Source organism: Theropithecus gelada, chromosome 1 (assembly GCF_003255815.1).
Source record: "Theropithecus gelada isolate Dixy chromosome 1, Tgel_1.0, whole genome shotgun sequence".
In the NCBI taxonomy this organism is placed as follows: domain Eukaryota; kingdom Metazoa; phylum Chordata; class Mammalia; order Primates; family Cercopithecidae; genus Theropithecus; species Theropithecus gelada.
In genome coordinates this window covers 160,485,312-160,602,447 of record NC_037668.1, presented here as the reverse complement: position 1 = coordinate 160,602,447, position 117,136 = coordinate 160,485,312, and the positions used below count along the sequence as shown (strand labels likewise).

Sequence of the window (117,136 nt, the reverse complement as noted above, 5' to 3'; positions counted from 1 at the left end):
TTCGGAGCTTGCAGTGAGCTGAGATCCGGCCACTGCACTCCAGCCTGGGCCACAGAGCGAGACTCCGTCTCAAAAAAAAAAAAAAAAAAAAAAAAAGAATAAATAAAACAGCTTACTACAAACCAAAAACTCCTCTCAGTAGACTCAAAGGAATCTTGACCAGCAACCAAATAGGGGCCTGGCACAGTGGCTCACACTTGTAATCCCAGCACTTTGGGAGGCTGAGGTGGGTGGATCATTTGAGGTCAGAAGTTCGAGATCAGCTTGACCAACATGGTGAAACCCCATCTCTACTAAAAATACAAAAAAAAAAAAAATTAGCCGGGTGATGTGGCACATGCCTGTAGTCCCAGCTACTCTGGAGGCTGAGGCAGGAGAATCACTTGAACCCAAGAGGCGGAGGTTGCAGTGAGCTAAGATCGTGACACTACTCTCCAGCCTGAGCAACAAAGTGAGACTCCATCTCAAAAACAAAAAAAGGAAAAGAGACAGAGGGGGCTGTGCTGATTGAGAGGCAGTGCCTGGCTCTCTCCATGTCCCCTGGATAGCACCACAACATATCCGTAGGTGTGCTGGTTCTCACTGAGGAGTGGCCAAAGAGCCTCACCCAGGCAGCATAAGACATGAGGGACCCCCAGACATTGTAACCTCCGCCCTCCCTTTCCTCGGGGTGGTGTGGAGGTTGGAGTGAGCACTAAGAGGTGGTTCTGCTCTTGTAGAAAGTTAACGGATAGTTTCTAGGAATAGGCTATAATGGGGAATGAGGGCAAATGAATTCCCCTAAAAATGCAGACCCAAGTCTCTGACAAAGAACCACCGAGTAACTGTCCAACCCACCTGTGTTTACTCTTCCTTCAAAGTCCTCAGAACAGACAGGGTGGGTGCAAAAAAGAAAAAAAAAAAAAATGTCCTCAGAACGGATCATTGACTTGAGGGATTATTGCTTAGGCTAAAATGGGACCTTATTTCCAGGTCCAGCTCCTCCTGAATTGTTGGGTAACTCGGGGAAGTCACACACCTCTGAACCTCCCTCTTTACTCCTTGAAATATGAGAAAGAATCTTTCTCTCTCTCTTTTGTGGTTTTTTGTTTGTTTGTTTTGAGACAGGGTCTTCCTCTGTCACGTAGGCTGGAGTGCAGTGGTGCAATCACGGCTCACTGCAGCCTCGACCTCCCAGGCTCAAGCTATCCTCCCACCTCAGCCTCCCGAGTAGCTGGGATTATAGGCACCCACCACCATGCCCAGTTAATTTTTTTTGTATTTTTTCTAGAGACAGGGTCTCACTATGTTGCCTAGGCTGGTCTCAAACTCTTGGGCTGAAGCCATCTACCCTGCCTTAGCCTGCTAAAGTGCTGGGATTACAGGCCTGAACCACCGCGCCTGGCAGGAATATCCTTTCTCATCATTCTCAAGTTCACACGCTGTCTTTGAAATTTGTCCCTCATATCCATATGCACTGTCTCACCCTTAGTCCAAGCTCTCGTGGCCTGAATTGAGTGTTCCTGCTTCCTGTGTTGCCTACTCCCTCACGAAACTGTAGCCAGAGGGAGCTTCTAAAATACAAAACTGATCATGTCATTCCTTTACTTGAAACCTTCATTAGCTACATTAGATAAAATCTAAACTCCATGATTTGGCATGTTAGACCTTTGGTGATCTGACCCTCACCTCTCAATCCTCATTTTTTCACCACTCCCCACAAGTACCCCAAATTCTATCCATTCCAACTATTTCCAGCTTTCCCTGACAGCAAAAAATTCTCACACTTCCCAGGGTTTTCGATTCAATTCAAAAGTATGTATTAACAACCTACTCTGTGCCAATTAACAGCATAAGATAAGTAGAAATCCCAGACTGTCATGAGAGAAAGTCAAGTAAACAAAAGCAACATTAGAGTGTCTTGGGCAAAGGGCTCAATAAATATGGGCTCAATGGATAAATTATGGCCCAAAGGTGGGTCTGCCTGACACACTCTTCTCTTGACCTTCCACACCACTCCCCAATCCTTCTGGGCTCTTCCTCCTCTTCTTCTCCTTTCTCTTTCCCACTCCAAGCCCTTCTAGGCCCTTTTCTCCTTACAGGCCGTTCCTCCGAGACTCCTTGAAGGCAGCTCAGGGAACACTGTCTGCCCTAACAGCCCTGCACACACACATACACACACACATGTGCGCGCGCGCACACACACACACACATGCACACACACACACACACACACATTTGCAGTCTGGTTTAGACCCCCTCACTGTGCCCCTAGAGCACCTATTTTATGTCTAATGGGGTCTGGGATACGACGTTCATTGTGTTTTTCTTTTTTTTTTTTTTAATGATAAGGTCTCATCTGTTACCCAGGGCTGGAGTGCAGTGGTACTATTACAGCTCTCTGCAGCCTCAAACTCCTCAGCTCAAGCAATTCTTCCATCTCAGCCTCCCACGTAGCTGGAACTACAGGCACTGCCACTTATGCTCGGCTAATTTATTTTATTTTCTATAGAGATGGGGTATCACTATGTTGCCCAGGCTGGTCTTGAATACCTGGCCTCAAGCAATCCTGCCACCTCGGCCTCCCAAAGCCCTGAGATTACAGATGTGAGCCACTGCACCCAGCCTCATTATCTTTCTTTCACTAAACTGTGAACATCCCCAGTACAAAAGACCAGTTTTTCACCTGCATCCACAGTTAAGTGCTCGGCGCGTAGCAAGTGCCAACTGAGGGACAAAATGAATGAATATGAATACATGAATGAGACAACATTCCTTTGAAAAATACTGGCTGGGTGAATTCAAGCTTTTCATATCATCCTCTTTGGATACTGGATTCTTGGATATGACACGTGGGGGCAATCCATCGGCTCAGTTTCTAGAATAGACACCTCCGCTCAATGGAACGGAAGTGGAGAGATGAGGCAAGCGTGTTGTTTGAAGAAAGCCAACCTCGATGCAACTGAGGCCAGACAAAGCGCCCGCCTCTCTTCAGAGCCCCAGGGACCCACCAGAGTATCTGTCATCCCTGAGTCTTCTGAAGGCTGCACCTCCCAGCCCATTAGAAATGCTAATCTCCAGCTTGGAGTGGGATTAGCAGGCCCAGTGGGGAGGGCACAGGCCATCTTCCCATCTTTATTAAGAGTGAAGGCTGTGTCCCCTTCTGCCCAGCTGCCCACAAAGGGCTGGAATCTGGGAATTCATTACAGCCTTTCTCATCAAGGAGGTCTCTCCTGTCCAACATTATTTTAGGTGGAGAAAGGCGGGGGAGGGGGACCCATTTCAGCATCCGCCTCCCCACTTAATGCATCAGAGCCCATTTGTTTGATGTCAGTTTCTGCTGGAGCACCGACCAGGCAGCGGGCCTCAGAGCAATTTGGAGCCACAGCTGTGGCCCAACAGCCCAGCCCCCAGATCCCAGCCCCCAACCCTCACTCCCATTCCCACCCCAGAATTTGCTGCTGATTAGCCCCAGCCACACACTCCCTCCTTCCACACCCTCCCCACCACCACCACCAAGAAGCATGCCTTTGTGTAGACCTGGGTCTCGGCTGAGTCTGCACACAGATCGTCAGCCCTGGCTGGAGTTCACTGGAAACTCACTTCACCCACACTGAACCCAAACAAGAGGTCTGACTGCTCAGCTTCGCGCAGAGACCACTGCAGAGAGTGAGCAGCTAGAGGACAGGGATTCTCCCACACTGAAACAAACACACACAAGGACATCTCCTGTGCTTAAAACCCCAACTGCCCTCTCAAAAGGCTGAATCCTAGTACATGAAGGGTCCAGGCTTGATCTGGGTAGAGAGGTTGCAGATAGCATCTGGGGAGAGCTTTGCATAATAGAGAGGGCGAGATTTTGGATATCCAGGGCAATCCAGGGGGCAGCAAGTGAGGAGCAAGAAACAGCAGAAGGGAGATTAGAGGAGTGGTTCTCAAAAGGTGATCCCTAGACCGGCAGTATCAGAACCACCTGGGAACTTGTAGAAATTCACATTCTTGGCTGGGCACAGTGCCTCATGCCTGTAATCCTAGCACTTTGGGCGGCTGAGGCAGGTGAATCACTCGAGGCCAGGAGTTCGAGACCAGCTTGGCCAACATGTTCAAACCCCGTCTCTACTAAAAAACACATTATTGGGCCTCACCCCAGATTTACTGTATCAGAAACTCTGGGATTTGCGTTCTCACAAACCCTCCAGGTGATGCTGATGCAGACATCATACTTGAGGCCCCCAGATGAGAGGGACACACTGAGAAAGCTATGTATGCCTGGATGTGACCCTTCTTCAAGTCCCCCGAATTGGCAATCAAGCCTACTACATTTGTGAATTTGCTTCTTGTGAATGGATGTTTTATGCAAGCTAGCAAAGTTGCTGGATTTTACATCCAAATTGATGCGGGGCATAGAGACTGCAGAAGAATAGAGGGATCAGAGCATGAACCAACTCCCAGGAATTAGCAAAATTTGCAAGGGGGGCTTGGACTTTCACAGTCCATGGAATTGGCAGGGAACTGAGCTGTTTATACATTGCTGTCAAAGAGGCAAGAAGGCAGCAGATGGTATTTGGGTCACAACACATTTACATTTAAGTGACTTAAGAGGAGAAGGGAAATGAATATTGTTGAAACCAACTGCGTGAGGCACAGTGATGTGCACTTTATGCAAATGCTCTCTTTTAGCTTGCACACCAGCCCTTTGACGTAGGTAGCTTTACATCCTGTTATGCATGAGGAAACTGTGACTCCAAATAGCAGAATAATTTTTTTTTTTTTTTTTTTGAGACAGAGTCTCACTCTGTCACCCAGGTTGGAGTTCAGTGGCATGATCTCAGCTCACTCCAACCTCCGCCTTCCGGTTTCCAGCGATTCTCCTGCCTCAGCCTCCCAAGTAGCTGGGATTACAGGTGCTCACCACCATACCTGGCTAATTTTTGTATTTTTAGTAGAGACGGGGTTTCACTATGTTGGCCAGGCTGATCTCAAACTCCTGACCTCAGGTGATCCACCCGTCTCAGCCTCCCAAAGTGCTGGGATTACAGGCATGAGCCACTGCACCCCACCCAAATAGCAGAATAATTTGCCCAAGGTAAATGACAAAACCAGAACTAGCTGCCAGTTCAGTCTGACTAAAAAACCTCCACTTTCACTACTGTGCTTGGGGTATGAATGGGCCTCCCTGTGAAGAACCAGCCCTGGTGCCTGTGTCTCAAAGGCATCATGCCAGAGCAGCCTCTGCCAATTCTCCAACATGCCTCCGCAACCATTCGCCCCCTCCTCTGCTCTGGGTAGCAGGACGTGCAGGTTCCTGAATGTCCCAAGAGAGCCCAGGAGAAGGTTGTAGGTGCCAGGCAGCTCGTGGTCACGTGATGAGGGGGCAGCAAAGTCACAGGCGCTCAGCTTTCTCCAAATGTGTCCTAAGTACCAAGTAAGAGCCAGGTCTCTGCAGACAGGTCAGGCACTAGCTGTGCGACCTCAGGCAACTGACTGAACCTCTCTTTGCCTGAGTTTCCTCATCTACAAAATAAGGGTTGTCATTGTAGCTACTTTGTAGGTTGTTGTAAGGATCAGATCAATTGAAATGTGAAAAGTGTCTGAGGCATAGTAAGTACTATATAATAATGTATTAAATTTAAATAAATGAATGAATCACTTTACACTTTCCCCTCTGCTGTCTACCCAAATGTTCTTCCAGACTCAAAACCCTCCTTCGAAAATCCTCCCCATCCTTCAAAGCAGGCTCAAATCCATTTCTCATAATCCCCTTGGCCCATAGGGCTGTCTCTCTTGAGAGCGTTTCTCAATCTTCTTGCTCCTCCAGCAGGGACTTGTCTGATATTGCAGGAATTTTCTCCTGTATCTGGCCAGGCTGCAAACCTGTGGAGGGCAGGGCCAGTACTTCATGCCTCTTGTACCTTTGTGGCCCCCAGTCCTGTGCCTCACACATGGTGTGTGGGGGTCCATAAATACATGTTGACTGATCTTTGGGACCCAGCGGTCCCTGCAGGGTAACCAGATCCCATTTGTATTCAAGCTGTCTGCATTACTGTATTTATTGCCCAGCTAGTGGTTTAGTCCGTGGAGTATTGGCGTTGGGGCGCGGAGGGGGCAGGGAATATTTCCCATCCTAAAAGCAAGTTTACCAGGTTCCAGGTGGCTGGATGTAAGGGCCAGTGATGAGTGTTGAGAGCTGGGTTTCACACTACAGCCCCATTAATTAACTTTCCCCAAGTCCCCTAAGTGCTCTTGTCTCCCGTTAAAGCCCAGCAACCCACCCTCATTCATCAGAAAGGACAGTCCATCCTTCACTTCCCTCCCTCCCGCTCCTTCTAGCTCCAGCCTGGCTGTTAGGACACAGCATGACCCTCAACTCACCCGACAACCCATGTGGCAGAAGAGGATAAGGCTGGATGTCCAAGGGCCTGGGTTTGTCCCAAGAGAGAATGACCCCAGGACAGGACTCAGCCAACGTCCTTTCCACAAGCCCCACAGCACCAGTCCCCGTGGACGTGGATGCAGTTACCTCCCTGGGGTCATTTTACTCCAAGATATGGAGCCTGACTCCCAAGCTTAGAGCTTATTCCAGGCCATAGGCATTCGGGGTTCCTTCATTCTCAATGCTGACAACACCCCTCCTCAGGGAAGGATGGTCTGGTGAAGACCAACATCAATGCAGTCAGCCCTGAGGCCCAGAGGAGCTGACGTCTTCCATCCTTCTCCCTATCAAGTCCCAGCAACAATCTCCATGAAAAGCAAAAAACACACAGAAAATCTTTCCTTCCAAATCACTGCATCAACCTCTTTCCCAAGTTTTCTGCAGGGCGTGCCCTGGCGTGGCTGGCGTGGGTGAGGCTGCCAGTTGACTGCGGGGGACGTGCACAGGGCCCACCCAGGGCCCCAGGAGAGCCCCCAGTCCCCTCTCAGTTATGTGCCTGTGGTTCAGACCCATGGAATGTCAGGGCTGCAGTGAGCCCAGGTCCACTCCCCTTGTCTTACAGATTCCACACATCAAGCGCTAAATCCAAAACTGGCTCCCACAGCGCACAGCAAATGTACCACCCCACCTTCCACATGAGCTAATGCGTCCTCAGAGAAAGCAGACTCACATTTCAAATGACAGCCACCAGACCGCATCTGAAAGAGCTGAGGGCTTTTCTGGGAGGAAAAAATACACAAACTTAGAAATAGACTCATTCCAAAGCCAAAGAGCAATCATTTGGGATTTTCAGCTGCCCCAGACCCTCCACAGCCCCCTATCCTCCTATGAAAGCAGGCAGCTGGGGCTGTGGCCAGTTGGGGAAAGTTTAAGGCAAGCACAGGCAGGAAGGTAAATCTCAGGCAGCTCATCCCATGCTAAGCTGAGGAATATGTAGGTGTGACTTTGGTTCCCAGAAGCAGGCAGACTCCAGACCAGGGCCTCTATGCCCCCTTTCCTCTCCCTCCCTAACCCCGACGTGCACCTCCTTCCATTTCCCATTCTCCAGCCCCTCCTCAGAGCCCTCAGACCACTCTCGCAGGTCCATCAGTGGCTTTTCAGTGAGCCCCCAGCTTTCATCCTATTAGTGAGCCCGGGAGTAATTACGACTTCATTAGCCAAATAGGTTCTTGGTTCAGAGACTCCCTCCTACAAAACAAAACACACACCCGCTCCCCTCCATCTGAAGTCTGTCCCCAGAGGCCTGCAGCTAACAATGCAGCGGCTTCAGGGAAAGCCAGCAGGAAAGGGGGTAGGAGAGAGGGGAGGCCGGCCATGGGGAGGAGGCCCCCCGCTCTCCTCCAGGGCGCATCTGTCAGCTGGCCCAGGAGAGACCTGTGACAGGGAGAGGGATGACACTCCAGCAAATGAGGCCATGAACCCTCCGAGCTGTCTGCTGTCCCCTGCCCTCTGGCCTTGCTCACCCTTCCAGTTATGGGCTTAACCCATAGCCAGTGCACTTTGCAGATGGGCAGGCGGCCTCCTCAGCTGAAGGCTCTCTGGGCTAATGCCCAGGGCCTCCAGAGGGCAGGGTAGTCCCGGCTCCCCCGCCCCATCTCCCACCCCATACTTCAGCTGCTGCAGCTCCAGGAGCAAGGAAGCTCTGGGTCTGCCAGAAAGGACAAAGCTGTGCCCCCAACGCCCCTGGCCAGGGGAATTTTAGCCAGCCCGTGGCCACCAGACCTGGCAGGCAGGTCCTGGGAAAGATGCCACAACCCCCGGCCTCCTATCTGTCATCCCACATCTCAGCATTAGAAAGAGTTTTCTTTGAGTCTATATGAGTTCTGCATTGCAATTAAAACCATCCACACGGGCAATCGCATATCCTCCTTCTCTTTTCCTATTCTTTTAATGGATTTTAGGAGCATGGAGTCTAATCCTCCTGCCTCTAGGTGGGACCCAGCTAGCCTAGTCTATGCCAAGTCTTCCTGAGTTTCTCTAGCCACACAATGCTAATCACAATGTCCCGCCTCTTCTCCAGGTCATTCAGGATGAGGCCACACCACTTTCATCATTTTTTTTTTTTTTTTTTTTGAGATGGAGTCTCGCTCTGTTGCCCAGGCTGGAGTGCAATGGCATGATCTCAGCTCACTGCAAGCTCCACCTCCTGGATTCACGACATTCTCCTGCCTCAGCATCCCGGGTAGCTGGGACTACAGGCGGCTGCCACCACGCCCGGCTAATTTTTTGTAATTTTTAGTAGAGACGGGGTCTCACCGTGTTAGCCAGGATGGTCTCGATCTCCTGACCTCGTGATCCACCCGCCTCAGCCTCCCAAAGTGCTTGGATTACAGGCGTGAGCCACCGTGCCCAGCCCCCATCACTCTCACTGCCCACTCTCCACTAGGAGAAGGGGCAGGCTCCCTGCAGAAGCCTCCCGCACGTGCCTCTTTGTCCATGCAGCTTCCAAAGAGAACTGTCTGCTTCTTCTGGGGGCTTTGCATGTAACAGCTGACGAATTCTCATTCCTGCTGAGGGCCCCTCTGCTTGGGTCCTCCACCGGCAAGATGCCATCTGCTGAGGCTGGACCCAGAGGCAGAGGGATAGATGAGATTACCTCCAGACAGCCTTGCCATTTACGAGACTCCAAGCTATGTGCAGCCTTGGGCCTGGCTCTGGCTCTAACTTGACCCCATTCTGTCCCCAGGCCCGATGACTCGGCCTCCATCCTCCCTCCCCACCACCCCAATCTAAACCAGCCCAAAGGCCAGGCAAGAGGACCCCTGCTCCTTGCCCTTCAAGGAAAAGGAGTCCTCAGAGGCCAGCCCAGCTGTACACACTGCACCCCTGCTTGTGTTCCCTGAAAGCAACTGTCCTTTTGTTAATTCTGCCATTTCCCAAAGTACCAGGAGCATCTCATCTGACAGCCACAGCATCTGTTCTTCTTACTCTCCAGAAGGTTGGGTGGGAGCCGTGCCAGCTTTTCCTCAAGGCTCTCCCAGCCTCACGCTCCTTCCACCTGAGTTGGACACCCTGCTCACCTGGTCCCCTAGGGGCACCTCCAGTTCCCTCTCTGCATCCCTGGCTCCTGGCACCCCTTCCTATGACCACGGTTGGCAGCCTCGATAACCATCTCCCCTCCCGGGGTCAAGCTCACCTGGCCAAGCAGATGGACACCTATCCTGTACCTTAGGGAAAGTGGCTGTTTTCCATTTGAGGCCTGCCCAGGGCCCCTAGCAGGTATAGGAACCACAAGGTGCCAAGGAAGGGAGAAGACTCATGCTTGGTCCTTCCCAGGGCCCCCTCCCTCAGTGCACACACAGTCTTTGGAGCGCTCAATTAATTCCAAAGCAGTGAAGTTCTGGCTGGTCCCCCAGCCCATAAGACCCACTGGGAGTCCGGCCTGGCCCTACCCTAAGTTTTAGCATGGGGATCCTTCGGGCTGGGTAATTCTTAGGTGGTGGGGGTTTTCTTGGGCGCTGCAGGATGCTTAGGAGCGTCCTCACCTCTACCCACTAGACATCAACAACACACCTTCTACCCCACACACACTCCTATTGTGACAACTACAAATGCCTCCAGACCTTGCCAAATGGCTCCCTGGTCGACAACCACTGAGCTAAGGCAAAAAAGAAACCCAACACCTAAGTGTCAGTGACTGGCATCCCCCTGGTTTCTGATTCCTAGGCTGCAGGTGACAGAGGGATGGCTTAAACCAGGGATCAGCAAACATTTTCTGTAGAGAGCCAGATAGTAAATATCTTCAGCTTTGCTGAATGAATATCTTCATACAGCCTCTGTTGCAACTACTCAACTGCAGGTGTGGCATAAAAGCAGCCACAGACAATACATAAATGAATGAGCGTGGCTGTGTTCCAATTAATCTTTATTTATGAACACTGAAATTTGAATTTCATATGATTTTCACGTGTCACAACATCTTCTGATTTTTTCAACCATTTAAAAATGTAAAATGCATTCTTAGCACACTGTATGCCGCTGGCTTACAGGATCTCAGAGGGATCGAAACACCTGGGGCCCTGTTGACCGGCTCCTAGGAGATTAAGAAAGCCAAGGGCAGGGTTTGAAGTTGCGAATGGAGGACTGGTCCTCTAGGACAGGGAGGAGGATCATTCTTTGGCCCAGTAACTCCAGGTACTATTTTCAGTGGGGCAACCCCACTGACCTCAGCAGGACCAGCAACATAACCTGCAGTGTCCAGTGCAAAGTGAGAATACTAGGCCTCTTGTTCAAAAGTTATTGTAAATTCCAAGACAGCGGCAGAAGAGCATTAAACCAAGCATGGGACCCTTCTGAGCACAGACCACACACACCCTGGGGATCCAGAAAGGTGGACCTGGACCTCAGTCTACCTCCCAGGGAGGTCTGCACCCACCTCATAGCCTCTGCCAGCTCGGGCTCATCCTCTGACCCTGGTGGACAGCTTCTCCAATGGGCCCTGCATGATGACACCTGGCTGAGGCGGTGAATAAAGAGTGAAACCTGGCTCATGCTCCCCTCTCCATGCTGTGTGCCCTGGTGCAATTCTGCATCTGCTTGGGATAATTGGTTCTACTTAGGTTGGTACTGCTCCTGCTTCCAGGGCACCCAGGGTGGAGACAGAAGTAGCCAATTGTGCCCCAACATGGACCTGTCTACCTCCATTGTGAACCCCCAGAGAGGAACAGAATGACCCACTCATCCATTCATTTAACAAATATGTATTAGTGGGCGGGGTACAGTGGCTCATACCTATAATCCCAGCACTTTGGGAGGCTGAGATGGGTGGATCGCTTGAGCGCAGGAGTTTGAGACCAGCCTGGGCAACATGGTGAAACCCTGTCTTCACAAAAAACAAATTTCTTTACAAAAAACAACTAATCAGCCAGGTATGGTGGTGCATGCCTGTAGTCCCAGCTACCTGAGAGGCTGAGGTAGGAGGATGGTTTGAACCCAGGAGGCGGAGGTTGTAGTGAGCTGAGATCGAGCCACTGCACTCCAGCCTGGGCAACACAGCCAGACCCTGTCTCAAAAAACCAACAGAAAAAAACCCCAAATATATATCGGGCCTTTGACACTTTGCTCAGGGTACAAAGATATAAGATGCAGTGGTGGAGACACTCCATCTGCATAGAGATTAGTAAGCAGGATGCCTAGGAAAGGATAAGGGCACTACAGAGGGTCACTTACCATCTACAGGAAGAGCCGAGAGTGTGTCTGGAGAGAGACTGCTGGCCTACATCTTGAGAGCCAGGGGAATTTAACCAGGTATACATAAGACAGAAGAGTGCTATTACAAGCAAGGAACAGCACAAAGAGCGTGAAATGAGAGAGTCCAGCCCCTTCCAGAAATGGCAAGTGGGTCAATCAGGCTGGAGTAAGTCAGGAGAAGACAAGAGAAGAAGGTAGACTGAGGAAGGATCAAACTACACTATCCCAATGAGCCCTGTGTGGCATGGGAAGGAGCCTGGAATCTTACCTGGAGGCAAGAGATGCTGGAGAATTTTTAGCAGGAGAGTAACTCAATCTGATTTGCATTTTTGGTAGCTCATTCTGACTGCAGATCTGGAAAGTGAATGGGAGGGGTGAGACTGAAAGGCCTCGTGAGGACATAAGAATGCAGGTGAAAACTAGGGAGGGCCAGAGCTAAGACTGGGAGGAAGGCTGGGAAGGCAGAGGATGCATAGGAGAGGCCTTTCAGGGGCAACAGAGTCAGCAGGCCTGAGTGGTTGGCAGGACTTGGGGGTGGGGTTGAGGAGAGATCGGAGCCACAGAAGATGGAAAAGTCTGGAGGGTGCCACTCATGGAGGCAGATGTCCCCCCCAAAATAATATGTTAAAACCTAAACCCCTAATGTGATACCATTAGGAGGCAGGGCCTTTAGCAGGTAATTAGGTTGTGAGGGTGGAGCTCCTGTGAATGGGATCAGTGCCCTTATAAGAAGACACAAGAGAGCTTGCTCTGTTGCTCTCTGCCATGTGATGATCCAATGAGAAGACGGCCATCTGCACACCAGGAAGGGAGCCCTCACCAGACACTGTCTGCTGATGCCTTGATCCTGGACTTTTCGGCCTCCAGAACTGTGAGCAATACAATTCCATTGTTTCAGCCACCCAGTCTATGGTATTCTGTTAGCAGCCCAAGTTACTAAGACAGCAAGGAACCCAGGAGGAGCAGATAGAGAGGGTGAAAGTGTGTATCAATCAGGGTTTATGATTGGGCTTATGAAGTTTATTTCAAGAATTTGACTTACAATTTGGGGTCTGGCAAGTCAGTTTTCTGTAGGGCAAGCCAGCAGCCTGGAAACTCTCAGGCATGAACTGATGCTGCAGGCTTGGGGCAGAACTGCTTATGTCTCAGGGAAACCTCTGTGCTCCTTAGGCCTTTCAACTGATTGGATGAAGACTACCCCCATTATTGAGAATAATCTTACTTAAAGCCAACTGACTGAAGATGTTAACCATGTCTACTAAATGCCTTCACAGCGACACCTAGATTCATGTTTGATTAAATGACCACGTACTATATATAGACTTGCCACGTTGACCCATAAAACTGACCATCACAGGTGGGAGTTCGAATATCCTGTGGTGACATGAGAGGCCCATGGGCATCCAAGTGAAGACCTGTGGCTGGCCAGCACAGGTCTGAGCTCCATGTCGAAGGACCCCTCCAGGTCTCTGTCACCTCATCTACCACCTGCTGCAATGCCCGACTCGTCAGGCTTCCCACTTCCAGGTAGGCGTCTGCTCTGTGCACTCCACCTCCCTGCCACCCCACAGTAGACTCTTCAAAGCACAAGTCTCAGCCTTGCAGGTGTTGCTTACATCCTCAGATCCTTCCAACAGTTCCCCATTGAGCTTAATAAAGGCCCCAAGGGCTTATAATGCTCATCATGGACTGGCCCCAGCCTACCACTCCAGCCTCAGCCCTTCCTTGCACCCTCAACACCAGGCATGCTGACCAACTCCCTTTCAAATCTGCCACGCTGTCGTCACCTTTGCACAAGCTGTTGCTTCTTCCTGGCACCATCTCTTCCCTGCCTCCTCCAGCTCATACCACAAACACCTGGTCTACCTGATAAACTCAGAGTCTTCCTTCAAGACACAGTTAAAATGTTTTCTCACTCCCAAGCCTCCCTAGACCAAGGCTGATGCCCCTCCATGATACTTCGTGCCAACTTGGGTTAGAGCATTCACAGGATTGGATTCTGATTATTTGTACACGTCAGTCCCACCATTAAACTGTGAGCTCCTCACGAGTACTCACTGTGCCTTATTCTCCTCTGTATCCCCAGCACTTGGTGCAATATCTGATACAAGGTATCAGGATGAATGAATACAATATTTTCTAACAATTTCTGGTTATCATTTATTGAGCACATCTTTTGTGTCAAACACTGTGCTAGAAGCTTTCAGTCCTGAATCAGTCTAGGTTCTCAGTTGCAGGCAGCATAAATAGACTTTGGCCATTGTAAACAGAAATGGAATTCACCAGAAATCTATCAAGTCAATCATAGAATCAATGGAAAGACTAAAGAAGTCGACTGAGAAATTGGCAGGAGCCAACACAGACCAGCCAGCAGAGACAGGCTGAGGTCACAACTGGGCAACGTCCAGCCAGGACGCCACTGCTGGCATCACCCACACTGGACACTCCCTCCACTGATGCCAGAACCTTGAAATGCCCACTCCCTCCTCCACTACTGTCCAACATGTATGTGTACCCCGCCATGGCTGATCCACACAGCCTTTTGAAGCAGAGCCTCTCCTCTACTTTACAGACGATGAAATTGAGTCTTAGAAGCCTATGGTCACACAGCCAATCAATAAGGTGGATGGAATTGGAATCAAGATCTGTCTGACTCCAAGGCCTTCCAACCACTCTGCACTGTCTCCTTCCTGGGGGCACCACTGACATTGCTCTTCATGGAGGAGCTCCTTGTGTAATGCTATACAGCAGCCCCGAGATTCCACACTGACGTGGGCTGATTGAAACTACTTCCAAGAGGTTGTACATCAGACACCCAGAGATCCTGGAAAATAGGGGTCTGGATTAAGGCTCAGGGAGGCCTGCAGAATCTAGTACAGGACTCCAGTGTCCCCGCCTACCCTTTCCACCTCCCATGTTCCATGGCTCCCTATTAGCCACCCTGGGCAGGCTTAGTAAAGGACAGACAGAGCCAAAGGTTATCTGCTCTTCAGCCCAGCTCACTTCCAGGGTCATAGGTGCCCCCAAGACTGTTCTCTCATATCCTCTGGATGGCATGGCTCTTACCAGGTCCAAAAGATGCCCCCACCAGGAACATCCTCCTTAAACCCAGATGACCTGGGGGAGTCAAGGACAGAGCTCCAGGCAGGGAACCCACAGACCCAGTCCTAGCCCAGCTCCACCCCCACTGCTCTGTGCCCTTGGCCCAATCATTTCACCCTTCTGGCTTTGGTTTCTTTGTGACTCAGTCCCTCTCTACTGCCCTGCCCTCCTGCCCTCCCACCTTCCACACTAGCCAAATTGTTTCATAAAAAAAAGAACTCAGGGTTCTTTGAGCTCTTTGGAGAGACCACATAAATGCAGGGCATTATTAGCATCATTACTATTAAATATTAATAATGACATTAGCATCATCTATTATAAGCCTGAAAAAGGAACTGCAAGAGCTCCAGGTTGAAATGGCAAAGAGAATAATTAGGCCCCTCCGGGCCACAGACCCCTCTGGGCCCTCATGTGAAATTAGGAAGGCAAATGCAGACAGGGCATTGAGATCTTCCTTCCAGCACCGCTGCTAGGTCAACTGGGCTCCTCCAGGCATTACACAAATCATGCTCTTCCCAGGCCCCACTTCTTGGCTCCTGCCACACCACATGCCCCTATGCCAGAAACGTATTCCCCACCTCCTCTCTGTCCATCCAGGCTCAATTCAAGATGCACCCACCCACCCCCACTGAAACCTTCACCCACATCCTACCTCCCTCTCTCCTCATCCTCTGAATGTTTACTATAGCTATTCTCTTTCATTCATTCACCCAGTCAACAAATATCTATTGAGTCTCCATTATGCACCAGGCACAGTGCTAAGCAGGAGGGTGGGGGACTGGGAGAATACGGAGTGATGAGATAATCCCTACTTTCTGAATTGCATAGCTGAGGGAATGACCATCAGTATTTGATATGGCACCTTGTAATTCAAAGTGCTTTTAAAAACCATTATGTTTAATTCATGTATCCTCACTACCATCCTAGATAGGAGTAGGGTCATTCCTATTTTACTGATGAAGAAATGGATTCTCTGGGCAATTAAGTGTCATTCTGTTACCTGCCCAGTGTCATCCAGGTAAGAGTGACAGAGCTGGGACACAGTCCAGTTCTCTTGACTACAAATTCAGAGCCACCCCAACTACTTGCAGCCCTTCCTGTTCTGCCTCATATCCTTGTTTTACAGGAGGGGGAGGCTAAATCCCACAAGGGAGATCCTGGCATTTTCCGAGCACCTGCTGTGCTAGATACTTCACGTGTAATTCAGCACTCACATCAGCTCAGTGAGGTGTGTGTATTCATCCCCACATTCTGGGTGAAGAGGTATGCGGCTCGCCCATGGCCTCACAGCTCCTCAGTAGCAGGACTGGTGTCAAACGGGTCTGTCTGCAGAGCTTTGCCTCACGGCCATATCAGTCTTCCCCAGAGCTGTGGATGGACAGTCCTGTTACCACTGTTACACTGCTTCCAAAAAGGTCACCGGCACTTTGAAGACTGCATCCCCTGGCCCTTGGATCCCTACATTCCAGGCAGAGGAGCTGCTCCATAAATACATGGCCTCCCGGGAAAAGGGTCTGGGCAAAGATGCTGGTGGCTGAAGAGGCCAGGAGAGGAGAGGTGAGGCGGGGACTGGTGAGGAAAGAGACAGCAAAGCTGTAGCATCCTGGGGCCATGGCAGGGTCTCATCTCCTTCCCACTTGTCCCCAGGGACAGGGCCTAAAGGTCCTTTCTTGATCGGTTAGAGAGACCCACTGGACTCCATTACTATCAATCTTGTGCGGCTACAGTAGGAAGAAGCAGATGGTCGGGGCAGGGTTGGGTGGCCCTCAAAATGCCTTCTGACCCCCACCCACCACCACCAAGGGAACACCACATGTTTGCAGACAAATTTATAAGCCATTTGATTAATCACCTGATTATCTTCAGCAGGCCCTTTCTTGCCCTCCTTAAAAGTCTGTGGGGACTCAACTTTGAGATATGGGGTCCCAGTATGACATAGAGTCATACTGATTGGCCACAGAAAGGAGAGGCGGCCCTTATGGTCAGCTGCACTGAAGATTCTAGGCTCTGGCTGTCATCAAAGAAGAAGAAACTGTTCTGCCCCCTATTTTGCCCACCTCAAAAGAACAGACAGTAGGTAGCTGGAGTCCACAGCATGGTGGCTAAGCCAGGATGCTGGAGGCCGATCCCAGCCCTCACTTTGTCATCTAGGCTGGAGTGCAGTGGCACGATCACAGTTCACTGCAGGCTCACCCTCCCAGGCTCAGGTGATCTTCCTATCTCAGCCTCCTAGGTAGCTGGGACTATAGGTGTGTGCCACCACACTGGCTACTTTTTGTGCGTTTTTTGTTGAGATGGGGTTTCGCCACATTGCCCAGGCTTCCACTCGTTTACTGTTTCCTTTGAGTAAGTTCCTTACTCTTACTGAGCAGCATCTGAAAAATGAGTATAATAAGAACATGGACCTCTTGGGCGAGTAATTCAGATAACGCATTTAGCACAGCTCCTGGCATATGGGAGGCATTCAAAACAGATATTATTTCTGTTATTATCAAGCTAATGGGCCCCATGAGCAAACCTCAGCCTGCACCCCCAAATGCCCACCCCACTCTCTCCTCAGGAACAGGAGTACCTCAAGGCCTGGTGGTGCAGATCCCCCTAATCCCCCCAGACTCATTCATACCAGACTTCACCGAGAGCTTCAGACAAGTGAGAAGATGAGACATTGGGAACTGTCTCCCCATCCAAGTCTAGGCTTGGCAAATGTTCTTGTTTTCACTTATTGTGTCTGCCAGCGTCCACATGGAGCATGCTGGTTGCATTGAGATCTGAGTCTTTGAGACCCAAGTCACCTGTGCTAATGACCCTCCCCAGAGAGCCAGCTCCTACCACAGGGTAGCAGCTGTCCTAAAATAGAGTCACAAAGACAGCTGTCTCCGTCTAGAGCAATCCTTGCAAGCATTTTCAGACAGTTGGTTCCTGGGCCAGCCAATTTCCTGGCCCATCAGTCCCCTGCAGCAGACATAGCATCCTTTTCTTGGCAAGGACCTGTTCCTGCCGGTTTCTGCTGGGAGAGAACTTGCAGAGCCTCTCTTTGGAGCCCAGGCGAACTTGAGTGGTGTCAAAGAGCAAGGTTCACCTCAGGAGCTCAGAGCCAATGTACCAGCCCTCAGACATACAGACAGGCAAGGACAGTGTGGGCAGGGGCAGGAAGGGAAAGATATCCTGGCAAGGGGTTGATGTGTCTATCTACATAACATTCAACGTTATTTAAGAAACATCATTAGCAAAATTCAAGTCCTCCCCATCAGGAACAAAGAAGACTGTCTCTCAAGTTGGGCAAGACCTTTGGAGGGGCTCAGAAGGAAGGGAGGGGAGCGTATGTGGGGACTGGGCAGGCATTCCAGCCTTGGGGGCTGAGCAGCAGAACTTCCCCGACTCCTTCTCCTTTTCCAGATCCTCTCATTCTGGCCCAGATCCCCAGGACCTTCTCCACTCAGGGAGACATGGAGCCATGATCCAGGCTTGACAGGTATAGCCATTTAAAACTGGGAGGCTGGCCTGGCCCTGCCAGCTGTTGCAGCAGCTGGACTGCTCACCGATCTTGCCTGTGCAAGCTGGACAGCAGGCAGATCAGAGGGGGGTGAGACAACAGTGACAGCCTGACAGGGCCGACTGGTGCTGCAGATGGCTGGTCCCTCCGCCTCCGGGCCACAGCCTTCCTGGGCACTCCCTCATGTGACAGGAGCAGGGCAGGAGAAATGCATCGCTGACAAGGGTGAGCACTTAGAATCTCAGAGCTGGCGGGACTGTTTCCATTTTTAATCCCTTCAGGTACCAGTGAGGCTCAGAGAGGGCAGGGCACTCAGCCAAGCACACACAGCCAGTTGGTTGCGGAGCCCAGAGAATACTTCAGACACCCAGACCCCTAATCCAGGGAATTTTTCATGACATTGCACTGCTGGTTGCTTAAAAATGGGATTGGATCCAAACCTACTGATGCACAAAAGTGTCCAAGATCAGTTACACAGTGAAAAGTGTTTTGCCAGTCCTACTGTTTTATGTCATCACTTTTGTGTGAAATAACCCTAATAACCCATGTAATTGTATACATGAAAATCATAAACCTGGGGGCATGTGCTTAAATGTATTAAGAGCAGTGGTTGAGGGACTTTCACTATGTATTTTTAAATGTCCTCTAACATTTAGATATTTTGACAAAAAGCTCAAACTACTTTTGAAGAAGGGAAACAATAAAGAGGAACATGGGGTGGACCGGGAAACAGAGACAGCCCCTCCCTCCCACTTGCCCCACAGAGCAAGCTGGGGTTTCTGGTTTGGATCTGTTCCTCTGATAGAGGATTTCTGGGGAAACAAGGAGGTTTGGCTCCATGGGTCTCCAGGATTTGAGGGGTAAGAGCCACTTTCTTTTCCCTCCTCACCCCGCCCCTCTCCTGCCCCTTCGGCCCTGGGCACTAGAAGTGTGGCTGGGCAGGATCGGGAGGACAGGCGGGCCAGACAGCGCCCCGCGGCCTGTCCAAGAGCCGCCCATGCATTATGGAAGACGCGCGCTGGGCTCGCTCCCTGGTCCTTAAATGACAGCAAATGAGGTAAAGCCAGGAGGGTGGGGACGGAAGGGGGGTGGGAGGGGGGCAGAAGGAAGCCATCTCCAGGGCCCCCGAGCGTTGGCTGAGGACCGGAGCCAGCCAGTGAGCGGAGCTTGGGAGAGGGAGGAGCACATCTTGATGCAGAGATGCTGCAGTGGCTCCGGGCGCGCTCACACACACACGCGCCCTCACCCGCCACCGCCGCCGCGGCCGCCGCCGCACCCGGACAGCGAGTGGCTGAGGCCGCCAGGGCCCAGAGGAGGGTGGCCCAGGGGCTGGCGGCCCGGCCAGCCCTGGCTCACCGACTCGGGCAGCGTCCACCTGCCCCAGCCAACACCCTTCTCTAGCCCCAGGTAGGTGCCAAACGCTTTTGTCTTCTCCAACCCAGGGGCTTCCCCGCGCGTTGTCATGGGCCAGGGCTCCCGGCTCTGTTCCTGTAAATATCCCCCTTGTAACTTGGGAGGGAACAGGGACAGGAACGCTAGCAGGTTGGGGCCATTCTGACTTCTCCCCTTAGCCCCTGTCTACCTCAGGGTGGGTGCTGGGGCTCCCCTCCGCCCTGTCTACGTGGGCGGCATCCCGCAGGGCTCTATCAGGCCGAGCTTGGCGGAAAAGCTGGACCCCAGGAGGATGTCCAGGAATTCCAGTTGGCCAGCGGGCAGTGGCAGCTGCCTGTGGAGAGGGCAGTTTCTCCTGGGCCGGCCCTGGGCACCCGGTCCAGGACAGGACCAGTCCATTCGGCCAGGCCCTGGGCCCTGGCCTGTCCCAGAAGTCCCTGCATGGAATTGAGCCGGAGTCCTCAGATTTGAGGTTACCCAGGGTCTACCTCTGCAGGGTGACCTCTTTGCAAAGTCTTGCTTCAGTTGGACGGAGGGGGAGGCTGTGGAAGAGAGAGGGGAGAGTGGAGCACAAGTTTGGGCAAAGGCCTGTCCAGGAACTGGGACTCGGGGAGGAGAGTCCTGAGGCCAGTCACATCCCAAAAGGCGAGAGGCTGGGGCCACCAGGCTGAAATTCCTTTCCTTCCCTTCCCCCTCCCAACCTTAGCTTCTCCTCAAATCCCTCCCCTCTGTCCTCACTGGTGGGAGGGAAGGATTTGCACAAAGTTTGGCTTTCCAGTAAGGAAAGGGGCTGGGGCCAGAGTGGTGTGGGGAGGGGAGGGGGCAGAGCTGGGGGGTTCTGGAAAGAGAGGGAAGTCCTTCTGCCCAGCACCATGGGGCTTACGTAATGGGCTAGAGGTGGGGGGCAGCCCCAGCCGGTATGTGTCCGGAGCTGAATCCTGTCACCTTCTCCAAGAGGGTCTCTCAGGTCTGGGAAGCAGTGGGACATGGAGGAGGCAGTGCCTATGGAAGGAGAGAGTCCTGCTGCTACTTGGAGACGGAGTCGGGCACCCTCTAGCCCCAGACCACTGGGGGCTGAGCCTGTGTCCTAGGGGTGGGGGGATCCAGTGAGATCAGGAGGGAGTGGGGTTGTGCATGCCATGGCCCCAGCCCTGGAGAAAGGTGGGTTTCAGCATCTTTTCCCTCTGCTCAGAAAGAGGTGGGAGGAGGAACAGCCCAAGAAACCCAGTGCACAGGTGATGTTCTGGTCTCGTCTGGGCAACAGTTTCAGCCTCCTCTTCCAACTCTCTGGCCAAAGACCCCTCAGCTCACTTAGGCTCCAAGTCTCTCTGCCTCCTGGTCCCGCTCAGAGGGGCCGAATGAGCCACTGGAGATCGAGTGCAGCAAAAGGTGGGCCACCTGTGGGAGAGGCTGCTGTGACAGCACCTCCCGGGGGTGGGGCAGGGAGATGGCCTGGAGGTCACAACAGGTGCCCTCACTCCTGGCCTTGGGAGAAGGGAGCTCTCCCCTTAAAGACAGCAGCATCCAAGCCCCTCCCCAGGGTGCCCACCAGTTAACCCTTTTCTAGCCAAGCTGCAGAACCACAGACAGGGCTTTTGCCACAAGGTCGAAGTCCTTCCTAATCGCCTGTGGGAGTCCTCAGCCAGTAAGAGGGAGGCAGCAGGTGAGACAGACAGGAAAGGGCCCCTGAGCCAATGATGTCAAAGTCACCCAAGGTCCACCTGCCTCACGGGTGCAGAGACCGCGGTGCTGACACCATGAGCAGTGAGGGAAGCAGAGGCACACTGCTCATGGAGATGAGTGCCCCAGACTCCGGGAGCCTGCTCTCATTCCCGGCTCTCTCTCTCTTACTCTCCTTCCTTCCTCTACTCCTTCTTTCCTCGCACTCCCTTCTCTGGTCGCATGTACTCCACCGGCTTCGGCCCTAGGCCTCCCCCCCGCCCACCATTTCCCCTGCCAGATTTCACTCCTTATGCAACTCCATTCCAGCACCTTCTCTGCCAGCAGTTGTTCAAATAGAGGCACATGTGGGATGGACCTCCAAGGAATTGTGCTCAACGGGGTGGTTGCACATCTCGTCTCTGGCTGACCAAACTTACGCCTTAGGAGCATGTACATAGACAGAGGACCCCAAGGCATCCTTTCTGCCTCTAAAGCCACCAGGGAAGCAATGCGTTTGGGGTGGTTTGGAGGATGCGTAGTCCCCTCTTCAGAAACCTCCTCGAGCCAAACGTTGGTGAGAAAGCGTATTTCAAAGACAATCTCTAAGCCTGGGTGTGGGTGGTATTTGTATTTTTGGAGGGATTCCTAGGGCAGAACCAGGGGGTTGGAGAAGAGGTGGTTGATACGCAGGGGAGGAAGAACCACAGCAAAGAAAATGCCAGGGAAGCCAGAGGGACTTAAGTTAGACTGCAGGAGATACTTCGTGGCTAGAAGGGTGAGCCATGAAGAGGTGGGGCAGTCTCCTTTCAGATGACTCTAAGGATGGTGTGGAGAACTGGGGTCTGGTCCAAGGTTAGAGAGTCCTGCCTAGAGGCAAAGGTTGGGCTGGTTGACCCTGTAAGTTTCTTCCAACTTCCAGTAATCCTGTTTCAAATGGTAAAAGGTGGATGTGACTCAGGAATCCATAAGAAGGCAGACATCCTTTTCATTCCCTCATGCATGCTGGCCACCCCTTCATCCCTCAGGACCACAACCCCAATCTAGACCAACCCCCCCAGAGGCTGTTGCTAACCTGGAACGTTTATGGGAGTTTCTGTGGGCTCTGTGTCCTGATGGTAATCATCCTGGAGTAAGTGCTTTCTTCAGTTTGATGATTCCTTGCTACAAGATTAGCCCATGTTTCTTTGTTTACCAAAGAGGATGCAAACAAAAGCAAGGTGTGTAATGTTCTCACCCGAAACCCGAACACCTTCCATCCCAGGACACATTCAGGCCCAAACACATCTCAGCGTCCTTCTTACCCAATGAGCCATTAAGTTCCCTACTTAGATGGGGAAGTCAACGCCAGCCTCTCACACACACCCATTTAGTCAAACCTGCTGGGTTTCCTCCAGCCCAAACCCACATCTTCTCAGTGCCTGCCACCCTCAAGGACCAAGGGGTTCTCCCACCCTGTGCCTGGCTGGAGGGCAGCCTTCCTGCAGTGCTGCCCAAGAGGTGAAGCTAATCTGGACCCCAAATCCAAAGGAAACTAGCTTGAGAGGAGGAGCAGTTTGGACCCCACCTCCACCAGGCTTAAGTGCTGAACCACTTTGGAGGAAGCTGTCTAGGAACTGGGGGGAGCCTCCTTGCAGCAGAGTTGCGGGGACATGCAGAAATTGCTCTGCTAATGCAGGAGGAAATTTTCTTCCTGATTTGCTTCTTCAGAAACAAGTTGAAACCATTGTTCTTATGCCTGGCATCTCAAAAAGGGATCCTTCTGAAGTGCTCATTCACTGCTTTACACCACACACAGAGCAGGGCAGGCAAGTAGGAACACCTATGGTCTGGGGATGGCTGGCTCCTGATCCTGAGCTTCCCAGGAGGACGGAAGCCTCTCCTCTTCTGTCCACTCCCTACTTTATAGGGTCTCTTTGTTAGAGTAGGTCTCTCTTGCAGGGGCAAAGACTCTAGGCTCAGATCAAGGGCCAGACTCCCCCCTGCCCAATGCTAGAAGCTCAAACAAACCCATGAGCCTGGGAGCCACAGCTGTCCCCAGAGGGCACATCAGCACGAGGGCTGGGCCTCAGGGAAGCAGCTGCAGTCACAAAGAGCCTGCAGACAGAGCTGAGCAGCACACAGAGAGGGCTAAGGAAGGACAGGGCTGCATATCTCCCCTAAGGATGTCTGCAGCTCAGGGTACCACAGAGACCCCTCAATCACAATCCTTCACCCCGCACCTTCCAGCTGCTGCCTGGCCTGGCACGCTGAGATCCTAGCAGCCCCCACCCATGCCACCGCAGGGCCCTGTACTGACCAGAGGCACATGGGGATGGTTCAGACCTTCCTGGAGGATGATGGTGCTTGCCTCCTGGGCAATTCTTGTCTTAGGCAAAGGAAAGGGTACTGATCTTAGATCCCACCAGGCAGGAGGTGAGGGCGGTTGAGAAGGAGTACCTGTCTTGGCCGCGTGAGCCCCTGAGCACATTGTACCAGGTATAACTCTGTCATGGGGGCTGTGTCCTTGTGCCCTAGTCTGGGGTGGTGTGCTAGTGCTTACCTATGACCGTTGCACCTGTGGGGTGTAAGAGGAGGGAGGCACCTGCCCAGGAGATTGTGGGTTTGTCAGTCTCCTAAATACATATGAGTGCCACCTGGATGTTGTGACTGTATAGAAGTAAGCCAGACAGTTACAGTGGCTGTGGACACAGGGCTGTGAGATTTCTGTTTTAAGATCTGATCTTTCCTGAGCACTCACTATGAGCCTGTGACGGTGCTGACCTCACAGCAGTCCCATGAAGCAGGTCCTACCCTTCTCATCCCACTCTTGCAGATGGGAGAGTAAGGCTGGGACTGGTTAAGAAATGACTGTGATAACCAGGATTATACTAGTTGGTTGTATTAGGGGTATGCTAGCTAGACAGCACCAGGCAGGTTGACCCAATAGCCTGCCCTGTTAACCAGTGTGCTGTTTTATAGGATAGAGGTCAAGCGGGGACCTGAAGGGCTCCTCGAGTACCTTGTAGGCTGATAATAAATCACTTAGTCTCTGCCCACAGCTGGGCTCCAAACTCTCCTTTCCTACCACCATCCATCGGAAGTTGCCAAATCTCTCATTGCTCTCCAATCTCCATCACTGGGGAGAAGAGGAGAGAAATTCAGGACCAGGAGCTGGGCGTCCCAATAGGCAGCACTCTGGGGTGGAGGGTGTACCTTTTATTTTCTGACTGGCTCCGTGCAGGGGGCCTTACCCCAGAAAACCCTGTCGTGTGTTGGAGCCCCACTCACAGCCTTCTGTCCCCCAGCTGTCCCCCAGGCCCTTTGTTTCCTGGGCCCGACAATTCAGCCAGCTCCCCCTGGTGCCCTGAACCCCCCAGCAGTCCACTCCCCCATGTGCTGGTGCCTCGCAGGACCAGCCCCTGCTGATGACAGCCTGTGCTCGCCTGTGCCAGTCTGCGCCTGTACCCCTGCACCAGGGCAGCTGGCCTGGGCGAGACTTGGCTGGCTTAGGGCTCGCAGGGCCAGCTCTGGGCCTGGCATAGCTCCACTCCAGCCTTGCTCCTGACGAAAAGGCCTCCTCCATCCTGGGCATTCTAGAACGCATAATAGGGCAGATGGTATGGGGAGATGACTGATCGGTGAACTCATGAGCACATCCTAGGCTGCACTCAGGTGGTCAGGGAGCTCTGTAGAGGCAGTAACTTTATTACTGTCTCCCTGTGCTTAGCACAATGCCTGGCACATAGTCAGTAAATACTGTGATGGAAATGAATGCAGGGCAGGACTGGATGCCAACTGCCTCACCTTTAGGGAGGCAACGAGCTCCAACCTTTAGTCCAGACTCTGCGTGTGTGTGTGTGTGTTTTCACCCAAGGCTGTGGCACACAATGGAGCTCAATATACATCTGATCAGGCTGATGGGTCTCCGGCGCTCCCCGAGGGCAAGCCCTGGTGCTCCTGGATCCCGGCCCCTCCCCCGCAGTCTCCTCTAAGGCTGTACATCTTGATCCCTGGAGGGTACCCAGGATCCTTGGGCTGGATTATTCGTGATTACCCACGGTAATTACTTATGGTAATAGAGATAACAGACAATCGTGACTACTGGAGGTGGAGGCGAAGGATCTATGATGCAAACCTCCTGGTGGGTTGCAGGGAAACAAGGCAAGGGGCTGAGTCCTCACACCCGAGACACACACACACACACACACACACACACACACAGACAAAGACCAGACATCATCATACACAGACACATGCATACATGCAGACACAAAACTCAGATCACACATATACACAGAGACATATAGACACAACAGACAGACACCCACAAGCATTATATCCATGCACACTGGGACATAAACACGCACACACACCCAGCTCTCCCCAGCACTGCTGTGGGAGCTAGGGACTCCAGGTAGGAATCTGCCCAGAGGCTATCCCGGAGTCTCTAGCCCCTGGTTGTCTGTCTCTGCCTTGCTCTGGCACATTCAGTACAAGTGCCTGGAGCCCAGGCTCCTCCCCAGGCCGGCACCCTGCCCCCAGTGAGCTCCCGGGCCTGGCAGGCTGGCACAGAGCAGGGAGCAAACGATGATTGAGCACCTTCTCCGTGCCAGGCATCAGGACTCAGCACACCAGTGCCAACGGGGTGATTTTCCAACTTTTTGGAGCCATGAAGTCCTTTGTTTAAAGGGAACTTCATAGGAAAGTCCTGTATATAAAGCAGATACAAGTGGAGCTGCTCTGGCTGGAGCGGGGAAGGAGTCTGGAGCCCCATGCTCTCTCCCTAGTCTCCCATGGTGGCCCTGAGACAGGTGCAAACAGCTCCAAGACTTCAGAGCAGTTTGAAAACCACTGCAAGGCACTCTAGCACCTCATGGAACCCTCCAAAGAACTCTGTAAAGTGCATGTGATGATCTCCACTTTGCAGATGAGAAAATTGAGTCTTCACAAGGGGCATTAACCTGTCCAAGCTCACGAAGCTGTTCAGAGATGAAGTCAATATTAACAACTCCTGTTCATCAGATTCAAATCCTGGAAGGTCCCAACACCTCTCTATTCTGAGGATGACTCCCTGCATTTGTATAGCATCCAGGGACATATGTCTGTGATTTCCCCTGACCAGATACCGCGCTGACCCTAGAGCTCTGAGTGTGTGTGTGTATGAGAGAGAGACAGAGAAAGAGAGAGAGAGAGACAGAGAAAGAGAGAGAGAGAAAGAGAAAGGGAGAGTTTGCCTTGGGGTTGCCCCCAGAAAGCACAGAAGACCTGTCAGCCCTGTCAAGTATATATAGACTGTCCCTGACTTATAGTGACTTGACTTACAATTTTTCAAATTTACGATGGTGCAAAAGCAATACACATTCAATGGAAACCATACTTCGAGTATCCAACAACTATTCTGTTTTTCACTTTTAGTACAGTATTCAATACATTACATGAGATACTTAACACGCTATTGTAAAATAGGCCTTGTATTTGGTGACTTTGTCCAACTGCAGGGGAATGTAAGTGTTCTGAGTACATTTTTTTTTTTGAGATGGAGTTTTGCTGTTGTGGCCCAGGCTGCAGTGCAATGGCTCACTGCAACCTCCGCCTCCCGAGTTCGAGCGAGTCTCATGCCTCAGCCTCCCGAGTAGCTGGGATTACAGGGATCTGCCACCATGCCCAGCTAATTTTTGTATTTTTAGTAGAGATGGGGTTTCACCATGTTGGCCAGGCTGATCTCGAACTCCTGACCTCAGGTGATCCAGCCGTCTCAGCCTCGCAAAGTGCTGGGATTACAGGCGTGAGCCACGGTGCCCGGCCTTCTGAGTACATTTAAGGTGGGTTAGGCTAAGCTATGATGTTCAGTAGATTAGGCGTATTAAATGAATTTTCGACTTACGATATTTTCAACTTTTGGTGAGTTTATCGGGATGTAACCCCATCGTAAGTCAAGGAGCATCTGCATGAGCCCCATCACGTGTGCTCACGCATGTGTTCACTGGCTCCTGGAGGCATATAATCACAGTTGTTCTTGACCAGTTAAATGCAACATACAAGTAACAACTATGATGTGCCAGGTACTTTGCTAGGCATAGGTAATACCAAAATGAACACAACACAATCACTCCCCTGGGCAGCTCAGAACCTTCTAATGGAGACGGACACAGGTCCACAGGCAGGGTACCAAAGGTGTAGTCAAGAACAGAGTGAACTGAATTCTTTGTGCAGACAGGGGCATCTTAGGCACTTCCTGGCAGGGATGAGACATGGACAGGGCCTTGCAGGAGAGACTGCCTTGCCCAGGAAGGGCATTACGGGAGAATGGAGATAGATGGGCTGGGGGAATGTCAGAGGGGTTGTAAGTGCAGAATGTCTTCAGTTCAAGTCTGGAACTGAGAGTGGCAAGGACAGGGAGGAACAGGTATTCAGGGAGAATTGGCACCTGGGCACCCTGCCTGTCAATGGGAAGTGGATATGAGGCTGCAGTCGGGGTGGAGGAGAGAGTGCCATCTGCTCCAACGCCCTGCCCTCTGCAAAACACCCAGCTTCTTGGCTTCCTTGCCCATATCCTTCCTGACAGGCCCTGGGGCCACCTCTCCCTTCTCTTCCCCCAGGCTCCTTTGGGTGCCAGCTGTGGCTGTGAAAGAGGCAGGAAATGGTTGTGGGGTGATCAGCTGTGGAGGGTTAAAGGGGTTCGGGAGCTCTCTTCCTGAGGGACTACAGTGTGATGTGAGACAGGGCAGACCCTGAGCTTGCACTGGCTTTCAGCCCCTGCACAGGCCCAAGGCGCAATCTTAGGTCCTCTGCAGCCTTCCTTCTCCACCCGGGTCCCCATCCAGGGGACAGCATTCCCAGGCCCTTGGCCACTCTGCATTCTAGGGGCATCACCAGAGGCGGAACACTGAGATCCAGAGATGGGAGGGGTCTTGTTGGCAGTTTGCAAAAGGGCCCCCAGCCGGGCTCTCTCCCCAAGCCCTGACCCCCTCCTGCTGCTCTTAGTTTTCTGCAAAGAGGGCAGGCAGAGCAGAGCAGCAGAATCTGCAGCCGGGCTTACTGATCCCTGTGGAGGCTCTGAGCCCAGTGACCCAGGTTCACTCTGATAACCAGTAACTGGAAAGCAGGCCCCTGACATTCCACACTCCCTTCTGAACTAGGAAAGTCCTCTCAGGGACTGGGAGTGAACGGGGAGGCTGGCTCTGCCCCTGCCCTCACCTCCCAAGAGGAGGCCCCATCTCTCAGACTGATGGGACAGGTGTCTGACTTGCTCTCAGCAGCTACAGGGAACAGGTTCTTCTCCAGAGCTCAAGGATTGAACCAAGCCTCAGCTCATCTCTGTGAAAGAGGGAGGCTCCTCTGGGAGCTGCGTTAACTCTTTTGACCCAGAAAGCCTGTTGGGCCCCTTCACCCATCTGGTTGGGGGCATTGCTAATGGGGCCAAGGTCATGACTCCGCTGGTAAGAGGGTGTGGACAAATCAGTGAGACCCCTCCTCACTGCTAGGAAAACAAGACCGGGAGACTTAAGGCAGCTCCCAGAGGGGTTTATTAGCCCCCACCCAGACAGCTGAGGGGAATAGGCAGGGGGAAAGTCGGCCCCAAGCCTGCCTGCCAGAGGAAGACGTTACTGACTTCCAACCCAGGCAAGGGTCCTGTTCTCTTCCAACCTCGCCTCAAGAGCTGACGGGCGGGCGAGAGGGCAGGTGGGTTCTTACCTCCCAATTAATCTCTGCTTTCACTTCTTAAGCGGCACCCCGCTGGCTGGAGTGGGGGCAGGTGGGGGTATAGGGCTGAGCCAGACTCCCAGGGGACCAGTAGGAGGCACTCAGCCCCAGGAAGAGCTTCTTGGTAATAGCCAAGCCCCTTCCTCTGGGACCCTGGGGAGAATTAGTGCTTGGGCAATTCCGGCAGCTCCCCAGGCGGAGGGAAAAGCTTTAGAGACCCAGATGTGCCTGGAGCTGGGAGGGGCGCTCCTCAGCTCAGAGCGCTCCTGTCTGTCTGCCTCCTCAGGTCCTTCTCAGCCTCCAGCTGGGCTGTCCCCAAGCTGAGCTGAGGCCCTTCTCCTCCGATCCCCACCTCTGCCCGGACATCCACCATGGGGACAGCCACCAGGAGGAAGCCACACCTGCTGCTGGTAGCTGCTGTGGCCTTTGTCTCCTCTTCAGGTAAGAGGGTTCATTTGGGCTTTGAAGCCTAGCAGGCATGATTATAGCGTTATATCCTTGCTATGATTTGGGTGACAATTACAGAAATCATTGACTGCATTGTAGGAGCAGCTAGATTTCTGAGGCCATTTCCTTGCTAAAATTTCCCATTTGTAGATCTTACCTTTCCTTTGAGTTTAGGAGGAAAGGGAATATGTCTTTGCCGTGTTATAGATGAAGGAAGAATGACCCAGAGAGGGTGAGTGGCTTGCCCTGGGTCACACAGCAAGACGATGGCATGCCCAGATCTCCATAATATCACCCGGAGTTGCAGCCTCAAAGGCTGCACTGTCCAATATGGAAGGTAATAGCCACATGGGACTACTACAACTCAGATTCAATTCCACTTTAAAAATAATTTCCTCAGGTGCACTAGCCACATTCGAATGTTCAGTAGCCGTATTGGATAGCACAGAGCACAGAACATTTCCATCATTGCAGGACATTCTCCCAGACAGGGCTCTGTAGTCCCCTGATATGAGCAGACGGCGGTCAATCCCAGTAAACGCTGGAAGGGTTTATTAAGGCAATGCTGCATCCCAGCAAATTGATCAAGTATAGAACAGGATCTGGAAAGAGATGTGGCAGAAGAGGGAGCTCAGGTTCTCCTCCCAGGGGTGCTCCCAGCTTGGAGGAGAGGCAGAGGGACACTGGCAGGAGGGGAAGGAGAGGGTGAAGAGGGCAGGCTGAGAGTCACAGGCCAGCTGGACTCTGGCGAGCATGTCAGGCCTGAGGAGCCAGGCAGCTGGTCTGTCCTAGGGCAAGAGGGAGGTCCCCAGCCACCTCCTGCTCTAAGGGGTCTGCTAGACCCACTGCTTGGCCTCTACCCTGACCCTCAGCCCAGATCAATAGATGCTTCTTTTCTCCTTCAACATCCCCATGGGAGTCTCCATGGTCCTGGAGTTCTAAGCACCTCAGACTCCACCTCCCCCACCCCACACCCCCTGGAAGGCTACAGCCTGTGCATTTCAGTTCCTTTGTCTCACCAGGGAAGGACTCCACTGGCATACTTTCAGATGTTCTCATTCTGTCCTCACTGCTTCCCAGTCCTGCGGCTCAGTCAGTGAGGCTGCTGGGAAACAGGGCTGACTCAGAGTGTGGGGGGAGCCACCTAGCCCCCCAGGCCTCGCTACCTGTCCCAGGGTCCACCAGACTGGGAAGAGCTACAGGGATGGGGAGCCTCAACTGCACAGAGCAGGAGATGCCAACCCCAGAAGGAGCAGAGGGGAGGCACCTGGGCTTCTAGCATCCCCTCCCTCAGGGACGCCTCAGTGCTGGATCCACACCATCTAAGGAAAGGGGTACGGACAGCCTCCAAGGTCCTCAGACCCAGAGACACACGAAGCCAATGGCCAAGGGGCTGGGATCTGTTTTGCCACCTCCCAGAGCTCCAGAGAGAGACAGGAATGGCAAATCCCATCGCTGGCCGCCACCCCTCCTGGGAAGGTGCCTCAGCTCTGGGCTTTTCTTGCTGCCCTGTCCTCGGGATATAGCTGTGGATTCCTGGCACTCCAGTGCAAGGAGGAGTATCAAGGATCCCCCTCCACCTTCTCATCTCTCTAACTCCCTTCCTCTGCAAGGTTTCTGATGCCTGTGTTTGGGGGAACAGTTACCATGACAGGGCATCAGAAAAGAATCAGAGAGGATGCGGAACAAGAATAAGGAAGGGCTGGCCTTGCCTGGGAGAGTGTGTGTTGTTGTTGTTGTTGTTGTTGTTGTTTGGGTTTTGTTTTTGAGATGGAGTCTCACTCTGTCACCCAGGCTGGAGTGCAGTGGTGTGATCTCGGCTCACTGCAACCTCTGACTCCTGGGTTCAAGTGGTTCTCCTGCCTCAGCCTCCCGAGTAGCTGGGATTACAGACACCCGCCACCACACCTGGCTAATTTTTGTATTTTTAGTAGAGATGGGGTTTCACCATGTTGGCCAGGCTGGTCTTGAACTCTCGACCTCAGGTGATCCTGCCACCTCCACCTCTCAAAGTGCTGGGATTACAGGCAGAGAGTGTGTTTTTGTGTGTGCATGTGGAAGCACACACACAGGAAGGCTCATGTGTGGGTGGGTGTGTATATAGCTGAAGAGGTAAGTGTGGGTGTGTGAGGGTGTCTGTGGATATGGATGGCTGAGAGGCTGGAGGTATGAGTGAGGTGTCTGCATGGAGGTGGTGCTATGCTGGGGATAATGAATGTGTCCAGAAAGTCTCACAGCACAGTGTGACCAGCTCTCATACCCCAGCCTCCCTGCAGAATGCCCAGGGGCATTTTCTAAGACTTGGACTCCCAAGCCTCACTCCAAGAGATTCTGACTCCTTATCTGTGAGATGGAGCAGGGCCTCTGGTGGTTCTGATGGGAAACAGAGGTCAAGAGTCAGGGACACTGGGGTTAAGAATGCTGGTGGTGGGGTCAGCCTGGCCAAGGTCCAAACCCCCAGATCTGCTCCTTCAAGCTGTGGGATCTGGAGCAAGTTATTAAAGCTTTCTAACTCACAGCTTCCACATCAGGAAAATAAGAAAATGGCAATACCTATCTTGTAAAGAGGTTATGAGAAGGAAATATGGAGCATGGTATGGAATAAATAGTAAGCACTCCATCGATAGCACCTATTTTTATTATTATTTTTATTATTATGAATGCATGGATTATATATAAAAGTCTCCATGGCCATCTATAGCTGTGTGTCAGGGGGAAATGGATGTGTGTGTAAATGTGTGTATCTGGCCATTTGAGCAGCTTAGGGAGGTGCATATATACGAATTTATGTATGATATGAGTGTGCATATAAGAAAATGTGTGGAGGTGAGAGATGTAGAGGGGCGTGTATGTGAATATTTGGGCGAGTGGACGGCTGAGAGCAGAGGAGAAAGGTTTCTCAGGAAGAAAGAGTCTGAATGTATCAACGTGACCCAAGCCCACTCAGCCACGCCATCACCCAGAGTTCCTGGAAGCTGCTATTGTACGAGGTGGTTCCCAGCAGCCCGGCTGCCTCCCAGCCCCTCCTTTGCCCCCCCTCCCAGCAGTGCCAGCTGGGGCAGGGTTCCTACCCTACACCACCATCATTAACTTGGGATTAAGCTGGGTTCTCCAGCCGAGATGATGCCGTCACCGCCCGCCGCCTCCGCCTCTGAGGCCTGGGGCGGCAGTGAGGGAGAATGGCACAAGGGATGCCTGCACCGGGCCATTTCTGGGAGCCCTGCCTCCTACCTCATTCTGAGAGCTGCTTAGCAGCTGCCCTCACTCCCAGGGGGCCAGGACTGGGCCTCAGCTGCAGCATGGGGCCACCCCCTACCCCTGGAAGAGGACTGATGGCTGGATGCGCCGGGAAAGGAGCTAATTGGTTAATGGGGATCCCTTTCCCCATGACCCACCAAGGAAGGCCTGAAATCAGCTGTGTTAAGAGGTAGAAGCCAATTAGGGATAGGCTCCCGCCTGACACGGCAGAGGCAAAACGGACTGGCCTCACCGGTCAGCAGAGAGCCCACCCCAGCCCTGTCGAAAGGCAGGTGCGATGTCCGGCCAATCTGTGGCTCTTCATCCCCTGCCCTGCCCTGCAGCAGGACAATGATGCATGAAGAGAGGGGTCTGCCCCATTTGCCTGTGTGGTACTCATTGGTCCACCAAGCTCAGGAGGAATTGATCTGTCTGTGCCACAGACCTGCTGGGTGACCATGGGCAAGTCACTCCCTTTCTGAACATTTCTTGAATTGTGATACTGGAATTGTATAAAACTGCCTCCAAAGCAAACTGCCCACCCTCCACCCACCAAAGCAAACTGCCCACCCTCCACCCACCAAAGCAAACTGCCCACCCTCCACCCACCAAAGCAAACTGCCCACCCTCCACCCATCAAAGCAAACTGCCCACCCTCCACCCATCTTCTCTTCCAAGTCCCCACCCAACACGTGGCTCCAGCAGACATCTGCTTGCCCGCCACCTTCCAAGGGTTTGTCTGGCTGAATCCTCAAGCAGACCCTGGGAGGTGAATTCATATTCTTTTCATATCACAGGTGAAGACATTGAGGCTCAGAAGGGTTCCATAACTTTCCCAAGGTCCCACGGCTAGTAGAGGGCCAGTCTAGTCCCCAGGCCCAGGCTTCGGGTCCACACTGCCCTGGTAAGGGTATTAGGCTCCAGGGACACACATCCTCTCTGCATGTTTGTGGCTGGCAATGTCTCATGCACCTCACACCCCACAGATCAGTTCTTCTGGAAGGCTCCCTTGAAAGCCCCCTGAGAGGTAGAACTGCTTCCATTCTGAGGCCCCAGCACCTTGAACTTTATGGCATTTGCCACCTTGCACTGCCAATTTCCTGTTTCCCTCCTTGGACCACAAGCCCCTTGAAGAAGAGGGACTGTGTCTTAATCATTTTTACAAGCCAGTCTCTAGCCCAGTGCTGGGTATAGAGTGGGTGCTCAATACCTGAGTGTAGGATGGGTGATTGACTGAACTGATATGGCCAGATGGGGCCTGCCCAGCCTATTTAAATTGAAATTTAAATGAATTAAATAAAATGTAAAATGTCATCCCTCAGTAGCAATAGCCACATGTCACGTGCTCAATAGCCCCACGTGGCTAGTGGTTACCACATTGAACAGTGCAGAAAATGGAACATTCCCATCATCAGAGAAAGTTTTACTGGACAGCGCAGCCCAAGAGGCCAGGCTCTGGCCAGGCCCAGGCTCTGAGGCCTCTGGTGGTGTCATCACCTGCAGCTTGGAGTTCAGCCCTGGGATCCCCAACCACCTTTGGGCCTGTCTTTGAAGACCAACCCCTCAGTGTGCTATTCCCAGAGGAGTCCACGGAGGAGCAGGTGTTGCTGGCATGCCGTGCCCGGGCCAGCCCTCCAGCCACCTATCGGTAAGGCCTCTGCAGTGGGTGCTGGGAGGCCCTGGGCAGCCATTGAACCTTCCCTCTCATCAGCCCTGCCACCAGGCAGGACTCAGAGGTCCCCTTCCTCCATCCCCTGCTGCAGGTGGAAGATGAATGGCACCGAGATGAAGCTGGAGCCAGGTTCCCGTCACCAGCTAGTGGGGGGCAATCTGGTCATCATGAACCCCACCAAGGCACAGGATGCCGGGGTCTACCAGTGCCTGGCCTCCAACCCAGTGGGCACCGTTGTCAGCAGGGAGGCCATCCTCCGCTTCGGCTGTGAGACCCGCAGGGGACCAAGACACTTTGCGGGAGGGGGAGAGGGGGCTAGGAGAAAGTGCCCAGAAAGGACAAGTGACACCCTCAAGCCAGGCCTTCCTGACCTCACATGACATGCCTTAGTGAACTGCTGCTTCTCCGTGAAGGATGAGTCAGGGAGGGGCTCACAGGCCAGGAGGACAGTGCCTGAGCCCCTGGTCTCTGCCTCCAGTTCTGCAGGAATTCTCCAAGGAGGAGCGAGACCCAGTGAAAACTCATGAAGGCTGGGGGGTGATGTTGCCCTGTAACCCACCTGCCCACTACCCAGGTGAGTCCAGACCTTGGGCCACGGTGAGAGAGGGCACAAGAAGGGCTACCAGAAATTTGGCAGAAGGAGGATGGAATAAAACGTGACCCCTGGAAATGACCCTTAGAAGCACCCATCCCTGGGACCCTAATTTTAAATGATCTGTGTTTTCTTTACGGGTCTGTCATTTTCCATCTCTGTGCCCTGCTTCCACCTTCAAACTGGGTGGTCCCTGAGGGCTGTGATCCCTGACAGACTTAGTGCTCTCTAAGGGCAGGAATAGTCACTTCTTCCCTCTAGGTCTCCCCTTAGCCCCAGTTCAGAGCATGGTGGCTGTCAGGACAGGGCTTGCAGAACCCCACCAGCATGCTGGGGTCCCACCCAGAGTGGTCCTGTTAGCCCGGTACCCCCCTGGTTTCCTCAAACTCCTCACATCCTAGGCTTGTCCTACCGCTGGCTCCTCAACGAGTTCCCCAACTTCATCCCGACGGATGGGCGTCACTTCGTGTCCCAGACCACAGGGAATCTGTACATTGCCCGAACCAATGCCTCAGACCTGGGCAACTACTCCTGTTTGGCCACCAGCCACATGGACTTCTCCACCAAGAGCGTCTTCAGCAAATTTGCTCAGCTCAACCTGGCTGCTGAAGGTCAGGCTCGGCCAGGCATGGCGGGAGGGAGGGAACTGGAAGGGTCAGCGGGCATTGGGAAAAGGGTTTTTCCTTTGGAGATTGGAAGATTGGCTTGCAGGGCACTGATTCCAGGCCCTGGACCCCCAGATCCTCCTGCTTCAAATCCTCAGGCCCTTGCCCTAGGCCTCAGGGAGATTCCACACAGCTGCCAAGACATAGTTGGCTCTGAAAGGTGCTGAGATCCCAAGCACGGTAGCACCTGACCTGGAGTCATCTGCATCTGATTTGTAAAATTCTCTCTCCCCAGATACCCGGCTCTTTGCACCCAGCATCAAGGCCCGGTTCCCAGCAGAGACCTATGCACTGGTGGGGCAGCAGGTCACCCTGGAGTGCTTTGCCTTTGGGAAGTGAGTGTGAAAAGGGAGGGGTACCAGGGCAGTCTCTTGGGGGCACAGGTGACCCCAGGGTGAGGGCAGGCAGAGTCAGGGCTGTGATCTTGGTGTCCCTCACAGGGTCTAGCAAAGTACTGGGCACACAGTGGACATTGACCACCACTCACTGGACACTAACTCTCTGGGTGAGGCATTGCATGTGCCAGGGGCCTTCCACGGCCAGAATCACTTGGTCCTCCAGCAGCGCATGGCAGGCTCAGACAGCTTGAGTAACACCCAAGGCTGGAGGCAGGCAGCACAGTGTACAGACTCCAACCCCGTCTGCCTCGTTCAGATCCCAGCTCTGCCACCCGCAGACCTTGGGTAAACTGCCTAACCTCTCTGTGCCTCAGTTTCTTTATGGTGGTGTTAATAGTACCCACCTCATAGGGTTGTCATGAGGATTAAATCAGTTCATACATGTGAGGTGCTGAGAACAGTGCCTGGAATTTAGGAAAGTGTTCCGTGAACGTTAACAGTGATCTATTTGAGAATCACAACAGAAAGCGTTCTCTTTCTTGCACTCCTAGAAGAAGGATTCACTGGAACAGGGCTAAGCAAACAGCAGGTGCTCAATAAATGTTTGTAGAATGAAAGAAAGAATGTGATTTGTACTTTGGCCCCCTCCTCCCTCAACTATCTCCTGTGGTTACCTGGGATAATCTTTGCCTTGTGGGAAGTTTTGGGCTTCCAGAAAATCCACATGAAAAGTATGTGGAACGGGGGCCAGGTACAGTGGTTCACATCTGTAATCCCAGCACTTTGGGAAGCCGAGGCGGGCAGATCACGAGGTCAGGAGATTGAGACCATCCTGGCTAACACAGTGAAATCCCATCTTTACTGAAAATACAAAAAAATCAGCCGGGCGTGATGGTGGACACCTGTAGTTCCAGCTACTCTGGAGGCTGAGACAGGAGAATGGCGTCAACCCAGGAGGCGGAGCTTGCAGTGAGCTGAGATTGCGCCACAGCACTCCAGCCTGGGCGAGAGAGCGAGACTCCATCTGAAAAAAAAAAAAAGAAAAGAAAAGAAAAAAAAGAAAAGCATGTGGAAGAGGAATATATTAACCCATTAAAACTGATACCTCAGTCCATTTTAGTGCACAGATTACTAATAGCTAAAGTCCCTTTGAAAAGTAGGGGCAAGGCCTGCCCTGTAGAGGCAACGGAAAAGAGAACCCATAAAGACCCAGGTCACAGGCCACTGTGGCGGAGGGCAGACCCAGCTTCAGAGTGCAGACCCCGCAGAAGCCCAGCTTCACTGGCTCGAGGGTGTTGCAGGAGGGATGGGTAGAGGAGCCCTGCCTCTTGCCCCTTCCCTGCGTGTGCTCCGAGCCTACCTGGGAGAAGAGAGTGAGGATCAGCCAGAAGGCACCCTCTCTCCCTCTGTTCCTCCCAGGCCCAGCATCTCAGGAGGGCCTGAGAGTCTGGGTATGAGGAGCTGTGGGCACTGGAGGGGTAGGCCCAGCTTAGCCCACACCCTCTGGCTTTGTCTCTCCTGCCAGCCCTGTACCCCGGATCAAGTGGCGCAAAGTGGACGGCTCCTTGTCCCCACAGTGGACCACAGCTGAGCCCACCCTGCAGATCCCCAGCGTCAGCTTTGAGGATGAGGGCACCTACGAGTGTGAGGCGGAGAACTCCAAGGGCCGAGACACCGTGCAGGGCCGCATCATCGTGCAGGGTACAGAGCCAGGGACACCTTCTCCGCCCCTCCCGACCCCCCTTCCTGCCTTCACCCTTGTCCCCAAGGAAACAGACCCAAAAGTCAGGGAGGAGACTGGGAGGCCCCCTGCATGAGCCTGCTTGCCCTAGGACGGCACTGAGTCTGGGACCAGAAGAAGCTAGTGCTGTGGTCAGCTCAGAGCTTCAGTCAGGGGTGCAGAAAGCACACAGGAGGCTCCAGAACGATTTAAGTTGTGAAAGCAGCCACTGGCACAACCACAGAGTGCCAGCTTTCTTGTGCCTCCTTCTTCCTGCCCCCTCCTCCTTGTCCTCTCCGTCCCAGAATGCTGATGGCACCCTCTGCTGTCTGGCACAGGTACTGCTGCCCTGATTTTCTGTTCCTTTTAATGAGCTGGAAGCTCCTCCTAGCTCATGCCAGGTTTTCTTTTCCGGGCTCCCACAGCTCAGCCTGAGTGGCTGAAAGTGATCTCGGACACAGAGGCTGACATTGGCTCCAACCTGCGTTGGGGCTGTGCAGCCGCCGGCAAGCCCCGGCCTACAGTGCGCTGGCTGCGGAACGGGGAGCCTCTGGCCTCCCAGGTAGGAGACGTGGGATTCCTCCCACACATAACTGTCCTCTGCTCACTTGGTTCCCTCACCCCCCAGAACTTCCCCTGCACCACTAGTAGCCCTCTGGGCTAATTAGGGTGCCAAAGGGTGGTCCTAGGACCACCTGAGGACTTCTTCCCATCCCAGTCCCATGGCCACGGGCTGGGCCTGGATCCAGGCACAATTCAGCCACAAAAGAAGTGATGTGGTCCTGACTGGATCACCTCACCCTTCCAGCTTTGGGGAGGCCTGGGTAATCTGCATCCTGAGGTTCCAGGTGGCCCTGAGGTAGGACTGGACATACGAGCCATATCCTCTAGGGATTATCAGCCTAGAGTCTCCACTGCCCCCACCCCTGCCAACCCCTCCTCCCTGTGGCTCCAGTGGTCCTGATCCCCCTGGGCTCTGGGCTCTTCTGCACAGAACCGGGTGGAGGTGTTGGCCGGGGACCTGCGGTTCTCCAAGCTGAGCCTGGAGGACTCGGGCATGTACCAGTGTGTGGCAGAGAATAAGCACGGTACCATCTACGCCAGTGCCGAGCTAGCCGTGCAAGGTAAGGGGCCCAGGGAGGCAGGGGACATCCCAAGGACGTGCATATGGTGGCTTTCAGAGCTCTGAGTTTAGGTGTTTCCAAACACACACGCACATACCCTGTAGCAATTTTCCTTGGTTTTCCAAGTGTCTAAGTAGGAGAACTCAGAGATTTAAGAAAGGAGATGAGACACAGGGTTGAGAGCTGCCAGAGGGCAGGGTCTCTGACTTGTCCCATGTCTGGCACACAGTAAATATTTGCTGCACTGAAAAAAAACGGAAACCAAATCAATCAGATCTGTGTAACCCAACCCTTTCAGCTATGTGAGCTTTGGCAAGTTACTTAGTGTTTCTGTGTTTCAGTTTCTTGATTATAAAATGTAGGCAATAATAGTCCTGCCCTCCTGGGCTGCTGTAGGGAACAAATGAGATGAAAGAGGTACAGCATAAAAGGCCTGCCCATTTCATGCTGGTGCCTGGGAAATGCCAGCCAGTGCTAATATTTAGTTGTGTGACTTGAGCTCACTGAGCCTCAGTTTCCTCATCCATAAAATGGACACAGTGATACCCACCACATCAAGTTTTAGTGAAGCTTTGCTAAGAAGCATTCATTCGTTCCTTCATCCATTCAACCAATACTTACTCAACACCTTACAGAGGATGAATACGAAAGATACAGTCTCTGCCTTTAAGTAGCTTACAATCCAGTAGAGGGAAAGGGACAAATAAACCCCAAATCAAACAATTAAACAATTTCAGCTAGCCATCAAATATAGTATAAAGAAAATCCAGGCAGGGTGCAGTGGCTCATGCCTGTAATCCCAGCACTTTGGGAGGCAGGGGTGGGTGGATCGCCTCGAGCTCAGAAGTTCGAGACCAGCCTTGGCAACATGGTGAAACCCCATGTCTATGAAAAATACAAAAATTAGCCAGGCATGGTAGCACACACGTGTAGTCCCAGCTACACAGGAGGCTGAGGCAGGAGAATCAATTGAGCCCTGGAGGCAGAGGCTGCAGTGAGCTGAGATTGTGCCATTGCACTCCAGCCTGGGCAACAGAGCAAGACTTGTCTTAAAAGAAAATAAAAGAAAATCCAGTAGAGTGATGGGCGTGAGATGGGCCTGTTAGATGGGGTGGTCAGAGAAGTCTTCTATGAGGAAGTCCCATTTAGGCTGTGACCTGAATGTTAAGCAGCCAGCCGCGTGAAGATCTGGGGAATTTCCAGGCAAGATATACAGCAAGTGCAAAGGTCTGGAGGCAGGAAAAGACTTCACAACTTCAAAAGAGAGAGGGGAAAAAAAAAAGGCTAGGTGATTGGAACATAATGAGTGGGAGAGAGAGTGGAGCAAGATGTAATTGGAAAGATGGAGACTTATTTGTGAAGAGCCGGGCTCCACTGAGTGTGAGTTGAAAAAGCTGTTCATTCCTCGCTGGGTGGAGAAAAGATTGTAGGAGGAACGCGCAGAAGCAGGAAGACTGAAGTGGGGTGGCGGCGGCGGGGGGTTGAGGGGCGGGGGGCTGGGGAGGGCGGTGTTGTCAATAGTCCAGGCAGGAGATTTGATAGCTTAGGCCAGAGAAAAAAGGGCTTGGTTCTGAAAGAATTCTGGAAGAGGTGCTGGTAGGAGTCACTCATGAGGTGGCCTCAAAGGGCAGGCCAAGTAACGTCTTTATCAAGGGTGACAATACTTTTCTCTGTGGCTCTCCCCTTTCCTTCCAGCACTCGCCCCTGACTTCAGGCTGAATCCTGTGAGGCGTCTGATCCCTGCAGCCCGCGGGGGAGAGATCATTATCCCCTGCCAGCCCCGGGCAGCTCCAAAGGCCGTGGTGCTTTGGAGCAAAGGCACGGAGATTTTGGTCAACAGCAGCAGGTACCACCCACACCCCACCCTGCACAGTTCCTGCTCCTCCTCGTTAGAAGGCTAATTCCCCTCCTGTGACAACCGTCCCTGAGTTGGGCACATCTGCTTTGTCCTTGCCACAGAGTGACTGTAACTCCAGATGGCACCTTGATCATAAGAAACATCAGTCGGTCAGATGAAGGCAAATACACCTGCTTTGCTGAGAACTTCATGGGCAAAGCCAACAGCACTGGAATCCTGTCTGTGCGAGGTGAGGGCTGCCATGTGGGTAGGCCGGGGGCTCAGCCTCCTCAGGGTACTGTCCTCCCTGTCATCCTGCTCCTGTGTCCCACATTGCTCCTAGTTTGGTGTCAAGGCCACCCTTGGATTCAGTTTCACTTGGGACCACCCCCTGGCCACCATGGAGACTCCGGTCATGCCTCCCTGCCTGCCACACACTCATGCAGTCCTGGGCAGTTGGGACATGTGGGTCACACCGCCTCTTCTTTTTGCTGGGCCTTAGGACAGAGCCTCTCAGCCTGCCCTGTGGACCCTGCCTGTGCCCATTTCCTCCCCCATCCACCCAGGGACCTTGTTTTACTTGGCAGATGCAACCAAGATCACCCTAGCCCCCTCGAGTGCCGACATCAACTTGGGTGACAACCTGACCCTACAGTGCCATGCCTCCCACGACCCCACCATGGACCTCACCTTCACCTGGACCCTGGATGACTTCCCCATCGACTTTGATAAGCCCGGAGGGCACTACCGGAGAACCAATGTGGTGAGGCCTACGGCCAGAGCCCCATGGCTTCTCCCTCTTTCCAGAGAGACAGGGGCCCCAGGATGTCCTTAGCCATCCCCACCTTTAAGTCCCCCATAGCCTAAGCGTCCCCCATTCCCTCAGGCCCACGCATGGCAAACTCATCCTTGGATGAATAGCCGTCCTTCCTGGATTCCACCCAGGGACCGTGCATATAGGAGAGGGTTAGGGACAAACCTGGAATTGTGGGCAGCCACCAAGACACTCCCACTACTGTTCTTGTTAGCCTGCCCCCTAGGGCAAATGACATTATTAATGTGGACAGTCATTGACTGTCTCCTGAAACAAACTTTGCTGTTTGGTCCCCAGTGGTTCTAAGTGATGAGTCGTGATTCCTCCCATTGAACAGACAGGAAAACTGAGATCCAGCGGGGTCCACGGATGTCACGGAGTAGGGGACTCCCAAGCTCTGCCTCATGTCTCATAGCCTGCTGCACTGGTCAGAGCCGGTGCTCTGACCTGCCGCCCCTAACTGTCCCCATGTGCAGAAGGAGACCATTGGGGATCTGACCATCCTGAATGCCCAGCTGCGCCATGGGGGGAAGTACACGTGCATGGCCCAGACGGTGGTGGACAGCGCATCCAAGGAGGCCACAGTCCTGGTCCGAGGTGAGGGGTTTCCCACCTCTACCCCTACCCCAACTCCCTTAAAGCCCAGCTGGGCTGTTCTGACCTGCTCGCCCCATCTCCCCTCCCCTCCCTCAAAGCTGTGGGGAAGGGCTTCTGGCGGAACTCCTGTGAGCTGGATATATCCTGCGGTTCTTCACAGGACCTAAATGATCAGGACATTTTTCTTCCAAGGCCAAAGTTTAAAAAATCCACTCCTAAACACATCCCAAGATAGGAGTGCTTTACTGAGCCCTGAAGTTTTCAAAGCCTAGTGCTGGGAAATCTATGCACCTCTCCATGTGACAGCCTCTGTGAGCCCCCCAGCCTTGAGACACATCCCTCCACCCTCCAACTGGCACCCGCCCCAACTGCCCACATCCCTTGCCGGCGCTCCCTCCTGGGTGTGTGTTCACTGCGCCCTCTGCTGACCTGTCTCGGTACTGTACCAGCTCAAGCCTGGCTGGGAGGAGGTTGGCTCAAATTGGAAGCTGTCCAATTCTGACCCACTGTGCTCTGACCTCTTGGTGCAGGTCCGCCGGGTCCCCCAGGAGGCGTGGTGGTGAGGGACATTGGCGACACCACCATCCAGCTCAGCTGGAGCCGTGGCTTCGACAACCACAGTCCCATCGCTAAGTACACCCTGCAAGCTCGCACTCCACCTGCAGGGAAGTGGAAGCAGGTTCGGACCAGTAAGTGTGACCCCACCCGGGTCAGTGCTGATAAGGCTTGGCTGGGTGTAGGAGGTAGAAAGGGTCAAGGGTTGGGGATCAGGGGTCTGAGGGCCAGGGCTGAGCCTGGAGCTTCCAAGAGGGACAAGCTTTGCCCTCTGCCAGCAGAGAGCATGCAGGCAGGCAGGAAGACAGTCACATAGGAAGTAGGACAATCGGGAAGGAGTTAGAAGAGGAGGCGCTTGGTCTATGCCCTTGAAGAATTGGTAGGATTGTCACTGGAGCAATGAAAACATTCGTAGGGGCGTGGGGGTGCACACAGCAGTAGCAGAGGTACCAAGATAGGGAAATTGAGTAGTTTTTCAATAATTTCTGAAAAAGGTACTGAGTGCTTAGTACATGGCAAGTACCGAAGTGAGGGCTGGGTAGATAGGTGGTGATTCAGGCCAGTGCCTGCCCTCTGCATCCAGATGAATAAGCAAATGCTGGAACATGGACTCCCTGGTGCCTTGCAGATCCTGCAAACATCGAGGGCAATGCCGAGACTGCACAGGTGCTGGGCCTCACCCCCTGGATGGACTATGAGTTCCGGGTCATAGCCAGCAACATTCTGGGCACTGGGGAGCCTAGTGGGCCCTCCAGCAAAATCCGGACCAAGGAAGCAGGTGAGAGTCCTGTGTGTCCCAGAGAACTATCATCAGGACAGAGACCCTAGCACCACTTATAGGAAGTGCCACGCCAGCCGCAGTTATGCTGAGTTCCAGCCCTGCTCACAGGCTTCAGACTCTCACAAAACAGACAAGGACAGAACACCAAGTTGGGACCAGGCCCACTGTATGGACAAATCATCTAGTCTAAACTCCTCATTTAAAAACTGATCAACCTTACAACTGCATGCGCATCTATAATTTTTTTAAGTTTAATTTTTTAAAGTGGAAAAACCAAAGTTCGGAGAAGGAAAGAGTCACATTGACATAGCTTGGACTTGAACCCAGGACCACGGGGTGCTAGACAGATGTCCTCCTGGAAAAGTATGCACTACAGAAATCAGTTAATGCTGGCCGGGCAAGGTAGTTCACGCTTGTAATCCCAGCACTTTGGGAGGCGGAGGAGGGCAGATCACCTGAGGTCAGGAGTTCGAGACCAGCCTGGCCAACATGGTGAAACCCCATCTCTACTAAAAATACAAAAATTAGCCAGGCGTGGTGACACACACCTGTAAATCCCAGCTACTCGAGAGGCTGAAGCAGGAGAATGGCTTGAACCCGGGAGGTGGAGGTTGCAGTGAGCCAAGATCGTGCCACTGCACTCCAGCCTGGGCGACAGAGCGATACTCCATCTCAAAAAAAAAAAAAAAAAAGAAAGAAAGAAAAAAGAAATCAGATGATGTGAAAGATGTGTGTGCGTGTGTGTGTGTGTGTGTGTGTGTGTGTGCAGGGGGCTAGGGAAGCAGCCAGTGTCTCTAAGCCCTTTAGATGATTTCTTAGGGAGCAGATGGAATGAATAACCTGCCCACAACCCTCAGCAAAAAGCATGTGGGTGTCTTGAGTGGGGAAGGAGGGGGAGAAGAGAATCCAGGAGAGAGTTGGGGAGGCACAGGCTCCAGTCAGCATCTACTGAGAGGCTCCCGCCCATCTCCAAGCCATTCGCAGGGGATGGCCTGGAATGAGAGCCCTGGGATCCTGGGACCAGGGGCATAGATTCAGGACCCTGCCTTCCCTCCTCTCACCTGCCCAGACCTGTTGCACTGGATGTGTAGTGAGGGTCCATCTTCTTGTCTCCCTGAAACATGTTCTCCTACATGCCCCAAACTAACTCTCCAGGCCCTTTTTCCAGAAACACTCAACATTTTTAGCTGGTACCTCTCCTGAGTAAGAAATTCCAAAGGGAACACTTTCTTTGATCCTGAACTTCTTGGAGGGTCAAATGTGGAGAAGTGAGGGGACTCCTTTATTCTATTAATAGTATCCCAGGAGCTGAGGAGCGCAAAGACAGTTGTGAGGCAAAGGAAACATGACAGGCTTTAAAATCAGAAGGACTGAGATCAGATTCCACCTGTGTCATATATTAGCAGTGTGACCTTAGGCAAGTTGATTAACTACTCTGGGCCTCAGTCTTTCCACCCTGAAAAGGGCAATAATAACACCCACCTCACAGGATCAAACGGCCAATGTGTTTAAGTGCCTCTTGCAAATTACAGGCCCTAAACTATTGTCATCAGAAGCAAGTGAAAAATCTCCAGCTGCTGGTTTCTCTGCGAAAATATTTTGACCCCCAGCCAAGTTACTCTCTGCTAAGCTACAGGAGCTGATGAAATAAATTCTTGTTTTAATATCAGCCTTGTTTAATACTTGAGACAATTAGGAGATTAAATCTGCAATAAAAAGAAAAATAGTAATATATCACCCTGGAGCCCAAAAGTAGTTTGTTTTGTTTGTTTGTTTGCATTAACTGCAGTTTTGGGTTATTTATTCCCCTTATTTTAAAGCAAACGAGAGTTGGTCTCTGTGATTTAGTTTAAGTTGATGGAGTAAGGAGGACAATGATCGTGTGTGCATCATCCGCTCTATGCTAACCATCGTCCTGTTTAATTTCATTCTCATTACGGCCTCTGAGAGAAACATGATTATCTCCATGGAGAAGAGAATCAGAGGCGCAGAAAGGTTAAGTAACTTGCCCAGGGAAACACAGCTAGTCATGGCAGAGGTGGGATTTGACTGCCTGACTCCAGAGCCTATGTTCAGAGGGACCATTGGAGGACAAACCCAGGGTCCAGTTGAAGGGGTTCCCCATCTTACGATGCTCTACAGGCACAGGCTCAGGGCTTTCCTTTTTTCCTTGCTCATTAACAAGCCGTATCCGTGTCTCTTGGCGCTTGACAGCCCCCTCGGTGGCACCCTCAGGACTCAGCGGAGGAGGTGGAGCCCCCGGAGAGCTCATCGTCAGCTGGACGGTAAGCTGGAAGAGTCAGATGTCCTCCTCCTCCCCGACTCCTCTCCTGCTTGAGCAGTTGCAGAAAGGACCACTGCACAGCTCTGACTCAAACGCGGACAACTTCCTGTCCCCCTCCCACGCACCCGCTGCCCCTCACGCAAATCCACGCTGCAGGCGCAGGCGTCCAGGGCCGCCACTCTTGGCAAAGGTTGGGTGGGGCCAGGGAACGGGCAGGGACACGTGCCGCGGATCCTCGCCCATGCCACGCTCTTGCCCCTCAGCCCATGTCACGGGAGTACCAGAACGGAGACGGCTTCGGCTACCTGCTGTCCTTCCGCAGGCAGGGCAGCACTCACTGGCAGACCGCCCGGGTGCCTGGCGCCGATGCCCAGTACTTCGTCTACAGCAACGAGAGCGTCCGGCCCTACACACCCTTTGAGGTCAAGATCCGCAGCTACAACCGCCGCGGGGAGGGGCCGGAGAGCCTCACTGCACTCGTGTACTCCGCCGAGGAAGGTGGGCTGCCCCGGGCCCACTGCTCGTCCCTACCCCAGCCACTTGTCCACAGGAGTGTGGGGTGGGAGGACGCTACTCATCTCTCGGCTCAGTTCCATAGGAGAAGGTTGAGAGGACACTTGGGTTCCACACCCCTGGCCTCACTTCCAGCTCTTGCTACCTTGTCTCCCTTCGGGGTTAGGAAAAGGGAGGCTCTCTGGGAAGAGAAGTGGGCCCTGGAGCATTGCTTGGGGGGCTCCCACTTGGCCTTCATCCTGAGCCCTGGGCTTTCCTCCAAAATCTTAAGCAAAGGCAATCCTGGTTGGGGGGTGCCCCAGGGGGGGTCCTGGGAATCCAAACCCATTCTGTATCGGTCCCCAGAGCCCAGGGTGGCCCCTACCAAGGTCTGGGCCAAAGGGGTCTCATCCTCAGAGATGAACGTGACCTGGGAACCCGTGCAGCAGGACATGAATGGTATCCTCCTGGGGTATGAGGTGAGCACCAACCTGGGGCATGGGAGAGGAAGGGGTGCTGGGGCTTCAAAGCCAGGTGGGAACAACTCACAGCTTACTAATCATTCCTCCTGGCATCCCTGGTTCACTGACATGGCAAACTGAGCATCCAGTCTATGCAGCACTGTGGATGCAAATTTCACTAAGACCCCGTGGCAGGCCAGGCGCCGTGGCTCGTGCCTGTAATCCCAGCACTTTGGGAGGCTGAGGCAGTGGATCTCCTGATGTCAGGAGTTTGAGAACAGTCTGGCCAACATGGTGAAACCCTGCCTCTACTAAAAATACAAAAAAATTAGCTGGGTGTGGTGGCCCATGCCTGTAATCCCAGCTACTCAGGAGGCTGAGGCAGGAGAATCGCTTGAGTTCAGGAGGCAGAGGTTGCAGTGAGCTGAGATTGCGCCACTGCACTCCAGCCTGGGTGACAGAGTGAGACTCCATCTAAAAAATAAATAAATAAAAAATAAAATTTTAAAAACCATGGCTTATGCCCATTGGGGAAGACAGACCCTGGAGGCAGCCTTAAAGTAAATGCTTGGCTAGAGCCAGCACTGGAAGCTGGGAGGGTAGAGGGAATGGGTTCTGGGAAGGGGCATGGCCTGCCCTTTTCATGCCAGAGCCCATTCAGACTGCCCTATCCAGGGCTGCACAGAGAACAGCCTGAGCCACTCTATGGACCATTGAACATCCTATCCCGGGGGAACTTGGGGCCCAGCAGTCTGGCCTGAGTACTGGGTCCACTGAGAACTCCACATAGGGGTACCTGTGGAGCAGATGGAAAGTGAGAGGAAGAAAGAGGGAGAGAAAGAAGGAAAAGCAAGAAAGAATCATCAGGCTGGGCCCACTAGTGATAGCACAAGTTCATTCCAGTAGAGTACTCTAGATTTCAGCACAATAGCTTAGGCAAGCTACAGTGTGGAGATAAGTCCAAACTCTGCCCTTGATTTGAAAGTATGTTTAGCAGGTCTTCATGCTGTGATTACCATGAAAATGGGTTTGCATGTATTAGGCAGCCTTCAGAAGCTTGCTTGGGGCCGGGGGACTACTTTGTAGTACAAATAAGCATTTTCTATCCCTTAGCAGAATGCCCTCAGTGGCCTCCCCAAGTTGTTGAAATGAGATGGGTTCCAGCAGGCCATTGCTAGGTTGAGCCTGTGCCACTGGCTCCCTCCCTGGCCGACGTCTTGAGCACCTTCCTTGAACCAGGCACCAACAGACAGCAGGGACTCACACCCACATGGCCCTGCTCTCTGGGTGCTCATGATCTAGTGTCCAGGTTCTGAGGCCTGAGTCTGGGTCACAAGGACCAGGATGAGCAAGAGAGGAACAGAGTATGGGGGGCCGGGGCAGCCCTGAGATCCTGGGCTTGACTATTACCCCTTGGGTACCCCCTCCTCCTTCAGATCCGCTACTGGAAAGCTGGGGACAAAGAAGCAGCCGCGGACCGAGTGAGGACAGCAGGGCTGGACACCAGTGCCCGAGTCAGCGGCCTGCACCCCAACACCAAGTACCATGTGACTGTGAGGGCCTACAACCGGGCTGGCACTGGGCCTGCCAGCCCTTCTGCCAATGCCACAACCATGAAACCCCGTGAGTCTCTCTGCCTGGGGTGGGGGTAGGGGAATATGTTGGAGGGTGGGTGCCTCTGGGATCACTCTTTCCCCAATGGTAAGACAAATGCTCTAGCCCACCAGCTCTGGGCTGGACAGAAATTAGACAGCGAGCCTAATGGAAATAAGAGAATGGAATTCATGACCTCTGAAGCATCTCACACTTCTCCAACCTTTGGATTTTCATGGGCTTTGTTTCGTGGGCATGGGTGACAGAATGTGCTGGGTGTAACTGCTAGAGGCAAACATCCAGAGAAGGGCTGGCTAAAGGTGAGAGGGTGGGGGTGCCAGGGAAATGTTTGGACATCTCTCCAATTCTTCCTCTGTGGCAGCTCCGCGGCGACCTCCTGACAACATCTCCTGGACTTTCTCAAGCTCCAGTCTTAGCATTAAGTGGGACCCTGTGGTTCCTTTCCGAAATGAGTCTGCAGTCACCGGCTATAAGGTGAGGAAGGGATCAGCTAGGCCCAGAATGGGAAGGAACAGCTCCTCTGTGTTTCCAGTGAACATAAGAAGCAACAATTTATAACAAGAGGCATCTGAGTGAGACATAAGCAAAGGGTTTGTGACTGTGAGAATGAAATTCATGAACGATTCTCTCGGTAACTTGCAGTAGGAACTATAAAAACAGGGGCAGATGGTGTCACTGCAGAAAGGCAGAGTTCACAGGGGCAGTGATGGACTATGGGGATGGAGTATGGGGGTTCTCCTAGCTTCAGGAGTCTACAGAAACAGTTCAGTGGCCTGCAAGCTTTCCTCCCACCAATGAGGAGCTTTGTCAATGGGGAGGAGGGGTGAGGAGGCTGGACCGCAAGGGCCCAGAACCACCGGGGCTCCTCTTAGTACCTAAAGCTGGGGAGGACTAAACGATCAGCCCTGGTGTCAGGAAACTCCACCTGGAAACCTCCTTCCCACAGATGCTGTACCAGAATGACTTACACCTGACTCCCACACTCCACCTCACCAGCAAGAACTGGATAGAAATCCCAGTGCCTGAAGACATTGGCCATGCCCTGGTACAAATTCGGACCACAGGGCCTGGAGGGGATGGGATCCCTGCAGAAGTCCACATCGTGAGGAATGGAGGTGCTGCCCCTGCCCTGCCCTTATCCCCTCGAGAGGATCAGGGTCCACCCAGATGCCTGAGGGGATCATTCCCACCCAGGCCAACTCCAATCTCGACCCGCAAGGGAAAGTGGAAGGCAGGGAGGAACCAAGTGCAAAGTAGTCCTAGAATTGCTCGCCACCACCTTTCTACCCACCCTGCAAACCATCCCCGAGGGCCAGGGAAGGGAGCAGGGTGCAGGGGGAGGCTGAAAACCAATCAGCAAAAGCAAAGGGTCTACAAAACACTGTAGGAGTCGGGCTGAGAAGAACACCCAGCCGTCCGCTCCCAGGCCTGCAGCTGGCCCTGTGAGTCTCCTTAGGAAAGGTCTCAATCTTGCCACAAGGGTGGGGCTAGGGTAGTCCCTGGCCCAGCTGACTCAGCTTGTGCTGGTTTCAGGCACAAGCATGATGGTGGAGAACCTGGCAGTCCGCCCAGCACCACACCCTGGCGCCATCGTTTCCCACTCCGTGGCGATGCTCATCCTCATAGGCTCCCTGGAGCTCTGATCCTGGCACCCCTCCCTCTGCACCGCAGCTGGACGCCACCTCCGATGGACACAGCCAGCCGGCCCCTTCCTGCTGCCAAGGTGGCCTGACACTGTGCCAGAGAGTGGCTGGTTTTGAATACCTACTTTAAAACAGTGCCCTTTTTGTAGGAGGTAGGATATTTTATATTCTGCCACAGGACAGAGCCCACGCAAGGATTTTCTTTAAATCGAGAGGCACCAGGCAGTAACTTCCATGATGACACTGATGCCTATACCTGAGCTCTAGGCTGCCCGGAGGGAAGGAACAGGCCCATGGGAAGAAGGGGGTTTAAAAACGTGTCTTCAACTCAGCAGAGATGGCACTCTGGGACCCTATATGGACTCCGCTACTTGAGAGCAGTCCTAGGCCCAGCGGGAACACCAGACATGAACAGGCTGAAGAACTGGGGCGAAGTGCACACCTCACCGTCCTTCAGTCTAAGGAGAAGGGCAAGCCCTGGGACCAAGAACTCTCCTACCTTCTCCCTTGACCAGCAGCAAGGACCCTGACGCTGTCCCTGATGATTCCCTAGGGGCTCCCGCCTGCCCAAGCGGCTGAGAACTAGTGCCCCGATGCCTGAGGCTGGGAGCCTGAGCCCCTTCAGCTTTGAGGGGATGATACTGCTTGGGGTGGGAGCTAAAAAGAGTTGAGAGGCCCTTGGTGGAAAGGGGCACCAGCCTTGGTCTGAGATAGTCACAACCCAGGTGACATTGCCTTCTCAGCCAACACTGCCAACCTGACCCTGTCATCCCCAGATTGACAGCGCCACTTCAGGTGGCTGGGTGACTAAAGGGCTTGTCTTGGTGGGGTCTCCCACCCCTCCAAGACCCATCCTGCACAGTCCCTCCAGGGTTGGGGCAGGAGATGGCCAATCATGCGCCCACCTCTCCCTCCAGCGCTGCCTGCAGTCAGCTCGGCTTCCCGACCTGCAGCCCCAGACTCTGCTCTCCCAGAACTGACTCACTCCTGCCTGGGAGGGGAATGCAGCATTCATGCTATGTATCCTGGAACTGGGAGGTTTCTGGGAAGGGCAGAGGATAAATGTGGCCCTGCCTGCTCCCAGGTATACCTAGGACAACCTGGCCAGATCCGCTCCCAGACGGCCTTGGACTGCTTGCATTTCCCCAGAGGAAAAGGGGTTAATAAATGGGCCATCCTTTCCTGAGCTCTGGGTATACTACCAGTCATGGAACATCGGAGCTGGAAGAGGCCTTAGAGCTCAGCTTCTTCAAGTCCCTCACTTTACAGATGAGGAAATGGAGGTGGTCCAGAGAGGGTCTGGGATTCCCAAGGTCACACAGCCCGGAAGAGATGGGGCTGGGTTAAGAACTCGAGTCTCCCACCTTTCTGTTCAAGACTGTTTGTCTACCCAGAGGAAGGAGGCACTGCTGAATGGCTATGGCCTGGCTAAGAAGGTGGTTAGAGTCAGTAGGGTATGAAAATTCTTCAAGGGGTTCGGATTGGTGATCATGGGGACTGGCATGGCTGGGTTCCAGTCCAAGGTGTGGGCAGAGCTTCTACTGAACATGCCGTGCTGACTTGAAGCTCCCTGTCCACCTCGCTCTTGCCCCAAGAAAAGAGGCCAAAGCAAAAGCAGATTCCCTAGGCAAGAGCAGCAGCACAACCAGGAAACCCCAAAGCCCGTTCTCCAACAGGTGGCCCTTCACAGGGGGCAGCAGGACAGGCATCTTGAAGGGCATATGTCCTCGGAAGCTCCGAGCCTGTTTTCTGTAGTTTACAGTTAGAGCTCTATTTTGTTATGGTTTTTTAAACTTTTAAGTCCTGCTCTATTTTCCTGGGCAGGTTTATGTTGATGTTTACCCACTACAATTTTTTAAAAATACAAGCTCACATGCCTTTTCCCTGCCAGACCAAACCCCCACTGCACCCTACCCACCCACCCCCCGCCCAGGGCAGCTTTCCTGGAGCTGGCTAATCAAAGCCTCCTCACCTCTTCCCAACCCTTACAAGCAAGGGTGCTAGGAGCTCAGCTGTATGACCATTCTCCCTGACAGGGAGTCCAAACTTGGCCTAGCATCCCTCCTGGCCCCCCTCTGGCCATGACTTGGCCTGTGCCTGGTTCTCTATCAGAAAGGGGATGCTGAACAAAACCTCCTTCTAAGTTTTATCCAATTCCTTCCTCATTGCCTCGGGCTGCGTCAGGGGAAGCAGGGGATAGGTGTCCAGTTGCTGGGCCGAGGGAGGAGCTGGTTTGGCACAGGACCTAACCAGTGAAGCTGGAGGCTACAGCCCCTAAACTTGCTTGAGGCCAATGATACTTACTCACAACTAAGTACCTTAATGCTAATGAGGTCCACTAAAAAGGGGAGGAAGGCAGACCTCCTGGGAGACCCACGAAGGGTTTTTAACCAGGGAAAACTGAGCCCCAGGAAAACCTAACCACTGTGCAGGCAGAATTTGTTTGGGGGATAGAACCGACAATAAAATAGATGTTCCTGCAGCCTGAGATTTCAGGTAGAGGACTAAGGTTTAATAAGACAATAGGTGACCTGAGGACATGCAAGCTTGTAAAATGCAACAGCCTCCTGCTAGAGTGACTTGTACATGAGCTTGCTTGCAGAAGACTAGATTAGATGCTTCTCAGAGTCCCCTCCTGCCCAGGGGTTCTCTGATTTTCATGTTCTCTGCCCAGATGGGCTGGGGGAGTTGACAATGTGCTTATTTTCACTGTGATCATGAGACCACGGTTCTGGGTTATCTCCTTTCACACATCAAGCCCCAGAGGCGGCGGCAAGAGGAACAGCCACAAACAAGTACTTTACCCCACAGCTTAGTGGCCAGTAAACACCTTGGGGACTAGGGACAGGAACAACCTATAGGCACCTCTTCAGGGCCCAGGGAGACAAGTGCCCTCTATTCTGCATACATTTGGGCTCCCCTTACAGAGCCCTTTGCCCTGGCTCCGTGGTCCTTGTTGCTCTAACAGTCCAGATGAACACCCAGCCTCAGGGGGAAGGCAGCTCTCTCCAGACGGAGTCTCAGGGGCCAGCAAGGTCAGGTTATCTGCTTTCATTCAGGGCAGCAAATGATACAGATGGTGCCAGGGAGTGGCAAGGCCATGGGGGTAGGTGGGGGGTGTCTTCTTCTTTTCATAAAGTAACAACAGATGAGACTGAGGTTAGACATCAGAAAAAAAACCTCTGGAATGACCTTCCTCATTCCAGGAGGCCCTGCAATAAGGAAGACGCTTCTTTTTGAGGGACCTTTGAGGAATTCTGGCAGCTGTTGACATGGGGTCTAGGATAAGGTGAAGCTGTGACTGGAGGGGTAGGAGATGCTCCAAGTGTCCATCCAGAGATGAGACTCTTAGAATCAAAGTGTTCGGCCCAGGAAGTCTTGGAGATCCCACCTGCTGTGGCCCCGCACCTTAGGGGAAGCCATTAAGGGGGCTCATCCAGGAATTCTGGTTATAGCCCAGTGCTTACCCAGCCTCTTTAGGGCAGCCCCCAGGGCCAGCCAGCCTGTACTCTGGGCAAGAGCCCAAAATGGCTAAGAATGTTTGACTCCCTTAATCTCTTCCCCAGCTACACAGGAATCTTTTCTCTGCCCGGTCTCAGAATGGGACTGCCAACCGGCTCGTCGGAGACGCAGTATCCTCAAACCTGTGGCCACTGGCAGGACAGTGGTGCTCTATCTCCCTGGGTGAGACCTACCCTAGGCTTCCTCCTGGATGTGATGGGGGCTGCCAGAGAGGCTCTTAGCATAAAAGGGATTAGAAGGGCATTTTTCTATGTGCCTCCAAAAAGCTCCATGGAAACAGGCACCTGGTAGCTGTGGGACACCGTGGACTTGTGTATATGGTCATAGGCTTTGGGAAGATAGGACATAAAGGAAAATGAGAGAAACAAAATGGGTCAGATAGCTTTGGCCAGAGCCCCAGGCAGCCTTTGGGGCCTATGACACTTAGTGCCCTTAGATGGGATACATCTTGCCTCAGCCCCAAGATTCCTCCAACTTACCCATCCCATCCAGGGCCTGCACAGCTTAGAGAGGCTCAGCTTGGCAAATGCTAAGGCTTCATCGGACCACTGACTTGACTCAGTGTTTGTTAAAATTGAACCACTCCCACTGGCCTACTATTTCTCTCTTGTATTTCTTGTAATAGTAGTTATTTATTGATTCTGGTAGCAGGCAGTTCTTAAATAAAGATGGTTTCTCAACCTGTTGGGGCAGCTGGCACGAGCTGTGGGTGTTTTTATCATCAGGCTAAAGCATACCTCCTTGTCCTGTTCTGTCACTCCAGAGGCTTTTATCCAAGAATTTCTTTCACCCCTCACACAGTGAAATATAACGAAGTTACAACATACAGTCTATATTGCTTCATTCAGTCCCAGGAGGGGGGAAAAATTAGGCCAAGATCTCAAGGCAGGTCCAAGCAGAGCACAAGCAGGCATTTGGCTAGAATCAGTCGGCTTTACCTAATACAGTGGCAGTGAACAATGCTTATGAGATGGTACTGCTTCAAGGTTCCCTCATTTTTAAGACATCTCTGAGGTGTTGACTCAATGGGCCCAAAGGAAAGTCTCCCTGCAGAGACGTTAATGATACATCTGGTGAGAACGAGGTTGCTGCCTCTACTCTTGGCTCACAGGAGCCACAAGGGTTTGAATTACTAGTCACTTTCCAGCCACACTTTCTCACACATTCAATAACCATTTATCAAACTTTTTTTTTTTTTTTTTTTTTATACGGGGTTTTAGACAGAGTTTCACTCTCGTTACCCAGGCTGGAGTGCAATGGCATAATCTCAGCTTACTACCACCTCTACCTCCTGGGTTCAAGTGATTCTCCTGCTTCAGCCTCCTGAGTAGCTGGGATTATAGACACATGCCAGCAAGCCTAGCTAATTTTTTTTAGTAGAGACAGGGTTTCACCATGTTGGCCAAGCTGGTCTTGAACTCCTGACCTCAGGTGATCCACCCACTTCAGCCTCCCAAAGTGCTGGGATTATAGGTGCCTGGCCTATCAAACTTTTATTACAGATGAAGATGTGTGTGAAGATACACTTGCACGGCTCTGTGTTTTGAGCCTTTCAGTGCAAAGCAGGTAGGGTTCCATGCTGACTATGCCCCCAGCTTTTTTCAGGGAAGAGGGAGATAGTGAGTGGAGGCCCCAGTACTCATTAGCTGTGTGCCCGGAAGCCCAGGCTGACAGCAAGCCTCCAGAAGGGGCCTGTACAGACACCAGTATGGTATCACAAAAGGGTCATCTCTTCCACTTTGCCCCCGAAGGGGATGTGGGAACACCAGCCACTCTAAATCCCAAATATTAGTCCAGTCAGCATCTCCTTGAGCCTGCAATGGTAGATTACCTGCACAGAATTCAACAGCTTTTGCTTTACTAATAACACAACTGGGCATCTTTTATTCTCTTCTCTGCTCAATCCCTTCACATCCTTGGAGTCAAAGCTCAAGAGCCCAATGCAGAGGGTTATAATGCCAGAGCTGTGCAAGAGTCCATCTCATACTTGACTACTGGCTGCAACAGAGGACTGGAAAAGTTATTTAGCTCTTCTTGGGTCTCAGTCTCTCCATCTGGAAAATGGGACTACCCATCAGTCCTCCTCCCTCCTCAGCGATGTCATGCTGAGTTCATTACGTATAAAGTAGGATATTGTTTCATGGTCTTCTAGTGTCAAGACTGCTTGCTTAAAGTACAGCAAGCTATCTCCTGAATGTCTCAGCAAGTTGTCCCGTACTGAATGCTTCATCAATAATATTCCTGAACTCATGTCCAATACTTCAGTTTACCTCACAGGATCTCACTGGATCCTCACAATCACCTATTTCAAAGATGATGTCCGGTAGCTCACTCCATTACACCATCAATAGCAGAACCAGGACCAGAACCCAGGTCTTCTGAAATCCATCCCCTCTGAAGTAGACAGAATGGGGGTAAGGGTGTGTGTAAAACGTTAAGATCTTTTTTAAAATAAGAGCAATAGTAAAATGACTCCCTATGCCTGGGCCTCAGTCAGTGGTTCTCAACCTTAGCTATACATCAGAACCACCTAACAACCTTAACAAAGATGCTCTGAACTCACGATACACAGCTAGGACACTGAGACAGCCTAGGAGCAATGACTCCCCAACAGCAATGAGCACACCCAACACACAAACTTTGGTTTCTCAGTGCTACTCCCCACACTAAGAGGAACCAGGGTTCCTTGGGGAAAGAGGACCAGATTCAGGTTTGGGGCAAGGAGAGTCCAAATGTGAACCTGATACCATGTTGAACTAGAAGCAAGAAAATGCTCAATGTCAAATAAAACCTCAGCAAAAGGGCAAAAGAGCTTGCCTGAGGGTACTTCTACTGGCCAAAATTGGGGACAATTTGAACATCAAGAAAACCAAGCCCCCATTAACTGCAGTTTACTTATGCAACAATCCTGCACATGTACCCCTAAACCTAAAAGGTTAAAAGAGAAAATGATAATGGATTATATACAATTCACTGAATAAGAAGAATCTATTGAGACCTCAAAAATAAAAAGAGGGTAAAAAGAGTAAGCTCTTCTTTACAGAGAAATGCAGGCTAATATAGGTAAGATGAATGTAAAGAATTGCCAGTTTGCAGTCCCCAATGTGTAATGATGAACAAGGCAAAAACAATGGATGCCAAAATATGTGAACAGTTTTGGAGAGCCATATAATCATAAAGTATTACCCCACAGACTATGAATTACAAAGGGGAAAAACACACACACACACACCCCCACACACATCTGTGGTGAGATCTGGCCATCCACCACCTTAACCAAATGATCAAGCTTACTATCAATAGTGGGTCAACCTTGGCTGGGAGCAGTGGCTCACGCTTGTAATCCCAACATTTTGAGAGGCCAAGGCAGGCAGATCACCTGAGGTCAGGAGTTCGAGACCAGACTGGCCAACATGGGGAAACCCCATCTCTACTAAAAATACAAAAAAACTTGCCATTCTCCTGCCTCAGTCTTCCAAGTAGCTGGGACTACAGGCGCCCGCCACCACGCCCAGCTAAATTTTTGTACTTTTAGTAGAGACAGGATTTCACCGCGTAAGACAGAATGGTCTCAATCTTCTGACCTCGTGATCTGCCTGCCTCGGCCTCCCAAAGTGCTGGGATTACAGGCCTGAGCCACCCCATGCCCGGCCAGAAATTAATTTTCTTAGTGTGATAAAGATACTGTGGTTACAGAGGAGAACATCCTTATTAGGAGATGCATACATGGTTTAAGAGTAAAGAGTTGGCCGGGCGCGGTGGCTCAAGCCTGTAATCCCAGCACTTTGGGAGGCCGAGACGGGCGGATCACGAGGTCAGGAGATCGAGACCATCCTGGCGAACACCGTGAAACCCCGTCTCTACTAAAAAATACAAAAAACTAGCCGGGCGAGGTTGCGGGTGCCTGTAGTCCCAGCTACTCGGGAGGCTGAGGCAGGAGAATGGCGTAAACCTGGGAGGCGGAGCTTGCAGTGAGCTGAGATCCGGCCACTGCACTCCAGCCTGGGCGACAGAGCGAGACTCCGTCTCAAAAAAAAAAAAAAAAGAAGTAAAGAGTTGCAATGTCTGTGACTAGCTTTCAAATGGTTTAGCAAAATCAATCTATATTGAGAAAGATAATTGTGACAAAATGTTACTACCTGGTGAATTTTAGTAAAAGGTCTATGGATGGTCACCAAACATTTCTTTCAGCTTTTCTATGGGTTTGAAATTTTTACAAGTTAAAAGTAAAAGAAATAATAGAGATCCCCTGACCATAATTTAAACTGAGTTAGCAATGTCTGGATTAGAGCTCAAGAAACTTTATTTTTCACAAGATCATCCAGATGATTCTGACACATGTCTAGAGAATCACTGGTCTTTGGTTTCTGCTACCTCCTGTAGCCAGAGAAAAGTGAGAGGAAGAAAAAAGAAGTAGCTTAGCTGGTGGCCAAGAGCCTTTCCCTGATGGTTCCACAAGCCAATTATCTCAGACATGGTCCAAATGGCCTTGGAGTCTTAAGACTGGATTTCCTATGGAGGAATCAAAGTACTAATCCTCCCTTGGGGGCCTTGGCTGCTGTAAGAAACCAATACTTGACCTTCCCAGGAATACAAGCTTCAGGGCACTGAAAGAGCTAAAAGGACTGGAGCGGAGGCAAGCCAAGGTGCTGTCTGAATAAGGGGAAACCCACCAGGTGAAGAATCTAGTGTTTTGCCAAGAAATTCAATTTAATACCAAACAGGGGATTTACCTGGGCAGAACAGGCAATTTGTTAATATTCAGTGACTGTTACACACCTGAGCCGGATGTCATTACTAACAACCCCTGTCATAGGCTTAAGCACTGCACCCCCTGCCCCCAAAAGCAGACAATTTGTTTAATGTCTATTCTAAGAAACCTGAGGAAAATGAAGCCAGACTGATTATGGGACAATTTAAATAAATACAAGAAACTAAAGAGCAGAAAAGAAAAAGTTAGGTCTCCATACAGCTACCGTGAATTACTTTTATTGAAGAAAAAAATGTTCATTAGAAAATCTAAATACATCCCTCTACATGAATACACAGCTCAGAAGAGGGGAAATGGAGGCGGGGAGGCATCCAGGTTATAAAGGGTAGAAAACGAATGCAAGCTTCTTTGAACTCTTGGGAACACAGGCAATGCTTGCAGTTTCCTGGGCACCCAATGGGCAGGGAAGATCAGGAAGAGATCCATGGGACATAAGGAAGTTAGATTACTGCCCATAGCTCCCAGGAGGTTGTCCCCTCCATTTCTTCCACTCATTCTTTTGGCTATGGGAGCCTTCCCTCTAAGCTGATCCACTACCAGCAGCCAGAACACTCCCCTAAAAAGCTAGCTTGGCTTCCTGGGCAGCCAGATCTTCAGGAGCAAGGCTGTCAAGTTCTTGAGGCTATCACTGCTGCAGGCCCCCCCTCAGCACACAGAGGGCAATCCTCACCAACACACCACCAACCACTCCACTGGCAATTCCTATCCCCAAGGCTGACGCCACCTTCTTTTTCCACTTTGGGTGGTGAGGCTTGGAGTAGCTGTCCAGATTAACTTCCAATCCCTCATCTACTAACTTCTGATCTTCAGTAAGTGACTGATGGAAATTCAGGTTCACCAAGTTAGGAGGAAGAACCCTCAGCCCAAAATAGAGCCTCTTGACAAGTCTCAAGTTTTTTAACAGCTGCACATCACATCGGTATGTCCCAGAGTCATACTCCTGAGCATATTTAAACTTCACGAAGTGAGAGTTGGCTCGGAAGGGTTTGAAGACCTCGTCGTCAGTGGAGATGATACCTCGAGCAAGTCTCCAGGTGAACCGGAAAGCTTCCTGTCCAATCTCCAGGACGTCTGAACTCAGACAGCTAAGCTCAAATTCCTTGCCAATGAGAATGGTGAAATGGAGCATCCCACAGATCCAGTTGGTTAGACATTCCAAGCGCTGAGTCTGACATTTCCTTCTCACTCCATCAGGGCCCACCTCACAGACGGTCTCCTCCTTATAGCCAAGGCCACAGGTGACCGTACAGGTTGTAGCACTGATGATAACTTTCCCCACAGCTTCCTGCAGCTTCTCAGGGATGGCCAGTGTTTTAGGTGTAGTCACCACCAAAGGCAGGTAGAAGGCCAACCCCAGGCTCCCAAGGGCAAAACTAGTGGCCAAAATCTTCATGTCTCAGCAGGCATTTTGCCACCCTTAGCCAGCACCCACAAGCTATTCCAGCTGAATCCTCTACAAATCATAACTTGATTCCTTTGACATGAGATATCCTTCAAAGTCAAAAGATATGATGCATGTATTGTCAATAAAACAACACAACTTAATAAATAAAAGTCCAGTCCTTATAAACAGGTGAGGCCACAAGGCAGGAAAAAAACATAATGGTGTTGCTTTACTATCTATCGTTGTTAATAAAATAACCACCTTACCAGTCTTCATTCTTTTCATTGCTTTTTTTTTTTTTTTTTGAGACAGGGCCTCACTCTGTCAACCCAGGCTGGAGTGCAGTGACATGATCACAGCTCACAGCAGCCTCAACCTCCTAGGCTCAAGTGATCCTGCCACCTCAGCCTCCTAGGTAGCTGGGATTACAGGTGCAGGCTACCACACCTGGCTAATTTTTCTATTTTTTGTAGATACGGGGTTTCACCATGTTGTCAACGCTTGTCTCCAACTCCTGAGCTCAAGCAATTCACCCACCTCAGCCCCGCAAAGTGCTGGGATTACAGGCGTGAGCCACCGCACTGGCCATTTTCGTGTTCTTTTAATGACTTTAAATCCACCTCTTGGGAAGACAAAGAAGAAAAGACTTCAGAAACTGAAGTAAATTTCCAAATTACCTCAAATGCATAGTGAAGTTATGCTCTTCCTCACACTTACCCTTACCCTCTATAAACCAGGATGTAAATTAAGGGTTTCAAAAGCCCCAGTTAAATGTCACCAAATAAAAACAAATACTAAAGTCTAAAAAAAGGAAGATTAACTTGAATTATTTCAATGCTCCTAAACCTCCTATAAAAAGGATTAAGAACTCTGGACTGGGAGGCAAGTAACTTACCCTTCCTGAATTTCTGTTTCTTCCTTTGTAACTTCAGACCTCCTTGCCTATCTGAGGAAGGTCACTTAGAGCATCGAATGATATACTGTACATGAGAACACTTTGTAAAGTGTGAAACACTGTTCAATGTGTAAGGAATTTTAAATAGAAATGGAAGTTCATAAAGACAAGGGCCAAGATGACCATTTCAAATCAGAATGTTTAACATTATGTTAAAGGCAGCTCCTCTCCCCTTTTTAGGCACTCTTCCTTCCCAAGGATACCGAAGATATATTTTGAGTGAGAAGATGCATGATGCTCCCTGACTCTTGGCCTACTCCCTTTACCCTACAGAACAGCGCTCATCATTCACTTAGGTCAAGGTTGCTATGAAACAGCTATGATGTCAAAGATGGAGTTCTCAATCACATAAAAGATTAATAAGTAGACCCTCAAATTTGACATTAAAATCAAAGACTTACATAGACTTTGTGAAACATCTTTAGGAGACAATGAGCATTTAATTTTAAAGCTACTTCATTCCAAAAAAAAAAAAAAGGTTAATAAGAATTTAACCGTACTTACGTAGACTTGAAGAAAGATCCTTGGAAGGCAGGAACTTCCTAGCATGCATTTTTGTAACCTCCAGAATGCCTAGTCCTACGGCCTCTTCAGAGTAATTACAAAACTATACTGAGTTAAGTAATTGGAAGACAGATCATTACTAGATGATCTTTTTGATCAACAACTTTTCTGCTTGCATCATTTATTTATAATCTCATCTAGAGGCAGAAATCTAGGCTACCTGTCCACTCCCTACCCCATCCAGATCTATCTTTCCACACCGAAAGATCTAGTATCAACAAAGGAAACCACATTTTCCTTTGTACTAAAGCAAAGTGGCCAGAAAGTTCCAGAAGTGAGCAGTATTTACAAATAAACATCTACACCTGTTCTTTAATAAACATCCAATTTTATTTACAAAGCATTAAAGCTTCAGCAAGAAGTACCCAAGGCTAAGTCTCATCTTGTACAAAACTACAGAATTTTTTTTTTTTTTTTTTTTGAGATGGAGTCTTGCTCTGTCACCCAGGCTAGAGTGCAGTGGTGCAATCTCGGCTCACTGCAACCTCCGCCTCCTGGATTCAAGCAATTCTCCTGCCTCAGCCTCCCGAGTAGCTGGGATTACAGGTGCCCGCCACCACGCCCAGCTAATTTTTCTATTTTTAGTAGAGACGGGGTTTCACCATGTTGGCCAGGCTGGTCTCAAACACCTGACCTCAGATGATCCAACAGCCTCGGCCTCCCCAAGTGCTGGGATTACAGGTGTGAGCCACCACGCCCAGCCCAGAATATTTTTAAAAACAAAATTTTGGGGGTGGCATGGCAGGGATGACAAAAAGGAAGAGAATATACATATATTGTACAAATCAAATAATTCAAATTGAAATGGATAGAAGGTATTAAAAGTTGAAAAAAAAATTCCAAAACATAAATAATTATTAGGAGCTACCGCCAGAGACAATCTGACAGGGCTGAAGATGATTTTCTCAGTAGCCAGTTTAGGAGGTGGACATAGCACAAACATCCAGATGCACAAGCAGAGGAAACCAAGCTACTTCACACATGGAAATATGGCAGAAACCCTCTAAGTCCCATACTTTGCACACTGCTGCAGTGTATAGTGCAGAGGACTGGAATGGATATAACATCTGCAAAACAAAAACATGTCTAGTGAGCCACCTACTCATCTCAACCACTGGTCTAACTCATGACAGTCTCAAAACGAGTAAGAAAAAAGTAGCGGCATCTAAAAATATAGACATTTTGCAACTGACTCAGGGAGAGCTCTTTCTTCGACTACTGAATATACTGGTTCCAAATGATGGAGTGAGACAAAGAGGCTCTTACTGACGTGCTCTACTTTGATTTCTATCCTAAAATCTAAAAGGTAATCAATGTGTTTGGCTACCTATAGGAGCATCCACCAACTGATATATCAGATTCTTTTTTTTTTTTTTTTTTTTTTTTGATGGAGTCTCATTCTGTCATCCCGGCTAGAGGGCATTGGTGCGATCTCCACTCACTGCAACCTCTGCCTCCCAGGTTCAAGTGATTCTCCTGACTCAGCCTCCGGTGTAGCTGGGATTATAGGTATGCGCCACCACACCCAGCTAATTTTTGTCTTTTAATAGATACAGGCTTTCACCATGCTGGCCAGGCTGGTCTCGAACTCCTGACCTCAGGTGATCCACCCGCCTCAGCCTCCCAAAGTGCTGGGATTACAGGCGTGACCCACCGCGCCCGGCTCACCAACTGATATATTTCACAGTAAGCACAGTATTTAAATTCTCCTTTTAAAATACTGATAAAAAAAGACAATCCAGGTTAAGCACTTCCAGTCAGCTAAAAACGCCATTCAGAGAAGCTACTGAGCCCTTTTCACACCTGGTTTCCTAATGGGATTTTCAGAGAATTTCAAACATCAAATGTACACATCTATCCAATCTGCTATTTTTATATAAAGAACAACAAATGTCAAAAAAAAAAAAAAAAAGCTAAGCAACCTTTCACAGAAAGGAAGTGACTGAAAACACAGTAAGAAAAAGGAGCACAGGTACAGGAAGGGAAAAACGCAATGACTGATGAGGCTAGATTTCCACAGGCAGTGATACAAAAAATTCACCTTGATCTTTGATTTGAACTATGTGGTTTGCTGCTTTGATTCGGATGGTTTTACTTTACTCCTTGCATAGATTCCCCCAACCCAGTAAAAAAGTAGCTTGTTGAGAGACACCTGGGTTTGTTTCCATCTCTGGAAGCCAGCACAGGTAAAGCAATATAAACTATTGATGATTCATTGCTGGAGATGGATAAAACTAGCTATCTTCAAAAACCATGATTAATGACAATGAACCAAGATTGGAGGGAAACATGCAATGAGAGGAAAACAAGGGAAAACCCTGAATTGTTACAGCCCGGCTTCTTGGGCAAAATGTGGTATGGGAGGAAGAGAGGGCCTTCATTGTTCCCTTTCTGAAAATTTGAAATCTTTCAAGCACTTTCTTTTCTGCCCATCCTTTGCACACAATATGGAAATATAGGAGGTATTAGGGGAGAGGAGAAGTTTAAAATGAGAGTATGCAACAAAAGTTTTCCTACGATACCAGTAGCAAAATTTCAGATAAGAAGTCACTCGAGGACATGCATTGAGGACAGAAGGCAAATGGGAGATAGGAAATGACAGGTCAAAATGACGCTGGGTACAATAAAGTTAGATGAGCAAAACACAGGTATTTTTTCTCCAGCAACATAACTAGGCATCAAAGTTTAAATGAGTCAAAATTCCTATCTGATGTCTTCACAAATCTTCATTCCTGAGAGTCTATTTGGACTTATGCTTGAAAGGGAAGGGAAGGTCGTATACTCTTCTTCCATAATTCACTTCTTCATTTAAACATAAAATTCACCCTCCCACCTCCTGGGTGGGAGGCACACGCCTTTGTTTTAAATTAAAGTCAATTTTCAAATGACTGACCACAGTGTCCAGAGGCCACATGATGGCAAAGTGGGAAAGAATGAAGAACTTCAAAGGTCTTCATAACAGTTCTGAGATTGCTCCTCCTGCTAAAGAGATCAGACACAAAAAGATTTCTTTTAGCTTCAATTTAGACCAGTTACTTGTAAGAACAGAAATATTGAATGCTGGATGATGCATTACAAGCACACATGGACCAAGAAATTTCCCCTTTTTAAGAAAAGTCATAACCAACTCCAACTCCCAATTACTCTTTATTGAACAAAACAATCCAAATCCAAAACCCCCCACCCCAATACTTTCCTCAGTACTATCCCAAAGGGTGGGGGGAAAAGCAAAATGATCAGAGTTCTACATTTTTTCTAAGCTGCTAACCATGCTCTAAGGTGCTAACAAATAATGTTTAACATTCCAAAAAGTGCAGTAAGTAGAGGAGAAGAAATTTTAGGGTACCACACCTTTCAACCCTTCATATATTTAAAGATTGATTAGTTACTAAATGATTAACAAGTGAACAGGAAACCCTTCTCCCAGCACCACAGTTCCTTAAGTGACATTCTTATCACCTTAGAATCCCAAATACAGTGAAATGTTCATGAGAGCTACTGTCCACATTGCTACACACCAACGATTGATAAATAATATCCTGAATAGTAAAATGAAATGAACACTTCCCTGATTATTCCAAGAAGCTGCTCAACCTCTGAGAGACATCCTTAAATGAGCTGCTGTGAAATATTAACTAGGAAGTGTAAAAAGACAAGAAGGTGAAAAAAATCCTCCCAGGTGTCATTTGGAATGGCAGAGAGCACCTGAAGGTAAAATGGTTAAAAAATAATTGCTCAAATTATGAAACAAAAGTACCCATTTATATAACTTTGATTTTTAAAGTTCCTGCACAAATAAAAACTGGCAATAAAAATATATTCACATGTGCCTGAGAACATACTGAAGTTACAATGAGATACAAACTTTCTACTGAATGTTATGCTGTTAAAAATCAAATTTAAACTTTTCATAGTTCAGTCAGATTAAAAGCTTACTTAGCACCGGTTTTTCAGATCTCTCTCAACATAAATCACAATGAATTCCTTGCATTGTTTTTTTTTTTAGACAGAGTTTCACTCTTGTTGCCCAGGCTGGATTGCAATGGCGTGATCTTGGCTCACTGCAACCTCCACCTCCTGGGTTCCAACGATTCTCCTGCCTCAGCCTCCTGAGTAGCTGGGATTATAGGCGCCCACCACCATGCCTGGCTAATTGTTTTGTATTTTTAGTAGAGATGGGGTTTCACCATGTTGGCCAGGCTGGTCTTGAACTCTTGTCCTCAAGTGATCCGCCCGCCTCAGCCTCCCAAAGTGCTGGGATTACAAGCGTGAGCCACTGCACCCGGCCGCATTGATCTTTAAAAAACCTCCTGAGATAGAAAAATCCACTCCACAAGACTCAATATCATGCCTTAACCACTTTAAGGCAATTTTTAACAACTATTCCCACAGGTACCCTGACCAATTTAGTTGCAATCGTTTAAAAATGAATACAACATTGCCATTTTAAACAAACCTAAATCATAATAGGAGAAAGTGGTTTGATCACTAATCAACAGCATTAGTAATGGGCACTCAGGATGACTAATGAGCTGCCTTACACTGGTTAGCTGAGGGCAGCTCATGTTTCCATACCATCCTTGTTCTTCTGAATACACAAAATAAATAAATAAAAACCAAACAAAACAAAAGCTTGTTGAGGCATCAGGCAACAAATCAAAACCAGAGCAAGCAGTACTATGAGCAAGATAAGATACACAGAAATAGCAATACAGAAGACTCCAGCCAATTTAAAGACCTGACGCAGCAACTGCCCCCAAGGAAACATATTATTTAGCTGCAACATAAAGGAAATCTCCAGGAATGTAATAGGTAGGAAAATTCAGCTCAAAATGACCAGCTATTATTGGTACTTTCCAGTAGCAGCCCAATCAAGGTCGGCCTAAGAGAACACTGAATCAAGATTTCAAACCCTACCTTGGTTAGCTAATAACATCCCATTGAGTGAGAAAGACTACATGATTCTAGACTAATTCATAAATTAGTCTTCACAAGGAAAGGAAGAAAAAGAAGGAAAGGAGAGAGGGGAGAGAAAAAGAAGAAAAAGAGAAAAAAGGAAAACAAAACTACCAAGCATTAAAAAAAAAAAATCCAGATTCAGTAAGTAACTTGGAGGTGGTTCAGAGCCCTGGGGTGATGGGCTGGCACCAGGGCAGTGGTGTCGCGCAGCCCAAGACAGGGAAATCTGCATGGTGCCTGTCCACTCCCAGAAGTGTCGCCTCTGCTCACTTTGGCCCTTGCCATCTCCAACAGACCCAGGTGTGCACCAACCCCTTCAAGTCTACCATCCCATGAGGCCTTTAGAACATGTATGTAACCGACCACACCTTTGTCCCACTTTACTACTGATGTTTACTGCCAAGGAGCCCTAGTTCTTGGGCAATCCCTGAGCAATCACAGACAACTAGGAAACTGGTGATTCTGCTCACATCTCAAGTTTCTGGTCTCAGGACTGTCCTCTGGAGAGTATTTAAAGTAACTAAGAAGCATTTGATAGATAGTGCAGACTATGTTAGCCTGGTCCTTCCAAAAAGTCCCAAGCTCAGGGTTACCCTCACCAAGCTTCACTTTGGGTCCTCACTCACATAGAAAAATGTTCGCATGAATGTGGGCCCTCTAATGCTAGCCAACACTGACAAGCTATTTGACAGGAAAGAATTTTCTATAGCCGCAGATTCCAGATGGCCAGATTATCTCTAGAGTGGTCTGTCTGCCAATTTTCCCTTGAAATGCATATTCTCCTGTTAAAACAGACAACAGACTATGGTAGCTTTGTTAGGGCTAATCAGTTTAAGGAACAGTTTCTACAATAACTGGTCAACTACAGATATTAACAAACAGTTGTCATTCATCTAACTTGGGTAGTAACACAGCCTATGACTATAATCTTGCCTTCGAATGATTTGGCTCAAATGCAGAAGTTGTCCATGGGGCAGGGGGCCAAAACCTTGAATCTACACATGCAACCATCAAACTGGAGTGATTTTTGAAGATGGTTTGGCCTCAGAAGTTTTGGATCAGATTTCCTTTCTTAATACCTGGTGGGAAATCTACAATGACTATATAGTGGCTTTTACTGAAAATCTCCAAGGTATGGAAGAATATGAGCTCCAAATGCCAGAGTTTCCCTCGGTGGTCGTGATAGGCCACATGCAAATCAGCAGCAGGTACCAATCTAACTCAGCCTGCTCAGGGCCCTCCAAGACGACTACGTTACTGGATGAAGCCCTTCCCGCACCCAAACAATCCCATATAAAAACATAATAAGTTGCCCTAAAACAGACTTTTAATGGAATGATCTGTGATATCCAATTTCATCACTCTCCCCAAAATTTTCAGCCTTCACAAAGATCCAAACCACACTGCAGCTGGTCAATAAAGGCAGACGTAATCCTTCTGTGGAAGTCTTGGAACTATACCTCAATGCCCCTTTGAGGTTTTTGGGGTTTTTTAATTTTTTTCTTTTGTAGAGACAGGGTCTCACTATGTTGCCCAGGCTTGTCTGGAATTCCTGGGCTCAAGCATTCTGACCGCCTCAGCCTCCCAAAGTGCTGGGATTACAGGCACGAGTCATTGCACCTGGCTGATTTTATTTTTGTTTGAGACAGTGTCTCCCTCTGTTGCCCAGGCTGGAGTGCGGCGACGTGATCACAGCTCACTGCAATATCAAACTCCTGGGCTCAAGCGATCCTCCTGCCTCAGCTTCCTATGTTACTAAGTGGGCCACAGGTGTGCACCACCACGCCTGGCTAATTTTTTTATTATTTTGTTCCCAGGCGGGTCTCAAACTCCTGGGCTCAAGCAATCCTCCTGTCTTGGCCTCTCAAAGTGCTGGCATTACAGGCATGAGCCACTGCACCCAGCTCAAGGTTTTTTCTTGTTTGTTTGGTTGCCTTTTACATAGATGGGGTCTCACCATGTTGCCCAGGCTAGTCTTGAACTCATGGGCTCAAGAAATCCTCCCGCCTCAACCTCCCAAACTGCTAGAATTACAGGTGTGAGCCTTATTTACCATACATTTCCTTCTGAAAAGCACATGATTAGGGATAGACAGGTTTTAAGAAGCTAGAAGACTGTCCTAAAGTGTGTGGTTGTTTTTTTTTTTTTTTTTTTTGAGACGGAGTCTCGCTCTGTCGCCCAGGCTGGAGTGCAGTGGCCAGATCTCAGCTCACTGCAAGCTCCGCCTCCCGGGTTCCCGCCATTCTCCTGCCTCAGCCTCCCGAGTAGCTGGGACCACAGGCGCCGCCACCTCGCCCAGCTAATTTTTTGTGTTTTTAGTAGAGACGGGGTTTCGCCGTGTTAGCCAGGATGATCTCGATCTCCTGACCTTGTGATCCGCCCGTCTCGGCCTCCCAAAGTGCTGGGATTACAGGCTTGAGCCACCGCACCCGGCCCGCTAAAGTGTTTTAATTAATTATGTTTGGCCACATTTTAAATCACCCTTAAAACATTTTAGCTCTCCGGGCCAGGGAAATCTATTTAAACTTTAAATTGCGTTTCTTCTGTAGTGGCATCAGTGTGTGCAAGAAGTGGGCTTGGAAGGACTGTTTTTACTTACATCTAGTCAGTCTGCAATCTTTGTTGGCAATGCCCACATGACTGCTCCAGGCTACTTTACAATATATACAAACATGCCGGGAGTGATGGCTCACGCCTGTAATCGCAATACTCTGGGAGGCCGAGGTGGGTGGATCACGTGAGGTCAGGAGTTCAAGATCAGCCTTACCAACATAGTGAAACCCCATCTCTACTAAAAAAAAAATACAAAATTAGCCGAGCATGGTGGCACACACCTGTAATCCCAGCTACTCAGGAAGCTGAGGCAAGAGAATCACTTGAACCCAGAGGCAGAGGTTGCAGTGAGCTGAGATCGCACCACTGCAATTCAGCCTGGGGACAAGAGTGAAACTCCGTCTCAAAAAAAAAAAAATACACACACACAGCATTACATGTATATATACACAAACACAGCCTTAGGTGGGTTGAATGTGGAGGTGGTAACCATCAGTGCACCACCATAAATATTGTCGGAAAAAAAATATTGGTACTCAGTGGTATGGTGTTGGGCTATCAAAAACTAAAGTCTAAAATCTAGTAAACTTGAGGTAGAATACTCAAAATGATGAATAACAGTCTATTTCAGCTTCTCTGTAAGAGAATTCATGTTTACAGACAACGATTAAATCATGTAAGTTATAAATTAAACAAAGAATTCTGTTTTGCACTCTAGTCCTTATCACATTTGAACACATTTAGATTAAAATTTTAAAGTCGGGGGAGCCTGAACACAACCACTGACACGTTATCAATCCACCTTTAAGTCTACCAACTAGCCACAAAAAAATTGAGAATACTGTATTAACTAAAGCAGTGCTTCTATATAAAGCAAAAAAAAAAAAAAAATTCCAAAGCCCAATGTTTACACAGAAATGGATTCTAATTTGATTAACATTTTCTAAACAAGAGACCAATTAGCCTAGGCTCACAAATGTTTGGTAAGAAACAGAAATTGTTTACTGTCCCCCAATAAAAATCCCTCAGTAATATAAAAGTGAGAAAACTCAAATATTATGTATCAAAAGGCTTAGGTGTTAAGATGCTACACAGATACTGTAGTTTCTGTCTTTTTGGTCATTTCCTCCTGTTTTCAGATACCGGAAAAAAATTAAAAACCAAAACAAACCCCATCTTCTTCCTTAACATGATGGTACTACTAACAATTTCATTATTGCTTCTGGACTACTAAGAGAGAGAAAGCACTACCTGTGGGATTTGAACAATCTGAAGAGGGAGAGAAAAGATGCTACAGTGAACCAGTCAAAGACTATATAAAACAAGCTTGTATTTCTGGCTACTTGTCTGGCTCTTTTATTTGAGACAAAACAAACAAAAAACCTAAGAGCAAATAGGGATGAAGAAATGAATTAAGCCAGGGGTTCTTACCCTTTTTTGGGTCATGAATTCCTACAGGAATCTGATGAAAGCTATGGACATCTTCCCCAGAAAAATATTCACATAATATTTTGCATATAACATCAGGGGAATGTACACTTCTTGAAAACTATTTACAGACCCAAGGTTAAGAGCCACTGAATTAAATCTGGTTTAGCCTGCCCTTAGCAGCAGCTTAAAATTAGAGATTATCTGCTGCTGGGAAAAAGGTAGGAAGGGAGGGGGAAAAAATGTTGCAGTTAAATATAGTCAAGGGCTATACAAAGCAAGGCCACGAAGCAAGCCAGACAGTGCTCCCAATGTGTCCTTACCTGTCAAGGGCTGGCTGAGTTCCGCCTGCACTTTACCCTTCGCTGATCCTTCCAGAGGTAAACCTCTGTCCCCTTTGTAGAGTTTCGGTTTAAATGGAGAATCTTTCTCTTTACCTTTTGATCCTTTAGGCCGGCCTGCTTGCTTCTTCTTGGATTTGCCATCCCCCTTCACACCCAGTAGTGGATGGACTTCTGTAGGACACACAGGCATGGAAAGGAATCCACATGACACCAGTCCCATCACCCCAACCACAACTTTGTTGAGCAAAGAATGTTGCTTTGCGTCCCGGATCAATTAATAATTATAAAGAGAAAAGTCTGTCTTATTTGTATGACTACAAAACAGTGGCCATTAAATGAGAGATAGTTGCTTGGTCAAAAGGCACACATGGCTTATATCAAGTATGTGCAACCTGTGGCCCACAGGCTACCTGCGGCCCAGGACAGCTTTGAACGTAGCCCAACACAAATTCATAAATTTTCTTAAAACATTATGAGTTTTTTTGCAATTTTTAAAATCTCATCAGCTATCATTACTGTTAGTATATTTTATATGTGGCCCAAGACAATTATTCTTCCAATGTGGCCCAGGGAAGTCAAAAGATTGGACACCCCTGGCTAAAATGTTCATGCCAAGTCACGGTAACTCTAAATTGAACAAGTAGCTGAAAGATGCACTGATACTATCAAACCAAGCCAGAAGAAGGAACACACATACACGCACACACACATACACAGAGAGGCGTGTGAGAGCAGAAAGAGAATGGGCTTTGGAATTAGAGAGACTAGAATGAGAATCCTGACTCCACCACTTCCTGTGAGACTTTAGGCAAGTTACAGAACCTCTTACACATAACCTCAGCCTAAATTTTCTCCTTTAAAAAGCAGGTAAAACAACTTGCAGGGTTGATGTAAAAGTCAGCAATGGTATATATACCAAAGAGTGTCTGAAACAGAGTAGACACAGAAATCAATAACATCAGGAAAATATGTAGTTGCAAAATGTGATCTGCAGTTAGCTAAAAGAGAAGAGGAAGGGCCGGGTGCGGTGGTTCACACCTGTAATCCCAGCACTTTGGGAGGCCGAGGCGGGCGGATCACTTGAGGTCCGGAGTTCAAGACCAGCCTGGCCAAAACGGCAAAACCCCATCTCTACTAAAAATACGAAAATTAGCCAGGCATGGTGGTGCATGCCTGTAGTCCCAGCTACTCGGAAGGCTGAGGCAGAAGAATTGATTGAACCTGGGAGGCGGAGGTTTCAGTGAACCAAGATCACGCCACTGCACTGCAGCCTGGGCAACAGAGCAAGACCCTGTCTCTAAAAAAAAAAAAAAAAAGAAGAGGAAGGAGGATGCTCAATAGTAAACACATGCCCCCATCCACCCCTACCTATCCCAAGACATGATAATAAAGGATTCTCAAGTCAGACTATAAAAGGTGGCAGGAAGGATGAAATGATTGTCCAAGTCTAACTAGTACTTTATATCTAATAAAATCACTCTATGGGGAAAAATTTGAAAGAAGAATGGTATAATAAACTCTGAGCCGGCTGTCAGAAGAATTAAAGTGCAGCATTTTAGGCAAAGTACTGAAGGGCAGAATTTCTCCATTTTAAGAGAGAAGTGAACACAGATGCAATCATTATAAAGTTGTAAAGCACTATAAAATAGACTCATGGGAAAATTCCTCTAAGGTAAAATCGCTGAAACAGGAAATTACCAGATTGAGCTGGGGAGCAGAGAGCGGCATCTGTCAGGCCAGAGGGAGAAGATGCAGCTCTTACCATCATTTGGTACTCCTTGAAGTTCTATATTGGTTGTTTTGGGCTTCTTCTTAGGTGGCTGGGACCCATCTGCTGAGGACTGCCTCTTCTTCTCTGAACTAGCCCCTTCATCCATCAAGGAGGTTTGGACTGCATCCGGTGGGGGGCCGTAAGGATTTTCTTCTGGGTCTTCTACCTCAGGGGCAATGGGTAAATACAATAGAGCCTTTGAATCTTCCAGCTCTTCATCACTATTTGGAGCAGGATCAGACAAGGGATTGGAAAAAAGAGGAGATAGTTGCTTAAACCATGAGCCCTTCCTCTATCACCTATATTAAGCATAAGCAACAGGTATGGATCTAGAACTTTAAGAAAGCCAAGATGAATAAAAGAGAATCAGACAATTGATAAAATTGGTGATAAAGATAAACAGGATAAATAAATTATTGTGGTTCCTTAAAATTCTCTATCAGGGAGAAGTGAAGGGAAAATAGGAGTAGAGAAGAAAGGCTACATTGGATTTCTTGTACACCAAACGAGTGATCTCTTTTAGCTAATAAGCAGACGGGACTGAAGGGATAGCCCGGGGAACTGTGGAGTGCTCCCCCAGAGACCAGGAGCAGCAGCAGCCAAGGTGCCCAGCCTTTCGGGCCGGCTCACCTGCTACAGAAGGCAGCGATAGGGTCCACACTGGTGACATCCACTTCCTCATCTTCCGCAGCATCAGCCCCTGACAGGACAGAAACACAGGAGATGTTTGAGAAGTGAAAAACTGCTTTTTATTTGCAGCTTCAAGGTTTTCATAAGCTGAAATTCCAGAGAAAGGAGGAAAACCAAACAGTTCACTTCACTTAATCATTTAACAAATATGTGCTGAATTTCCACCCTATGCTAGGCACTGAAAATAGTGCAATGACCCAGAAACAGTTGGGAACAGCTCTTCAGTAAAAGGTTCAGAGTCTAACTGGGAAGACAGATAGACAGTTTCCATTTAATACAGTAATGGTATGTGTAATGTGCTCAGGATATGGGAAGGAGGAACAATTTATGTGGAAATCTGGGAAGGTTTGACAGAAGGTAACCCTAGAATCTAGAACATTCTGCTTCCCTGGAGGTCCTCCTAAAACACATTAGGCATGCAAGTTATCTAATATCACAAAAGTGAGGACCAGCACTTTCAAACTAGAGAACCAACCTCATTCCCAATCCCCTGATTCCTGGCACCATCAAGTGTCTCAGGAGTCAATAATCTGTGGCATTAATTACTCACTGGCAGTGCCAATTGAGCATCCTAAGCATTCACCCACACAAACCTTACTATGTTATAAAGCCCTGTGTTAGACACCATGGGGATAACAGGGGATAAAACGTCAAATCTTTATTCTTAAGGAGCTCCTATCTAGAAATTCAGAAGAGATAAAATCAGTCATAATCGTAATGGAAATTAACATCTTAGTGCTTATTATGGCCTAGGCATATACTAAGTGCTTTACATAAATTATTTCACTTACTCCCCACAACCCTAAAAAGCAGGTACTATTATTATCCCTATTTTACAGATGAGGAAATTCAGGTTAAGTAGTATTTTGCCCAAGGCAGTCTGACTTCAGAGCCCAGGCTCTTGACCCGTCTCTTACTGACAAAGGAGTGATGTTGTTGGAAGTCAGGGACCCTGAACGGAGGGACTGGCTGAAGCCGAGGCAGAAGAACATAAATTGTGAAGATTTCATGGACATTTATTAGTTCCCCAAATTAATACTTCTATAATTTCTTACACCTGTCTTTACTGTAATCTCTGAACATAAATTGTGAAGATTTCATGGACACTTATCACTTCCCCAATGAATATCCTTGTGATTTCCTATACCTGTCTTTACTTTAATCTCTAAATCCCGTCATCTTCTTTGTAAGCTGAGGAGGATGAATGTCGCCTCAGGACCCTGTGATTGTATCAACTGCACAAATTGTTTGTAGAGTGTGTGTGTTTGAACAATATGAAATCTGGGCATCTTAAAAAAAGAACAGGGTAACAGCAATGTTCAGGTAACAAGAGAGGTAACTTTGAACTGGCCACCGGTGAGCCGGACGGAACAGAGCTATATTTCTCCTCTTTCATGAGCAAATAGGAGAAATATCGCTAAATTCTTTTTCTCAGCAAGGAACATCCCTGAGAAAGAGAATGCACCCTGAAGGTAGGCCTATAGACGGCCCCTTTTAAGGCGTCCAGTCCATATCTTTTATGGTCGAAGCCAAAGGGATGAAATAAGCCCCGGTCTCCTATAGCGCTCCCAGGCTTATTAGGACGAGGAAAATTCCCACCTAACAAAATGTGGTCAGACAGGTTATCTGCTCTCAAACCCTGTTTCCTGATAAGACGTTATCAATGACAATGCCTGCCAGAAACTTCATTAGCAATTTTAATTTCACCTCAATTTCACCTCATCCGGTGGTCCTGTGATCTCGCCCTGCCTCCGTTTGCTTTGTGATATTTTATTACCTTGTGAAGTATGTGATCTCTGTGACCCACACCCCATTCATGCACTCCCTCCCCTTTTGAAAACTGCTAATAAAAACTTGCTGGTTTTATGGCTCGGGGGACATCACGGATCCTGCCGACATGTGATGTCTCCCCTGGATACCCAGCTTTAAATTTCTCTCTTTTGTGCTCTTTCCCTTTATTTCTCAACCCAGCCGAGACACTTAGGAAATAGAAAAGAACCCATGTTAAACATCGGGAGCGGGTTCTCCCGATAGAGTGACAGAATACACGGGAAAAGCTGAGCACTCTTAGCATGGTGAGTTCTTTGCTAGGTGCTGCATGTATGTCCTCAGTCATCTGCAATTAATCAGGAAATACACAATGATATGTTAAGAGAGCTGCTTGAGCCCTGGGAATACCCAAATAAGCCCTTAGTTAACACCTTATAAATTAGGGCTCTCCAAATACCGTGGAGATTGTGTAAGCTTAAAGGAAAAAGAGGGCCAGGTTCATAGGCCAGGCACAGTGGCTCATGTCTGTAATGCCAGCACTTTGGGAGGCCAAGGCGGGTGGATCACCTGAGGTCAGGAGTTCCAGACCAGCCTGGTCAACATGGTGAAACTCCGTCTCTACTAAAAATACAAAAAATTCGCCGGGCATGGTGGCAAGCACCTGTAATCCCAGCTACTCGGGAGGATGAGGCAGGAGAATCGCTTGAACCCAGGAGGCGGAGGTTGCAGTCAGCCAAAATCACACCATTGCATCCAGCCTGGGTGACAAGAGCGAAACTCTGTCTCAAAAAAAAAAAGTGGGGTGGAAAGGGGACATTTTAGATGAAGTGCTGAAATAAATTTACAACACAAATGAAGAATATTAAGTAAAGCAATCATTTTCCCTTTAGGAAATCCTGTCTGCAATTGAGAAATATTACCTGTCTGCTCAGGCTCACTCTTATCTTCATCTTCAATATCAAACTCTGATTCCCTTTCTTCATATTCTACATTTTCATCCAATTCTTTGAAGTCTGGTGCAAATGCACTCCAGTTTTCCTATACAACAAAATATACTACTTAACTATACGTGAAAGCAATAATCTGTAATCTACACATTAATGATAAAATGAAAGATCTGAGCATGAAAGGAATTCACAATTCTTAGATTAAATTTCGCAGATAAGAAAAAAAACGGGTATCTGTAAGTTTTACTAGCTTAGGTATTTTCTATCTTAAACGTTCTAAGTTATTAACTGTAGCTCTTTTGAGTCACTGCCTTCTTTGCTCATTTTAGGAATTTTGAGATAAAATGTTAAATTTTCTTGTAAGTACACTGATTACAAATGTAATTTAAAGGTGTTCAAAGTAAAATTAAGATATAAAACAGAAACTGACCTGAAAGTAAGAAAAGCAAAAGAAAAATGTATCTCAAATAAATAATAGAAAAAAGCAACAGAAAGTTCACTAGAGCTTCTCCCTGAAAAGAGCCAGAAAACCAAATTGGGACCAAGACCTTCCCACCAAAATAAAGTGCAACTAGATGCACTGAACCTATGTAATTTAGGTTGCGAGAATCATACGCAAAAGAAAATAAATAAGGTAATTTTTAGCTTCCTATGTATAAGGTTCTTTGATAAAAAGAAGGGTATCCAGTTTCAAAGCAAGTAAAATAGAATACTTACTACTTGATTCTGTGCCCAGATAGATACCACTCCACTGGAGATGGATGCTATAATGGGTCGAACAGGATGCCACTAAGTTTTAGTGAAGGAAAGAAAAATAGATTGTTAAGAACAGATTCCAGATTTTTTAGATTATGTGACTAACAAGAGCAATGTCCTAATGTACTCACAGCTACATCCAAGAGGAGTTCTCCTCTCGTCCCATGGAGAATTTTCACCAGGTTGCCAATGCTCTTCTCCCAGATGTACAGGGCGTGCTGCCGCGCAGAACCTGCCACGATGTATTCCCCATCCCCAGAGAAACAACATTTCTTCCATGGGGTCCTAAAGGACAAGGAAAGTACCAAGGAGAGCTGGAACTCAAGCCCAGGTCATGAATGATGACATATTCTTCTAGGCTGTGATACATACCTATTCACCAAATCCTGCAATTTCTGCATAGGTTCAGGCTCTCCATCTCTTCCACATGTTAAGATTTCTCTGCCATCATAAACTCTGATTATTCGATCTGCTGTGTTAATTAAAAAGCAACTACAGGAAGGATAAAAATATCAACACCAGAGGTCAGAAATCTGTTCCTTAGTACTACAAGACAACTAATAAACTGGTGAAGAATTGAGGGAAAATCTAAGTAACAGACTAGAATATTTATGTATCTACTTGTCATCTCCCAAACCAAAATATAATTTGAAGTGGGAGTATGTTTTATACTTCCTGTGTATCCCTAAACCCAAAATATACAAACTGTCAATATTAACTAAGTTCCAAGACCTCTCTACTGAAACCAGCTTACTAAATTCACAAGTTTACAGTGAAATGGATATAAATACTTCATTCCTCTGGCCTGTTTTACATATAATCTTCTAAATGAGGTAATAAACTAAATATGTCATTTTAAAATGTCATTTTTACTGTAATGACATCGAAAATCTTAGAAATCTGTATAAAATATTAGTTATTTCATCACTTTCTTACAGACTTCACTGACTGTAACCTTTTCTTAATTCAACAGAATTTTGAACATTAATATCCTCTAAGTCAGCTGTCTCCAACGTTTCTGGCACCAGTAACTGGTTTTGTGGAAGACAATTTTTCCATGGACCAGGCTGGCAGGAGGGTTATGGTTTCAGGATGAAACTGTTCCACCTCAGATCATCAGGCATTAGATTCTCATAAGGAGCGTACAACCTAGATCCCTCACATGTGCAGTTCAAAATAGGGTCCGTGCTCCTGTGAGAATCTAATGCTGCTGCTGATCTGACAGGAGGCAGAGCCCAGGTGGTAATGTTCACCTCCAGCTGTGCGGCACGGTTCCTAACAGGCCAATACTGGTCCGTGGTCCGGGGGTTGGGGACCCCTGCTCTAAGTCATGTATGGGTGTTCCTAAACAAAATAGGAGGACTATTACCTCTTACTGACAACCTATTTCCTATTTCTGTTGATATATTCTACGACTTCTAACTAGGTAACCAACCTTATCAGAGTAACATCCAAAATTAAAAGGGTAAATAGGCTATATTCAGTTACAATGTGAATTTGATGACATCAGTTCTGATGATAATAATAGTTATCATATACCCAGTGCTTACTATACGCCAGGCATTTTGGTTCTAAGCACTGACCATTTACTTATTTTTCTGTAAAGTAACTGCCTGACGACCTCCAAATAAGGAAGATGTAACTACTGCAGGAAATTTTATGAACTCAAAAACCAGAGAAGTTTCTAAAAACCTTAAGTACATTTTTTAAAGAAGTTTAATATACATGAAAACTGCAAATTTCCATGTATTTTTGCATTCTACTCACTCTTAAAACTGTCCCTAAAAAGGTAAGATCTCACTCACCTCCCCTTCCGGGCAAACTCAATTGACTTAATGGCCGTGGTATTGCTTGTTCCAGTTGTTACTCTGAAGGAAGCAACAAGATCCTGAGAATCCGTTTTTAGGACCAAAATCTGAAGTTTAAAGGAGGGGGAGAAAAGTAAGTGTTCCGATAACTAACAGTAATTAGATTTGGCTTGTTTCTAATACTGCATAAAGACTGGGTAAAAATGTAAATGTCTCTATTCCATATATTTAACCTGATTAACTGATATTGCTGTTCTGCCTCCTTAAATAAGACAAGGTCTTAATCTATTCTTTTTTTTTTTTTGAGACAGTTTCACTCTTGTTGCCCAGGCTAGAGTGCAATGGTGCGATCTGAGCTCACCACAACCTCTGCCTCCTGGGTTCAAGCGATTCTCCCGCCTCAGCCTCCTGAGTATCTGGGATTACAGGCATGTGCCACCATGCCCGGCTAATTTTGTATTTTTAGTAGAGACGGGGTTTATCCATGTTCGTCAGGCTGGTCTCAAACTCCCAACCTCAGGTGATCTGCCTACCTTGGCCTCCCAAAGTGCTGGAATTACAGGCATGAGCCACCATGCCTGGCCAATTTATTCTTAAAATATTATGTTTAGCATTATTCACAATAGCCAAAATACAGAAGCCACCCAAGTATCCACTGACAGATAAGCCATATAAACAAAAGTGGTATATACATAAAATGGAGTATTATTGAGACTTGAAAAGGAGGAAAATTCTGACACATGCTACAACATGGATGAAATTGAGGACATTAAACTAAGTGAAATAAGCCAGTCACAAAAGGGCAAATACTATATGATTCCCCTTATATGAGGTACCTGGAGTAGTCAAATTCTTAAAGAGAGAAGGTCAAAGGGTGTTTTTAGGGGCTGGCAGAGAGCAGGGAATGGGAAATTATGATTCAATAGGTACAGAATTCCAGTTTTACAAGATGAAAGATTTCTAAAGATGGATGGTGATCACTGCACAACAGAGTGAATGTACATTAATACCACTGAACTGTACAGTTAAATATGGCTGAAATGGTAAAATTTACGCTGTGTGTATTTTATCACAATTTCTTAAAAATCACCTTTCTAGGTCGGGAGCGGTGGCTTACACCTATAATCCCAGCACTTTAGGAGGCCGAGGCAAGCGGATCACCTGAGGTTGGGAGTTTAAGACCAGCCTGATCAACATGGAGAAACCCCAACTCTACTAAAAATACAAAATTAGCCAGGCATGGTGGTGAATGCCTGTAATCCGAGCTACTTGGGAGTCTGAGGCTGAGAATCGCTTCAAGCCGGGAGGCAGAGGTTGCGGTGAGCCGAGATCATGCCATTGCACTCCAGCCTGGGCAACAAGAGCGAAACTCTATCTCAAAAAAAAAAAAAAAAAAAAAATGCCTTTCTAAGGCCGGGTGCAGTGGCTCACACCTGTAATCACAGCACTTTGGGAGGCTGAGGTGGACAGATCACTTAAAGTCAGGAGTAATCCCAGCTACTCAAGAGGCTGAGGCAGCAGAATCGCTTGAACCCAGGAGGTGGAGGTTGCAGTGAACTGAGATCACACACTGCACTCCAGCCAGGCAACAGAGTGAGCCTCCATCTCAGAAAAAAAAAAAAAAAAAGCAAAAAGTGCCTGTCTAAAATAGCCATGAAATTATACTAGCCCATGTGCCCCAGTCAAAAAATAAAAATAAAAATAAATCAAGATGCCCAGTGGAACTACTCTAAGCATGAAAAGAACCTTTAAAGGTCACCTGACCTGACTTCTTATTCCACAGAAGAAACACCTTCTACAATGTATTCCAGAGAAAAGGGCCTACACATTCCAAAAGGCAAGGTCAGAAGTTAACAAAAAGGAAAAAGAATAAGTCTCAGTACTGTAAGTTAAGTTTGCCTGAATTATACAATCTTTTATAAAACCAGATATTAAGACATTTTGATCAGCAGTGTTCCAGTTGATAACATGACATTGAAGTTTTATAATTTCATAATGGCCCTTCATTACTAGCATCCAGTAAAGGTCCTTCCATGCTTTTCTAGGTCAAATAATCTCTATCACTCTAAATCCAAAGATCAAAAATTATTGTTAAGCAATGGAGGAAAATTAGACTACATTTGCTGCAGGCAGGAACTGTGCTTAGTCCAAGAATAAAAAAATTTTCAAAGGAAACAAAACAAGTAAACATTAAATGAGCCAGTGTACAAGATGCCTGATTTGCCAGCTTTTAGGCTTACCTTGCCTTTTGCGTTTCCTGTATAAATATATTCCCCTCGCCTATCAAAAGATGCCACAACGTTCAAATCGGAGTCATCATCCACCGGCAGAACAACATGTTTGGAATCTGAAAGGGTCAACATGACAGGAGCAGATTTCATGGGACACACGAGAACCTTGTTCCTGTTTAAAAATACGAACAGTACATTGGCTGTTGCTTTGGTATCAGCAAGCTGATTCCCTGTTCTTTTCCCTGATCCCTGTCCATACCCTCATCAACTTGCCCAGCCCAAGCAAATTTGAAACAGTGAAAAAGCATAAAATCCACAAGTCTAATAACAGGGAAAATTCTGAGTAAAATTAGTCTTGATGAAATAACACATAATCATTTAAAAAAAATAAGAAACCGGGCGCAGTGGCTCGCACCTGTAATCCCAGCACTTTGGGAGGCTGAGGTGGGCAGATCACTTGAGGTCAGGAGTTTGAGACCAGCCTGGCCAACACGGTGAAACCGCATCTCTACTAAAAATACAAAAACTTACCCAGATGTGGTGCCTATGCCTGTAATCCCAGCTACTTGGGAGGCTGAGGCAGGAGAATCGCTTGAAAATAGGAGGAGGGTGCAGTAAGCTGGGACTGCGCCATTGCACTCCAGCCGGGGCATCGCAGCAAGACTCCATCGCAAAAAAATAAAAATAAAAATTTTTAAAAAAAAAATTTAAATTAAAAAAAAAGTATTCAGGGCCAGGTGCACTGGCTCACGCCTGTAATCCCAGCACTTTGGGAGGCCGGCGTGTGCAGATCACGAGGTTAGGAGTTCGAGCCCAACCTGGCCAACATGGGGAAACTCCGTCTCTACTAAAAATACAAAAATTAGCTGGGCATGGTGGCATGCGCCTGCAGCCCCAGCTACTCGAGAGGCTGAGGCAGGAGAATCTTGAACCCGGGAGGCAGAGGTTGCAGTGAGCCAAGATTGCGCCACTGCACTCCAACCTGGGTGACAGAGCAGGACCCTGTCTCAAAAAAAAAAAAAGAAAAAGAAAAAGAAAGAAAGAAAGAAATGTATTCAGTAGAGCCAACCTAGATAGAAAGATTATTTTATGTAGAAGTTTTGAAGAGATGCGTATTTGCCTTCTAAAACCATAACTAAAATTATCATGAGCCCATTCCATATAATCCATATAGAATTAGACCCCACCCAAGGAGAGAAATAGCTTAGACATACTGATCTCGCGGATGATACTGGACTTTTAAGATGGGTGAAGGGAATCGAAACCTCTGGTCACAGTCGCCTGAAAGAACATCCCACTGTGACACTATGTTATCAGTGGAGGCACTCACGAGCTTATGGCCGTCTCGGCTCCAGCTGAGGAAAAACAGGGGTAATTTAGCACATATTCTAGGTATACCGTACCACTCTCAGGAATAAACTGTGTAAGTCACACACACTACTGCAACTGTACAGGTCAACAATGTTTCTGGTTTTGTTCTACTTATACTCAAATCCACAAGCTTTTCCAACTAGGCAATAAATAAGAATGTTTTCATGACATTTTATTATCTAGTAATGGAAGCTCATAATATTTCAAGATAAAACTATAAAGTGACTCAGTGAAATAAGAGATTAAAAACATCTTAGAAGAGTCTAAAAATCAGCTGGCCTTTAAGGTTGATATATTTGAACTTTCTGAAGTTATCTCAGAAGTTGCACCATCATGGTATAAACAAAACAAAAAAAAAATGGTAAGTATCTGTTATTTAAAATAATTTTAAAAGAAACTGAGAAAGAATTAATTCCTCCTGCTAAGTACAGATAAACACACTGGACATCACATATAAAAGAGACAAAAAGGGTTCTGAAAGGTAGACAAAGGACAGACAAGCCAGAGACTGCAGAATCTTAAGGATGACACAACAGTGAAATCCCGGAATTTTCTTTCTGCCTCATGTTCTCCGTTCTGGGTGAAGGAAAAGCCAACAACCTGGTAATGCTAGTGGACACACACACAAATCCCCAAGAAGAGTCTACTTTCCCCAGCTAAGGGACCAGAAAAGGACAGCCTGGCAAGACAGAAAACTTCAAGACAATAACCAATCTACTGCAGCCAAACATCACAGAAAAGAACTACAAATCCCCCTCTTAGCAAGGTTCAAGCGGATAGCCTAGACTTCACCTTTATCCAGCTATAACAAGGCACCCTCCCCACCTCACTGGGGTGGTGTCCAAGAAGGCTCAGTAGGGAATCAGATTTGCATTACCACCAGCAGTAATGAGGTTGCACCACCATGGTGTCAGAGGACACACAGAGAGAAGGAACAAGGAACTCCTATCCTTCCCAGACAGGATGTTATCAGCAGAGACCTAGTAGAGAGCCTAAACTTTCAATCCCCCCCAGCAGTAACGAGGCCAAGTAAGAAGAAACCTGGACTTTCACCCACCTCTGGCAATAACAAGATGGCACACTCCATTACCCTGTGCAGTATCAGAGGAGGCTGCTAAACTAGAAGATTTAAATAAGATCTATAGGCCGGGCGCAATGGCTCACACCTGTAATCCCAGCACTTTGGGAGACCGAGGCAGGCAAATCACTTGAGGCCAAAAGTTTGAGACCAGCCTAGCCATATGGTGAAACCCCATTGTCTACTAAAAATACAAAAAATTAGCCAGGCATGGTGGTATGCGCCTGTAGTCCCAGATACTCGGGAAGCTGAGGCAGGAGAATTGCTTTAACCTGGGAGGTGGAGGTTATAGTGAGCCAAGATGGCACCACTGAGCTCCAGCGTGGGCAACAGAGTGAGACTGTCTCAAGAAAAAATAAAAAATAAATAAGATCTACAGTCTCATAACACCCAAAATGCCCAGGTTTCAAATGAAAATCACTTGTCAACTCAAGAACAAAGAAAATCTCAACTTGAGTAAGAAAAGACAATCAACAGACACTAATACAGAGATGACATAAATGTTAGAATTATCTGACAAGGATTATGATGTAGCCATCATAAAAATGCTTCAACAAACTATTATGAACATGCCTGAAACAGATGGGGAAAAAAACCCAGAAAATCTTAGCAAAGAAATAGAAGATACAGAGAAGAATCAAATGGGAATTTTAGAACTGAAAAATATAGTAACAGAAATAAACTCAATAGATGAATTCAGCAGCCAATGGAGGAAAAAAAGGGAAAGAATCAGCAAACTGGAAGATGGAATAAAAACTACCCAATCTCAATAGAGAGAAAACAGACATATATATATGATGTGTCTGTGTGTATATATGTGTATACATATATATGTGTGTGTGTGTATATATAGATACACATACACAGAGCCTCAGAACTGTAACAAAAGATCTAATATCCATGTCATCAGAATCCTGGAAGGAGAGAACACAGACGTGGATGTTAAGGTATTTGAAGATATAATGGCTGAAATTTTCCTAAATCTGGCAAGAGATATAAAACCTACAGATTCAAGAACATCAACTAGGATGAGCCTAAAGAAATCCACTCCAAGAAATACAAACTTCTGAAAACTAAAGACAACGAAAAACTCTCAAAAGCTGCAAGAGAAAAATGATGCCTTATCTATAGAGGAACAACAACGTGAATGAAAAGGGATTTCTCATCAGAAACCACGGAGGCCAGAAGGAAGTGGCACGTTTTTCAAGCGCTAAAGAAAAGAACTGTCATCCCAGGAATACACAGGTAAACTGAGACATTTGTTGCTAGCAGACATACTCTAAAGTTGGCTACCTAATGTTCAGAAAAGATTAAATGAAGGGTTTAGAAGGAAGGAAGAATGAACAATGAAGACTATAAATATATGGGTAGATAAAATTACTTTTTCTCAGCCAGGTGTGGTGGCTCACACCTATAATCCAAGCACTTTGGGAGGCCAAGGCAGGCAGATCACCTGAGGTCAGGAGTTCGAGATCAACCTGGCCAACATGGTGAAAACTCATCTCTACTAAAAATACAAAAATTAGCCAGGCATGGTAGCACATGCCTGTAATCCCAGCTACTTGGGAGCCTGAGGCCGTAGAATTGCTTGAAATCAGGAGGCAGAGATTGCAGTGAGCCGAGATCGCGCCATTGCACTCCAGCCTGGGTAACAAGAACGAAACTCTGTCTCCAAAAAAAAAAAAAAAAAAAAAAAAAAGGGCGGGTGCGGTGGCTCACACCTGTAATCCCAGCCTTTGGGAGGCCAAGGCAGGGGGATCATGAGGTCAAGAGATCGAGACCATCCTGGCCAACATGGTGAAACCCCATCTCTACTAAAAATACAAAAATTAGCTGGGCATAGTAGTGTACGCCTATAGTCCCAGCAACTCGGGAGGCTGAGGTCAGAGAATCACTTGAACCTGGGAGGCAGAGGTTGCAGTGAGCTGAGATCACGGCACTGCACTCCAGCCTGGGTGACAGAGCAAGAATCCATCTCAAAAAAAAAAATTACTTTTTCTCTTTTTGAGTTTTGATGTTTGAAACACATATTTTAACACTGTCTTATGTGGGTCTCAATGTACGTAAAGCAAATATTTAAGACAATTATATTATATACAAGAAAGGACAAGGGGACAACAGGAAGGTAAGGTTTCTACGCTTCACTTGAACTGGTAAAATGTTCACCAATACAACTTATCACCAGTAGACTGTGGTAAGTTATAAATGTATGATGTAAAACCTAGCAACCACTAAAGCTACACAAGGGTATACACTCAAAAACACTACAGATAAAGCAAAATGGAATTCTAAAAACTTGTCCAAGTAGCCCATAGGAAGGCAGGAAACAAAAACAAAAAGAAAATGGAACAAGTAAAAAAGTCACCCAAAACCTGTACTTTATCCAGGTTTTGAAATCAAGAGGAGATGCTATTGAGAAACTCAGCAGGCAATATAATCTCCATGGTTAAGAACATGGCTCAAAAGTCAGACTTCTGCTCAAGCCTAGACATTACCACCTCCTAGCTGTGTGATCTTAGGCAAGTTACTTAAGTTTTATGGGCTTCAATTTCCTCATCTATAACACATGAATAAAAATGGTATCTACCTGCAGAAGGCTGTTGAGATAATTTAAATTAATACATAAAAAACTTTTAGCCTGGCACATAATAAGTACTCAATGCCTGGTACATAATAAGTGCTCAAAAAAAATATTTATATCAGAGACAAAATAAATATATTCCCAGACTCAGGACTCAGGACTCAGGAACAGAGGAAGGCAGGAGTAAGCTAAGATTATAAATATATAGGGATTAAGTTAAAGACTGCACACAAAAGGACTCTGGTGTCTCTCTTCTACTGGCTCTAGAATATCTATAGCCAGGCAATTAGTGAGTCCTTCTAGAGAACGTCACCTCTGAAGAGGCCTAAAGGTGTTAAAATGCAAAGGTGCACAAAAAAAAGCCAATAGCTGGATGGATGATGATGATGATGGGAGGGTAAAAGGGTGGATGATGGGAGGGTAAAGGGTAAGTTAAAATTCAAATACACTGTAACAGGAAACTCAATTTCTGAAATTAACGAAAAAGCAATACACATTGTATTAGAAATACGAAGCTAAACAGCAGAAGAAATAGCCCCCAAAAATAGAAGTCTACTGGGAATGGCACAAGACTGAGAGTGAGGAGAAAAAAGGAACAGGTTTTGTTGCTATTCTTATAGGCCTGTTAGCACAAATAGACTATAGAACAAAATGTTAGCTATGATTCCGTTTTCCCTCTAAACTCTTCTGTACTAGGGGGTGGGTGAGTTACAAAAAAAAAAAACCTACTGCTACTGCACTATAATTTTTGTTTTCTTTCACAGCAAGCTTGTATTTCTGTCATAATGGAGGGAAATCTAACTAAAAATTAAGTTATAAAGGAAAGTAAAAACTAAAAAAATAATTTATTCTTCAATTCCAAATTCTATAAGCTCAAGAATTAGGAATTATTATATTTTCTCACAGCTTCTTTCCCAAAGACAGATGGGTCTTTACTGATTCTAATGTGCTAAAGTCTACCTACGGCCCCCATCCAGTGCTTGAATTTCTTCTGCAGCATCCTAAAAACGGGGGTGGCAAGCTCAGGCAAGAACAGCTCTCGGATAGCTCTCTCCTGGGCAGTTAATCCCATCTACAGCACCTCTGCTTGGGAGTTCCTCTCTACTTGGAGTTAACTTTTGTTTCCCTATACCTAACTTCTGTTCACTACCTACTAATTCTGTTTTGTTTTTTGGGGTTTTTTTTCTAGACAGGGTCTCACTCTGCAGCCCAGGTAGATCTCAGCTCACTTCAACCTCCACATGCCGGGTTCAAGCGATTCTCCTGCTTCAGCCCCCCAAGCAGCTGGGATTACAGGCGCACGTCACCATGCCTGGCTAATTTTTGTATTTTTAGTAGAGACGGGGTTTCACCGTGTTGTAGGGGCTGGTCTCGAACTCCTGACCTCAAGTGATTGGTGAGCCTCGGCCTCCGAAAGTGCTGGGATTACAGGCATGAGCCACTGCGCCCAGCCAGTACCTACCAGTTCTGCTTCTACATCCTGGGCCATTTTTTTCTCTCTTTCATATATCAACTTTACTAATAGTTGAAGTTAGCTATCAGGCCTACTCAAAACTTCTCTTGGTAAAATTTGTTTCCTAATATGCTCAAATAAGGAACGGTTAAATCTATTATGCATGTATACTATGCAATACTCTATAGACACAACTATTTAAAATAATGAGACACAGAGAAATATCCATCATATGGTAAGTGGAAAAGCAAGCTACAGAACAAAATATATTTATTTTTGTTTAAAAACATATTATGTGGATATATGTATTTTTTCCACATATGTAGATATCTTATAGACAGGATATATTCCACACTCTTTAACAGTGGTTACCCCAAGAAGTAGACAAAGGGCTTTCATTTTGTACTTTGCGTATTAATATTTTTAACGGCCAGGTACAGTGGCTCACGCCTGTAATCTCAGCACTTTGGGAGGCCAAGGAGGGCAGATTACCTGAGATCAGGAGGTCGAGACCAGCCTGGCTAACATGGTGAAATCCCATCTCTACTAAAAATACAAAACTTAGCCGGGCGTGGTGGCATGCTTCTGTAATCCCAGCTACTCAGGAGGCTGAGGTAGGAGAATCACTTGAAACTGGGAGGCGTAGGTTGCAGTGAGCCAAGATTGCGCCACTGCACTCCAGCACAGGCAACAGAGCAAGACTCTGTCTCAAAAAAAAAAAAAAAAAAAAAAAAACTTTTAAATTATCAAGTATAGGTTTTGTGATTTTAAAATGTTAAAAATGTTGGAGGGAGCGGTTGAAAAATCTCTCACTTTATATCCTTTGTCTGACTAATAACACACTTCTGGAAGTCTACTGTAATGAGAAATCATAGACCAAATGCCCATTGGGCATCTCAGATGCTTTTTGGGACTAATCAAGAATTTCTCATTTGTTTTTGTGTCCCCAGAGCCTAACACAGCACCTGGTACATAACTCATGGTCAACACCTACTGAATGAATGAATGAATATATAAGAAAAACTACGGCACAAAGACATTCACTAAACATTATGTAATCGAGGAAAAAAAAAACAGAAAATGGTTAAGTAAATTATGGTTTATCAGACAATACACAGTCATTTAAAAAGTTGTTAAAGGCTACTCAAGCAGAAAAATGTCTAGACAGTATTAGGAGGGAAAAGCAAAATATAGAACATAGCACAATTACAAACTATGCTTAAAAAAATTATCTAGAAACTGAGCAGACATGGTGGCTCACAACTGTAATCCCAGCACTTTGGGAGGCTGAGGTGGGAGGATCGATTGAAGCCAGGAGTTCAAGACAAGCCTAAGCAACATAGCAAGACCTTGTCTCTATAAAAAAATTTTTTTTAATTAGCCAGGCATGGTGGCACACATCTATAGACCTAGTTACTCAGGAGGATCACTTGAGCCTGGGATTTCAAGGTTGCAGTGAACTGTGATCATGCCTGTGACTAGCCACTGCACTCCTGCCTGGGCCACAGAGCAAGACCCTGTCTCAGAAACAACAACAACAAAAAAAATCTATACATACAAAGTAGTAGTATCTGGTTAGGAGGTCTACAGAAAATATTAGTTATTTCTGTTTTATTTTCCATGATTTTCTAGAATAAGTGTATATTGCTATATAATAAAAACACACATATTTTTAATAGGTAAGAGTTCTTTTTTTTTTTTTTTTTAAAGAGACAAGGTTTATTGTTACCCAGACACTGGAGTGCAGTGGCACAATCATGGCTCATTACAGCCTAGAACTCCTGGGCTCAAGTGATTCTCCCACTTCAGTCTCCTAAGTAGCCAGGACTACAGATGTGCACCACACATGCAGCTAATTTTTTTACTTTTTGTAGAGATAAGGTCTCACTGTGTTGGTCTCCTGGGCTCAAGGAATCCTCTCATCTCAGCCTCTCAAAGCTCTGGGATTACAGGCATGAGCCAATGCATCTAGCCAGTTCTAAAATTATATTATGATGATGGTTGCACAACTCTGAATATATAAAAACCTGTGAATTGTACACTCTAAATTTTATATTATGTGAAACACATACACACACACACACACCCACCCCTACCTCTTAAAACTGTTAAAAATATGTGTATCTATTTAAATCTTTTTTTTTTTTTTTGAAACAGAGTCTTACTCTGTCACCCAGTCTGGAGTGCAGTGGATCTCAGCTCATTGCAACCTCTGCCTCCGGGGTTCAAGCAATTCTCCTGCCTCCGTCTCCCAAGTGGCTGGGATTACAGGCACCCGCCACTATGCCTGGCTAATTTTTTTATTTTTAGTAGAGATGAGGTTTCACCATGTTGGTTAGGCCAGTCTCGAACTCCAGACCTCAAGTCACCTACCTGCCTCAGCCTCCCAAAGTGCTCAGATTACAGGCATGAGCCACCATGCCTGTATCTTTATTGCAAGAATACAACAAAAAAGAAACAGAAAGGCAGTGGAAGGAACCTAAGAGATCCGGGCCAGTGCTTCCTGGATTATTAGATACAAGAGAAAAGTTTTGGCCCAAGTCACCAGTACATTACTGGCCAAACTTTACTGTGATTCAAGCCTCCTCCCAATCCAATGCTTTATAATACCATTTAGACAAAAGGAGAGAGACTTAACTTTGATCAGATTAGGTCCTTTTTTTTGGCCCCAAGTTCATTTAAAAAAAATGCTGTCCCAAAATAAAATTTTCTGAAGCAAATAGTTTCAGAGTAAGAGTGAAATCAATGGGAATTCATGTAACAGCAGATTTCAATTGTTTTTACATTTGCTATAAAACCTTAATAACTATATTTCATTGAAGGAATAGTCACAATTGTGATCACTAAAATTACTGAAATTCAATAACCTGGACAAAATTGGACTCGATGACTTCCAAGCTTCTGTCCTAACCGAGATTTTTTATTCTAACACAATTATACTACAATTACAATCTGAAAATATCTCATTTCAGTATTGAGATATTCTCAGCACCTGACACAGATCCATAATACAATGAATTTCTTCCAAGAAAGGTGCTTCAAGGACAGCATGGACTCAGGATCTACATAAACCATGATAAACTGTATTACTAATGGCTGAATATTTTAAAATCTAAGTATTAAAATATCCACAATGAGATTTGCAAATATGTAGTCATCATTCATTCTCCTAACTCATATTTAAATATTAATTTTAAAATGTCTTACCATAAAGAACACACTGGATGGATGTGTGCACTAATTATTTTAGCAATGCCTCTTGTCAAGAAATCCCAGATGACAATTCGGCCATCATTACAGCCAACTGCAAGCAGTGTGCCCCACCTGTTAAAGGTGCAAGTCAAAGCCATGCTGATACAATCCAAAGTTCCATCAGCTTCCTAAAAATTGAAACAAATACAAGAATAGAGACAACAATAGCCAGGTATCCAAATTATTTCCTAAAGGTTCTTTATCACTTGTGATACTTTTATTGAATATAAATTACACTGTATACCAAAATAATCTCTCTGTGTCTTCTTATATCTACTAAAATAGCCAAAATGAAGAAACGTTTATTAAAGCTAACCACAGATTCTGGAAACAGATGTGATCAATCCCTTACATCACTACTATAACTTTGTATAAACTTTCTGGAGGGCAAATGGGCAAAATATAACAGACGTATTTAAAAAGTCATATCTATTGATGCAGTCATCATAATTCTGGGAATTTATTCCACGAATTTAAAACAAAAAGAATTTAAAAGAATTTTTTTTAAGAATTAAAAAAAAAAAACCCTGGAATAGCCTACAAAGCGTAACATTAGAGAAGTCAAATTATTTCACATCAATACCAAGCTATTTAAAATAACCACAATGTCTATCCTCAAACATTCAAGTGTTACAAAATAGTTTTACACTTAAAAAAGCAAACCACATGTATAGCATACATTTTGCTTTACTACGTAAAAACATGGATCAAAACAAGAAAAGCACACAAAAAAACCTACGATGGTGTTGTTTGTGAAAAATCCTTCAATGAAAGTTTTTCTTTTATTTAAAGGAAAATGAACTGTAAGATTACAACATCATGATAAGATTTCTAGCCCACACTGCCTATTTCCTCCCTGATCAAAATTATACACTAGTTCCTTATCATAGCAAAAGATATACTATCACACTTAATGCTTCTTTGTCAAAACACAAGGATCAAAAAGTATTTTCTGTTCTAACATAAACATCCACAAGTTACTATGTTCCTAAAATCACGGCAATACTATACTCTTACCTCTGGATAGTTCTGCCCAAAGGACTCTGCAACAAAGCAAAGAAAGAATTGATGGAACATGTACCACATAGCAAGGATCATACAACTCATGAACAGTGTATAGTAGTGGCTGACAAAACGAAAATGAAACGGGGATATGACGCCCTTTCAGGCATTCCATGAGGCCACATGGATTTTCAAGATTCTGCTAAGATGACTTGTTTACTCAAAAGTATACAGATGAGCTTTCCTGAGACTATATGACCTGGGATGTTGCAACAGAGTGAAGGCAGGAGCAGATATGAGAAGTCCCCCAACTTCTATTCAGGCAAACATTCAAGACAGTTGTAAAAATGTCACAACAGTGGCATTTTCCTCACTAAATACTTTGTTTTTGAAAACAAAGTAACTACTTCCATAAACATGTAATGGATTTATTACGGTTATTTCTAAATAATGTGCTTTAAAAATACTATCTCAGTTTTAACTTCTAAATTGGTAAACACTGGTAGGTAGATATCACCTACATAAACAAAAACTCCTTGGCGGTCCTCTACTTTTTAAAAGTATAATGGGATCCCGATACTAAAAAGTTTGACAACTGCTGACATATCCAAGTTAGCAACAGTCTTTCTCCATCATACCCTTTGGGCATTTTACAATTTATTTCCATATTACTAACATAAGAGCAAGGAGCCGGGCTCGGTGGTTCATGCGTGTAATCTCAGCACTTTGGGAGGCCAAGGCGGGCAGATCACAAGGGAGTTCGAGACTGGCCTAGCCAACATGGTGAAATCCCGTCTCTACTAAAAATACAAAAATTAGCCGGGTGTGGTGGTGTGCACCTGTAATCTCAGCTACTCAGGAGGCTGAGGCAGGAGAATCACTTGAACCTGGGAGGCGGAGGTGGCAGTGAGCTGAGATCATGCCACTGCACTCCAACCTGGCTGACAGAACAAGACTCCGTTTCAAAAAAAAAAAAAAAGAGCAAGGAAGGGCAAGAGTCAATTCATATCAGTCAAATTATCACAATTACTCTTTGAAACCTTGAAACCTTTACTAAAAGCAGCGATCACACCCCTTCCTAATAACAGCATTTAGGTTGTGACAGCAAATAGTAGTTGATTAAACATGAAATTCTCTTTATTTCTTTCAGTTTTTTGGGGGGTACTTTTGTTTTTTTTTTTCTTGACTAGCTTGGTTTTTTTTGTTTGTTTTTTTGAGACAGAGTCTCGCTCTGTCACCCAGGCTGGAGTGCAGTGGCACGATCTTGGCTCACCACAGCAGCTGCTTCCCAGGTTCAAGCGCTTCTCCTGCCCCAGCCTCCCGAGCAGCAGCTGGGATTACAGGCACATGGCACCATGCCCGGCTAGCTAATTTTGTATTTTTAGTAGAGATGTGGTTTGGCCATGTTGGCCAGGCTGGTCTCAAACTTCTGACCTCAGGGTATCCACCTGCCTCAGCCTCCCAAAGTGCTAGGATTACTGGCATGAGCCACCACGCCCGGCCTAGTCCTTACAAATTTATGTGTAAAAAGCCCATGTGGTGGCTCACGCTTGTAATCCCAGCACTTTCGGAGGCCGAGGCGGGTGGATCACCTGAGGTCGGGAGTTCAAAATCAGTCAGACCAACATGGAGAAACCCTGTCTCTACTAAAAATACAAAATTAGCCAGGCGTGGTGGCACATGCCTGTAATCCCAGCTACTCCGGAGGCTGAGGCAGGGGAACCTCTTGGACCTGGGAGGCAGAGGTTGCAGTGAGCTGAGATCGTACCATTGCATTCCAGCCTGGACAACAAGAGGGAAACTCTTGTCTCAAAAAAAAAAATAATAAAAATAAACAAATTTATGTGTAAATGTGTTTATATGAGCAAAGAAAAAGGTATAAAAGGATAAACCCCACTTAAAATTTGGGATGGGGAGACTTTTTTCTGTATGTGTGTGTATATATATCCATATAGATATCCATATAGATATCCATATATGTATTTATTTGAGACAGAGTTCGCTCTTGTCCCCCATGTTGTAATGCAATGATGTCGGCTCCCCTCAACCTCTGTCTCGCAGGTTCAAGTGATTCTCCTGCCTCAGCCTCCTGAGTAGCTGGGATTACAGGCACGGGCTGCCATGCACGGCTAATTTTTGTATTTTTAGTAGAGACAGGGTTTCACTATCTTGGACAGGCTGGTCTTGAAATCCTGACCTCAGGTGATCCACCCGCTTTGGCTTCCCAAAGTGCTGGGATTACAGGCGTGAGCCACTGCACCTGGCCTCAACTGCTTGTAATTGCTTTTAGCTGGATTCCCATAGCTCATTCATTTATTGTGGTTCTATATGATACACAGTTACTTGTTTGTCTCTCCTCTTAGCTCTATTTACCAGGGCAAAACTGGTATCTTATTTCAATGTTTCAATGTTTTTCAAACAGTAGGACTCAACCCACCATAAATGGATACATTAATTTAGTGAGTTGGAACAAGTGTTTCAATAGATTAGAAAATATCAGCCAGGTGCAGTGGCTCACCCCTGTAATCCCAGCACTTTGGGAGGCCAAGGCGGGCAGATCACGAGGTCAGGAGTTTGAGACCAGCTGAGGCAACATGGTGAAACTCCGTCTCTACTAAAAACACACATTAAAAAAATTAGCCGGGCATGGTGGCACATGCCTGTAATCCCAGCTACTCGGGAGGCTGAGGCAGGAGAATTGCTTGAACCCAGGAGGCGGACGTTGCAGTGAGCCAAGATCACGCCATTGCACTCCAGCCTGGGCGACAGAAGCAAGACTCCGTCTAAAGGGGGGAAAAAAAAGAAAAGAAAGTATCAGAGGACACTGAACATAACAAGGATTAAGTATAATCCTAAGAAATTTAGTTACACGTGTGTGTGTATGTACATATAGTGAACTGTGATAGAATATATATTTCTTACTGTGATTTGTGGTAAAAATAAGTTTGACAAATGATCTTATTTAACTGTATCTCCAGTGCACATAGCAGGGGCTCAAAAAGTGGTTGCAGAAGTAAAACTAGTGTCTACCTATGAGCCACTTGAGTAACCACCTTAAAAATACATTGTCATTCATTTCCTTCATCTGGCCAGATGTCCTTCAATATGCTTCCACAATCACATTACTTCTGTTCCTTTCCTTTTATCTGTAGCCATTAACTTTCTCACTTTAAAATACAGTCATTTTTCAGAGATTGTTATCTTTCAGACCCAGGCTTCTTTAATTTGTCTAACCTTCCAATGCTAAATATTCCTTCCTGGCTGGGCACGGTGGCTCACACCTGTAATCCCAGCACTTTCGAAGGCCAAGGTGGGCAAATCACTTGAGATTGGGAGTTCCTGACCAGCCTGGCCAACATGGTGAAACCCAGTCTCTACTAAAACTACAAAAAATACAGCCAAGTGTGGCGTTAAGTGCCTGTAATCCCAGCTACTCAGGAGGGCTGCGGTAGGAGAATCAGTTGAACCTGGGAAGCGCAAGTTGCGGTCAGTCGATTGTGCCACTGCACGCCAGCCTGGGCAACAGAGCAAGACTCCGTCTCAAAAGATAAATAAAAATAAATATTCCTTCCTAAGTTTTATCCTAATGAATCTTCTGTATCATTCAAGAAAAGCCTTTTGCAAGTCCCTGCTACTCTTTCAAAGTGCTAGTGTCATCACCTTTCTTCCATCCTTAAGTTTTTAAAAATAAGGGTCAACCTTTTGCCCTTGTCTCCCACACCATTCTAAAATCACTGTAATCTGGCTTCTGTTCCAAGCTGCCAAAGGACTAATCAGAGCAACCTATTCTAAGCCCTCAGACTCAGCTGCTCTGATTGGCTTCTATGAAGACACCACACCAATCTGTACTCTCTTCTTCCTCTACATAGATTAATACATGGAAGGCACTTGAAAATCTGCCTAGCTCAGAGAAAGTACTTTATAACTGTTAGTTAACTTATTATCTTCATTTATTCCTCCTCTTAACCCCTAACTACAGATTGTGTGCTTGGCAATTTTCTTTTCTCCCCCTCCCACTTTTTCCCTTAATCATGCCTCGATCTATTCACAAGGTTTCAGTGAGCCCATCTGTAAGATTACAAATCTCTCCCATAAATCCAAACCTGTCTCCTGACCCCTAGACCACATTCAACATCTCCAAAGCTGTCTTTTTCCAAAGTCCTTACACTTTATCAATAGCATCATTATTTGCTCTCACCATTTTTCACGTAACTCTCTTACTCATCACCACTACATGCAATCTATTTGTCATCCCTACCTCCTCAACGTCTTTTCTATTTCCTAGCTCAGGCCTTCCTTATCACTCATGTAATCTACCCCTCCAAACTGGTTTTACACTCCTCCAAAACTGAACTCCACATCGCTGTCAGACAAAACTTACAGACTCACAGCTCTGACTGAGTTACTAAGTCAAAACTCTTCAATAGATCTACCCTATCTTCCCTAAAAACTCCAAACTTTTCAGCTGGGCATTCGAGAACCAACACAAAATAGATGGCACCAATCCCATCCCTTGGCATTCTCTTTATCCACAACCTGGCCAAGCAGGAAAATTCATCCCTCCCATATCTTCATACTTCAGCCTGTTGATATTTTACCAACCTTAAAAATCCACTTAAGGCGGGACACTTTGGGAGGCTGAGGTGGATGGATTGCTTGGGGCCAGGAGTTTGAGACCAGCCTGGCCAACGCAGTGAAACCCCATCAATACTAAAAATACAAAAATTAGCCAGGCATGGCAGTGCGCACCTGTAGTACCAGCTACTCAGGAGGCTGAAGCATGAGAATCACTTGAACCCAGGAGATGGAGGTTGCAGTGAGCCAAGACTATGCCACTGCCCTCCAGCCTGGGCGACAGCGCGAGACTGTCTTAAAAACAACAACAAAAAAAAAAAACTTAAAACTCCAACTCCTCCACAGGTTTTGGGGGTTTTTTTTTCCTGGTTGACTTCTTCTCTTGCCCCAAAGACATTCACTCTCTGTTCCAAACATTCTTAGCAACTGGTAATGGCTCTTTCAGGCCTGCCTACATTCTGCAATATCCTACGGCTATTTTACATAATCACCTTAAACTCCCTGCTTAATGAAAAGCTCTTTAAGGGCAAAGACCATTTTTTATGTATCTTTGTAGCTCTTTTGACAACACATCTTCTGATTTTCTTTAAAGAGAAACCTAACCACTAGGAACAGCAAGTCGGGCAGAAGTCCTTGAAAACCTCAGTTACCCCTAGGATACCATGCTAAACGTCACCTAATGAAAGTCCAGGAGAAAGGACCTACAGTTTTTAAATAATCTGCATAGGAGGTAAGGAGGAAATGACTCTAAGTGAGGATGACAAAAGACAACTTCCTCCATATTTCACACTTCAGTGTTTTACACACCGTCCCTAGTAAAGGACCTTAAACAGAAAGTTAGGATAATTGGATTCCAGTGCCAACTATGCCATTTACTTGCTTAGTGCCTAGCCATTACCCTCTGAGCCTTTATTCATCCATTCAATGAGAGGCTTCTACCAGAAGATCTCCAAGTCCCCTCCTTGGACATCTCGTTTCTACAAAAAGATTAACCTGTCCAGGAACCCAATTCCCTGACAAGTCTTCAAAGCTTCATCCCAAGCCTCACTTCTTCAAATTCCATCTCCAACAACTCTGGTCCTGGCTGCTCTGGGCTACTTCAACACCTGTGATCCTTATACTCAAACCTAAGTTACAAACTGTCTGTCTCCATCGCTCCATAATTGATACGAAAGTGGCCTCGGGAGGGGCAATGCAATCTACTCGGGCAGAAGGTGCGCTTCTTCCTCCTGCTGCTGCTCCACATCAGGTGTGCCCAATGATCCATAGCAGACCAGTGTCCCTAAGATTGCAGCCTGACTCCCCTCCCGCCTGGGTTCCCTCCTTTCCAGTACTCAACGCTTCTCTATAACGCAACCACAGCCCTTCTCACCCAGCAACTCGAGGTTCATCCCTGCGGACTGTGACCGCCCGGTCTCAGCTCCGGCAACAACGCCTTCTCCCCGGCCGGCTTCAGCAACTTGCGTCTAAGGGGTGGACGCCGCGAAGAGCCTGGCGCAAGCTCCGGAGACTTTCGGACTTAGAAGGCCCCGCGGCTTCCGCTTTCTTCCCCCGCCTTCCTTGTTCGTTTCAGGTGGGCTGCCCAAATATATGCCTGACCAAAATCAAGCATAAACTTCTTCGGAAACAATTAATTATGATCTTTGCTGAGGTACAACAAAGTTATCGTCACTAGGGACTTTAAATAGCGAGAGAATTTAAGGCTATTTGCTCCGGGAACATGTAGATGAGCTAGAAATTCCAGGCATACAGTTAACCTACTAGTTCTTGGCCTGTTGTGTTCAGCGGAGTTGTCCGGGCGGGCTACCTCAGATTTCGCAGGAAAAGTTCCGGGCAAGTCCTACTAATACAGGAAAGCAGAGAAGGTCGGCCCCTAGTGCTCAGGTGTCTAGCGTCTCTGACCTCACCGACGCGCGTACTTACCCTGAATGTAGGCGGCGTTGCAGGCTGTTTCAGTCTCGTGAAAAGTATTTCTCATTTGTAAAGATATGCCATTAATCCTACAGAAAGGTACGACAACATATGTTAGGCCTGTTTATGTTAGGATAATAAAAACCTTACTATCTAAGATTTTACCGTTTACCCAGTGTTAACTGGGACGCTGTGAAAAAGTATTGGAATGAGGGGTGGACTGAGTTTCCCGGAGCTCAATCATACAGAACTCCAACGAGATACCCAAAGCAATTAGAGAAGGCCAGTTACTGGTATCTAGCGAAGGAGCAAATTTTATGTGAATAAATTCCTACTATAAATGCTGTGGCTCATCAGAAAAAGGAAAGAACGTCAAAGGCTCGCTACAGAAAATAGTACTCGGGCTAGGTCTCCGACAATGGAAAAGTACACATACACAAGGTTATTAATTGCCGTATTGTCTGCAATTGCAAACTTTTGGAAACAATAATGAAACTTTTGAATTAGGGAGCCCAGCATTTTCATTTTTGCACAGGGCCCTGCAAAATTATATAGCTAGTCCAGTCCGCCTCTGCTTGACAAATTTGCAGAAAAGAAGCCTCATTCACACAGTGCACCCTGTCCCCGGGCCCCAGTTGATTGCTCTTTCAGTAAGCTCCTGACCTAAGCTCAACCCAATTAAATTCCTTTCCCAAGAATTTGGAATGGGAATTAAGTGGCCCCCACAGTCTGACACATCGATTGAAGAGAGTAAGTGTGAATTAAGGAGCTACTTAAGGCTCCTAATAATAGATGGACACCATGGTAATTGGCTGCAGGTTGCAGAATGAAGCAGAGGTCCAGAAACAAGTCAAAGATAAAATACTTTGTGTATCTAATTAGTTCCCGAGAACATGTTACATTAATGTCTTCTATTTCCATTATCCTTGGACCTTTATAAAGTATGCCTTTTGCAGCCGGGCGCGGTGGCTCACGCCTGTAATCCCAGCACTTTGGGAGGCCGAGGCGGGCGGATCACCTGAGGTCAGGAGTTCGAGACCAGCCTGATAAACATGGAGAAACCCTGTCTCTACTAAAAATACAAAATTAGTTGGGCGTGGTGGCTCAGCTACTCAGGAGGCTGAGGCAGGAGAATCGTTTGAACCCGGGAGGGGGAGGTTTCGGTGAGCCAACATCGCACCATTGCACTCCAGCCTGGGTAACAGAGTGAGACTCCGTCTCAAAAAAAAAAAAAAAAAAAAAAAAATCCACAGTTTTTCTACTCTCAAAAGATCAAGGAAAACTTTGCATAAAGGCAAAAGCAACAAAGAAAAATATTATGTGAAAATAACAGCCTAGTTTCCTCTAAATTCTCTGACTCTCAAATCCAAAGTAATCATATCTATGTATTTAGAGATATGGTCTCACTCCGTCGCCCAGGCTGGAATGCAATGAAGAAACCATAGCTCACTACTGTAACCTTAAATTCCTGGGCACAAGTGATCCTCCTGCCTCAGCCTCCCAAAACGCAGGGATTACACTACCATGCCTGATTCCAATGTAATAATTTTTATAGATCGGATGCTAATATAGCTGATGAAGTTAAAATTAAAGCTGTTAAAAATAAAAATAGGCCAGGCACAGTGGCTCACGCCTGTAATCTCAGCACTTTGGGAGGTGGAGGCCAGGCGTATCACGAGGTCAGGAGTTCTAGACCAGCCTGACCAACATGGTGAAACCCCGTCTCTACTAAAAATACAAAAATTAGCCGGGCATGGTGGCGCATGCCTGTAATCCCAGCTACTAGGGAAGCTGAGGCAGGAGAATCACTTGAACCTGGGAGGTAGAGGTTTCGTTGAGCCAAAATCATGCCATTGCACTCCAGCCTGGGTGACAGCAAGACTTCATCTCAAAATAAATAAATAAATAAATAAATAAATAAATAAATAAATAAATAAATAAATAAAATGAAGATAAAAATAGTGTTAGAAAAACCCTGAGGAATTTTCTCTTTTTTTTGAGAAGGAGTCTTGCTCTTGTCACCCAGGCTGGAGTGCAATGGTGCAATCTCAACTCAGCGCCTGGCCCACTGAGGGATTTTCAATACACCTTTTTCCTAACACTTACCTCTTTTTCCCCTTCTACCCCTCAGTCCTGTTTGAACTTTCTTTTTTTTTTTTTCTTTTTCTTTTTCTTTTTTTTTTTTTTTTTTTTTTTTGAGACAGAGTCTCACTCTGTCATCCAGGCTGGAGTGCAGTGGCATAATCACAGCTCACTGCAGCTCAACCTCCAGGCTCAAGTGATTTTCTCACCTCAGTCCCCCCAAGTAGCTTGGACTATAGGCAGGTACCAACATGCCCAGCTAATTTTTGTATTTTTTGTAAAGACGGGGATTCGCCATGTTGCCCAGGCTGGACTCGAACCCCTGGGCTCAAGCTATCTGCCCACATCAGCCCTGCAAAGTGCTGCTATTGCAGGTGGTGAGTCACCATACCTGGCCTTTTATCACCCTCCTTGGCCTCCTAAAGTGCTAGGATTACAGACGTGAGCCACCGCGCCCAGCTATTATGCCTTTATGCCCATTTTAAGTTGTTTCCATGGTTAATTGCTTAATTCTGATGCAGTTTCTGAAAACTCTGCAAGCAAAATCCTAGAGTGTTGTGTCTTCAGTTCTGGCCAGGTGCAGTGGCTCATGTCTGTAATCCCAGCACTTTGGGAGGCTAAGGCTGGTGGATCGCTTGAGGTTAGGAGTTCGAGACCAACCTAGCCCACATGGTGAAACCCCGTCTCTACTAAAAGTACAAAAATTAGCTGGGCATGGTGGCATGTGCCTGTAATCCCAGCTATTGAGGGGCTGAGACAGGAGGATCGATTGAATCTGGGAGGCGGAGGTTGCAGTGAGCCGAGATCATACCACTGCACTCTAGCCTGGGCAACAGAGCGAGACTCTGTCTCAAAAAAAAAAAAAAAAAAATACAGATTTCTCATAACTTTAGGATCATATCGTTTGGACTAGGTAAGAGTTCTCAGAACTCTAATAAAAGGAATGACTGGTTTATAAAACTGCTAACCCAAACAGGACAAGAATTAATTGAAGGCTGGGGCAGTGCCTTGTGCCTGTAAATCCCAGCACTTTGGGAGGCCAAGGCAGGCGGATCCCTTGAGCCCAAGAGTTTGAGGCCTGCCTAGGCAACATAAGGAAACTCTGTCTCTACAAAAAATACAAAAATTAGCAGGACATAGTGGTGTGTGTCTGTAGTCCCAGCTACTTGGGAGGCTGAGGTGGAAGGATTGCTTAAGCCTGGGAGGGGGAGGTTGCAGTGAGCTGAGACTGCACCACTGCACTTCAGCCTAGGCAACAGAGTGAGACCCTGTCTCAAATATATAAATAAATAATTGAATACCAAGAAAATACTTTGCCAAATTGTCATACTAAATCAGCCAGTAGGCCGGGCGCGGTGGCTCAAGCCTGTAATCCCAGCACTTTGGGAGGCCGAGGCAGGCGGATCACGAGGTCAGGAGATCGAGACCATCCTGGCTAACATGGTGAAACCCCGTCTCTACTAAAAATACAAAAAACTAGCCGGGCGTGGTGGCGGGCGCCTGTAGTCCCAGCTACTCGGAGGCTGAGGCAGGAGAATGGCCTGAACCTGGGAGGCGGAGCTTGCAGTGAGCCGAGATCGCGCCACTGCACTCCAGCCTGGGTGACACAGCGCGAGACTCCGTCTCAAAAAAAAATAAAAATAAAAATAAAAAATAAAAAAAAAAAAATAAATCAGCCAGTGTGGAAATTGTTAAGATGTGCAATTTGAATAAATTCCATGGTCCAACTCAAATTACCTATGCTAACCCATCTAATAAACCATACTATGCACCTAAATTAGAGAAACAAAGCTGATATTAAAATATAAGTCCAATATTAGGCACAGACTCATGGAGAACCCTGATGGCTGCCTGGCCCTTCCTGAGGCCTTAAAGCCTCCATTATTAAGCTTTCCATGATTCATCACGAAGAGATAAAATGTTCCAAATTAAATGTGTGTGTGTGTGTGTGTGAGAGTGGGTGTGTGTGATGACTGTTCTAAATTGCTAAAATAGTTTATGACCAACGTTTGGTTGTTAAACCCATAATTCTGGGAAGATGAACACAACTTCAAGTACATTTCTGCTACCTGATAGGTCATTTAAACCTTTATAGAGGAATTTTATTCAATTTTCATTTTCAGTACATGTTTTCTGGTTGTAGTGATAGAAGTACTAATACTTGTTTCATTGGACAAGTTGTAAAAACAGTTTTATTTATTTATTTTGTTTTTTTATTTTAATTTTTTTTGAGACGGAGTTTCACTCTGGTTGCCCAGGCTGGAGTGCAATGGCACAGTCTCGGCTCACTGCAACCTCTGTCTCCCACCTCCTGGGTTCAAGCAATTCTACTGCCTCAGCCTCCCTAGTAGCTGGGATTACAGGCGCCTGCCACCACGCCCAGCTAATTTTTTCTATTTTTAGTAGAGACGGGGTTTCACCATGTTGGCCAGGCTGGTCTTGAACTCCTGACCTCAGGTGATGCGCCCACCTTGGCCTACCAAAGTGCTGGGATTACAGGCATGACTCACCGTGCCCGGCCTATTTATTTATTTACTTATTTATTTTTCAGACAGAGTTTCGCTCTTGTTGCCCAGGCTGGAGTGTAATGGTACAGTCTTGACTCACTGCAACCTCTGCCTCCCAGATCCAAGTGATTCTCCTGCCTCAGCCTCTCAAGTAGCTGGGATTACAGGCATGTGCCACCACACCCAGCTAATTTTGTATTTTTAGTAGAGATGGTGTTTCATTATGTTGGCCAGGCTGGCCTTGAACTCCAGACCTCAGGTGATCCACCCTCCTTGGCCTCCCAAAGTGTTGGGATTATAGGCATGAGCCACGGCATCCAGTCATAAAACAGTTTTTTGTTTTTTTGTATTTTTTTTGAGATAGAATGTCCCTCTGTTGCCCAGGCTGGAGTGCAATGGCGTGATCTCGGCTCACTGCAACCTCCGCCTCCCAGATGCAAGCGATTCTCCTGCCTCAGCTTCCTGAGTTGCTGGGATTACAGACGCCTGCCACCATGCCCGGCTAATATTTGTATTTTTAGTAGAGATGGGGTTTCACCATGTTGGCCAGGCTGGTCTCAAACTCCTGACCTCAGGCGATCCTCCTGCCTTGGCCTCCCAAAGTGTTGGGATTATAGGTGTGAGCCACCGAGGCCGGCCAGTTTTTTAAAAAGGATTACAGATACAATAACATTAGGCAAAGCTAACTGAATTGACTAGATTGCCTTCGTCAAAGGTATTATAGATTGATGACAATCAGATCCACTTCCAGTAGAAGATGGAAGTTGACCCCTTATGAAATAAATAGTCACTGGAAAGGCCTATGCACCTAATAATAGAATGTCATGTATCTTCTGCTACTAAATACTGATATGATTAAATGCTACAAGGTTTTAATGCATTATGTCAAAGTGTATTTTCACCAGGTTAAAAAAAACTTTCATGGGCCGGGTGCGGTGGCTCAAGCCTGTAATCCCAGCACTTTGGGAGGCCAAGACGGGCGGATCACGAGGTCAGGAGATTGAGACCATCCTGGCTAACATGGTGAAACCCCGTCTCTACTAAAAAATACAAAAAACTAGCCGGGCGAGGTGGCGGGCGCCTGTAGTCCCAGCTACTCGGGAGGCTGAGGCAGGAGAATGGCGTGAACCCGGGAGGCGGAGCTTGCAGTGAGCTAAGATCCGGCCACTGAGCTCCAGCCTGGGCGACAGAGCGAGACTCTGTTTAAAAAAAAAAAACAAAAAACTTTCATGGTCCACTGACTGAGGAGAAGCAAACATTTCACAATCTAGAACCTGGAGATTGATTGGGTCTTCTGAGGGCAACATCACAGAAAAACTTGCACCAACAATGCAGCAAAACTTTGAGATTCTGAACCTTGGTCTCATAATCTCACAACTCAGAAGGGCCCCCTCCAGACTCTTGGAACTGTATACTGATTGGAAACCTTAAGGTAAAGCTAAACAGGGAAGTTTCTTTCCAGAAGCAGATGGCATCCCAGATGTGGACAGCTTTTTCTCAAGATCATGGATCAAGATTGTACTATCATGAGACTCTTACCTCTCAAATTTTTCTTGCTTGTGCCTGTATGAACAATAGAACTGAAAAAGGGATCTCATGTGTGCACTCATGGGGTATACTTTTATTTGTAGAGGATTTTGCAGCCATTCTTATACATGGACAATCTTACACTTTGATGGAAGATAAAAGGCCTGTGTCAGGGGAAAAATAAAGAAACTTCTCAGAAGCACTTTATTAAGCACTTAATTTATCCTTTTTTTTTTTTTTTTTTTCTTTTCTGAGACAGTGTCTTATTCTGTCACCCAGGCTGGAGTGCAGTGGTACAATCATGGCTCACTACAGCCTCTACCTCCTGGGCTCTGGTGATCATCCCACCTCAGCCTTCCAAGCAGCTGAGACTACAGGCATGTGCCACCATGCCTGGCTAATTTTTGTATCTTTTGTACAGACGGGGTTTCACCATGCTGCCTAGGCTAGTCTCAAACTCCTGGACTCAAGCAATCTGCCCACCTCAGCCTTCCAGAGTGCTAGGATTACAGGGATGAGCCACTGTGCCTGGCCTTAATTTGTCTTTAAGCACCAGGATACACTAAACTTTCTGGAGCTAGGAAACAAAAGACAATTAGCTAGAAAAGAAAGGAAAATGGGAATATAGTGAACTTCTCTCCAGTTCATTAATATCTTAAGGGAATGCCTAATCAATTCTTTAAACATAAGCTTCTTGAAGGCAAGCAGCCTCCTCTGTTTTGTTTCCAAGTGTCTAGATTAGTGCTTGGCACACTGTACATGCTCAATAAATAATTGTTGATCAATAAACAACCACAGGAACAATTTATGAACTATAATTCTCATCCTAGGCTTTTTTTTTTATTACTTTATGTTATTATCTAAAAAGAGTACACAACTTTGAAACTAACTCACTGTACATTTTGTAAGTGGTAAAGACAAAATACCTAGCATATTCAAAGCCACGTGTTAGCTTATATTAATTGCAATCCAAATTTGCACACTGAGTTCAGCTCACCAATCCAATTAATCAAAATGGATCAAAAGCTGATCAGGGAAAGGCAGAGGAAAATGAAATGCAGACAGGTCCTATCTTTATTTTAAACTTTTATCTTATTTTTTTCATCATGGCCTCTTTTTGGCATTAATTCTGACTTTTCAAAATATTGAGTTTTGGAGTGCCCCCTTAAATTCTGCACACCAAACAAGTGCCCCACTTGTCCCACAGCAGAGGCCTCAGACAAGTCCACAATAAGCACCAGAGGAGGAATGGTCCTTCCGAGTCATACCAAATGAAGGTCAGAGGGCCAGGCCATTGTACCCGTGAATGACCAGCCATTGAACGCAGACTGGTTTTGCCAAGGAGGCAACACCTTGTGAGAGCCAACTCTTGCCTGCTGAAGGCAATTTATGGAGAGGAACTTGGCTGTGAGCTATCAGCATCCAACACCCCTTCCAGCTGGGAGACATTCCTGACAGCTTGTTCCTCAAGGGGCAATATGGGAGGCACAATAACTTTTTAGTTCTGCTATTATTATTATTATTATTATTTTTGAGACAGAGTCTCGCTCTGTTGCCCAGGCTGGAGTGCAATGGCGCGATCTCGGCTCACTGCAACCTCCTCCTCCTGGGTTCAAGCAATTCTCCTGCCTCAGCCTCCTGAGTAGCTGGGATTATAGGCATGAGCCCCCTCACCCAGCTAATTTTTGTATTTTTAGTAGAGAGGGGTTTCACCATGTTGTCCAGGCTGGTCTCGAACTCCTGACCTCAGGTGATCCACTTGCCTTGGCCTCCCAAAGTGCTGAGATTACAGGCATGAGCCACTGCACCTGGCCAACTTTAGACATTTCTCTATTGTTAAATTACTACAAGTGTATTAGCTTTGTAATTCAACTCATTAACATATTGAGTCTTTAAACAACAACAAAGACTGGGATATGAGGTCCTGTGGACCACAGTTTTACATCCTACTGAGGTCAGAGATGACCCTTCTGAAACCCCAATCCAGCCATTTATTCCAGCTTCTATCCTATAAAAGGCCTCTCCCACCCTACAGACTGATGAGCCTATCCCAGGGAACACAGAGCTTAGACTGCAGATTGTGAGGGTAAGCGCCCCTCCCTCAGGTCTCTTAGGCAAAAGGGGAGTTGGTATTTAGGGTCAGTGAGAGTAAAGGGCTGTTGATGAGTGTAGGAGGGTGGCTCAGATATCTCAGTTTAGAACCCTGGGCTGACTGGTTCTCATTCTTACCCTTTCTCCCTTTCCTGGGCAGATCCTCAGATCCTTGACCCCCTAGGTGAAGTGGAGACAGCCCAAGGGCAGCACCCTCTGGCTGGCATGCCTCCCAAGTGCTGCCATGTCATCTGCACCAAGAAGGGTATGTGGGGATCCAGACCGTGGGGAAAGGGGTCTTAAGTCAGCTCTGCTGCCACAACACAATACCATATAGTGGCTGATTTAAACAACAGAAATTCTCTCTCACAGTTCTGGAGTCTGGAAGTCCAGGATCATGGTGTTGATAGTTCAGTGTCTGGTGTGGGCCTACCTCCTGGTTTACAGATGGCCTCCTCCCTGCTGTATCCACCTGATCCATCTGCTTCTCAGTCTACATCTTGCCTGAGGTCTTCTTGAGGGTCTAGGACAGAAAGCAAGGGCCTGAGGGACCTGCTCTGCTCTAGTGTTCCAGGAAGAATGGAGTCCGGCTGTTCTCACAGTCCAATAACAAGATGCAGATAGACTGGGAAAGAAGGGAGTTTATTATTTTTACTTATTTATTTATTTATTTTTTGAGACAGCGTCTTGCACTATTGCCTGGGCTGGAGTGCAGTAGCACAATCTTGGCTCACTGCAACCTCCGCCTCCTGGGTTCAAGCGATTATCCTGCCTCAGCCTCCCGAGTAGCTGGGATTACAGGTGCCCACCACCATGCCCAGCTAATTTTTTGTATTTTTAGTAGAGACGGGGTTTCACTATGTTGGCCAGGCTAGTCTCGAACTCCTGACCTCGTGATCTGCCCACCTCGGCCTCCCAAAGTGCTGGGATTACAGGCGGAGCCACCGCACCCAGCTAATTATGTCTATAGCTTAGCAGAATCCAGAGTCCTCTCATTATTCTAACCTTGTAGGCTTTCATTAGTTTTACAAAGGCAGTTTAGTTCTGAGAGGGGCTACTATTATTCTTGCTTTAAGGTTAAACTATAAACTAAATTTCTCCCAAAGTTGGCTTGGAATGACCAAGGACAGCTTGGATGTTAGAAGCAAGATGGAATCAACTTTATCAGATTTTTCTTACAGTCATAGTTTTGGAAAGGTTGTTTTATCTGAAGGTAATCAGTATCTTTACCCTTCTCTGAAAATATAGGACTCTTACAATATTTCAAAAGTTCACCCCCTCATTTGAGCCCCAGAGTTCAAGGCTGCAGTGAGGTGTGATCACGCCACTGCACTCAGGTTTGGTCAACAGAGCAGAACTCCATCTCTAAAAAAAGGAAAAAAAACTCTTGGCTGAGATTCTTTTGCCTCAGAAGTTAGATATCATCATACATATTGCTTTATTTATTTGTTTATTTATTTTCTCAAGACAGAGTCTCACTCTATTGCCCAGGCTGGAGTGCAGTGGCACAGTCTTGGCTCACTGCAGCCTCTGCCTCCCAAGTTCAAGTGATCCTTGTGCCTCAGCCTCCTGAGTAGCGGAGATTACAGGCATGCGCCTCCACGCTTGGCTAATTTTTTTTGTATTTTTAGTAAAGACAGGTTTTTGCCATGTTGGTCAGGCTGGTCTTGAACTCCTGACCTCAAGGGATCCTCCCGCCTCAGCCTCTCAAAGTGCTGGGATTACAGGCCCATTACATGCCTGACCCGATGTCATTATATGTGTTTTTTTATATATATAACCAATGTGTGTTTAGATTTAGCCATCCAGTTACTGTTTTCTCTGCTTACCATTCATTCCTGCATATCGGGCCTTTCTAGGCTCATGGTTTCCTTTTTCCTAAAATACATCTTTTTTTTTTTTTTTTTTTTGAGACGGAGTCTTGCTCTGTGCCCCAGGCTGGAGTGCAGTGGCGCGATCTCGGCTCACTGCAAGCTCCGCCCCCCCCACCCCGGGTTCACGCCATTCTCCTGCCTCAGCCTCCCGAGTAGCTGGGACTACAGGCGCCCGCCACCTCGCCCGGCTAATTTTTCTTGTATTTTTAGTAGAGACGGGGTTTCACCGTGTTAGCGGGGATGGTCTCGATCTCCTGACCTCGTGATCCGCCCGTCTTGGCCTCCCAAAGTGCTGGGATTACAGGCTTGAGCCACCGCGCCCGGCCTAAAATACATCTTTTACTTGAGTATTAGTGAAAATCAGTTTGTAAATTATTTCAACTTTTGATTTTTAAAAAGTGTTTTAATTTTTATCCTAATTCTTGGAGTATACATCAGCTAAACATATACTCACAAGTTGGTATTTCTTCTCTATCGCCACTTTGGAGATGTTATTTAAAAGACAATACAGGGCCTGGCACAGTGGCTGACACCTATAATCCCAGCATTTTGGGAGGCCCATGCAGGCGGATCACTTGAGGCCAGGAGTTCGAGACCAGCCTCGCCAACATGGTGAAACCCTGTCTCTACTAAAATTACAAAAATTAGGCCAGGTATGGTGGCCATGCCATGGCTCCCAGCTACTCGGGAGGCTGAGGCAGGAGAATGACTTGAACCCAGGAGGCGGAGGTTGCATTGAGCCGAGTTGGCACCCTTGCACTCTAGCCTGGGCAAAAAGAGCAAAACCCCACTCAAAAAAAAAAAGGCAAGTGTGGTGGTATAAGGCCCAGACCCAGACCCAGATCTGAGTTGCAGCCACCCTAACCATGCTGCCCACCGCCTGCCTCCATGGCCAGTCATGTTGGAGCATATGAGCTTGCTGCCCGTATGAATCAATTACAAGGGACAAAAGCTAGTTGAACAAATGTTTCAGAGAATTATTACTTTTTCTTCAGTCGTTGGATTTATCTACGGTTATGTGGCTGAACATTGCAGATGAACTGTCTATATAGTTATAGCTGGATTTGCTTTTTCACATTTGCTGACACTTCACCCATGGCCCATCCATCACTGGCATCCCCTCAAGAGGTTACATGTCCAAGACTCATCACAGAAAATGAGAAGCTGGGGATAGAAAAATTAAGAGGCATGCTAAAAATAATCTATTGGGGTTTTCCTGGTTTGGCTTTACTATAGCACCTGTTTTTGTTTCATGTGAAATGGAACCAAAACATCAGATAAAAACCACTCATGCAGGCTGGGCGCGGTGGCTCACACCTGTAATCCCAGGACTTCAGGAGGCTGAGGCAGACAGATCACAAGGTCAGGAGATTGAGACCATCCTGGCTAGCATGGTGAAACCCCGTCTCTACTAAGAATACAAAAAATTAGCTGGGTGTGGTGGCACACACCTATGGATGGTCCCAGCTACTCAGGAGGCTGAGACAGGAGAATCACTTCAACCCGGGAGGCCGAGGTTGCAGTGAGCTGAGATAGTGCCACTGCATTCCAGCCTGGGTGACAGAGGGAGACTCCGTCCCCAGCCCCCCCCCAAAAAAGCAAAAAACAGTCATGCATCCGAGCTTGGTGGCTTATGCCTCTAATCCCAGCACTTTGAAAGGCCGAGGCAGGTGGATCACCTGAGGCCTTGAGTTCGAGACCAGCCTTGCCAAGATGGTGAGACCCCCATCTCTACAAAAATACAAAAAAGTTTAGCCAGGCATGATGGTGGGTGCCTGTAATCCCAGCTACTGGAGAGGCTGAGGTGGGAAAATTGCTTGAACCTGGGAGGTGGAGGTTGCAGTGAGCCGAGATCATGCCACTGCACTCCAGCCTGGGTGACAGAGAGAGATTCCATCTCAAAAACAAACAAACAAACAAAAAGCCACAAATGCTCTCTGGCACAGCTGTATGTAGATTTGGTTTTCTGTGTTTCATTTTTAATCCCATTGGGTTTTTATTTACAAATATTTTAGAGCCTCTCTTTATTATCTTGCTCGGAAATGGAGAACAGAAAATATAAGTATGCAACATTTCTTTCAGGTTTTTATAAAGTTTTTCATAATGAAGAATAGATGGCCAGCTAATTTTTGTATTTTTAGTAGACACGGGGTTTCACCATGTTGGCGATGCTGGTCTCAAACTCCTGACCTCAAGTGATCCACCCGCCTCAGCCTCCCAAAGTCCTGGGATTATAGGTGTGAGCCACCACGTCTGGCTGGCAAATTTTTAAAATTTTCTGTAGAGACAGGGTCTCACTATTTTACCCAGGCTGGTCTTGTACTTCTGAGCTCAAGCAATCCTACCACCTTGGCCTGCCAAAGTGCTGAGATTACAGGTGTGACTCACTATGCCTGACCACACTTGCAAATTTAAACATACCTTTATAAAACTCACCTCAACCTCCTGGGTTCAGTCAGTCCTCCCACTTCAGCCTCCCAAGTAGCTAGGACTACAGGCACATGCCATACCATGCCTGGTTAAATAATATCATTTTTATAAAGCACAAAGATATGCCAAACCAAAGTATATATTGTTTAGAGCTACAGGTATATTTGGAAATACTTTTCTTAAAAAAAAAAAAAAAAAAGAGAGGGAATGGGCTGGGCACGGTGGCTCACACCTGTAATCTCAGCACTTTGGGAGGCCGAGGCGGGCAGATCACGAGGTCAAGAGTTCAAGACCAGCCTGGCCAACATGGTGAAACCCCGTCTCTACTAAAAATACAAAAATTAGCTGGGTGAGGTGGCGTGTGCCTGTAATCTCAGCTGCTTGGGAGGCTGAGGCAGGAGAATCGATTGAACCCAAGAGGCGGAGGTTGCAGTGAACCGAGATCCCGCCACTGCACTCCAGTCTGGACGACAAAGCAAGACTCCGTTTCAAATAAAAAAGAAAGAGAAAAAAAGAAAAAAAAGAGAATGATCAACACAGTAGTAACTTAGGGATGGGAGAAAGGGAGGGAGGTGCAGGAACTGGCATCTGGGAGCATCACACAGGGGCTTAAAAACCATGGCAGTGTTCTGGCCCACAAATTGCATGATAAATTCACATTTTAAAAATTGTTCTTGGCCGGGCCTGGTGGCTCACGTCTGTAATCTTAGCACTTTGGGAGGCCAAGGCAGATGGATCACCTGAGGTCAGGAGTTTGAGACTAGCCTGACCAACATGGCAAAACCCCATCTCTACTAAAAATACAAAAGTTAGCCAGGCGTGGTGGTGCATGCCTGTAATCCCAGCTACTCACGAGGCTGAGGCATGAGAATCACTTGACCTTGGGAGATGGAGGTTGCAGTGAGCAGAGATGGCACCATTGCACTCCAGCCTGGGTAACAGTGAGACTTTGTCTCCAGAAAAAAAAAAAATTGTTCTTATGCATCAATTTTTTTTTTTTTAAAGACAGCGTCTTGCCCAGTCTGGAGTGCAGCGGTGCAATGTCAGCTCACTGCAACCTCCGCCTCCTGAGTTCAATTAATTCTTTCTGCCTCATCCTCCTGAGTAGCTGGGATTACAGGCACCTGCTACTATGCTCAGCTAATTTTTGTATTTTAGTAGAGATGGGGTTTGGCCATGTTGGCCAGGCTGCTCTCGAACTCCTGACCTGAGATTATCTGCCCGCCTCGGCCTCCCAAAGTGCTGGGATCACAGGCATGAGCCACCACACCCGGCCGCATCAAAATATATGAGGATGTTACATATACTCCTTTGCCAGTATCTAATAATTTTTAACAATTGTAAGCAAATCCTGCTCAATACAATGTCTTAGACTAACCACTGTGTTTCTCTGTGGTCCCAGCTTAGAACCTGGAGCAGTTCCCCTTATTTTCAGAGCCAGTGGCTTCACATTGAGCCTGACATTTGCCTCTTAAACTCCTGCTTCCACACATAGAAAGGCTCTGATTTAGCCTTTACCTAGATGCTTGAGTGTCTTTGATTCATGGGGAAGCCATGCTGAGAAAATAAGGGAGGAAGGAAAGAGAAAGGCAACAGAAGCCAAGACATTCTTCATAGGTTGAAAAATACTCCAGAGATTTAGAAATGTCCTTCCCAGAGACCAAGTTGTGGCCTCTCTGTATCAGGCCCCAATCTGTCAATCTTCTTTCACGACCTTGCCTCCCAGTAGTGCCAGAAGGGTGGCTGTGGAGGTCAAGCAGCCCACGAGATGAACTGTAATGGCCGTGTGTCACCTGGCACCTGTCCTGAATTTAGGTCCCTTTTCTCACTTCTCTTTGATTACTTTTCGGGAGTTACATCTCCTCCAAGGAATATAATTTTCAGTGAGCAGGCAAATTTAGGTGCCTGCCTCCCATCATGGAATCTGAAGGGGATAGATCCTTCCAGTTCTGAACCAGTAAAGCTAGAAGATGGGTCTGGGACCTGTGCTGGGCCAGTTGAGAAAACTCGCCCTGGCTGTTAACTCTTGAGGGAGTAAAGATGGTTCATCATAGCCTTAGACAGCAAAAGCTTACAGAGCTGCTCTGGTTCCTGCCTACAGATTCTGTGAGTCTGATCTTCCAGTTCTTGCTGATTTTTTGAGGCACTAGTATTTTTCCAGTACGTATTTCCTTCCTCCTAAATTAGCCAGGATTCATTTTCTAGATGTTCATAGCAGATAAACACAGTAACAGAAATTCCATACCCTAAACGTTGGAAGTTGCCTCTTTAGGAAAATCACTATTATCAGTTTGATTTATACATTTACAATTTTTTTTTCTGTGCACTATATGTGCAGATGGACTAAATCTCTAGATAATTTGGGGTTCTGGGGAACAAAGGGATTTTTACCAAAAAATGGGTTATGTTTTTTATATATATATAGTTTTATATAGAGTTATATAGTTTCATATATATAGTTATATATAGTTTTATATATAGTTATATAGTTATATATATTTATATATAGTTATATATGTTTATATATACTTATATATAGTTTTATATATATATATATTTTTTGAGATGGACTCTTGCTCTGTTGCTTAGGCTGGAGTGTGGTGGCACGATCAGCTCACTGCAGCCTCTGCCTCCCAGGTTCAAGTGATTCTCCTGCTTCAGCCTCCCGAGTAGCTGGGGTCACAGGCATGCACCACCACACCTGGCTAATTTTTGTATTTTTAGTAGAGACCATATTGGCCAGGCTAGTCTCGAACTCCTGACCTCAGGTGATCTGCCCACCTTGGCCTTTGAAAGTACTAGGATTACAGGCATGAGCCACTGTGTCCGGCCAAGCCACTGTGCCTAGCCTAGAGTTTTTGGGTTTTTTTGTTTTTAACATTTACATCTTTCCTATACCTGGACTTTTTTTTCACATGATGATTTAAGTATTTTTTTCCTCAGGTGGTGATATGATTTGAATGCATGTGTCCCTCCAAAATTCCTATGTTGGAACTCAAACCCCAAGCTATTAAGAGGTGGGGCCTTTGAGAAGTGATTAGGCCATGCAGGCTTAGCCCTCACAGATAGGATTAATGGCACTATAAAGAGGCTCAGAGGGCTGCCTAGTTCTTCCATCTCTTCTGCCATGTGAGAACAGTGTTAGTCTCCTGAAGGATGCAGCAACAAGGTGCCATCTTGGATGCACAGAGCAGTCCTTACCAGATACTGACCCTGCTGGCGCCTCAATCATGAACTTCCCAGCTCCTAAAACTATGAGAAATAAATGTGTTATTTGTAAATTACCTGGTCTGTGGTATTTTGTTATAGTAGCAGGAAAAGACTAAAACAAGGGGATAGCCAACTTTACTGACTAATCTGTTTTTTTCACGGATTTGAAATGCTAACTTCAAAATATACCAAGGGGCTGGCGTGGTGGCTCACACCTGTAATCCCAGCACTTTGGGAGGCCAGATCACCTGAGGTCAGGGGTTCGAGACCAGCCTGAGCAGTATGGCAAAACCCTGTCTCCACTAAAAATACAAAAATTAGCCGGGCATGGTGGTGCACGCCTGTAATCCCAGCTACTCGGGAGGGTGAGGCAGGAGAATAGCTTGAACCGGGGAGGCGAAGGTTGCAGTGAGCTGAGATCACACCATTGCACTCCAGCCTGGGAGAATGAGACTCTATCTCAAAAAAATAAAAATAAAAATAAAATATACCAAAGTACAGGCTCTCCCTAGAAGGGCCACAAGAGGCCTCACTCAGTGCATGTCTCCCCATAGTAACTGCACTCCAAAGGAGGCCATTCAGTTAGCACTTCGTGGACCCTTGGGATTCTACTAAAGGCAGAAATTTTGAGGTTGAATTTAATAATGTTCAGAAGCCTGAATCCCACCCAAATACAGGGTCGGGAAGGCCACCCAAGTTGCCCTACTCAGGGCACATGACTACTGAGGGACGTGTTCTTGAAAAAGCATGTCCAATCTGAAAATGTGTATACCAAAAGTTATTTTTTTCCAAAGTAATAAGGGCAAAGGAAGAGGTTAAGAGAACTCAGTCACACTGAACTTCCTAGGAAAATACAGGGCATATGCATATAAGATGGGATATATTTAACTGTGAAGGGTGGCTGGAGTTACCAGAGTTTCACAAGTGTTAAGAGGCTTATCTGGGCTGGGTGCATGGCTCACACCTGTAATCCCAGCACTTTGGGAGGCTGAGGCAGGAGGATTGCTTTAGCCCAGGAGTTTGAGACCAGCCTGGGCAACATAGCCAGACCATATCCTTAAACAAACAAAAACAGCCAGGCATGATGGTGTGCATCTATGGTCCAGGTACTCAGGAGGCTGAAGCAGGAAGATTGCTTGAGCCCAGGAGGTCGAGGCTACCGTGAGCCATGTTTGTGCCACCGCACTCCAGCCTGGGCAACAGCAAGAGCAAGACCCTGTCTCCAAAATAAAAATAAAAATAAAAAAGGCTTATCTGCATTATTAGCATTAACCAACTGAGCTAACCGGCTTCAGTTGCATTAAATGAATACTGTGTGGGTATGGGCTGAGAACCACTGAGATCAAGGAGCGGAACACACCAACTACGTAAGATGTGCTGCCATCTGCTGGCTAACCTTGTGTTGCAGTCAAACCAAAAGTAGTTACAGCAAAAAATGACAGCCACACAAGCCAGACATGGGTATGATAACAAAAAATAAACCAAAGCAAACGCACCTCGTGTTGCACACTGACCTTCCCTGGTGACTAGAGGTAGTGCCTGTCTCTTGGCAGTCGCCCATGGTGGTGCCTGTCGGGCACTGCTGAGTAAGCAAATCTCAGCACTGGGGTGAGCCTAAATAGAAAATTCAAAATACACTACATGCAGATAGGCCAGCATAAGATTATGTGCCAAGTTCCCTCACAGTGTAATAAAGAGTAGCTAGGCTCATATATGAACTCACAATACTGCAGGTTTATGCTTAAAAGCTGGAAAAGAGCATGTCATCCAGGATAGGCTCTGGAAGATCCATTGCTATCATCTCACCCCTTTTCTCCGCTATCCTATTTCCCATTCCCTTGCCCCACCCTCCAGTAGTGGTGATGTAAAGTACCCAGAGGCCAAGAGCCATGGTGGCTGGGGAGGGCCCCTGATGGGAGAGGAACATGTTCCATCCATCTCTCCTAAGGCAAACTGAAAGACATCCGACTGCAGGTCACCAGTGGAAATGGAATGGATTAGGGAGTGTCCTGTTACTATGGGTAGTGAGGTAAGGGAAAACCAAAACCAAACAGATAGAAACCTAAAACATTAATGTGATCTTTATTATACAGCACATCTGGTATTTGTGTAACCCAACAAGTATATAGAATACTCTATAAAACCAAACCCAACCCTTCAAAATTACATGAATGAAGATTAACCCCAAGTCGCGTCTCTTCAAAATGCACACAATTACCACAGTCCTGCTGTAACAGTATTATGGAAAGAGCCAGGTAGCACAAGAAAGGAAACAGGATAAAGACTGAAGTGTGTGCGAAAGTCATTTTCTTTTGTTATTGCACTTTTATTCTACACACTTAGTATGTTACACCTTTATTTAACACTGTAACAAACATTAGTCCTTTAAAACAAACAAACGACATTACAAGAAGACAAAAGACAACAGGCTGTCCAGACCAATTTTCTTTTCAACCATCTGGGCAAGGTGGCCTCCCCAGTGCTTGGTGTCCTGATGCACCTCTGAGATCACCTCAATTGGACTGGATATTAACAAAGCAGATGAAGTTAAAAATAAAACCCTTTTAAGAACAGTAGTGCTACTGGAAACCTCCAGGGGAGTTTGGAATACAAGTGTCCCAAGGCCGCTCCCTCCTTACCCACTTCAACATCAAACAAGCCCTATTCATCCCATCTCCATATTTGGAAGGATTAACCTTCTTTTTCTTTTTTCTTTTTTTTTTTTAAATGGAGTCTTGCTCTGCCACCCAGGCTGGAGTGCAGTGGTGTGATCTCGGCTCATTGCAGCCTGTCTCCTGGGTTCAAGCAATTCTCCTACCTCAGCCTGCTGAGTAGCTGGGACTATAGATGCCCGCCACCATGCCTAGCTAATTTTTTCTATTTTTTTTTTTTTTTTTTTTTGAGACGGAGTCTCGCTCTGTCACCCGGGCTGGAGTGCAGTGGCCGGATCTCAGCTCACTGCAAGCTCCGCCTCCCGGGTTTACGCCATTCTCCTGCCTCAGCCTCCCGAGTAGCTGGGACTACAGGCGCCCGCCACCTCGCCCGGCTAGTTTTTTGTATTTTTTAGTAGAGACGGGGTTTCACCATGTTAGCCAGGATGGTCTCGATCTCCTGACCCGCCTCGGCCTCCCAAAGTGCTGGGATTACAGGCTTGAGCCACCGCGCCCGGCCCAATTTTTTCTATTTTTAATAGAGATGGGGTTTCACCGTGTTACAGGTTGGTCTCGAACTCCTGACCTCAGGTTTTAAAAAGTGGGTTACTTGATCCAGAAAATCCAAAAGCTTTGGAAACTCAAGGAAAGCAACTACTCTTTTGGCAGTGGACTCTTCCAGGGTTGTTAATCCCACTCTGATGCAATATGGATGGATTAGGGAGGTTTCCTGATTATCCAAATGGAATACCAAGCATGCCATCATCTCTCCAAAGCAAGCCCAAAGGGGGCTTTAACTTCCCAAAGTGCTACTGTAATCACCAATTCCCCCCAGGCCTCCCAGTGCTAAATAATAAGCCAAAGCCAAAAAATAAAGTGTTATTCAGTGCAGTTGTCACTTTGAAGCCCTGCAACCCCAAGGCACTTCTTCCATTAGGAAGAACACTTTGTGACCCTTCTTTGGCAGCTCAAGCAAAGACACAAAAATGCACTTGAGAGCTGACAGGTACTAGTCAAGAGTTCTACGAGTCCCCTATTTCTATCTGTGGTAGTAATGCATTCTTTCCTCCACTGCTTCCTTGAATTTTAGTGTTAAAAATTAGGAGAAGCTGCTGCCTACGCTCTGTCCCCTTGAAGTTGATGGAGTCAAAAGTGACTCTCTTTGGTCTGGGAACAACCAGCACAGTCCTCCTGTGAAGCGCTTGCTCAGTCAATGAGCTACTCTTTGCAGAGGATCAGGGAACTAAGGTATGCCTGGGGAAACCCCACCCACATGAGCCG

The 117,136-nt window shown here is 47.4% G+C and overlaps 3 protein-coding genes across 7 annotated transcripts; 1 reads left to right on the top strand and 2 right to left on the bottom strand.

Moving 5' to 3' along the window:
• Positions 1-19,150: 19,150 nt before the first annotated feature.
• CNTN2 (contactin 2) lies at positions 19,151-54,019 on the top strand. 2 transcript variants are annotated; one of them, XM_025379927.1, is made up of 23 exons: positions 19,151-19,254; positions 29,221-29,375; positions 34,122-34,266; positions 34,382-34,557; positions 34,769-34,864; positions 35,284-35,493; positions 35,783-35,882; positions 37,411-37,586; positions 38,031-38,167; positions 38,600-38,729; positions 40,425-40,575; positions 40,689-40,816; positions 41,154-41,329; positions 41,857-41,977; positions 42,508-42,666; positions 43,161-43,310; positions 45,528-45,598; positions 45,861-46,095; positions 46,456-46,568; positions 47,987-48,173; positions 48,526-48,638; positions 49,111-49,279; positions 49,698-54,019. In XM_025379927.1, the coding sequence occupies exons 2-23, from the start codon at positions 29,306-29,308 to the stop codon at positions 49,805-49,807; spliced, it is 3,123 nt and encodes a 1,040-aa protein (XP_025235712.1). In that variant the 5' UTR covers positions 19,151-19,254; positions 29,221-29,305; the 3' UTR covers positions 49,808-54,019. The 2 variants fall into 2 exon arrangements, with proteins under 2 accessions (XP_025235712.1, XP_025235702.1); XM_025379917.1 differs by lacking the exon at positions 19,151-19,254 and adding an exon at positions 19,336-19,604.
• Positions 54,020-58,302: 4,283 nt separating this feature from the next.
• TMEM81 (transmembrane protein 81) lies at positions 58,303-60,742 on the bottom strand. Its single transcript, XM_025379938.1, has one exon. It carries the CDS (start codon positions 59,491-59,493, stop codon positions 58,726-58,728), a length of 768 nt encoding a protein of 255 aa, XP_025235723.1. The 5' UTR covers positions 59,494-60,742; the 3' UTR covers positions 58,303-58,725.
• Positions 60,743-61,311: 569 nt separating this feature from the next.
• RBBP5 (RB binding protein 5, histone lysine methyltransferase complex subunit) lies at positions 61,312-97,112 on the bottom strand. Of its 4 annotated transcripts, none has more exons than XM_025362636.1 (14): positions 96,945-97,112; positions 91,013-91,038; positions 89,951-90,123; positions 81,475-81,615; positions 80,270-80,432; positions 78,027-78,136; positions 76,594-76,713; positions 76,353-76,506; positions 76,183-76,254; positions 75,439-75,556; positions 72,689-72,758; positions 72,050-72,279; positions 70,267-70,458; positions 61,312-63,985 (listed from the first exon to the last, which is right to left on the bottom strand). In XM_025362636.1, exons 1-14 carry the CDS (start codon positions 96,961-96,963, stop codon positions 63,957-63,959), a joined length of 1,617 nt encoding a protein of 538 aa, XP_025218421.1. In that variant the 5' UTR covers positions 96,964-97,112; the 3' UTR covers positions 61,312-63,956. The 4 variants fall into 4 exon arrangements, with proteins under 4 accessions (XP_025218421.1, XP_025218430.1, XP_025218440.1 ...); XM_025362645.1 differs by having other exon boundaries at positions 70,381-70,458; XM_025362655.1 differs by having other exon boundaries at positions 61,312-63,982; positions 89,951-90,067.
• Positions 97,113-117,136: the final 20,024 nt, after the last annotated feature.

Excerpts from the sequence above, each read along its gene's own strand:
- RBBP5 (XM_025362628.1), bottom strand. The coding sequence starts at position 91,102 with ATGAGTTGTATGATCCTTGCTATGTGGTACATGTTCCATCAATTCTTT. Across the intron at positions 78,137-80,269 it reads CAGGAAACGCAAAAGGCAAG|ATTTTGGTCCTAAAAACGGA; the intron begins GTAAGCCTAAAA and ends TTTAAACTTCAG. Across the intron at positions 75,557-76,182 it reads TCTGGGCACAGAATCAAGTA|GAAAACTGGAGTGCATTTGC; the intron begins GTAAGTATTCTA and ends TTTGTTGTATAG.
- CNTN2 (XM_025379927.1), top strand. The coding sequence starts at position 29,306 with ATGGGGACAGCCACCAGGAGGAAGCCACACCTGCTGCTGGTAGCTGCT. Across the intron at positions 29,376-34,121 it reads GGCCTTTGTCTCCTCTTCAG|CTTGGAGTTCAGCCCTGGGA; the intron begins GTAAGAGGGTTC and ends CATCACCTGCAG. Across the intron at positions 40,576-40,688 it reads ATTTTGGTCAACAGCAGCAG|AGTGACTGTAACTCCAGATG; the intron begins GTACCACCCACA and ends TCCTTGCCACAG.
- TMEM81 (XM_025379938.1), bottom strand. The coding sequence starts at position 59,493 with ATGAAGATTTTGGCCACTAGTTTTGCCCTTGGGAGCCTGGGGTTGGCC.